General features: G+C 43.1%; 2 protein-coding genes and 1 long non-coding RNA gene across 10 annotated transcripts; 2 read left to right on the top strand and 1 right to left on the bottom strand.

Moving 5' to 3' along the window:
* Positions 1-15532: 15532 nt before the first annotated feature.
* Positions 15533-27368, bottom strand: Dleu7 (deleted in lymphocytic leukemia 7). 2 transcript variants are annotated; one of them, XM_059273520.1, is made up of 2 exons: positions 26634-27368; positions 15533-16124 (listed from the first exon to the last, which is right to left on the bottom strand). In XM_059273520.1, the coding sequence occupies exons 1-2, from the start codon at positions 27054-27056 to the stop codon at positions 15918-15920; spliced, it is 630 nt and encodes a 209-aa protein (XP_059129503.1). In that variant the 5' UTR covers positions 27057-27368; the 3' UTR covers positions 15533-15917. The 2 variants fall into 2 exon arrangements, 1 of the variants encoding a protein (XP_059129503.1); XR_009381225.1 differs by lacking the exon at positions 26634-27368 and adding an exon at positions 25981-26158 and having other exon boundaries at positions 16014-16124.
* On the top strand, positions 26093-30811 carry LOC131919343 (uncharacterized). Of its 2 annotated transcripts, XR_009381227.1 has the most exons (4): positions 26093-26315; positions 26546-26760; positions 27649-28191; positions 28685-30811. It is a non-coding gene; the product is annotated as an uncharacterized LOC131919343 (long non-coding RNA). The 2 variants fall into 2 exon arrangements; XR_009381226.1 differs by lacking the exon at positions 28685-30811 and having other exon boundaries at positions 26134-26315; positions 27649-28365.
* A 46841-nt stretch (positions 30812-77652) lies between these two features.
* On the top strand, positions 77653-136833 carry Rnaseh2b (ribonuclease H2 subunit B). Of its 6 annotated transcripts, none has more exons than XM_059273515.1 (11): positions 77653-77753; positions 95285-95356; positions 97332-97439; positions 98576-98652; positions 101836-101950; positions 112336-112400; positions 113181-113286; positions 114550-114628; positions 116275-116317; positions 123959-124039; positions 125899-126372. In XM_059273515.1, exons 1-11 carry the CDS (start codon positions 77693-77695, stop codon positions 126010-126012), a joined length of 921 nt encoding a protein of 306 aa, XP_059129498.1. In that variant the 5' UTR covers positions 77653-77692; the 3' UTR covers positions 126013-126372. The 6 variants fall into 6 exon arrangements, with proteins under 6 accessions (XP_059129498.1, XP_059129497.1, XP_059129502.1 ...); XM_059273514.1 differs by having other exon boundaries at positions 114547-114628; XM_059273517.1 differs by lacking the exon at positions 77653-77753 and adding an exon at positions 77902-78032 and having other exon boundaries at positions 114547-114628.
* Positions 136834-144179: the final 7346 nt, after the last annotated feature.

Here is a 144179-nt window from a genome sequence, read left to right as displayed (position 1 = left end):
AAACGATGCAGAAAAGGACATGGGAGAATTGTCGCTGGAGCCCAGATTCAGGGCCACCAGAGGCTTTGCCCGTTCCACCTGCTCTGAGAAAGTCCTCGTGAGACCTCAGAACAGGATGGATTTGATAGACACCCTTCCAACTCCCATATCTTCTTAGTCTGGTCAGTGTCATAGAAACCCCACTGGAACATGTGTGGTGAGCATCCCAGTGAGTTTCACTGTCGTTAGAGAGGGCAGCAGAGGCAAGAATGGCTATGACCCATCCACAGCTCACCCTCATGAGCACACAGAGACCCTTACAAATACCCCTGACCCAGCACATACTGATGCCATGGGCACTTTGGCACAACAGCCTTAACTCTATGGAATTAAACGTCTTTCAGCCAATCATAACAGAGCTCGGAGGTAGGGCTTGTTGCTGTGGGTTATTAGTTAGGTATAGGTGTACACATCTCCATCCAGTTCATAGAGCAAAGACAAATATTTAAAGAATACATGCAAGGCTGGAGAGATGGCACAGTTTCCTCAGCTCTGACTGATCTTGCAGAGGACGTGGGTTCAGTTCCCAGAACCCACATGGTGGCTCCCAACTGTCTAGAACTCCAGTTCCCGGACATCCAACAACCTCTTCTAATCTCCACAAGCAGCAGGCACACACATGGTGCACATATATACATGCAGGCAAGCATTCAAACACAAATTAAAAACAAACAAACATTAAAAACAAAGTGGTAGATAAAAATTGTCACTTGAAATTAATGAGGACTATAGAATGACAGGGAAAACAGACAACTTAAAATTAAAACTTTTTCTTAAAGTTATATTTGAACTGTTCCTTATGAAAAAAAAAAAACACCTGCCCTAAAAAGATAAAAAAAAAAAACAAATAACGTCTTCCCCTTTCCTCTGAGCCGTCTGGAGTAGACACCAGAAGTCTTTGGCATGATAACCTGAGAGATGTGACATGTGAAATACACTTACATGATGCAGCTGATGCTGGACACCCTGGGAAGAAACCTGAGTTTCAAAATCCTCTCTTAGATAACTTAAAAGTCCTTGAGGGTTGGGGAAATAACTCACTTGGCAAAGTTCTTGCCTTGATTATTGGAGGAGTGAGTTTGATCCCTAGAACCTACCTTTAAAAACTGGATGTCATGGTGCACTTATAATCCCAGTATGGAGGAAGCAGGACAGGCAGATCCCTGATGTTCTCTGGCCAGCAGGCCTATCCTAATTGATGATCTCCAGGCCAATGAGAGACAATGTCTCAAAACAAACAAGGTAGATGACTCTGGAGGAATAACACTTGAGGTTGACCTAGGGCCTGCAAATGTATGCACACTCTTATATATGCATACATGCACACACACACACACACACACACACACACTCCTTGCACTTTGTTGACATTTTAATTTTTTCTGTTTTTGATTTTCATATATGTATACAAATGAAATATGATCATATTTACCCATTTTCTCCTCCAGCTCTTCCCATATTCTCCCAACACAGCCTCTTACAGATTTCATGTCTTTTTCCTGCTGCCTGTATGTGCATGGGTATGGGACTGGTCACTGGGGCAATAGAAACATGTTAGTAGTCATGTCCATGAGAAAGAACAATTCTCTCTTCCTCAGCATTGCCAATAGCTCCTCAGTAAGGGGCAGAGCTTGGAGGTCATCTACCCCATCCATGATGGCATTTGGGCTAACTTGATCTTGGGCAGGTAACCACAGCTGCCGTTAGCTCAGAATTGTTATAGCCATGGCATGCCCCAAAGACAGCACTTCATAGCTCTCCTCATCTCCTAGTCTCAGCACTGGAACATCTCCTTATTTACCACTACCTACGGCAAAAAGAAGATTTTATGACCAAGGTTGCGAGCAGCCCATGTCTGACAGCACCAGGAGCTGGTTGAGTGCTGGAAGTTTGGGCCAAATGTTCAAAGACTGGGGACCTATGACCTGTAGACTCCAGGAGCTAGGCAGGCTGGGACAGGAATTTTTGGTATTGGAATTTTTTATTCAACACAGAAGTGCTTTAAGGTAAAGTATAGAGGTCTTTAGATTAAAATGTTAAATTGAAGACCCTAGATTACATAGTAAAATAAACAAAGGTTATATTCTACAGCCTAGCCATACTAAGAAATAGAATTCATTCACATAATGTATTTATTTCTTATAAATTATGCTTAATGTCTCTATAAGATTAGACTGAAAAGCTCTAAGAACTTTCTTCCCAATATTTGTTTTCTTCAATATGAACAGCAAACTATTTTTTTGAACTTCTAAGTAAGTAATCACTTATATTAAAAAAAAAGCCTAGGCCACATATTTCATACATAGAATAATATAAAACACAAACATGGAGTCTTAGGTGGTATATATTTGAACGTCAACTTGGGAACTTTTTAGATTAGCAAATAGTCACATCTGGCAGGAAATCAAAGAAACAATACTTTTTAGTCTAGTTTCAACTTCAAAAACGGCATAAGAAACGGAAATGGCTAGGTCTGCATCTAGTGGAGCGAAGTCAGTTACCGCTGTGTTTTGAACGGTCGCTAGTGAGATGAAAATCTGAAAATAACATAAAAGAACAGAACCACATTTGAAAACGTCATGATGCCTGTGGCATGGGTTTTGATGAAGAGGAATCCTCACATGGATAATACAAGGGAATGCTTTCACTTTGGTTTTATGGAAGATTTTGATGGTAGTCATTTTTGTTACTAAGTTACTTTTATATCGTCATAGTAAAACACCATAATCAAGGAAACTTACAAAAGAAAGCATTTAATTTGGGGGCTTGCTTACAGTTTCAGAGGGTTAGAGTCCAAGAACATCATGGCAGAGAGCATGGCATCAGGCAGCCATGGCACTAAAGCAGTAGCTGAGAGCTCACCCACTGACCCACAGACACAAGACAGCAAGAGAAAGCTAACTGGAAATGGCATAGACTTTGAAACCTCAAAGCCCACCCCCAAGTGACACACCTCTTCCAACAAGGCCACACTGCTGTGGGATGTCCTGTATGTTGTGAATAAATAAAATGCTGATTGGCCAGTAGCCAGTCAGGAAGTATGGGATAGGCAGGACAAACAGAGAGGAGAGGCTGGGAGGTGGAAGTCTGGAGGAGATGCCAGCCTGCCGTCCAGGGAGCAGCATGTAAAGGCAGCAGGTAAAGCCACGGAACATGTGGCAACATATAGATTAACAGAAATGGGCTGAGCATAAGAGTAAGAGCTAGACAATGGTAGGCCTGAGCTAATGGCCAAGCAGTTTAAATAATATAAGAGTCTGTATGTTTATTTTATAAGTGGGCTATGGGACTGCCAGGGCTTGGCGGGACCTGGAAAGGAAAACTCCTGCTATACCACACTGCCTAATCATTCCTAAACAGTTCTACCAAGTAAGGACCATGCATTCAAACATTTGAGCCTATGGGGACCATTTTCATTCACATCACCACAGTACCTAGAATTTAAAGACTGAAGAATTATCTGGCTATGAATACTATTAATAGATTTTACAAAAACTCTTTGAAGAAATTGACATTGCAAATAATAATAAGCAAATAGAAGCTGACTCAATGGGGCCTTAGCTTTTTTCTACAACCCAATCTAGTCTCAGTCTGGAAAAGTTGATCCACAAAGACCATCCATCCATCTTCATCATTTGTCCTTCCATCCATCCATTTGTTTATCCAGTCATCATCCATTCACCTACCTATCAATTATTTATCTACCCATCTTTTTCTCCTCTCTTGATGCCTCTCCCATTTCTTCTGTGAAATAGTAAAACCACCAGTAAGTAGTTTATTTGAGAAACATACCGCCATACTGATTTGGGAGGTATTGCCCTTTGTCCCAGAGAAACACCTGAAATTTGTAATAAACTGATCAAATATTATAGCTCAAAGTTAAAAGCCCTTTTGGAAATATGATACAACAGTACTTAATCACTGCTAAGCCCATTTGAGGACATGTGAGCTATCTAATCACTACTTAGAGCTGCATGTCACTCTGAAGCTTCTCATTTCTATAGCTACACACACTGTTGACAGAGATCCTCTGCTCTCAAGAGATCTTTTCAACCTGTATTTCAATCAACTAAATTAGGGGAAGAAAATTAAAGAGAACAGTGGGAAATCACTTGTTTGTTGATACAGGAAATTACATACACACTAACACACACACCTACTAAATTGCTATTGATTCATCATCAGTTATTCCATGTTGGTTAGATCAACCATTAAGGTAACTCAGTCACCAAGGCATAAGGAAATGATAGCCTGCTATCCTATGTATGTAAAGGGCATAGTGGCTTGCAATAGTTCCATGATCACGTAAGGTGGGGATGTTGAGCAGTGCTCTGGATGCCTACCTCAGGTCCATGTGAATCTGTGAATGTTTGTGGCTGATGGAGACAGCATTTCTTTCACAGCAAGTCTAAAGGAAAATGGCAAAACATTGTTCAGGGTAATAATCAGAAATTATAGGGCCATTTCCTTGAGAATGCTTGATACTACTAAATAGAGAAGTTTCTCTTTTTTATGGAAAATTCCTAAATTGGTTTGGAAAACAGATAATATTTTTCTTTTTCTTTTTTCTTTTCCCCTTTTTTTCTGTCTTTCTTTCTTTTTTTGTTTGTTTGTTTGTTTGTTTTTCAAGACAGGATTTCTTTGAATAGCCTTGGCTGTCCTGGAACTCTCTGTAGACCAGGCTGGTCTCGAACTCATAGAGATCTGCCTGCCTCTGCCTCCTGAGTGCTGAGACTAAAGATGTACAGCACCACCTCCCAGCTAATATTCTTAAGATGCTACAAAAAATGTAAAATTCAAAATATAGAGCAATGCAGGTTTAACTTTAACTAAACAGAAGTATGAGGACAGTTATATAAACAAGGTTTATCTCATTCTTACCCCTCCTTTACTTCAGTCAAAATTGTGAGAAAATGGACAGAAGGTGCTCACATTCTCCCTGGATATGATGTTCATCCAGTGTACGTAGAAATAGCATTCCTGCCCTGGATACAGAGTGTTCAGTTCTGAAAGTCACAGCAAGTAAGTATCTACCAAATAACATGAAACCTGAGACTGGGCAGCAGGGCAAGAGAATAGGTGGGAAAGTGAAGGAAAAGAACCAGAGACCAACATCTGTTAAAATTACTTATGCATAAAAGAATATTTAGATGTAAAAATCATAATGCAATTCAGTCTTATGAATGCCTTTGGCTACAATTCTGCACAAGACGCTCCAAGAGACAGAGAGGGGCTGAGAGAAGACTGAGGATTAAGAGATGAGAGAAAACTAGCTTGGAGGCTTGCCTGTGATTGCTTTTCCAAGAACCCTCGTGGCACCAGGGTTTCCAGGCCATTAGAAAGTGGGAGCATGATGCTTTTCATTACAGTGAGTCTAAAACCAACCAGGCTGGTGTAATGATCCTAGCAGGGGAGATGATGGTACCCCCAACACACACATTTCCCAAATCACTTTACCGTGTTCTTCATGTTTGGGTTATAACCTCAGCCTCCTCTGTATACTTCCACCCCTCTCCACCCTCCCTCCATGCTCAAAACTCTTCTAACCTTGTCCCTCATCCCTTGCTCCGTGTTTTCCAAGCTTGTGCTGTGCTCTACACTCTCAAGTTACATTCTGAGCTACGTCCACACAAGAGAAGGGAAAGAGACTTTGCAGAGTCTCCTTTGTACCAACTGAAGCCAAAACTGTTCTCTGCAACTTGTTTCTGGGCTCACTGGGAATTTGTTCTTCTGCCAGATACCCTTACGCTCCACAGACATTTCCTAATCCATCTTTACAAAAATGAAGGTGAAACCATGATCATTCTAGTTTTCATCAAAGCCAGGCGGGAAGAATTAGTGAGACCTTCTGTGCCAGGAAAGGTTTCTTCTAGCCTTGGAAGTGTCTCCTGACTTAGGACTGTAAGCACAAAGCAGACATGAGCTTTTCTATAGAAAGTGACATTGGGATTAGTAATGCCAGGACTGTGGTGAGTCTTTAGCCATAACATGGAACACTGTGCTCCCCGATGAAGAGCCCCCAGGTGATACTCAACTTCTCGGTTGAGTTCCACTGAATCACATGTCTTGAAACTCATGGATCCTCGGGATTTATCATTATTTCAGATAGATTTACTGCATGGGGATCTGGCACTTAGAAAGGGAAGAAATGTGGAAAGGGGGCCAACTGTTGAGAGGGATTTTAAGATGTGAAAGATTTGATGCTTGCAGTCCAATATTCTGTCTAACACACGAATCTCAATGGTTGCCTATCCACTGAAGGCCATCATTTAAGTTGAGAAAGCCAATCCACTTTGGGGAGAAACTGTATGTCTTAGAGTTTCTACTGCTGTGATAAAACACCAAAGCAACTTGGAGAGAAGGGTTTATTTTATCTTACAGTTCCACAGCATGAGGAAAGCCAGGGAAGGAACTCAAACTGAGTAGGAACCTGGAGGTAGGAGCTGATGCAGAGGCCACGGAGGGGTGATGTGCACTGGCTTGCTCCCTATAGCTTACTCAGCCTGATTTCTTATAGAACCTAGGACCATCATCCCGGGGGTGGCACAACCCAGTGTGCCTGCCACTTCAGTCTCTACCTTTAGAAGCACAGTCTCCTTCTTTCCTACCTATATTGTCTTCTTCTTTTTGCATATAAAAACATGGAGCGGCATTCAGTGTCCCACTCAGATAACCCCAGTCTCATCACAATAACCTTAATATAATATTCATAGGTTCCCTTGATTAGAATACAAATATATCTTTTGGAGACCCGCCCCATTTAGTTATGGCAACATAATCAATACATATACAAACCATTAGAGGAGCAATGCAAAAGAAAGAAAGAGTGGAAGAGAGGGAGGGAGAAGAGAGGGAGGGGGAAGCAGTAATAATTGATCAGAGAGTGATATGTGTATGTGTGTGTGTACTTGGATGTTTATGTACCTGCACATACATGCATGTTGCTAGGGACTGAAATTAGGGCCTCACACATGCTGGCAAGCATGATACCACTGAGCTGTAATCTTACAAAGGATACTATTTTTTATTACAGAAGCATGCAGATGTGTGCAAGAGGAAAGTTGGTGAGTGTGTGGGAAGGGAAGAAACCAGGGCATAAGCAACTAACAGCCTCCTGTGGGATCTGGACAAATTCTCCTAGAGGCAGTAGGGAGCTCAGAGTGTATGGGTACAGAGGAAGGGTTGGTAGTTCTACAGTAAGACAGTAAGCATGTCCATTCAACAGTTGTTCATTATCTTCATGTGCTCAGAAGCCAAGCCACACGCTGAGAATGAGGACACCAGAGGAAGGTAGCTTGAGAAAGCGTGCCACTGCCTCCAGACAGTGAACAGTTGAAGACAGCAGTGAACTGTCTCTTGAATTTCCTCCAACAGTACCACCCTACAGAAGTACAACGCAAATTGCTTATGGAGGCTTGTGTTTTCTAGTAACCATACTGAAAGTTTTCTTTTAAAGGTACATTTAATTATATAACATATGTGTGCAGTGTTTGTGCATGGCATCTTTATGTAGTATGGGGGGGGTGCACGTGCATGGGATGCAGAGGCCAAAGGAGGACACGGGGTGTTTTCCTTGATCATTTTCTACCATCTTTTCTGAGATAGGATCTCTCGCTGGACCTGAAGCTTGCTGTTTTGGCTGGGCTGGCTGCCAGTGAGCTCCCAAGACCAGCCTGTCACTGCTCTCCAATGAAGGGGCTGCAGGCATTCATAGCTGTACCCGGCTTTTATACGGGTATTTGGAGATTTGAACACCAGCCCTCTTGCTTTCAGAGCAAGCATTCTTATACCTAGTTCCTCTAATAACCCATTTTATTCAACCCAACATGTGCAAACCATTATCATTTTAACATGCAATTAGTCATAAGATACTTAGGTAGGCTCAGTCCTCTCTGCTAGCAGCAAAAGCACTGAGGGCTCCTGGGAAAAGAACAAAGGGACCTGGCAGCATGTGCAGGCAATGCACATGTACAGGTGTGTGCAGGTAAATGATCGTCATAAATACTGACAGGAGAGATGACTCCAAAGCTCAGTGTTAGGTGGAGACCTCCTAACACTGTGTAAAAAGACAGCAAGGACCAAAGGACTCTCAGAACTTGCTGCTATGCAACAGACACAGAAATGCGGGATTCCTGCCCTCAGAAGGTTGACCTCAGGGACAGATGTGCCCATTAGCCAGACTGTTAAAGACAATGTACGATAAGAACCAGAACTGCAGCATGAACTGTGCTCCAAACAAATTAAGGCAGGAGGAAGCCACTTCTAGGAGGGTGACCCAAAGGGAATAGAAGGTCAGTGGATAAATGGGATTTTAATCCATCTCTGGGAACCATGGTACAAAGTGAAGGGGAAAATCACAAGCTCAGATAGAAAAAGCAAAAATATTCAATATGTATTAGAATAAGAGTAAAAAAAAAAATAACCTTGTTCATCAAGAAAAACGATTCATTGAAATGGAGTAGGCTGCCTGAAGATGATGATGTGCCTGTCTTTAAAGAGGAGTTCTGGGCCAGGTGGTGGTGGCACATGCCTTCAATCCCAGCACTCGGGAGGCAGAGCCAGATGGATCTCTGTTAGTTCGAGGCCAGCCTGGTCTACAGAGTGCGCTCCAGGGCAGGCACCAAAACTACACAGAGAAACTCTGTCTCAAAAAAGAAGGAGAAGAAGGAGGAGGAGGAGGAGGAGGAGGAGGAGGAGGAGGAGGAGGAGAAGAAGAAGAAGAAGAAGAAGAAGAAGAAGAAGAAGAAGAAGAAGAAGAAGAAGAAGAAGAAGAAGGAGTTCTGGAGTTCTGGAGTTGGGCTTGGCTTAGTAGGTAGAGCACTTACCCAGCACACATAAAGTCCTGGTACCGACTTCTGCCCTAGTTGGGGTTCTATTGCTGTGAAGAGACACCATGACCATGGCAACTCTTACAAAGGAAAACATTTAATTGGAGCTGGCTTACTGTTTCAGAGGTTTAGTTCATTATCCTCATGGCAGGGAGCATGGCAGCATACAGGCAGACATAGTAGTTGAGAGTTCTACATCTGGATCCAAAGGCAGCAGGAAGAGAAAGAGAGACAACTGGGCTTGGCTTGGGCTTCTTAAATGCAAAAGTCCACCCCCAGTGACATGACACACTTTCAACAATGCCACACCTACTCCAACCAGGCCACACTTCCTAATCCCGGTCAAAGTAGCACCACTCCTGAATGATCAAACGTTCAAATATATGAGCCTATGGGGGCCATTCCTAGTCAAACAACCACAGAAAAATTAACACTAATATTCCTCAAATTATTCTACAAAATAGAAACTGAAGGAATGTTACCTAATTCATTTTATGAGGCCACAATAACACTGATATCTAAACAATATAACAATACAACGAAGAAATTACAGACCAATCTCCTTTATGAATATTGATACAAAAATTCTCAACAAAATACTTACAAACTGAATCCATGAACACATAAAAAAGATTTTCTGCCATGATCTAACAGGCTTCATCCCTAAGATACAGGGATATTTGAACATACATAAATCAAAAAAAATGTAATTACCATGTAAACAGACTGAAAGACCAAAATCAAATGATCATTTATTTAGGTGAGGAAAATTCTTTGACAAAATTCAACATCCCTTCATGATAAAAGTTCTGGAAAGACTAGGAATACAAGGGACATATCTAGACATAATAAAGGCAAGTCACAGCAAGCCCACAGCCAACATCATCTTAAATGGAAAGAAAAATGAAAGCATTTCTACTAAAATCAGGAACAAGAAAAGGTTGTCCACTCTCTCCATACCTATTCAATACAGTATTTGAAGACTTGGCTAGAGCAGTAAGACAACTGAAGGAGATCAAGGGGTTACAAATAGGAAAAGAAGTCAAAGTAGCTTTACTTGCAGATGATATGATTTTATACATGAATGATCCTACAAACTCCATCTGGTAATTTCTACTGGTGGCAAACCCTTTCAGGAAAGTAGCAAGATTCAAAACTAACACACAAAAATCAGTGTTCTTCCTGTATACAAATGACAAACAGGCTGACAAAGAAATCAGGGAAGCAATACCTTTCAACATAGCATCAAAAATATCTTGGGTTAACTCTAACCAAGAAAGTTAAAGACTTGTATAATAAAAATCTTAAAACACTGTGGAAAGAGATTGAGGCAAATACCAGAAGATGAAAAGATCTCCCATGCTTGTGGATCAGTAAGATTAATAGAGTGAAAACAGTCGTCTTCCCAAAAGCAATCTACATATTAAACTCAATCCCATCAAAATTCCCCCACAATTCTTCACAGATATTGAAAGAACAATTTTCAAATTCAGTTGGAAACACACACACACACACACACACGCACACACACATGCACACACACACAAAACACCTAGGTTTGGCTAAAACAATCCTGAATAATAAAAACTGCTGGAGGTATCACCATCCCCAATTTCAGGTTGCACTACAGAGTTATTATAATAAAAACTGCATGGTATTGGCATGAAAATAGACATATTCAATTGACTCAAATAGAGGACCCGAAAAAAAATCCACACACCTATGAACACCTGATTTTTAACAAAGAAGCCAGAAATACACACTGGAAAAAAGATAGCATCTTTAATAAATGGTGCTGGTCAAACTGGACAGCTGCATATAGAGAAATACAAACAGATTCATCTTAATTACCCTGTGTAAAACTCAATTCCAATTGGACCAAGGACCTCAACATATGATCAGACGCCCTGAATCTGACAGAACAGAATGTGGGAAATAGTCTTGGACTCATTGTCACAGGAGGAGACTTTCCAAACAGGACACAAATGGTACAGGCTCTAAGATCAACAATAATTAATAATAATAAATAGGACCTCATAAACCTGAAAAGCTTTCATATGACAAAGAGTACCATCATTTGGTCAAAGCATCAGGCACAGAATGGACAAAGAACTCTACCAACTACACACCTGATAGAGGTTTAACATATAAAATATATAAAGAACTAAAAAACTGGACATAAACAAAACAAATAAGCCAATTAAATAAAATCAGGTACAGAACTAAGCAGCGAGTTCTCAAAAGATGAAATACAAATGGCTGAAAAACAAATGCCCAACATCCTTAGTCATCATGGAGACACAAATCAAAGCTACCCTAGAGTTCATCTTATACCAGTCAAAAGGGCCAAGGGCAGTAAAACAAATGACATCCCATGCTTGTAGGGGGTGGGAAAGGAGGAATTCACCCACTGCTGGTGAAAATGCAATCTTGTACAGCCACTATGGAAATTGGTGTGGTGGTTCCTCAGGAAGATGTGAATAGATCTACCCCAAGATCCAGCTATATCACTTGTCTTAGTTAGGGTTACTATTGCTGTGATGAAACACCATGGCCAAAGCAACTTGGGGAGAAAACAGTTTATTTGGCTTACTCTTTCACATCACTGTTCATCATCAAAGGAAGTCAGTACAGGAACTCAAACAGAGCAGGAACCCAGAAGCAGGAGCTGATGCAGAGGCCATAGAAGGGTACTGCTTACTGGCTTGCTCTCATGACTTTCTCAGACTGCTGTCGTACAGAACCCAGGACCACCACCCCAAAGGTAGAACCACCCAATGGACTGGGCCCTCCTCCATCAATCACTAATTAAGAAAATGCCCTACAGCTGGATCTTATGGCGGTGTTTTCTCAATTGAGGTTCCCTCCTCTCAGATGACTAGAGCTTGTGTGAAGCTGACGTGAAACTATCCAGTACAATTGACACATAAACACATCATCATTAAACCAAAACCATTCTTTCTTGGCAACCCCCAAGATCACACAATACACAATAATAAAGACATCACAATACAAAAATTTTAAAACTTAAAAAGTCCCTACTGCTACTGGGCTACACTTTCAACAATAGCCTCTCCTGAGCTGTCTTTATGGTGTCAAGCCTCAAATTCTCTTCATGACCCCTTCAACCCTGAGGCTCCCACTCCCACCTTTATCAGTAGCTGGCCTCTCACGGTGCCAAGCCTCAGCTGCTCTCCATGATCCCTTCATACCTTTAAAGCCAGTGCCACCTGGGAGACTCTTACATGTAACTGGAGGGTATTCTCCTGCCTACCAGTTCCCATATAACCATCCAGAGGCTTAATATTATTTATAAATGTTTGGCCATTAGCTCAGGCTTGTTACTAACTCTTACACTTAAATTAACCCATAATTCCTATCTATGTTTTGCCATGTGGCTAAGTACCTTTTTTCATCTTGCTTCCTCTGTGTCTAGCTGGCGTCTGCCAAGACTACACCCTCCTCCCTGTATCTCTGTTTAGCTTTCCCACCCAGCTTTATTCTGCCTGGCTATAAGCCCACCCAGCTTTATTCTGCCTGACTATAGGCCAAAACAATTTTATTAATAACCAACGAGAGAAACACATATTCACAGTGTACAGAAGGACAACCCACAGCACTTACACAGTATCAAATTTGGCTGCCAGCCCAAGTCACACCTTAGGCCACCTCCAGAATAATCTCAGGAAACACTTCCTAGAAGACCTCACCTCTGTGATGCTTGTCTCTTCTTAATCACAGCTAGTTCTTTAGCCCCAGCTGATGGGCATCCATTATCCTAGCAAAGCAGAAGTTTCATTTTAGTGATTCTGTTCTCTTGTCAATCATAGCTGATTCTTCAGCTTCAGCTGACCAGGCACCACAGATTCTTCACACAAAAAGCCTGGAAGAGTCTTCTTCCCTCTGAAATTTCACAAGCCAGGCCTCCATCATTTGCACTGCTTTCAATGTTCATCTATCCTCCTACAGCCCAAGAAGTTCTCAACATTCAATGACTTTTCTATCCCAAAGATTCCAAAGTCTTTCCACAACCTCCGCAAAGCAACATGGCCAGGTCTGTCACAGTTATACCCCACAATCCTGGTCTGTTACAGCAATAACCCCACAATCCTGGCTGTCACAGCAATATCCCACAATCTTGGTACCAACTTTTGTCTTAGTTAGGATTTCTATTGCTGTGATGAAACATCATGACCAAAGCAACTTGGGGAAGAAAGGGTTTGTTTGGCTTTCCTTTCCAAGTTGCCTAGAGAACACTTCCACCTGGGCTGTGGCCCTGGGGCTACAAGAAAGCAGGCTGAGCAAGCCATGAGAGCAAGCCAATAAGCAGCACCCCTAAATGGCCTCTGCATTTCCTCCTGCCTCCAGGTTCCTACCCTGCTTGAGTTCCTGACCTGACTTCCCTGGATAATGTATAGTGATTTGAAGTGTAAGCCAAATAAACCTTTTCCTCCTCAAGTTGCTTTGGTCAGGAGGATTCATCACAGCGATAGTAACCCTAACTAGGATACCCATCAATCACTAATTAAGAAAAATACCCTACAAGTTTGTCTACAGCCCAATATTATGGAGGCATTTCCCCAGTTGAGGTTCCCTCCTCTCAGATAATTATAGCTTGTGTCAATCTGACATAAAACTAGCCAGCACACACTCCTGGGCATATATGGAAAAAACTAGTGTTCATGGTACTGAAAGGTACTCTGCACACTACCAAAGGAGAAAGGTAAACACCAACCCAGCTGAAAATCCTGCAGTCTATAATGGTGACCTAACTACATGGTGTGCTGGTGCAATAGTGGCACAAAAAAAAAATGTTATATAAGCAACCACTATCTGATTTGATTTAAGACCCATTCCATGGATGAAACCCATGCTTGTTACTGCTTGGGTGGCTAAGAACCTGAGACTAGACAGGCCAGGAACCTAAAAGAAAACCAAATACTACTCTTCTCTGAAGGAACATAGCAATAAAATGACTCCTAACAACATTCTGCTATACCTGTAGATCAGTGTCTAGTTCAGCCATCATCAGAGAAGCCTCCTCCTATAGGAGAAAGGGAACTAATACAGAGACCCACAACTGAAGAGAGTTGTGCAGAGAGTCAGAAACTTTGGAACACTCGGTCCTAAACAGTATAGTTTCATTAAACCTCTCCACTCAGGGCTTGGGGAAATACCTGGAAGAAGAGGGAGGAAAGATTCTAAGAACTGGAGGGAATGGATGACTTGAAAGAAAGTGTCTTCCAGACACAACAGGACTGACCACAGAGGAGCTCCCAGGGACTGTGGCAGCATGAGTAGTTTCTACACAGGTCTACACAGTCAGATGGGGTCCCAACACTGAGAGAGGAAAGTGGACAGAAGGTCACATCTCTAACCAAGAAGCTATCTTCAACTGACAATCTCTTACAAAGGAAAAAGTGGCTTTCTCCCATTGAGTCTCACTGATATAAACCACACTTAATAGAGTGTCCAGCAGCAGATGGCCACACAAAACAAACTCAATGGTATTTTGGGAGATTTTTTTTTTTTTGCCTCATATTACTTTGGGCGGTTTTTATCTTATTGGTCTTTTGCATGTATATTACAAGTGCTGTGGATGATTGTTTGATAAATAAAACACTGATTGGCCAGTAGCCAGGCAGGAAGTATAGGCAGGACTAACAGAGAAAAAAAAGGAAAGGACAGGAAAGCAGAGAGGGGAGACACCGGTTGCTGTCCAGGAGGCAACAGGTAAAGCCACGGAACATGTGGCAACATATAGATTAACAAAAATGGGCTTAGTATAAGAGTAAGAGCTAGACAATGGTAGGCCTGAGCTAATGGCTGAGCAGTTTAAATAATATAAGAGTCGGTGTGTTTATTTTATAAGTGGGCTCCGGGACTGGCGGGGGCTTGGCGGGAGCTGGAGAGAAACTCACCAGCTACATTACAGTTTATAATTTTATGTTTTATCTGGGAGGAAATGAAGGAGGGGAAACAGTGATGAGAATATATTGTATGAAAAAATAAAAGAGGCTTTGCTTCTTACTAACACTTATTTTAGACAGATACACCTCACCACTCGGATCCAGTTATTAATTCTTTCAAAAGCAAGCCACTCATATACACTGTGGTCTTCCTCCCTCTAACCTGGCGCTGCTTCCACAACAGACTTCAACATCACAGAAAGGCCCTTTTAAGCTCAGGTATAGTCATCATTGAACAATAGAAAGCATGTGTAGATAATTGTTATCAAAAATAATAATGGAACCACCCTCTCTTTGCAGATCCAAATGTTGGATTGTGTGAGGAGAATTGCTAGATTGCCCACTCCCACCTTCTCTTCGAAGCACTTTGCTATCTCAATTGGAACATTTAGAAACAGTAAGAGAAGCCAGATGGTTCCATATTGAGAGTTTAATAGTATGTACGTGTATTTACATATCGTAGAAGCTTGGTGTCCCGCAGTTCATCATTTTAAATGATGTGCACAGATCAGTACATAATGATACAAGGTTTAGAAGCAGCTCTTCCTGGTAAATTACAAATGACAGGGCTGGGCTCACAATGACTGCCACCTATGAGTAAAGAGCACTGTCACTGCATGTAATGGAGTGCCCAACAAACAGAATGAGTCAGTTCCCAAATGTCCCATTCACTCAAAATAATGTGAAGAGCCATGATCCTTCTACTATACAAGTCTATATTAAGCCTGAGAGCCCACAATAATACAAATATAGATTCAAATATCATTCAGTCAAAACCAATGCTTAATATGGTTAATAAATATATACATATATACAATCCAATTAGCTCCACAAAGAGAAACATATTTCAGTCATAAAATCAGCAGTAAGTTAACACACTTAAAAAATATACACTACAACTTTAAAAATATGTGCACTCGCATGCTACAACGCTGAAGGCTCCAGGCGCTCTTGGGCAGACGTAGTCATGAACTATCAAGTCCTTTTGGGAACATGAACACCCATCACTGCTAGTTCTTTAGGAAGGTGAAGGATCCAGTTTTCTCAGCAGGGCCAGCTGCAGTCTGGCTGTCTCTCACGCTCATACATCTGGGAGATTCTGTAAGATCTGTCTCAAGGAAGCACAGGCCACCACATGGGCATCCGATGGGAGATTAGCAAGTGACTGGATCAACTTCTTGACTATGGTCTTCAGGCACTGGTGGGCGGCATTCAAGTCTCTGTCGAACTGCTGTCCTTCAATCTGCAGAGCCAGGTGACTGCAGATGTTTCTAAACTCAACACTGTCCTGCAATGAACAGCAAACAGGCCGGAAGTCAGAGTGATGATGGGACATTGGTTGTGCTTCCCTTGCCTGATGTCTAGATTTTTCTCCAAGAACCACTCTCTCCATCCTTAGCTATAGGAGGGTGGTTTGACCAAAGCTGACCCAATCCCACCTCCAGGTTCATGAGATCAGAACTGATCAGAAATGACAAAATGACCACACCCAGTCAAGTGACCTGACCAGAGATAGACAGAGTGACCACACCGAGTCAAGTGACTGGTCAGGTACAGGTGATCACAAATGCCACTGGTCCCACGGCTACTGGACTGGAAGAGAGAAGCTCTCCTTGACCAGGATTACTTGGAAAAATTTTGTAACCTGTAGGACAAAGTACTAATGAGGATGTCTCCAAAGCAAAAAGGTAGATGAAGGAGATTAAAAGTGACTGACTCTAATAATCTTTCTTGACTATACGGATCCAGCAGGGAACTCCAGGACTTCTCATCTAGCTGAGTTAATGAACAGCCATTTTTACTGAAGTTAGCTGAAGCCAATTTTCTGTTACTTATTCCTAAGAGAGCCATGACAAATACATAAATAGCCTGTGTTCTTATTGTTTGGTATTTACCATGATCAGGATTCCACAATAGAATTTACTATGCAATGGACGTGGCCTCCAGAATGGCCAGCCTGGGCTACACAGTGAGATCCCAGTCTCAAAAAACTTAAAAAGCCTAAACTGGTAGATCATGCAACAAAATAAACCATGCAGCATATACTACACAAATGGGAAAATATTAGTTTGAACCAATGGAAATAATCAAACAGAGTTCTTTTGAAACACGTGTGGAATATTTGTGGAATCTGATGCCAGCATATCATCACAGAGCATATCTTAACACACCTGGAAGTCTGTGTCATACAAAAAGCACAGCACAAGCAGGGAGAAATCAGTGAGGCAGCTTATCTTCCCAAACATACATGAGTTTAAAAAGCACTTCTAAATAATTCATAGGTCTACCAAAAAAAATGAACTTTGAAATACTTTATACAGAACATGCACAGAAACACTGCATCAAAACTGTGGAAAGTAGAAAGATATGCAGACTTAAATACCTACATGCATAAGTAAAAAATTACAGAAAGTTCCTAAGCAAATAATTAAACTCAATAGCTTGGGGGGAAGCATAAAATGCCACCACACCCCACTTCCTACCAATGGAAAGAAGGGCTAAGAGTTAGTGGGAAGGTAGGGGAGTGGGAGGTTTGAAGAAAAATGGCCCCATAGGCTCATATATTTGAATGCTTGGTCTCTAGTTGGTAGAATAGTTTGGGAAGGATAAGGATGCATGGCTTTGTTGGAGGTGTGTCACTGGGGGTGGGCTTTGGGGTTTCAAAAGGTCACAGCATTCCCAGTTAGCTCTCCTTCTCTCTGCCTCATCATTATTGTCTCAACATGTCAGCTCTCAGCTACTGCTCCGGCACCGTGCCTGCCTGCCTGCTGCCATGCTCCCCACCATGATGGTCATGATGTGTGCCTGTTCATACCTAACCCAAATTAAAATGCCTGGAAAAATAAACCCAGCTGGGGCAGTGGTGGCGCACGCCTTTAATCCCAGCACTGGGAGGTAGAAGCAGGCAGATCTCTGGGTGTGGATTCAAGGCCAGCCTGGTCTGCAGAGGGAGTTCCAGGACAGCCAGAGCTGTTACACAGAGAAACCCTATCTCAAAATAAAAAAAACAAACAACAACAACAAAAAAGAATATGAAAATAATAAAGTAAAATAAACCCATGGATCTGAAACCTGAAGTTGATTTCACATTTACTTATGTAAAGACTCAAATAGGGCATCTTTAGGTGAAATCATAGAGGTTTCCAGGTAGTTCCCAATGGCCTGGGCAAACTGCAGAGGTCTGGTGAACTCTGCAAGGTCTCTTTTTTGATTAGCCTAGTATAGTCTTTTCTTTTAACCCTTTCTAAAATACAGTTACAGTCAACGAAAACAAATGATTGGGAATTGACTTTCCATGGGACTCCTACTCCGGGGAGGGGGATGTAGAGGGAGGAAATAAAACAGTTGATATCTTCTCTTTCTTTCTAGAAGGGCTGAATGCCAACTCTGAGTATACCAATCATTGCCCTCAATCAACTTAACGCTGCTCCTGCTGGGGAAAACTGGAATCCCAAGACAGGAGGTTAAGGCTCATTAAATGCTTTGTGGCTTTCAGTAGAAACACACAAGATCAATACTGGCCACAATCTCCCTCTGAGTGCCTTCCATTCGATGACAAACCATATTCTCCTGTGACTGTTATACAGGAAGTCCCAGATGCTCCCCCAAATGAGGCAATATCCTACAGCACTTTGAGCACTTTGCCAGAGTTAAAACCACATACACAAGCAACTGAAAACAGTTGGGAGAGCCCCTAAAGCATTCTGTAATTCAGACTCTGCCTATGAAACGTGTCCATGGCTACAGCGGCCCAAACTGAAGGCACCACTGACCTCTTCAAGTGCAATGAGATTGCCCTCCCATGTCTTAATTAATCTACTGGAGTACCAATCTAGCCCAGTTTAACTCAGCTAATAAAGTAGCAAATTTATTTTAAATGTGCATCAAGCTATATGACTTGACTACACTGGATAAAGTCAAAGAGACATGTTTCCCGGTCTCTAACGAGCTGATAATGCAGTGGGGAGAATGGGCACATGATCATCTATCCAAACACAAAATGAAAATTGATAAGCTCTGCAGTGAGAGGAGAAAGCCCTGAGTGAGTGTGTGTTTTGACATGGACATGGCCTGTGGAGGACTCCCAATGCCTTGGACTCATGGGACAATTGGCAAAGCCATTACCCACAAGGACCAAGCTCAAGATGGGTAGCAAAGCTCTCCTCTGGGGTCCATATATATGAGTGTTTATGGACCGTTGGTCAGTGTGTGCAAAGACTATCAACTGCAACTTCTTCCTCCAGATATGTATAGCCTGAGACTGCTTGCCTACAGAGATGGGACTAGCTAACTCCTCCCCCTGTGCTGTACCTAATAAACATGCTGAGCTTCCAGGTTGAGGCAGAAGAAGGCAACCAGCAGCTTCAGCTCTACATGTATCTGTGTAATTTTTGTTTATTCTCTCACCACTCCCAACCATGATTCCTGGACCCAAGCCACATGGGACACGGCAGAGGTCCATGGGAAAATTGCAGACATTGGAGAACAGACTTTTACACACTTAGAATCAATGCCCAGTCCAGGGTCCCTACAAAGCTGGGTGAGTTCTTTCTACTGTGGGCCCATGCATTCCTGTCAAAAATTCATTCAGATACACTAGAGAAACCCATGCTCACACAATGAAACTACTTTAAGAAGATTACAGTTTCATTGATTTATCATTGTTGTAAGTGTATCACGATGTGTATATGTGTGTTTGTGCACACACTGATGTACACATGCCCGAGCGCATGTGGAGGTTGCAGGGAGAGCAGCTTTTGGCAGTCCATTCTCTCCTTCCATCACAGGTTTGGGGGATTAAACTCAGATCGTAAGGCTTGCATGCCAAAGGTTTTTACCCACTAAGCCAACTGTCCAATCTAAAAGTCTTTTTAAAAACAACTGTTATTATTATTATTATTATTATTATTGTTATTATTATTAGCAGAACTCTGTCCTGTAATAGATAAACAGCAGCCTTCTCCAAAGATTCCAAAGATAGCATACTAATTCCCAGCACCTGTGAATATGTCACTCAGCATGGCCATCAGGCCTTCGTGAGTGTCAGGACGGGCCTCCCTCTGGGCAGACAGAACCCATTCTCTCAGGAGCAAAGCAATTGCCATCAACACTCTGGTTCTGCCCTTTGATAGGTCACCTTCAGACAATCCATTTTATCTATGGAATATGCATTTTCTCATCTGTAAAATATAATTAATGATAGCTGGCATAGAGAACTGTCCATACCGTGCACAGCCACCCCTGCTAATCAGTGGCCTGCCCAGGGGCATTCTCTCTTCCTCAGCTGAGTTCTTACTCAGTATGAAGGAAGTCTCTTAGGAACACCACTGCCCTAGGGCCTTCTTGCATCATATATTGTGTTTATTAATAATGCATACGTCTGGAATGTTTGAACAGTATTTTTTAAAACCTGAAAAGAAGTATGACTTCAAGTTCTTTGCTCCTGTAATGCCCATAAAAAAGGAGAAGTTAAGCCCTTTTCAGGGTCTTACTGAAAATAAACACTCCCCTCAGAACTGAAGGCTTAAAGACAGGAGGCATCTGTCAGCAGGAGCCAGGTTCTAGGCTTGCTTTCTGAAAGCAGCGTTGATGGGCAATAAATCCATAAGTGCAATATGATGTCACAGGCTCTTAAATGCAGGTAATGCTTAAACAACCTATAAATGGTAGTGAGTACATGTCCATGTGGGTGTGCAAATGTGTAGGAGGATAGAAATCGATGTCAATCACTATCTGTGTGTGTGTATGTGTGTTATGAGTGTTGTGTGTACAGTGTTTGTTAGTATGCATGTGTACACGTGGATCTGCATTCATGGAGGCCAGAGGTTGACATTAGATGTCTTTCTTCAGTTCTTCTCCACCTTTATTTTGGGGTCTCAGTGAACTTAAACCCATCAGTTTGGCTAGACTGGCAGGTCAATGGACTTCAGGCATCGCCCGTCTCTACTCAGCCAAGCACTAGGCTTACAGGTACATGCCATACTGCCTGGCTTCTCCTTGGGTTCTGGAGATCTGAACTCAGGTCTACTCCATGCCTGTGCAGCACTTTCCTGACTAGGCCATCTCCCTACCCCTCTACTTTTAAAAAATATATATTTATATTTTATGTGTGTGGATGTTTTGTTTGCATGTATGTTTGTGTAAATGCATGCAGGCCAAAAGAGGTTGTCAGATACCCTGAAACTGGAGTGATAGAGGGTTGTGAGCTGCCCTGTTGGTGCTGGGAATCAAACTCAAGTCCTCTGGAAGAGCAGCCAGTGCTCTTAACCTCTGAGCCATCGCTCCAGCCCCACCCCATTCTTTTTTGAGACAAAGTCTCTTACTGATCCTGGAGCTCATTGATTCAGCTAGACTAGCTAGCTGGCTGGCAAACTTCAGGGATGCTCCTGTTTCTGCCTCCCAGGATGGAACTGCAGACACACACTATAATCTTTTACATGGGATGAAGGCAAGAGCCTATATGTGCAGGGTAAGCACTTTACCACTGATCCATCGCCGCAAGCCCCTAAGGTGATGTTTTTAACTGCCATGTCACCTCCAAAGTCACGTAAGAGATCTGCATAACTTTGGTTGGCAACCTACTGATGTCAGAATGAAGTTCATTCTCTTCAAGATGGTCACAGCCCAAGCTAGAGTTCCAATGACCTCACAAGCCTCTTTCTTCCTGTTTCCCCCTACACCCCTTCCTAACAGTATCTACAGAGAGCAGGAAGGACAGGAAGTGAGGCAGACAGGAAGGCAAAGACAATGGTGAGCGGGCTGTGCCTCAGAGACAGAGATATACACGGAGGCAGAGGCAGAAGCAAGAAAAAAAATAGTACTATTGATCTTCAGAGACACAGCACTGAAGATAAAGAAATCATATAACCTAGAGGAGACAAGCCTCCTGGCATCCGTTTGGAGGACTGGGCCTGTTCCCACCCCAGTGCCATCACCTTTTATCCCATCTATGCCATGTTGCACTTAAGAAGAAAAGAAACCTCTCCTGGGTTTCTTGGGGCAACACCTTGTCCTTGAACATCTGCCTCACCAGCACACCAGCTCTTCTTCTGCAACCCAGGGCAGTGCTAAAAACAAACATGGCCCCAGACCCATTAGGATTCTCCACAGCACGTATGTCAGTGGAATGAGAATGGTGTTTCCTGCCAGAGAGGAAGACCAGGAACAACTGGGAACTTCCCCAACCTCACCTGCTCGTCAGAGTCTGGCTTGCAACTCCAAGGTCACAAGGCCATGCTCACATACATTTGTCACTGTGCATCAATGAAATACGCAGTGCGGAACCTGGGTGTGTACCAATCACCATAAAGAGTCCATCGTCTACAGGAAATTCAGCACTTTTACTTGTGGTGGGTCATAATGAAGCCTCCTCATGCTCTAGCTTTGGGTATGGCACCATTTACAGCAGGAAAGTCCAGTGAAGAGCACTTTTGTGAAGAGTCCAAATGACTCAGGTGTGCTCATGGAGATCAAACCCCATGTAAGTTCCTGCCCAGTAGCCAAGCAGAGCTGTTTTAGAACCTTCTGGCCTCTTTCCCCCAAAGTTTCATTTCAGAAAGCTTTCATGTCATTTTCACTATAAACTATTATAAAACTGTAAATAAACTAGCCGGTGGACCACAAAAGCACAATTTTGTCTCAAGTAACAAGCAGTCTCCTAGCTGTGGCTACTGACAACCACGAACTTTTATTTCTTCAGCAGTATCGCAGTGTGGTTTACTCTCGCAATGGCCCTTTGCACCTTGCCCAGGACATTAATCAGCCCTCTGCCCAGGTTCCAAGTTGTATATTAGACTTTTTAGCCAACGCTGTTACTACATTGACAGAGCTTGTGTTCAAGAGGCCCTTCTGTAGGTGCCTAATGCTAACTAAGTCATAAGGCCTCTGTCATTCACCTCACCACACACAGACATTGCATTGTCCCAGGCCACCACAGGGGTGAACCTAGTGCGACAAGATTAGAGAGGGGGAGTGTTCACATGACTTGTAACTGTACATGGTTATTAACTGTTCTAGTTTACTGTTATTGTAGTTAATCTCTTACTTACCTAATTTATAGATTAAACGTAATCATAATGTACCTATAGGAAAATACAGAGTGTATTCCATAGGGCTGAGTACTCTTCTCTGTAGAAAGCATGAGTAGGGACAAGTAGGATTCTCTTCAGTGGGACAAGGAAGAACCCATGGGAGGGAAACGTTGATTGTTGATTTGTCTGAGACGATAAGAAAGGCGGGTGGAAGACTGCGGAGTCGGCTCAGTCAGCGCAGTGCTTTCTGGGTAAGCATGAGAACCAGAGTTCAGATCCTCAGCACCCACGTTAAAACCAAACAAACAAAACGCCAGGTTAGTAGTAACACCCTTCAGATCCCAGAGCCTAGGAAGCAGGGACAAGGAGATCCCTGGGACTCACTAGTCAGCCTATCTGGACAAACTAGTGAGCTTCAGGTTTAATTGGAGGCCCTGTCTCAAAAAAAGGTGGAGAGAAACTGAGGAAGATACCTGGCATTGATCTGTGGTCTCCACCTGTACATGTATGTACACAGCATGGACACACATACACCACATACACACATACCACACACACTACACATACCACATACACCACACACACACCCCACATACAACACACACACACACACACACACACACACACACACACACACACACACACAAATGAAATAGTTCAGGGGGAAAGGAAGATATTTTAGTCCATTGGCGACAATTTTCCCAGAAGAGGAGTAAGATCTAGATTAAAGACCTGGAAAGGGGTAAAGTGTGCGTAGGACCTTATGTCACCCAGAAATGTTTAAAGGATTACCGAGGATGGGTGGCCACTGTACTGAACAAACCACCACAACCTTAATGCCAGCGGCATTAGGGTTCTTGTTCCAGCAGCCTCAGAACATCACCACTGACCTGACTCACACTGAAACTCCCCACCTGTGACTGATCTCTCTAATATTTTCTATGGCTATAGAATGCCATGCAGGCCTTACCCCTGCCCGGTCCTAAGTGTCCAGAATCACTTTTGCCCTTCTTCCAAATTGAACTCCTTGCAGCTGTAGCCACATCAATGCTGGTGGTTTGAATCACACAGCTCCTCTGCTCCCATGTGGAAAGCAAACCGTCATTTTTAAAAAAGAGAAGAAGAAAGAAGTTGCTTCCCCAAGCAGCCTTCATAGATTACCTTTGACAAAACAGATCCTTCAGCCTCTCTAGCTGCCAGTCTGTCTGTGTCCTGCATGTCTGACACTGCTGTAGTTGTATTTTTTTAAACCTTTAAGGGCCCTCCACCCAGCTCCCAAATAAATACATGGAAACTGATTCTTACTTATGAATGCCCGGCCTTAGCTTGGCTTGTTTCTAGCCAACTTTTCTAACTTAAATTATCCCGTTTCTCTTTAACTATCTCTGGGCTTTTTACCTTTCTTTATTCTATATCTCTTTCTTTCCTTCTTACTCCCTGACTGGCTGCATGGCTGGATGGCTGGCCCCTGGCATCATCCTCTCCTCCTTTCTCATTTCTCCTCTTCTCTCTCTTCCCTAGATTTTTTTCCTATTTATTCTTTCTGCCCTCCAGCCCCGCCTATTTCTCTCTCCTGCCTTGCTATGGGCCATTCAGCTCTTTCATAGACCAATCAAGTGTTTTAGACAGGCAAAGTAACACAGCTTTACAGAGTCAAACAAACGCAACACTTTACAGAGTCAAACAAACGCAACAAAAAAGAATGCAACACATCTTTGCATCTAAGCAAATATTCCACAGCATAAACAAATGTAACATATCTTAAACTAATATTCCACAACACACTGCTCTGGCTTGAATATGAAAAACAACCACGGGCTCCTGTTTTGCGTGTTCTCCAGTAAATGACTCTACTTGGGTTAGGGCTTTTAGAGAGTGGGGCCTATGTGGTGGAGGTAGGCTTTTGAAGACTAAAGACCATCCCTAGCCCTCACCCACCCATCCCCTTCCCTGCTTATAAGTCCCCATGATGTCCAACCACCAAGAAGCTGTTCCACCATTCCTTCCCCCAGAGGATGCACCAAAATATCTTTGCAACTGTAAGCCAAAAATAAACCTGTCACTGGGCAAACAACTCAGTGGGTGAGTTATTGCCTGGCATGCTCGGGGTCTTGGGTTCACTTCCCAGTGCCATCAACGAGGAAAAGAGGTGAAGGCTAGGCCAAAATAAACCTCTACTCCTTTAAATTATTTCCATCAGGATTTTGGTCACAGTGACCCCAAAGCAACTATTGCACACATGTATTTCTAATGTGTTTTAATATTGCACAGCACTTGAAATTTCATCAGTTCTGAGATATACATTCTTTTATAACTTAAACTCAATGAAATTAGTATGTAATTCACAGCCAATGATAGGTCATACATTGGCAGAATTTAAATTTTTTCTTGGGGCAGGGGAAGGAAGAGAGAGAGAGACACCCCTGCATCAGACAGTGCTTGGTGATGTTTGATTTGAATTTTTACAGCCTATGATGTAACTTGATATAGTGCATGTTTTCCAAACTTTGGCATGTAGAGTAAGAACAGCATCAACTCTTAAGGAATGCACCAAGCTCTCCTCAACACCGAATCTCCCCTGGACTCCCAAGTGGTTAGACAAGATGATGCTCCTGGCCACAACTTGAGAGCCAGCAGGTCCCAAAAAAGTTGTGACCTTAAGACAATGTCAAGTTTCTATTGCTGTGATAAACACAGTGACCAAAAGTGACCTGAGAAGGAAAGGGTTTATTTCAGCTTACAGTTTACAGCCCTTCATGAAGGAGTCAGGGCAGGAACTTGAGGCAGGAACTGAAGCAGAGTCCATGGAGGAACCATGGTTACTAGCTTCTTTAGCTAGCTTTCTTATACAACCCAGGACCAGCTGCCCAAGGGTGGCGCTGTCCAGTGGGTTGTGGGCTCTCCCCTCTGCTCCCCTCTCACATCAATCACTAGTTCAGAAAATGCCCCCACAGACTTGCCTACCATCAGTCTGATGGAGGCATTTTCTCAATTGAATTTCCCTCTTCTCTGATGACCCTAGCTTGTGTCAAGTCAATAAAATCTAACCAACACAATCAGGTTAGTTAACTGTAAGGCCAGGACCGAATCTCAAAACCCTAGACCCCAGCTTACCTCAGCTCTCTTCCCAGTTCTACCCCCCCATACACGTCAAGCTGACTCAGCAGGAGTCCCTGTTACTGTTAGCAAGTCTGTCAAGATCCAGGACCACCTGCCCTCAGCCCACTTCATGAGGATTTAGGTTCTCTGTCAGGTCTCTGCATTCTGTGAGGAACTAGATTTATGAAAAACTATTGTGATTCACGAGTGTGAAGGAACTTTAAATAAACGTGGATGATGCCGTCATAATATATGCAGCTGGGGACTTAAAGTGTACTTAAGGTTACAGGCTTGGAGGAGGAGGTAGGGGCAGCTGACTTCTACAGGTAGAAAAATTATTTGTGTGACAGGTAGGTCTTGACAAGGCTTCTCCTCCTCGTCCTGCACCCTAACCACCACCACCACCACCACCACCACCACCACCACCACCACCACCTCACACACACACACTTGTCCTGGTCCAGGTCTAGTTAGTCAGGCCCACCCCAGGTGGTTGGTTCTCAAGCTCTCTGTCCCACATGCCAGTCCTCTGTGCTTATCTCCTTTTGCCCTCTCCCCCCCACCCCCACCCCGCCCACAGCAGGTTGACCACACCCTGCTTGGACCCCTGTGGCCCCATTCACTCCATCCAGCCACGGCAGGCCAAGGGGAAGGCATGACAGACTCACCTTCAGGTGGATGGGGAAGGGCCGCTCTTGCTGGAGAGGCCCAAGCAGAGTCTGCTCCACGCTGACCAGCTCCGAGGTCGAGTCCACCACTCGGGCCAGAGCGCTGCGCATCGCCATCCGCGCCAAGGTGCAGGGCCCGCGGTCCCGGGGGAAGGGCAGCAGCTCCGCGCCCCCCTCTGCGCCTCGCAGCCCGCCTGCTTCGGGGGAGCTCCGCGCTCCCGCGCCCCCGCGTCCCAGCCCCCGCCGGGTCCGCATCTGGCCTGAGCGACGAGCTTGGGCGACGGGCACGTGGTCCTGACCGCGCGGGCTTCCGGGGGCGCTAGGACCGTCGCCCCAGCCCCACTCCTGCTGTAGCAGCTGCAGGGTCTGCAGAGCCACCATTTGGTGGCTGATGGAAGCCACTAAGGGCGCAGGGCTGGCCATGGCCGGCTGGCAGCTGGGCGCTGACGAGCAGGTGGAGCGCAGGAGAGGGAGCCTAGCGGCGTTTGGGGTCGCAAGGTCACATTTTTTCTAACTCCTAGCTCTCCCCCCGGCCTCCACGTCCCTCAGCGTGTGTGGCCCGCCCCGCCCCCGGTCCGCAGGTGGTGACCCGACCTTGCCCCGGCATTCAGTTTCAGGCAGAATGGGCTCAAAATGACCCAAAGCTGCCTGAAGCCTGCTGGGTGAGCGCTTGAACATCAGCCAGATGCTGAGCTCTGCTTCTTCCGCCTCTCAGGGCTTTGGTGGGGAAAGCGCTGCTTTGTGCGGATGTATCTATCCCCAGATACCCCGCCCCTTTCTTCCCAGAAGGATGCCAGCCTAGGACCGCTTAAGGCAGGGGAGGCCCCGGCAGTGGGGTACCACCGAGAGCCAAAGTGCCCAGAGCTCCCGCCAAACTCACAAAGGAGACTGTTGGATTCCTCTCCCTTCCCTGGGGGGTATTTTCAGAAACTCCTAGAACTAGTCTTCAGGCCTTGCAGATTCCCAGACAAAATATGTGGACAATGTATTTTAAAGTTCAGCCCTTATTGCTCAGTTCCCGCAGGTACTGACATCCCAGTATGCAGAAATGGCGTGGAGGAAGAGTTGGCACCACAAAGGAAGAGTTGACTGTTTTGTGCGGAAGGACTCAGGCAGCAAGGTCAAAGATCAATCCTCTTACGCATGAACCTCAGGACAGCTGTACAAATACCCATTTTTAATTACACCAAACATGGCTGTCTCCTTTAAGTGATGTGAAAGGACTGTTAATTTTAATCTTTTTAGATTGGCAGTCATCAGTGGTTTTTGTTTTGTTTTGTTTTGTGAAGGGGGGAGGGGTTGGTTTGGTTTGGTTGTTGTTTTTAAAGGCATTTGGAGGGAATAGTGAGGAAAACTATCCCAGAAAGCATCTTTTCTTTTTTTTCCTGCTTTCTTCTTGTAAGGAGAATCCAACGATCCAGCAAAGGCAAGGGCACGGAGGAGTGAAGAATCGTGGGTGAACTAGAGGCCCAGGCAGACCGCGGGTGTGTCCTGTCGAGTCATTTCTGGAAGCTCCTGGATGGAAAAGCCATGGCTTTGGTGCTGTCAGCACAGCAGAGTGAGCAGTAAGAGATACGGGGCCCTTCAAGATTTCATTGACTCCGGGGGAGTTGACAGGGAATCCTCCCCACCCTCCAGCAAAGGTTCTTGGAATTCTCAGTGTTTCCTTCCTCTTGAAAACCAGTCTGAATAAATAAAGAGGTTTTGTTTTATTTTTAAGCAAAAACAAGCATGTTCACATTAATTATATCTAGTTAAAAATGCTAGTCTGTGCCAGCCACAGAGGAAATTTGGAGAGAAGCAGTTTAATATTGATTAGTTTATCTTGCCATAAAGTTACTTAAGTTCATACACAGAAATACAGAAATTCTTCCAAATAGTGTATGTATGTATCTTTTTTTTTTTGTTTTAATCTTTAGATGTTGAAGCACATTCGGCAAAGATGAAACAGGAATAGCACAAACCACACTTTGTTTCCACAGAGTGTGTCAGGTCTCTGGGAGTTCATGAACTAAGCATCTGCTCGGTTGACTGCAAAACTCTCCTGACAGGTGCCATTCCAGACAACAGGACAGGAGGTACTGGACAGAGCAGAACCTCAGCCCTCTTCGACACAACACTGATTCTCAGAGCCATGAGACAACTGAACTTCCAGAAGTCCATGAGATGAGGGCCAGAAAACCACAGGGCGTGAGGGGTGATACCTCTTACTGAAAGAGGGCCTGGTGGCTCTTCCAGCAAAGCTCTTCCTCTATCCAACCGTGAGTCACATTTGTGTTTGGTGTGATCTCAAAATGGCTTATGGCCCAAAGCTGGAGATCAAAGACCCTAAGGGAAAGGCTTCATGGGGTATTGACACGACATTAATAGTGTTAGCAGATCTGTCCTTGGTCTGAAGCATCTGCAAGAGTTGACTCTGCTGGGCCATCGGACCATGTGCACACCCACACCCAGTGTGTATCTCATCTGAAACATTGAAAGAAGTGTTCATTCAAGAGCACAAAACGGTGCACATCCAGTATTTTTGTTTAAGTGTCTATTTGAGTATTTTATGGAACCTATGTTCTCATTGCTCAATGGATACTCTTCATCTTCCATGTTCAGCCCATAGGCTCGATAAAGCAAACTGATCCAAGTTGTAAAAGAAAGAGATTTGGGTCATCCAGGCTGCAGCCAATTCCACACCACCTTCCCATGGTGAGTGGTCAGGAGCCATTTAGAATGCTTTCGGTTGAATGCACTGTAAAAGATAAAACAACTTCACAGTATAGGCCAGGAGGTCACACAAGCAGCAAAGAACACTTCCTCTTTCCATAAGAAAGTGTAACACAAAAGGATTTAATCAACAAGAATTTATTGTCCCACATAATAAGAAGTCTGAAGGCGGCTCTCACACTGATCAATACTTGAGTTCTGGGGTGTCATCAACGCCCTAGGCTCTTTCCATCTTTTTGAGAGATGATCCTCAGGATATCGACTTTGTCTTTTGTGCTTGGTTCTTGGGTTACTTTAACCACTAAATAGTGACAATGGCTGCTGGCCTTGCCTCTGGACAACAACCTCTAAGCCAAGAGGTTATTTCTTCTTCAGTAACCTTTCTCAAGTGCAGGGAGATGCTTCATAAAAAGCTCCAGCTGTCTTCCTCTACATCTTGGCCGAAATTGTAGAACATATTTGTGTCAAGGCAATTATAGTTGAGAGAAAAAGGGCCAAGATAAGAATGAACCAAAATTCAGTCCTGAAGCACATGCATGTAAGGTGGATGGAGAATACCCAATAGGAATCAGGGTTCTGTTACCAAGCAACAGCAGTGGCAACCAAATACCCGGAAGCTTTAGCAGTGTCCCTGGGAAAGGACACATCTGATCTCCAGGGTCTCTCCTATTTCCAGATATACAAGAAGCAAAGTATCACGAGGCTAACCCTTCCACTACAAATGAGTGACTGATGTCCCTTGTACAAGAGAAACCGAGGAGGTATGTGTTGTGGAGCCTCTGTAGCTATCCTGTGAGTTTGAGGGGAGAGCTTGCCTATGAATAACTCAATACCAAAGAAAAAAGCCAAAATATCTGGAGAGAAAATCAGGAGTCCTTATAGTAGCACCATTTGCAGCCTGCACAGAGATGCTCATGAAGACAGCCCCACTCCTGAGCTGTTTGGTTACAGAAGACAAGAAAGTATCTTTTTAGTTTGACCCACTTTGGGTTTAATTTATTAGAACAGAAGGAATCATAATGTAAACAAACAACATAATATATCACTGAAAAAGTAGCAGGTCAATTTCACTGACCTTGTGACCCAGCACGCGGTTAACTAAATGCTACTGAGTACATCCTATCAACCAGCTCCACAATACTTTTGCCATCCCCTGACCTTTGCAGGTTAAAGCTCTTGGAGCAACTCCCATCTTCCCCATAGCCCATGAGAAACTTTCAATTGACCACTGAGATCATTGAGACTCTTGTGGATGAGAGATGAGAATAAAAAGGGGCTAAAAAGTTCAGTGAGTGAGCAACAATGCCCCACCTGCCAATGGACAAGGAGGGCTACTACATGAACAGAAGTCCAGCTCTTCTTTTATCACAAAGGTTCACAGACTCCTTTCCCACATGAGCCAAAGATGCCAGTGCTCATGCAGGATGTTTGAGAAGCTGGGCTCAGAAAGGATAGAAGGGAACAGGTGCTTAGAGTCGCCCTCAAAGGACTCATCAGAGCCCAGATATGTTTGAGCCCTGCTTATCTTCTTTTTTTTTTAATTTTAATTTTATTTTTTTAACAGGGTCTTACTGTAGTCTTGGCTGTCCTCACTTGCAATCCTCCTGTCCCAGTCTCCTGAGTACTGAGATTATATGTATGTGTTGCTTCTTTTTTTTTATTTTTTTATTTTTTAAATTACACTCATGATATTCATTAATTACACTCATGATATTAATCACATTTGTGGTATTCATAGATTACACTCACAGTGTATATATATATATATATATATATATATATATATATATGTGTGTGTGTGTGTGTGTGTGTGTGTGTGTGTGTGTGTGTGTGTATTTAATTTTAAATGCCGAATGTCATTTATTGAAGGAGGGAGGAGGTCTTAAATACAGGCTTACAGCACAATGGGAGAACCCCGGAGGGCAGAAGTTCGCTACTGATGTTTTACAATCTTGCATCTAAGCTGTTAACACCCATTATTCAGGATACACAGACAAGGAACTTCCCTTAAGCATTCAGGAGGGTGGAACCTGGCAGGGAATTAGCATAGGGAGGATATCAAGGTCAAGATCCTCAAGCAAGGCAACAGTTACCCCAAACCGGGGCCAGGCACTTACAGGTCCCCCTTTTATTAAATAATGAGCTTCTGACTTGGGTTGCCTGGGATGTCAGCAGGTCACCTTACCGGTCATGGAGACGCCTGCCCAGGCCCCACAGGTGCTCTGTCTTAGGTTGGTGAGTGCCCCCCCCAGGTGTTACCCGTCTCTGAATACTCATTATCGTACAGGCTCAATCATGTGTGAGCTGCAGAGTTAACTGCTGCCAAAGATCTCAAAGTGGCACTGAGCCCTGCTTATATTCTTTGGCACTTTTCTCCAAGAGGGAGCCAAGAGAATTCCATAAATGGAGCCAGCCATTAACCTTCAATGCACCCTGGGGAAGTTCACAGAGTGGGGCAAAACAAAGCATGTCCGATGAGGCCAAAGTGCTCTTGCTGAATACAAACCACAGAGGAGGACCACTGGAGAAGAAGATGCTGAAGAGACACCCCAAGATATGAAAAGGTACGGTGAAGGAGGATCAGTCAAACAAGGGAAAGGTGCAGGCAGAAGAAGACAAAGCAAGAAAGATCAAGTTTCCTTTGTAAATACGTAACTATAGTGTTTAAGACTCCAAGTCATAAAAGTACACAAGAAATTCTAACTTCAGCCTAAACATTTTCAGTAAAGAAAAAGAGAGAGGGATGCAATCCTGTCGTGAAACTGCTAAATTGCCAAGAACAATCTTTCCACAGGGCAATGTGCCTTCAGAACATCACGGATACACATTCTCAGATCCTACTAGGTTGATGACTTGGTAGATCTGAGTAAAGAAAAAGGCAAGAGTAGGTGCAGAGAGCATCATGACTTGATATAAAGTGTCCCCCAAAAGGCTCATGTGTCAAAGGCTTGGTCCCTAGCTGGTGGAGCCAATCATTGAGCGGGCTTTATATGGAAAGGGTTCTGACCTAATCAGGGATTCATTGGCCAGTTCGTAATGAAGTATTGGAAGGTGGAGGATACTGTTGAAGATGAAGTCACTGAGGGCATATTCTGGGGGTAATAGTGAGTCCCTGATCTGTCTCTGCCTTAACCCCCCACTCTCTGCTTCCTATCCACGCTGAGGCAAGCAGCTTCCCTCTACCATTTGTACTGTGATGTTTGACCTCGTCACAGGTCCCAGATATGGCTGTGTACTTTATCATAACAAACCAGAGAGGGAAAAGAAAGTCTGGAAATGATGAGTACCACTTGGGCCTCCTGATAAAATCAGACAAGAGTTGCCCTGCTTTGCCTTTTCAACACAAAATGCAGTTCTTTCCAGATGTAGAAATTATTTCACTTGGTTCATTTTATTTACTTAATCAAATTCTAAATTTATGGAGGAAAGGTATTTCTATGCAGCCCAGGATGGCCTTGAACTCACTATCCTTTTGCCTCAGCCTCTGAGTGCTTGGATTGCAGATGTGCACCATCACACTCACTGCATTTTAATAGTTTATCCTATGAAGAATTTTTGATATTGGAAGAAAAAAGAAAGTTTTAGGAATACATGTCAACTTTTTAAATTATTCCAATTTTGCAAGTGAGGGAGTTTTTTAGAATAAGAGTTTGCATTCCACCTCCAGGTTACTTCAACAGAGCAGACTGGCAGAAGTCACTCCCCAGATAATATTTTTTTTCCTTAGGGGAAAAATAAAGGACTACTGTAGAATCCTAAATTATTTTGACTATCTCTATAGATAAGGTTTATGTGTTGAAATGGGAAAATTTAAAGACAAAAAATGGGGAAAGAGTCTGTCATAGTGGCACATGCTGCAACCCCAGAAACCTAAAGGTAGAAGTAATGTGGAGAGAGTGTGGCCAGCCTAGGCTATATATTTATAACCTACCTCAAAAAGAAATGAGTGTGGGGGGGGGGTGACTTTGTCAACTGGATTCTAGGGTCTTTAACCTTCATGAAAAGAAAGTGTTACCACCTTGTCAGTTTAGGATCACTGTGTATTTCATATTCTAGTAACTTCCATTTGAGTGCAATAGAAAGAACTAGGTTGGGCAAATAGTGGCTCATCCCTTTAATCCCAGCACTCAGGAGCCAGAGGCAAGTGGGTGTCTGAGTTTGAGACCAACCTGGTTTATATAACAAGTTCCACACCAGTCAGGGCTACATAGGGAGACCCTATTTAATTAAAAGAGGAGGAAGAGGAGAAATGAAAGAAAACCACTTGACTTACGTTCACACACACACACACCCACACACACACACACACACACATACATACATCATACATACTCTTGGTCCCTAATTGATTTTCTTCAAACTTCATGGTTGAACAGACTCTGGGGTTGGTTGTATTGATTCTATGTATTCCTCCTCTATGTCTCCAAGGCTCCTATTCCTATTATTATAATAAATAAGAAGGGATGGGTTGGGGCACACAGCTCTTTAGCTTGGCTTATGCTATGCTCCACAGACAGAAATCCATGGAGTCAAAAGCTCATACTAGAAGATTCTGTAGACTTTCCCAACTCAAGCCCTACCTGAAGGGGATGAGAGCAGGGCTAGGCTGGACAACTGGCAAAGCCTTCCCACCTACCCTCTCTGCATCTGGAAAACAAGGGATGTCATCAAATCTATTTACATTATTTGTTTAGTCATTTAAATCATATTTGTTACAAAGTATTATTGAGAATGGTCTGAGAAGTCAAAACAGGTAAAAGATACTAAAAAAGGTATTTGTTAAATATCTCTGAAGTTACCCTTTTCTCCCCCTTGACAGAAAAAAAAAAAAGCCCACATTCTTAAACTTATATTGCTACACAGCATAAAGAACATGCCTTTTTTTAAAAAAAAAAATCTGTTTCCATACTGTTCAACCACTTGGAAATGGAGTCTTAGAAATGCTAATTTGACCACGAAGTTTAAACCATCCATAGAAGGAAATGATCCAATACAATTAGGAAGAGCAGGAAGAATGGCTCTAACATAACCAAAGGTGCTGGAACCTTGGTGTCTATGGATGTCCCGGAGACCAGAAAGGCATTCTTTGGTTACATCTACAAGGGTGTTTCCAGGGATGTCTAACTAAAGGAGTGAGACCCCTCTTAAATATGGACTGGGGACCCAGGTAGAATAAAAGATGGGGAGAAGGAGTGCAGATGCTCCTTGGCTACCTCCGCACTCCCAAACCCTGGTTGCCATGGTGAGCTGCCCCGCTGTGCTACTCTCTCCCCTGAAATCACCTTCCATCCTTCAGTAGTTTTCCTCTGGCATTTTGTCACAGCAAGGAAAAATTTACACATATAGCACACACTCAAATATTTAAGTATATGACTTACACTTGGAATGATTTTTACATGTGTGAACTGGTATAAAATGAGCAAATAGTTTAAAAGAGGTACGTATGTGTATGATGTTATTTCGACTAATGAAGAATAACCATGATATGATTGTTATTACCTTATTCAGTTTTATTCCTCACAGTCCAGGAGGAAAAGTTTCCTAAGGCTAAAGTGTCAAATGTTGTCTGGTGAGGGCTATTCTTTCTGTTTCCAAGATGGCTCCTTACTGCTCCATCTTTCAGGAGGATGAATGCCATCCCTTCATGTGGTAGAAGGGGGGAGAGCAGAAAAGGACAAACTCTCCATTAAACTTTAAAAGTATTTTTTAGATTTATTTCTTTTACTTTATATGTCTGAGTGATTTGCCTGCATGTATGTGTGTGTGTCACATGTGTGACAGGTACCTTCAGAGATCAGAAGAGGATGTTGGATCCCTTGGTGCTAGAGATATAGATGGTTATGAGACACCAAGTAGGTTCTAGGAATCTTGATCCTGAATCCTCTGCTAGAGTACCAAGTTAAAAGTACCAAGTACTCTTGACCACAGAACCTGTCCATTAATTTTTTTTTTTTTAGACACACAACTCTCACGGGCCGTCTTGACTCACTGCCCCAAGGCCACACCTCTCAATACTCCATGGTTCAATTTCAGTATGAATTTTTGGAGAGAGCAAAACCATTCAAAACTCAGCAGCTATCACTGGGGTTAAAAATAAAACTAGAAGTATCCTCACTTCCCGTGTGAGAATAAATAACAGATGGATTCGAGCTCAGTATAAACTGTCAAGACTGTGTCAGGAGAAAAGAGGAAAGAGTTTGTGTGTAGGCATCGAGGAGGGAAGCATTTCTGGTGACGACAGGACGCTACACCGAGGAAACTGGACGGGTTTTATTATGTACAATATCGAAATACGTGATGATGAATGACAAGTAACATTAAGAAGATGTCGCGGGAGAGGGATGGTGTGTCACATGTATGAGAGTGCCCGGGGAGTCCAGAAAAACACAATGGGGCCTGGAGAGATGGGACAGCAGTTAAGAGCACCTAGCGCTCCTGCAGAGGGACCTCAGTTTGGCTCCCAGCACCCAGGTCCATCAGCTCAGAAACCCCTGAAACTTCAGCTCAGGGATCCAATGCCCTCTTCTGGACTCTGTGCCCACTCTCACACATGTGACATGCCATCCCTCTCCCTCAAACCTCCCCTACACACACACACACACACACACACACACACACACACACATATAAATGAAAAATAAAAATAAATCTTCACAAAAGTGGCAGCTTCGGGAAAAAAAAGGAATGAATATCAAAACCACAGGCATAAAAGCAACCACAATTTTTCAATCACAAGGATTTTGATAGAATATAGCAAAAAAGAGAGAAAAAAATCAGAAAAAATTCAAATGTTCAGCAAAAAAACATGAAAAGATACTTACCCTGACTGGTAATGAGGGTAACACATGCAGTCTGTATGTCATACGATCCTCTCACTACCCAATCCTCAGTGGTTAATGTGACATTAGCATGACAGCAATGCTGGGCCATGGCTGTTGTCACATGTTGTGGGAAGACACAGTGAGGATTAATTTTGTCTGCAGACATTTTGACACACGAACACAAATGCACTTATACAGTATTGGATCTTTCTTTCTAAAAGGGGACGAGGGTGGAACATAAACCATTGCATCCCCTGTCTGTAAAGAAGTGGGTGGGAGCCTAAATCGTGGGACACCCAGGAATGTGTAGAACCAATGGCTGCTGTTGTGGAAGGAGTCAAGTTGGAACACAGCCGGCCTGAGTACTGACTGGGCTTTCTCCAGGCCTGGCTGTCTAAGAAGCAGCGAAGCAGGGCAAAGTCTTCCCTCATGAAGTTCAGTTCTAGTGTCAATGGTTGGCCAGTAAGAGGAGTGGAACCCAGACAGACGTTGGTAACAGTAAGTGCTGGAAGAAAAGTAAAGCTTGGAGAGCCTTTTGTATACTTACTATTCTGTTTTAGACAAAGTCAACTGGGCAGAGACTTGACTGTGTATTGTTTACCATGTGAAACAGAAATTCTGTTTTCTGCAAGGGAGGAGTAGCAGTTGGTCAGTAAGGACAGGAAGTTCCTTCTAGTGTCTGCTCTGCCTTCCTCTCAGTACATGGCTTTACTCTGTTGGTTACATCAGGGCTAGTGCACCTCCATGTAGCCAGTCAACATGGCATGCATGAAGGCAGACAGAGCAGACTTCTTTATACACGCCATATGGCTATACTTGAAAAAAAAAAAGTGTGGGGGTCATCTGCCATTAAGGTAACTCAACCTCCTGAGTATCCCTTCATGATGCCTGAGACTCATCACACATGTGATTTCACTATCACAAATGACATGATTTTAATCATGAGGGAGATTTTATTTGATTTTATTTGTAAGCATTGCAGCAGCTCTGAGGAGAAAGGTTTCCTCAATGCAACTATTGCAGCTCTAAAGGGAAAGGTATCTTGGCAGTTGGGAGCCAAAGAACACCACAAAATCAGACCACAGATCAAACCTCACATGGATTTATTGGGAGGGGAAAAAAACCCAGGAGAATGTTTACCTCTGCTTGGAAGAGAAGCAGCAGAGAACTTAGCAGGAGGAAGGCTTATATAGAGTTTCTTGGGGGCCGAGTTTTCCAGAGTAGAGATTTCTAGGGTGAGGATTCATGGGATTTCAAGTCCTGAGCTTGGGGCAAGCCCAGGGATTGGCGGGCTTTTGAGCTCAGGGTTTGGTTGGTTTTCAAATCCTGGAAGTGAGCTTAGCCTTTTTACTCAACAGTTCTTCAAAATGGAAGAAACAAGACAAAGATTTGTGTGTGTGTGTGTGTGTGTGTGTGTGTGTGTGTGTTATAGCAGTTTCTTCTGAGATTGAAACATTCCAACTTACAGGAAAGTTCCTTAAGCCAGCAGGTAAACAACTCAAAATAGGTTCAGGAAGTCCATGAAACTGACCAGATTCACTAGGCCCCTCCCTCCCAGAATAAGTAATGAAGACTACTGAGAGTCACTCCCTGACAAGACAAGCCACAAAGGAGACTCTGAAACCAGATCAGCTGCCTGGAAAAAGCAGACACCAGCCCAGATGGCTGAAAAAAGCTTAGACTAGCAGTTCCCAACCTGGGGGCTCAACCCCTTGGGAGTCAAATGACTCTTTCACAGGGGTCATCTAAGGCCATCAGAAAACACAGATATTAACATTATGATTCACAACAGTATCAAAATTACAGTTATGAGAAAGCAGCAAAAATAATTTTATGGTTGGGGGTCATCACAACGTGAGGAACTGTATTAAAGGGTTACCACATTAGGAAGGCTGAGAACCACTGGTTTAGACCAACTGAATTCACTTAGAAAGGACACTTTCCAACCTGTTCAGCTGCCTGCAGGCTGTGCAGTGTACTCCAGGTTCCCAGCCTTTGTGAGCTGTCCCCCATACTAGGGTGGGCTTTGATGAAGCAGCTGTCTTTGAGTCATGTCTAATTCTGTGAGCAACCCCTCACCTGTAAGTGACCCCAGTAAAACTCATGGTTCATCAAGTTTGACTTTGGTAGTATCTGTATTACGGTCTGTTATGGGGTCCCAGTCTGTGATGAGTAAATGTGTGTATTGTGTTTCTCCAGGAAGTTTTTTGTCAAACAACAATGTATGTATGTGTGTGTACTTGTGTGTGTATGTGTGTTTACATGTGCAAGCAGTTCTGCATGTATATCTGCATGCAGGGAATGGTGCATGTGCATATGGAGGCCATATGTTGACACTGGATGTCTTTCTCCATCACTGTCCACCTTGTTTCTGAGAGAGGGCTTCTCACTAAACATGGAGCTCACTGATTTGTTCTGATTGGCTGGCCACTAAGCTTCAGGACTAAGTTTTCCACCTCCTCAGAACTGAGGTCAGCAGCATGGCCATCCTCAGTCTTTTTGTGTGGGTACTGGGGATCCAACCCTGGTTCTCATCCATGCATAGCAGGCTTTTTACTGACTAAGCAGTCTCTCCAACTCCTAGACAAAGATATTTTTAGTAACAGGTTTTTTGTTTTTTGGTTTTTTGGTTTTTGTTTTTTTTGCAAGTAGCCCTGTACTATAGTAAAAGCAACTACAAGGAAGAGGAATTTATACCAAAGGAACTAATACTACAAAGCAATTAAAATGCGTCAGAAGTGGAAATATGTCAGTAAATAAAAATTACATACATAGTTCAATTTCCTTAAGATATCATTGTACAGCAGATCTCTGAGATAAAACATTCCAGCCATCACAGAGGCTCCTTAAATGCAGGAAGTAAACAACTCAAAAGCTTCAGGAAGTCTCTGAAACTGACTAGACTCATTAGCAGCCCCCTCCCTAAAAGTATATATGCTATAAGTACTCCTGAGAGACATTCTCCTCTGAGCTATCTAGGGGAGGTTCAAACCAGACAAGCTGCCTGGGAGAAGCAGAGAGCAGTAGAGGCAGCTGTAGGGGGTTAGACCAACTGAGCTGCACAGAAGAGACCCCCTCCAACCTGTCAAATCACCAGCAAGGTATGCATTGAGCTCCTGATTTCCTGCATTCACAAGTTATTATCCATACCTAATCTGTGTCATCTTTGTGTCTTTGTGTCATCTCTGCCTGTAATTAACTCCAATAAAACTCAATGGTTCACAAAGTTGGACTTTTGTGGTGTCTTTCCTACTTTAATCTGTCATTAATGTCCCATCTGGGGTGACCAGGAATAGTGTTACACAACAGGCATATTTAAAATAAAAATGACAGTGTGTGAGTGAGTTAAAGCATATAAACATGCCATCTGTCTGACAAAAACAATCCAAAGATGAATGGTAAATACAGTGCTGGAAGAGTCAAGTATTTTACCTGAAATGAATAAATACTCAGCTGAGCAAACTGAGCTGTGTAAATGTTGCAGTGTACCTGTGTAGATGATCTGAAAGCTGTAAAGCCAGGTGAGCAAAATGGGAAGGCTAAGAACTGGCTAACAAGAATATATACACACAAGAATAGGCAACGGAAAATGGTCTTAGTTAGGGTTTCTATTGCTGTGAAGAGATACCATGATCACGGCAGCTCTTATAAAGGAAAATGTTTAATTGGGACTGGCTTACTGTTTTAGAGGTTTAATCCATTATCATCATGGCAGGAAACACAGCAGCGTGCAGGCAGGCATGTGCTGGAGAAGGAGCTGAGAGTTCTACATCTTGATCCACAGGCAGCAGGAAAGAAACTGATCCACTAGACCTAGTTTGAGTTTCTGAGACCTCAAAGCCTGCCCGAAGCAACACACCTCCTCCAACAAGATGACACCTATTCCAACAAGGCCACACCTCCTATAATACCACTCACTATGAGCCTATGGTGCCATTTTCATTCATACAAGAGTAAACAACAGAAAACACAGGAAGCAGCAAGCACACTTCCCAAGTATCTACACCTACAAATGAAGGGGATACTGTGAACTACAACCGCAGCAATCATCTCCACAGCTTAAACGAAAAGGGGTGAGCTTTGTGGAAGACACAACCTGGCAAAGCTTCCTGAGAATCGATGGATAACCTAATTAGAGAAACATGGTATTGCAGTTCATCTGTATGAACCAGAGCAAATGGACACAGTGGAGCAAATAACCAAGGAAGGTCCAGCATCAAAGCACGCTTTCCAGCACAGTCTACCAGGCAGACCAAAGCCTGCCAAAGACACCACAGGAAAGCAATGGACCTATGTCCCCATAGACCTACAGCTTAAAGTAAAACTTAGCAAATTGCAACAAATAATAAACAAAAAGTATGCCACATCATGAGGAAGTGAGGCCTACATAGGGATGGTCTCAGTTAGGGTTTCTATTGCTGTGAAGAGATACCATGACCACTGCAACTCTTATAAAGAAAACATGTATTTGACGCTGGCTTACAGGTCAGAAGTGTAGTCCATTATCATCATAGCGGAGAAAGCATGGTGGCGTGAGGGAAACATAGTGTTGGAGGGGCTGAGAGTTCTACATCTGGATCCACAGGCAGCAGCAAGAGACAGTGAGCCACTAAGTCTGGCTTGAGCTTCTGAAACCTCAAAGCCAACCCTCAGTGACCCATTTCCTTTAACAAGGCCACATTTCCTAATAGTGTCATTCCCTTTTGGCCTGTGGGGGCCATTTTCATTCACACCACCACAGGAATGCAAGCTGGATTTAATATTTGAATTTGTTTTCATTGAAAAACAGCAAATTAGTAATCTAAAAAAGAAAACCTGTATCATCACAGCTACAGATAAAGAAAGGACATTTGATAAAAATCCACCTCTATTCTCAATGGAGAGAGAGAGAGAGAGAGAGAGAGAGAGAGAGAGAGCAAAGTAGGACAGAAAGGAACCTCCTCAGTGTATCTGTGAAGGTGCCTCAATGAAAAAGTATAGTGACACCACAGTAATGACACAGATTGTCCCCTAAGCTCAGGTATGAGACAGTGATGTCCACTAACACTATTTCTGCTCAACATTGTTCTAAGAAATTTTAGCCAGTGTTGGAAGTTAAGAAAAATAAACAGAAGATGTCTAAATTTGAAAGGAAGAAGGCAAACTATCTTTGGGCATTTAAAGCAGGATTGTCCATGTGGGAAATCCACCTAGAACCCAGCAGAAGCTCACGCATCAGTGTGGCATGTATGCAGGGAGGAGATGCAGAAAGTCAACCACACTTCACTAACAACAAACAATCAGAAACAGAATGTTTACAAATCTCCATTTATAATACATCAAAAAGTAAGAAATGATTAGAGCTAGCAAAAGATGTGCAAAACCCACACCCTGAAAACTAGAAAATATTGCTGAAAGTAAGGAAGAGCCGAGTAAGTGGAGAAATAACTGTTCATCATTCAAGAGAAACAAGTTTGTTGGGATTTGCCGTTCTTCCTGGATGAAGACATGGGTTCAACAGTCACATTCCAAGGAGCAGTAGGCTTCTTCTACAAAACTACAAACCCACAATAAGACTTTATGTGGAAATATAAGAAACTTTGTACATTTGTAAGTATTAATAATTTTATGGAAGAATAATGCTGCTCTCTACCCCAGTAAGAGAGACATGGGAGAAGCTGAACAGACAGATAATGAAACACAAAGTCCAGAAGCCATCTCATGCATAATGCCCAAGTCTAAATGGGAAAAGGAAATCTTTGCCAAACCAGTGTTGTAAACATTGCAAAAATATTTAGTAATAGCTAGAATAATTCTAAAGTATAAGAATAAAGCTACAGTGTCTGATTTATATATATTACACACATACACAAACACACACATAGTCACACAATTTCTGAAAAAAATGAGCCAAATCAACTTAAAGTGGAAAAGAAATTTTTAATAAATGATGTTGGAGGTGTTGCAGCTCTTTCAGAAAATATAATAAGTGGTGCTAGAAAAAACAGATCTCCCTCTTAAAGATGAACTTCAACCCCCATAGAAACCTACAGAGAAACGAGGAGAAATATCTCCTGTACACTGCTAGATGAGCAAGAGTCAGAAATGAACAAGGCATTTGGAGGAATGTTCAGAAGTTTTTTGTACAATTAAACATGCATGTCCCCTCTGACTGAGCAGTTACATTCCTAGGTACTTACCAAGAGAAATGTAAACATGTGTGATCAAAAGATTTGCAAAAAAGTACATTCTCAGGATTTTTATTCACAATGGCCAGAAACTAGGAAAAAAAAAAAACATGTCAGTCGAGTAGAAAAGTGGGTAAACAAACTATGATGTGTTCTTTTCTCCAGAAAAGAAAAAGTTTAAAACTAGAAATAATTGCAAACACAAACTTGAGCCTTGCAGACATCAGTCTGATTGCAACAAATGAACAAGAAACATCTCATTTTAGGTTTCTAAACTGGCTCCGTGACAGTGGCTGTTTTATAACACCTGCAATCACGCTGGAGGGCCTTCATAATCTTCATCAAGGTTAGTCATAAGCTAATAATTTTGGGTTAATTACAGACCTTACTAATCATAGGAACTCTTAAAATCAGAGGCTGCGGGGGAAATCTCAGGGACTCAGGGCTTACGAAGAACTCAGACTATCCTGAGGTGGGAGCGATCCAACTGGAAAATGTACGACAGAAAGGGGTTCTGTCAACAGCCAGGCTGGGAAGAAAACCCTGACTCCACTGGGGCGTCAGCTCCCCTCGCACCTTGATTTTACCCTTGTGAGATCCTGAGCAGGAATTCAGCTGTGCTCTCCAGGCTTCTAACTTACAGAAACAAAACAAAACCAATGGCCATTGCTTTGAGCCACTAAGTTTGTGGCAACTGGCTTTGCAGAAATAACTAACACAATAAATAACTAAAATCCATGTATTGATTTACTTGAGAATAGGAGACATCCCATGATTTGCTAAGTCAGAAAGTAGTTACATCTCAAAGGAGAGAACTAACTCAACGAGGCATAGGGGGCGTTTCTGACCTAATAGAAGGTTGTTTCTAGTGGTGATGACTGGCTTCTAAAACTGCCAAAAACTCCTTAAAAGATGCATTTCTGTTAAAGAGGACATACACTCTCAAACAAGAGAGCATCAGCCTGTGTCCACAAGAGTGAAAAGCTTACAACCGAAGTTCTGAATTGCTAGTGAGATATAAAATGGTATAACCAGCTTGACAAAGAGTTATTTTGCTTCGACAACAGATAAATATTCTTCCCATAATGCCACATTTCTACTCATAGAGATTTATGTAAGAGAAGTAAACACTTATGTCCACAAAAAGACACATGCAGCTCTGTTCACAGCTGCCTCATTCATAATAGCCTCAAGCCAAAAACACTTTCCAATCCATCAGCAGGAGATGCATAAGCAAATTGCAGAATATCCCCACAGTGAAATTTCATTCAGTAGCAAAGGGAATGACACCCCCCAGTAACATAAACAAATTTAAAATAATTTATGCTTAGTAAAATAGTCTCTGCTCAAAAAATGCACACTATTACTTCTCTTTAGATGAAGTCATCTAATAGTAAAAGCTCTCTGATGACAGAAGTCAGAGCGTGGGGACCTTCGGGTTTCGAGGAAGGATAGTTAATTGGAGGAGGACATAAAGGAACTTTCTAGACTGGTGAAAATATTCTATATTTTGGTTTTGGTGGCAATGATTCATGAATATGAATAAATAATTAGCAGAACTTCAGACTGAATTTCTGGATTCTATATGTTATATTAAGTGGCAATCATATCTAGACCTAAAGAATGAAAACAGGAGGATTACTTATGTAATCACCATTTTCAGTAGTTGATGCAGTTAATTACTGTGTATCCAACCCTGGCTACGGTCTTGCACTAAAGGACCACATGATCTGATACTCTCTGGATAGTTATTTTAACAAATATGCTTCAAACTAATCTTATTAGATCTCCCCCACTGTGTGTGTGAGTATGTCTCTGTGTGTGTGCACAAATGTGGGAGCCAGAGATCAAGACTGAATGCTTTTCCCAGTCTCTCTTCACCCTGTTTTTGGGACAGGGTTTCTCAGGGATCTCAGCAATCCATGTGCCTAGCCTGGCTGGCCAGCAAGTCCCAGAGATGTTCCTTTCTCTGTCTCTCCAGTGATTAAAATGACTACTGCACCCAGTTGTGGGTTGTTTGTTTGTTTGTTTTACGTGAGTGCTGGGATGTGAACTTGGGTCCTCGTGCTTATGTGGCGGCCACCTTACTGGCTAAGCCATGCTGCAGTCCTAGTCCCTTCCTTAATGAGAAATTTCATCATTCCAAACAAGTCTTGATTGTGAAAATAGTGGAATGTTCCCTCTTACAAACATTCTATTAACCTGAAACATTTGTATTTCCAGCAACTATAGCAGGAAATAATAGCTTATTTTTATAGAATATGGTAGTGTGTCAAAGAAATAGTTCGAGTTAGAATTCTTTGTCCATTCACATTCCATGGGTTACTTTTTCCCGTTTATTTTATTTTTTTACTTTATGTTTTTGAGACAGTCTCCCTCTGCAGTCCAGGTTGACCTGGAACTCAGTATAGACTAGGCAGGTCTATACTGGCCTCAAACTCATGGACTTCCTCCTGTCTCTGTCTTCTGGGTGCTAAAATAGAGCATGACCATCACACTCCATTCATTCATTTCTGTTGAACATGTACTCACTTCACTACCTCTACCCTCGTTACATCAAAGTTTTGCTCTATATTGTAGTGACTCTGAAGATCTGATAGTTTATATTGAGCAAAGGGATTATTATAGGGGCATACAGCTTATTATACAAGCCCAAAGCATTTTGTTTCAAAATTTAAAGCAGTTTATAGTTCATAAAGGGAGAAATACCTATGACCTGCAAGTTGTAAAAGAACTTATGTCATTCTAATAATAAAAGTCAATTAAGAATTAAATACTGGTTTTGCCTCTAAAACCTATTTTTAAACTGACATTATTCATGTTTGGCTAGTGACCAGAACAAACTAGTTTTTTTGTTGTTGTTGTTGTTTTTCTATTTTTTTTTATTTTATCTTCAGTGACAGGGTCCTAAGGGGAGATGATGACCAGGAGATGAGAAGATAAAGAAGATAAAAGATAGGAAAGTTTAGGATCAGTAGGTCTCATACGGTTGATGGCTCATGCAAGCACGTTGATTAAGAAGTGCAGCATCTTACACACAGTTCTTAGGGGAGACATGGGATGAGGTCAGCAGGAAGCTAATCAAGCAGTGTTGCACCAGGGGAACACGGAGTCTCTCAAGCATGTCGAAGACCAAGCACACAGTGGCCTTAGGGCTGACAACTCCGGGCTCTTCGCGGGGGGGGGGGGGGGGGGGGGGAGCCAAGTTCCCAGGAACCTAAAGCTTAACTCCTTCAAGGCTCTGGCCCATGCCCCAGACCAGACCTTGCCAAATCTGCCGCTGGGCAAGGACACAGGACTGGGTTCCCTTTGTCCTTTCAGCAGGGCTCTGAGAAAGCCTTGCCTCCTACAGGCTGGGATAGAGCACAGTTGCTAAGGGAAATGTAAATAAGCAGTTGTTTTTGTTTTTTTTTTTAATTCGTTTGCCCTCATGCATTAGCAGCCTTTAAATGCAGGCCTGCAGCCCTTCCTTAATACCATGCCATGTTGAACAGAAATGTGGTCATATTAGAATTGTGGGGAGGGAGGCATTTATAGAACTTTAAATCCAGCAGTTCCACATGTAGTAACTGATGTTTAAATATAAGTAAAAGGGCAAAGAGGTTGACACGTAAGTATATTTATTGGTGAATTATTTTTTTATTTAAAAATGGTAAATAAATCCTATATCTAGCCATAAGAAATTGGTTGTAAATTATGATGTTTCAATGTCCTGAAATGTTATGATCCCATAAAAGTCATATTTCCAAAAAAATAAATTGAGATATTTGGAAATGCTGGTGCTGTGATAGTTAATAAAAAGCAGGATGCAAACCTCGCCACAGAATGAGCTCAGTTGTGTGCGCATGTGAACCATCACACTGCCAAGTACATACACATGTGGTCCTGGCTTAGGTTTAATCAAATGTTAAGAAGACTTTTGTTAAGGTATCCAACTATGGAAACATTTGTCATTTTGCTGAAAGCTTTCCTCGTTTCATTAAAGAAAAACGACTCAGTGAAATTTGTTATATTCAAGGTGATCATGGTATGGAACCCGCAACAATGAATTTATCCCAATCCTAATTCCTTCACCCCCCCACCCCACCCACCCCTCATTCCATTCCTTTGCTGGTCAAATGCTTCCACAAGATCAAGTTTCTAGAGAAACCGGGCTGAACTCTGAATACAGCATATGGAAAATAACAGAATGTAGCCAAGAGGCAGAGCAAGGCTCAGTGGATAGAAAGTCACATCACAGAAAAGAGAGATGTTAGTTAAGCAGACATACTAGGAATCTTAATGCAAACTGGCCAAAGTGATCAGATATTAGACATAGATTGGGTCCCATGAAGGGCTCAAAAAATAAGTGGAGAAGTCATTGAAAACATCCTGACCTTCACATGTGCATACCACACACATGTGCAGACACCTCCCCACACACATACACATGAAAGAAACATATTAGTATACTTTAGAGCACACTTTAAAAGTGTTTATTGCTCTTCCAGAGGATCCAAGTTCAGTTCCTAGCAACCAGGTCAGGAAGTGCACAACCACCTGGACTCTAGCTCCAGGGGATCCGACAACCTCCTCTGGCCTCCTCAGGTGCACACCCCCCCGCAGGCATACACATACACACACAATTAAAAATAGAATCTTTTTTAAGTTCTGAAACAATATGCAATAAAATAGTAAAATCCCAAGTCCACTTCCCTGTACAGAACCAACTGTCTGTTTCCTCCGTGTGTTTGCATATGCATTGCACATTTGCATATGCATAGAGACATATCTATTTTCTCATTGAAGCTTAATTGACAAAGGCTATGACATTCTGCATCTATTTAAAGTGTACATCATAGTTAGCTTGATAGATTTCGCCCCGTTAAACCTCCAAGGTGATCGAAGCACTGAGCCTTATCATCTCCCCTGGAAGGCTGTTTGTGCCCCGTGTTTAGCCCAGTGTTCCCATGACTAGCCAGCGTTTTGTTACTGCAGATTAATTTGCTTTTGCTAGAATGCAGCACAAATGGAGTTGTACAGCAAACAGGCCTTTGTCTGCAGCTTCTTTCATTCCACGAATATTTTGAGAATCATGCCTTTGGTTGTGTGCATAAATAATTCCTTTTCTCCTTGCTTGATAGTATTTAATCATATGGATACACCATATCCTGCCTGTCTTGTTGACACCCTTGAGTCATTTCTAGTTCTTTACTGTCAGGCGTAAAGCTGCTATAATCATCTTGTAAAAGCAGACATGTATTTTCATTTTTCTTGGGTAAACACATACCAGTGTCCATGTTCTCAGAAGAACAGAACCAATAGGATGGAAGTATACACACACACACACACACACACACACACACACACACACACACACACATATAATTTTACTAGAAGTAATTGTCTTATGTAATGATGGAGCATGAGAAGTCCAAGATCTGCAGCTGACGAACAGGAGACCCAGGAGAATCAATAGTGTAAATTACAATCAAGTTCGAAGCCAAACACAAGAATAAGTTGGTGTCTGGCTTGAAGACTGAGAGAGAGAGAGAGAGAGAGAGAGAGAGAGAGAGAGAGAGAGAGAGAGAGAGACAGAGACAGAGACAGAGAGACAGAGAGAGACAGAGAGACAGAGACAGAGAGAGTTGTTTCTTCATTGGTTTTTCATTCTAGTCAGACTTCTAATGGATGGACTGTCCACACTGGAGAGGGCCATCTACTTTGCTCACTCAAGTTAACTTCCTCAGGTACACCCAAAAGAATAGGCAGCTCATGATCCAGTCTCTATGGCACCTTCCCTGGGTGAGGTGATTATTGGGTATGTTCACCTCCTAAAGAAATGATAAAAAATTAGCTCAAGTGTGCTGTGGATTATGCTCATTGTTAATAATAAAAAGCTGATTGGTCGATAGCTGTGCAGGAAGAGATTGAGCATGAAAACCAGACTAGGAGAATTATGGGAAGAGGAAGGGCAGAGTCAGAGAATCGCCAACAAATGCAGAGAAGCAAGATGAGAATGCTGAGAAAAGGTACCAAGCCATGTGACTAGGCATAGATAAGAATTATGGGTTAATTTAAGTGGAAGAGTTGGTAACAAGCCTGAGCTATCAGTCGAGCATTTATAATTTATATTCAGCCTCTGAGTTGGTTATTTGGGAATTGGTGGGTGGGAAAGAAACATCTGACTGCACAAGTGACTTGGTCATTCTGTAATTTTCTATTCCCAGCAGCATTGTGTGAGAGGTGCCTGTCTCCTGCTTTGCCCAAACACATGGAGATTTTTTTTAATTTTATCCATTTTGATGGATGTGAGCATCATCTCACAAGGGTAGTAATTTGCATTCTTCCAATGGTTAATGACACTGACTGCCTATTTTGACTAGTTTGCTGTCTGTATATTTTCTTTGGTAAAGCGTTCAAATTTTTCCCTAATTTTTAAATTTTTCATAGTAGTAAGTTTTCAAAGTTATTTTTACATGCTATAGATACTTGTATATTCAAATATACAAGTCAGAGATATTTTCTCATAGCATATGGCTTAATAGTGTCTCTCTAGGAGCAACAGTTTTAAATTTTGACATAATTCAGTTTACCTTATTTTCCTTTTAAGGTTTATGCTTTCGTTATCACATTTCAGAGATCCTAGCTTAACTCATGGTAATGAAGATTCTCCCCTGTGTTTCATCTGGAAATTTTACAGTTCTACATTTAACACATATGAAATATGCTATTAGGTAGCTTACATAAGGCAACTCTGGACCAAAACTGAACATATTGACAGTGAAAAAACTGTTCTTTCTCTGCCACGTGTTCTGTTGAAAACCAGTCATCCACATGTGTGAGAGTCTAGTGCTGGACTTCTGTTGCCCAATGTCAGTGTCTATATTATTATCTCTTTGTCTCTTCTTATGTCAATAGCAAATGGCCTTGATTACTGAGACCTTCTATAATCCAGCTTTGACGTCACATAGTCTTAGTACCAGTGGCCATGTCAGGGAAGCTGCAGTCAGCAAGGGAGCTTATGGAACACAGCCTAGTGCATAACAAAGCTACTCTGGTTATATCCTGGAGAGACAAAACCCCAAGAGGATTGTTTCCAGAATGCCCTTGTTCTTGCTGTACTTCCTTCTGCTTGCTGCTGCCCTGTTCCTTCTGGATGGTTTGATTACTATACAAAAGGATCCCACTACAGTGTAGCATAATTGTTTTTTGGGAAAATCCCACTCCTCGCTGGGCAATTTCCTTGCTGATCATAATGAAGATGATTTTTATAAGAGCAATGATGATTAGTTAGACCTATGATTTAACTTAATGTTCTGAGTTAGCCTAAAAGACACAAGTGGTTAGGACAGTTAGTAAAGATGAGTAGGAAATGGTTTGGGTTATTCTGCCAATTGCTCCAATAAGAGATACAAAAAAGGCAAAAATAGGCTAAAGTCACCTTCCTCTCTTTTGGATGAGATTTGCAGAGGATGAAAAAAATCTTAGTCCTTCAACTTTGTTCTTAAAAAATAAATGTCAGTCAGGTGTGGTGGTACACACCTATAATCCCAGTGTTGGGGAAGTGGAGGTAGGAAGACCTGCGATTCAAGGGCAGCTTCAGCAAAAATTAAATTATAGGGTTTTTTTTTTTCTGTTTTAGATCATTTGCATTAGATCATTGAACTCTAGAATCAGCTTGTTATTTCCTGCCAGAAATCAGCTGGGATTTTGACCTAGATTCTGATGAACTGAGGAATCAATGTGGGGGCAAGTAACATAAGCATGTTGAATCTGGAATAGTGAAATGGTAAAGGTACTTGCCAAGTGGTAAGTTTTAGGCCTGTAGAAGGCCTCTCTGCCGTTGCAACAAACCAAATCAAACCAAATCAGGAAAAGCCCAGGTTTAATGGGTAAAGCGCGCTCCCAGACGATTCCCCGGCCCCACAGAGAGGAGACGCGGATGTGAGACCAGAAGAACCACAAGTCTATTTTCCAGGATGCAGCATATATATCCCCTGTAGGAGTTGTCCTGAGCCTCTCTAGGAGAGGAGCTGTGTTTGGCAGGCTTTGAAGGAGTGGATTTAGGGAAAGAGATAGGGAAGGGAACCGAGGTGGATCTTCCACCAGACTCCTTCCAAACATTCCAGACTCTTTGGGTATAGGGATGCCAGGGTGCCAGGGGCTGAGGTGGAGCTCCCACCCAAATGGCCACCCAAATGACAGTGTGTGACACTGTCTCGTGGAAGATACAGACATTTACTCATGCTAGATAGGAAGCTGGTGGCAGACCAAAAAACATAAATACCACCAAAGTCCAACTTGGTGAACAATGAGTTTTATTCAGATTACTTACAGGAATATGGGTACAAGAACAGAAGCAGCTCAAACACAGACACATCACCAAAAGCCCATCCCAACATGTGTGGAAGCTCAGGAAAGCTGGAAATCTGAAATACATTGCACAGTCTGTGGGAAGCTCCATATGTTGGAGAGTATCCTTTCCAGATGGTCTGAGCCTCTTCCAGGCAGCTCTGTTGGTCTCTGTTTCTTCTAGGTAGTTCAGCTGGTCTGAGAGTATCTCTCCCCAGTCCTGATATCATATATATATTTGGGGAAGGAGGAGCCTAGTGCATCTGCTCAGTTTCAGGGACTTCCTGAAGCAATTGCATTGTTTATTTCCTGTGTTTTAATGAGCTTCCCTGAAGGAAGGTATGTTTTAGAACACACTGACAATTTAATTACTTCACCTCCTTCCTAACATCCTGTGTTTTAACTAGCATCTCTCCAAGTTAGGTTTTAATCTCATAGGAAATTGCTACACAATACATCCAAGGCTCATCACCCAAGTTTGATTTCTGGGACCCACATATAAAAGGAAAGAATCTTTTCCCATGTGTTGTCTTCTACATACACACACACACACACACACACACACACACACACACACACACACACATACACACACGCAGAGAGAGAGAGAGAGAGAGAGAGAGAGAGAGAGATTAGTTACTAAACTAATAAATGTACTAAAAAAGAAACTTGGATGTGAAAATTATCTATCATCTATTATAAAGAACCTCGAAAGCATCAACTGCTTAAAAGTGATCAGCAATAGGTAGACATACAGCCACTCATTCTTTCTACACCTCTCTGTCTCCGTCTCTCCTCTCTTTCTGTCTCTCTCTGTCTCTCTCTGTCTCTGTCTCTCTCTGTCTCTCTGTCTCTGTCTCTGTCTCTCTCTCTCTTACACACACACACACACACACATTTTTAAACTTCTAATTGCAGAGATGTGTATAATTACATATCTGACTTTTTCACTGTATTCCTTAAATACACTATGTTCTAGTGCATTCTGTCCTGTTCTGAATGAAATGCACATTTGTCTTGAAATATTTCCATGGTTTCACCTTACCTTTGACTTGCAGCAGTTGGACCCTTGTGCTGATATTTTATTTGTGCTGAAATGTGGTGATATTTTATTTGTGTTTTAATAAATAAAGCTTGCCTGGAGATCAGAGGAAAAAGCAAGTCATTATAAGTAAACAAAGAAGTCAGGCAACAGTAGCACACACCTTTAATCCTATCACTTGGCAGGAAGGGATCTGTCTGGATCTCTGTGAGTTCAAGGCCACATTGGAAATAGAGCCAGGAATGGTGGCACATGCCTTAAATTCCAACACTAGTTAGCCATGGAGGTTTGGAGGTCTGTACAGACAGACAGGAAGTAACAAAGCTGGGCAGGAAAAGGAAGTGATATAACTGGACAAAGAGAGCAAATCAGATAGCAGAACAGCAAGGCATATAGGTGTGGGTAGACAGGAAGCTGCAGAGTTGGTGAGGTAAGGTTAGCATGTGGCTGTTCCTATTCCTCTGATCTCTCTCAGGTTTTCACCCTTATATCTGGCTCCATGTTTTTTATTTAATAAAACTGTTTAGAAATTTGTCTACAGACTCTGATGTGCCTACTTGTGTCTTCTGTCCACCAATCCTGTCAGTAGTCATTGAATTTAGTAACTGTGAGCTTTACTGTCTTCCAATATTTTGAAAATTCGTTGGCTATCTTTTTATCTCAGATATTTCTGCTGCTTCATTTTCTCTTACCTCCTTTCTAGAAATGATTTGACATCATCATACAGATGTTTTAAAACAACATTTTCAAAGTATCATTTTAAATTACAGAAAAATTGCAGACAGTAGTTTCCATATGCCCATGCTAGCTTCTCTTGCTAAAGTGTTTCATTTTGGAGTGTGTTTGTCACAATCAACAGTGTACACTAATATGTCAGTACTAATTAAATCTCATGTGAAATGTCTTCAGCATGACTGTGCTAGTGTCTTAGGGGTTTTATTGCTGTGAAGAGACCATGGCAACTCTTATAAAGGAAAACATTTGATTGGGGCTGGCTTACAGTTCAGAGGTTTAGTCCATCATGGCAGGGAAGCATGGCAGCACTCAGGCAGACATGGTGCTGGAGAAATAGCTTAGAGTTTTACATCGGATCCTCAGGCAGCAGAAAGAGAGAGTGACACTGGGCCTGGCTTGAGCATCTGAAACCACAAAGTGTCACTCAGCGACACACACTTCCTCCAACAAGACTATGCCTACTCCAGCAAGGCCACACCTCCAATAATGCCACTCCCTATGAGTCTATGGGGGCCATTTTCATTCAACCCACCACAGCTAGGATGGTGGCATAGGTAGATAAAGAATAAAGGACAGCATATATAACAAAGGCATGTTACACTTACCAGCCAGGAGTGCACACTGGGCAGGAAGCACTCTGGAAGGCCTAGCAGTGACAACTAGACCACAACATTTTTACAGATCTGCTGAGGGCACGGAGGGCTGGGCTCAGTACCATCAGCAGTTTGCTGGCCTGCTTTTTCTTTGTATGATCAGCATTTCAAGGATTAGCACGTGTGCAGGAAATAGTTCTTTCTACAATAATGCCAGCTTACATAGTTCCCAGTGTGCCAGGGAGAATAACCTGCTGGATGCTGCAGTCATGAACTGGTCTGCTGCCACAACTTCTTCAGCTTGGTCAGATCCTTAGCAATAGAAAGAGGCATTTCAGGGACATGGTGTTTGCTGCCCACTTCTCTCGTGGGTGATATGCTACAGTTTAACCAAAATTCCTTAGTTTCTACTTGATATCCTTTCTGTGCATCAGTGTTCTATCAAGGATGCCATAATCTATTTATTCCCCCACATCTCTGAGGATCCTGCAGTCTGTGATAGCTTCTCAGATGTCCCTTACTTATGATGGCCTTTGTAGTTTTGACAAGTACCTCTCTCATACTGTCTACCTTGCCTACTCAATTCTTATACATATTTTATAATAATTAAAAAGTGTCTTGCCTAACAATTTTATACCTGGCTGTCAATGGATCTGCTTCTGGTGACATTTTTCCCCTTGATTCATTGTCTTACCGTCTTAGTCACTGTTTTATTGCTGTGAAGAGACACCATGATCACAGCAACTCTTCTAACAGTTTCGTTGCCTGGGGGACCAGCCTCCAGCGGTGCAGAGCTCAAGGGGAATCCACAGAGTTGGCACACTATGACTTTTTTATCTGAGGGGGTAAGGGAAAAGACACTCACACACTCTTGATGGCTTCCTTCTTTACTCTTCTCTGTAGTCTCTGTTCTTTATTTTCCTTGTGATTTCCTTCTCTCATTCTTGATGTTTTCTTTCTAACTCTTTGTTCTTGATGTTTTCCTTCTAGTTCCTTCCAACTCTCTCATTCTTGATGTTTTCCTTCTAACTTATTTTAACTCAGTTTTTTCCCTTACAGCTTATATACCCCAGCAAAATAAAATTACAAGCAATATAAAAATTACAATATGGTTACATTCTATTTTTCAAGTGAATGATTACAATGAATACAAGTAAGATACAGCATGTTTTCCATACCCCTTAACACAATTAAACATTTTACGTATTACAGGTAAAAAACAAATTATCCCAAGAACCCATGTACATTTACACCCAAGCAACTTGTTACAGAATAAACAGAGTGTATGTAAGCAAGGCATTCTTTTATTGGCAGGTTGTGTCCTGTGGGTACAAAGAAAGGACCAATACTTTATTACTTATCTCAAAAAATAATCTTATAAGGAATCACAAATCTAAACTTTTATATATGAAAAAGAATCAGTCAACTCTACTTTAAATCTTTAGGGCACATACCCACTCGTCAATAGCTTTTTTTTTTTTTATATCAGGAGATTGAGGGCAAAAATGGGTACAAGGAATTAGTCATCACCTCTGGTCATCAACCAATCCTAGCAAGAAAGACTCTTCAGCTAATGATAACTGGTCTGCTTTCTTCTTGTTCCCTGATCTTAACAAGTTCCTCATTCAACTATGTGCTTTCTAAAACTTTAGATTACCTTCTTGGTTTTTTCACCTCAAAGCTATTTGACAAAAACATCTTAGTCTAACTTTAAGCTATTTTCAAAGCCTTGTTTTAGCTATGATGCACCCCAAAACCTGTGAACACATCTCCCAACATTATGATTAGAAGAATTTAAACTAGCTGGGCTACTGGGACTCAGTTGTTTTTCTTAATCATTAACCTAATCCACCGTCTATATGACTCCTCAATAGAAACTCATGTGTTCTAGCTGTGTGACACTTCCTTGTTTTATTTTTTATCATAAAAATTCTATTTAAACTAACATTGTTATTAATTAGACAGTACAGCTTAGGAAGAAATCATCTTTATAATAATCCACAGGTAAAAATGTCCAGTAGAATGGTATATTTCCTTGAGATAAACACTACATTATAGGCAGTAGGGACCTCCCCACACCCATTCATACCATACCAGATACTAGAGAAAGATGGCAGCAGCAAACATGTGTAGGCACAGCAGAAGTAAAAGACATTCTGGAGTGTGTGGTCTCAGGGCCTTGCCTATCCAAGATTCACTCATCAGGGTTTTGTTTCCTGATGGGCCAATCCCCTGAGGTTAATTGACATTTGCTGCTCCTCTGACATGGCCACTGGCATAAAAGAAAGCATTTAATTGAGACTTGCTTATAGTTTCAGAGGTTTAGTTCATTTTCATGGCAAGGAGCATGGTAGCATGCGGGCAGAGAGGATGCTGGAGAAGTAGCCAAGAGTTCCTCATCTAGATCCAAAGGCAACAGGAAGAGAGAGACTCTGGGCCTGGATTGGGCTTTTGAATCCTCAAAGCCTACCCCCAGTGACTTACTTCCTCCAACATGTCCACACCCCCAATCCTTCTCAAGTATTGCCACTCCCTGATGACTATGTATTCAAATATATAAGCCTATGTGGACCATTCTTATTCCAATTACCACACCGACTATTCTTAACAATTTACCATTTTTCTGCTATGTGATGGCTATTCAATGTAAAATATTATTCATACTGAGGCAAATAATATTTACACTCATAAATAACAGTTCTCTGTGCCTGAGGAACAGAGTCCATCCAAACTAAAGTTGGACAAGGAAGATTTAAGCTTTGATGAACCTTACAAGAATTTAGTCATGTCTGCTTTCAGTATTCTAAGGGTAGGGTCAGGGCTTTTCTTCCAGTATGTCTGAGAATCCTAGAATCAGCAAGACTCTAGAAATTTCTCTGAGCTTCATGTGTGAGAAATCCCCTTTCCAAGTAGCAAGGGGCCTCTTTAGGCTTTATAGTCCTGCTGATTCCAGCTTTGGCTGGGGCTTCAGAGGTTGTTGTGCCTTATCTACATCTCCGCCTCCATGTTTCAGAGTCTTGACACAGCTCTTTGCATTTTGATACTTCTTTCCCAGCATTCATTGCAGGGCTACCACCTGTAAAAGCCAATGCTTCACAACTGGTTGCTCCAAATTGAAACATTCTCTCATTAATTTGCAGAAAATGAGCAAAGCTACAAGACTCTGGAAGCTCCTGAAATGTGCAAGATTCTCAAAGTGAGGCTCCACTCTCTATACTGTCTTACTTCTACCTGTCAAAGGATCGCCTTACTCTGGGGAGATATGTTGCACATCTAGAGAGCATCTCTTGGTCTTTCTGCCATGTATCAACAGCCAGAATGTGCTCACCTGTCCACCCTGAGGCTATGCTGATGCATGCAGACTAGTTCTGCCGCTATGACCCTTTGACTCTCATTGATTATGCCAGCCCACACATAGTCATTCAAAATAATTAAAAGTAGACTGCATCTGCCTTCCCTTCATGGTGCTTCCCTCATGTCACTAGGGATGAAAACCACTGTGGATGTTGCTCTCCAAGACGGGCTGAAATGTAGTTGATGTAGGGCTTCCCTCCCTAGATTTTCTTTCCTGGCTTGTTTGGTGGGCAGAAAGCAAGTTGTGGTTTTCTAGTGCTTGTGGTCTGTTCTCGTTGTTAGAGAGTGACAGGTTCTTGCCACCTCCTGTGTCTTGTACAGAAGTGAAGTCTTGTCAATTCAAGTTTTGTATACTGTCTTCAGAGTATATGTTATACACCTGTCACTAAGTTGCCTGAAATACGTGTTCACGAACACACACTTGTTTAAAATGGCTGAGTAATACTTTGAAGACCTCTGTAATGTCCGTAGCATTTAAACTTTCTTCGACTTTCAGAATCTTGCCTGCATGAGCCTCCGTACATGTAAAGGGATTCACATAATAACCTACTGTCTTAGTCAGTGTTCTCTCACTGTGAAGAGACACCATGACCGTAGCAACTCTGATAAAGGAAAACATTTCATTGGGGCTGGCTTACAGTTTCAGAGCTTTAGTCCATTATCATCATGACAGCATGCAGGCAGACTTGGTGAGAGAGAAGGAGCTGAGAAGAGGAAGAGAGGGATCCACTGGGACTGGTTCGGGCTTCTGAAACCCCAAAGCCCATCCCCAGTGACACATTTCCTCCAACAAGGCCACACCTCCTGATCCCTGTCAAGTAGCACCACTCTCTAGTGACCAAGCATTCAAATACAGTCTATGGAGGCCATTCCTATTCAAAGCACCACACTCACCCAGCAAACATTCCAAGCCTATTTGCATTCTTGGGACTGTTTTGAGATCTAGAGATATAAACCAAAGCCTGTACTCTGGTGGTCTTCTCAGAGCACCAAGTTGGGGGTCATACATGTAACTTCATCACAATCTAACATCTGAAACAGTCATTTCAGGAGCCAAGGTATTAGGGATCATTTATCTCAGATCTCTACTGAAACAATACTTCTGGATTCCACACAGATATACAGCCGGCAGGGAGCTGTCTCACTCCAGCAGCTTCTAGACTTTGTTCAGCAAAGTCAGAGATGCTTATGGAGAATCATGGATTAAACTCCCCTGTGTATGGGTAGGTCCACCCTGGAACCTCCATCTTGTGAGGAGATTAAACTCTTCTCTGTGTATAATTTTTCCATCGGCCATAGATTTAATGTGGATATTAACTCTCACTTAATAAGCCATCTAATGTAATTTAACAGAAACAGTCTTCATCTATAATTTTAAGAGTGCCAAATATGACAGGAGCAAACAGATCTGGGAACTAACCTGAAAACCATGCATACTGAACAATTGCTGTGTTTACTTCTTTTATTTCACCAACTGAAGATATGATAGCTGAAAAAAAATGCCTTTCGTGGTAAAAAGAATTTGATAATGATATTAATAGTTTAAACCAAAGGACTATGCCCTTCATCTAACATAAGACATGAAATCACTTTTACTGATATAATTTTAGCTTATCAACTGCAGTAGACATTAACAAACTTTCTCAGAGGGTTTAGATTATAGTGTAGGCTTTGCTCACGACACAATCTTTTGTGTGACAATGACTTGCTTCTACTGTAGCAGAATGAGAGCAGCCATAGAAGGAGGGGAACAGATGGCCAGCTGTGTTCTGCAAGATTTAGTTACAAAACAGGCAGCTGGCTACCTTTAACCTAAGGGGAGCTTGAAGATGTAATTAGCCGTTCCAGAAGACATTACAGGTGTAATGACTTAACCGAAATGATTTGGCCTGCAGCTGGCTGTAGATGGAACTCTTTGCTATATGCTTGGTGTTTGCAAAATACAACCTTACATATAAGCATTTCCAGACATAGATTATGGAATAAGAGTGGGTGTCATATCAACTAACTAATCAAAATCTTGGGCCTGACTGTGGTTAGAGGGAAAATTCCCAATAGACCGCTGTAGTAGGTAGGTCTTCTCCGGGTGAAGTATTAGACGAAGATAACTTTAAAAGTATAGATGTCTTCAACAATATTCATTCAATCAGCACTGATGTCGGTCATGTCATGCTTGGACCTAGGTATACACAGACGAAGAAATTAGTGTGTCTATTCCCAAAGGGCTTACAGTTTAGTGACCCAAGTGATGGAAAACAAATAACCAGAGGGATTCAATGGAAAACAAATAATTAGTTTTGCCCTAATCACAAGGCACCCTGTAATGGGGGAGGGAAGCTGTCAACTTTGCTGAGGTCAACAAGGAAGACTTGATGAAGTTCTCATTGAGTTGATCTTTAAAGACTGCCTGCTAGTCCCTTCCCCCACCACATGCACAGGAAAAAGGAGGTTGGGATGGAGTTGATGATTCCAGGAAAAGAGACAATTGCATTGTATTGTCCTTACTTTCTCCTCATGTTTTATCTTTCTCTTCACCACTTCACTCTTCTCCCCGAAACGACGCTAATCAATAACTAATCATTTTTTTCAGACTGGCAACACAGAGTGTGCTTGACAGTGTGGGGAGAGAGCTCTTAAAAATGACTGGTTTTGGTGCAGGAAACATTGCTTGGTTACAAGCCCTTGCTGCTCCTACAGAGACTGCGGTTTGGTCCCCAGCACTCCCATCATGCCGATTCCCAGATCCAGAGAGCTGATGTCTTACACACAGAATTAATTAACAATTAATTAATAGTAAATTTTTTTTTTTAAAAAAAAAAATCACTGGTTGGAGAGCAAACTTCTATAACCACTTTGGAAAACAATTTAGTACAAAATCCAGTTGACCACATGACCTGTATCTGAGTGTGTTCCACTTCTAGGCACTGGCCCAATGGGAAGCTTCCCATTGTATGTGAAAGGATGCAGGTACTAGGACTCAGTGCAACATGTTAGTAACTGCACAAATACCTGAAAAAATGCTCTGACCATGTAATGTTATCTTTGAAGAACCACATCAAGTGTGATTCCCCAACAGTCTGGAAGACTCTCCAGCTGTAAGAATAAGCTCACCTGCTGCTGGGCATGGTGGTACAAGTGTGCCATTCCAGCATCTGGAGGCTTGAGGAAGAAGTATTGCAGATTCAAAGCCAGCTTGGGCTTTTGTGAAACCCCTATCTCACAAATTAAATAAATTGAACAAATAAGTCAAATGCCCTGGGTGTATGTTATCAAGGTGAAAGGCCTTTTATGTGGCATATGTCAAAGCACATTGTAGAGTGCTATCACCTAGATAGCACAGGGAGAGTTTACTGGGAAAAGGCCTGACGATCCATGCCTTTAAGAAAGGATGGCACACCGGGTCCTGTGCTCATTGCATGAGTCGGCTGTTTGAAACCTGGGGCCCATGCAGGGTCGCTTGGCTCGGCCTGGGAGGAGGGGACTGGACCTACCTGGACTGAGTCTACCAGGTTGATCTCAGTCTGCGGGGAAGGCTTTGCCCTGGAGGAGATGGGAATGGGGGATGGGCTGGGGGGGGGAGGTGAGGGGGTGGGAGGGAGGAGAACAAGGGAATCCGTGGCTGATATGTAGAACTGAATTGTATTGCGAAATAAAAATTAAAAAAATAAAAAAATAAGAAAATAAAAAAAAGAAAAAAAAAAAGAAAGGATGGCGGTATGACACACAGAGGGAGTCACTGAACCACAGCACAGTCTACAAGGAGCCTCAGTCCAGAGGCCCAAGTTAGCCCTGGTCAGCTCTGGAGCTGTGGACTCCCCTTAGAGGCACCCTACTGAGTAAAGGCCAGGTCTTCCTCTGGCTGCCCTTCTCCAGCCAGCCATCGGTGGGTGTTCCTAGTAAAGAGAGCAATGAGCTGTTGGACTAATGGAGCTGATGAAAATACAATCAATCACCAAGGGATAAGAAAGAGATAGAAATGGGAACTTTTATACATCAAACACAGCATACCAGTCCTATCCTATGAATTCAGCAGAATTATAAAACACCTATATGTGAGAAAATCGGAGTCATTGAACATGGACTGGGTAAGAGATAAAATAATGGAATTCCTATTTATTGTGTTCAGTGTGATAATAGAATTATGGACTTGTGGAGGATTAAATCTTTGTCTTGGCCTGGGGAACTGGTTCAGTGGGTAAAGCTATGGCTACACGAGCCTGACACCTGAGTTTGGATCCCTAAAATCCACACTGAAGCTGGGTACAGTAGTGAACATCTGTGCTGTGGAATAATCCTCTTGTACACTGTAAAGATTTGTCACTCAAATTGGTTTAATAAAACACTGATTGGGCAGTAGCTGGGTAGGAAGTTAGGCCGGAAAGCCAAACTGAGAATGCTGGAAAGAAGGAGGGCGGAGTCAAGGAGTCACCAGCCAGACATGGAGGAAGCAAGATGAGAATGCAGTTTTGAGAAGAGGTACTAACACACGTGGCTAAACACAGACAAGAATTATGGATTAATTTAAGTGTAAGAGCTAGTTAGCAATAAGCCTGAGCTGCTGGCTGAGCATTTATAAGTAATATTAAACCTCAGAGTCAACTATTTAAAGAAGTGGCTGCTGGGTATTTGGGAATAGGCAGGTGGGAGAGAAACTTCTGCCTATACATCTGTAATCCCAGTGCTTCTTCAGGGAGACAGTAGGAAGAGACAAAAGAACCTCAGAAAACTATGGGCCATTAGCCTGGCAGATGCCATGGAGAAACAACAAAGAGACCCTGACTCAAACAAGATGGAGGAAGAGTTGAACCTCCAAAGCTTCCTCCAACCACCACATGCCATGGCACATGTACTTGTACCCACACACGTGTACATACACGTATACAAAAAATATGCATAAGAAAAGACACCAAATATATCTTTCTCTTTTAGATTTCTAGATTGTTGAAGTGAGTATGGATGAAACAACAGTGATATCGTTGTGCCCGTGTCCCTAGACCCTGGAATAAGACCACTACGGAGCCGATATCTGATGCAAACACACAGGGGTTTATTGATTACAAGCTCGAGCTGGGTCCATAATCCAGCACTCCGACCCAACAGGTGGAGAACAGCCATGAGCTCCTGGGGTTCAGAGTTTTTAAAGGGAAAAACTGCAAGCAGGGATGTACAAGCCTCGGCGTCTCTGGATTGGGTCAGAGTATGTAACTTTTGAATTCACTGGTTGGGGTCTTGGAGGAATTTTCAACAATGGTTGTCAGAAAGCCACAAGGACATTTGGAGCCCACAGATGTTGTTTACCAAAGTTCCTCATTGGCCAGCCCACCCCAGTGGGGTCACCTTGACCGGGGGCCCTAGCTGGTTGTGATTTTTCTTGGAACTGTTTAAGGTTTTTACTGGAACTACGTTCAGCCCCTGGTCAAGTCCTGTTTAAAATGGAGTTCTTTCTTAAGATGGAATCTGTCTTGCTCTCTCAATGCAAAAGGGACTACACAAGGTGGAAAAGCATGGCTGAGGCTTGGGTGCTGGGTACAAGTGCCCCACCAACTGCCTGAAAAATCTCTCTGCAAAGGTACAAATGTTCATAATTAACTGTTTTTGCAAAAGGGTGTCTAACAGCCTAGCGTCATACTTCTTCAAGTCAGTTATGTGAAATATTTATTAAAAATCAGGATGTGTGTCGTGGTTTGGAACTAAACTATTCCCATGAACATTTTGAAGGCTTCGTCCTGGTACAAGCAGTGTTCTGAGATGGTTTGTTTTATTGTCTATTTTTAGGCAGAATCTCATTATGTAGCCCTGGCCAGGCTGGAACTTGTATGTAGACCAGAGTAGATGTGAACTCTCAAAGATCTTCCTGCCTCTGACTCTGGGGGCTGGGCTTAAAGGTGTGCCCCACCGTGCCCCAGCCTGAGTTGGTTCTTTGGGGAAGTGATTGGATCATGAATGAAAACCCTGCCTGTATCAATGGCTCGATTCATTGATGGATTCAAAATGCAATAGGCTGTTTGGAGGTTGCATAGCTATGGTAAGCCACTTTGACAGAGTGAGTGAGTCATTGGGGCATTTCTTTGATGGGTGTTACTGGTCCAGGTCCCTGGGTGTTTGCCCGAGGCTGATAGCTTTCCTCTGACACACCCTTCCTCCCTGAGGTTCCTACTTTTGCCACAGGTGTAAAGGTAGTAACAGCTGTCAGTCAAGGGCTGGAAACCTCTGAGACCAGGGTTGAAATGAACCTTTCTGTTCCTCCTATGTGTTAGCACAGTGGCAAAACAAACTACAAGCACAAAAAGAAAGTGACATTAAACTTAAACATTATATAGGTGAGGTTCATAATACTATTTTCTTGGCTTTGGAGTGTTTGAGAATCAGACTAGAATGATTTGGGAAGTCTGCAAAATACCAAGGGATCTTAGAAAAACACAGGCAACCCTCTAATCATAATCCTGCGATTTTCAAGGTGTTTTGTTTTGTTTTTAGTTCAGAGCTATTTCTTTTTCATCAAAATGGAAATAAAAAAAATGAGCAAAGATCCCCTTGGAACAACCCTGGCTGTGATGGAGGTTGAACTGGCTCCTATCTCCACATTATAGTTTAAATATCGTTGAAACTCATATTGATGCGTGGGTACCAATATAACAGTGTTAATGATAGGATCAATATGAGATGATGAGGTTAAGAGAGATCAATCAGTGACGACTGGACTGTCTGGCACTGTAAGAGTAGGAGTTATAAAGCAAGACTGCCCCTTAGCAACCTTTCCACCATGTGATGTTCTTCCAGCTTCAAAAACCTCAAGTCCAATACATCTCTTAGCTACCGAAAGCAGTCCAGTCCCTGGAGTTCAGTGTGTATGGTCTGCAATTAGTTCTATTACTATAATTGTTTGGTTGGAGCCTCTGGGACACTTGACAGTATTAGAGAAAATGTTCACATTATAAAATAAATGAATAAAGAAATAAAGCAAGAGCATATACAGGAAATGATGGAAGGCAAGAGGGGATACAGGAGAAAAAGGAAGTAAGAGGAATGAGGACACAGAAGAACTGTGGCTTTGAAACACTAACCTGAAAAAGCAGAGGAAAAACAAATAATGAGTGGAGTAGCCTCATGAAAGCTGGGAAGTGAATTGTGTAAGGTGGCACACACTTGTACACTCCACCAAGTCAGGCTTGGAATATAAGGCCAATTGTAGCTACATAGTGAGATGGTATCACTAGGGGTGTGGGTGTGTGAGAGAGAGAGACTGGGGGAGGGGTACTGAAAGAAATGAAATTGTATATTTGAGAAAAGTGTGATTCATAACAACAGAAGAGCGGATGAAGAGCCTATGAAAATCTTAATTGTACCAAGGAAACTTAGTAATAGGTTTTCTGCCCCCCATAAGAAGTTTCTCCACCAACGCAGTAAGCCAGATCAAGCCGAATTGAAAAAGTATAACAGGTATATTGAGCAAAGCAACTCCCAGGCGGGTTCTTTGGTCTCAGAGATCCAGCCCAGAGAAGTTATGCCGGACAGGAAAGTTTTATAGATTGTAGGCAAGGGGTGACGACACCTACACAGAAGCTGGGTCTGTGCCCAAGAACGGTCAAAGCGGAACCCTTAGGCGGGGACTTGAGTGGCTGGTGGCCACAGAGGCAGACGTTACAGTAGTCGCCAAGAATTCAAAATTGGGCTTTGGATGCCTTTCCTTTGTTGGGAGACACTCTGAGCTGGAGGGGTTTGGAGAGAGAGGCAGGAATGGGGCTTCCCTGACCGTTCAGGGGCGAGTCCGAGGCTCCAACGGAACAGTGAGGGCCCTGGGATCATTGACCTCTCTGTAAAAGGGCGGCAGCAAAGGAGTGTTGAAACAGAGAACGGAATCTTGAGGAGTCTGGGTGAATCTGATCCAGCACTTGCTTATAGAATCACTTTCACATTGCAGAACCACTTTCAGAGCCTACCAGACCACTTGAATCCCAACTCTCCCTGAGTCTCTGGCTTGCTAGTGCTGGCGCCAAAGTTTTAGTGTGGTTGGTACAGAGAAATCCGCCATGTTAGGAAATCAGTCAATGAAAGAAAACTCCCAGAGAGCATCAACATGAAATTTCCTTCTGCAAAGGAAACGACGTTCACAGGCCGCAGTGACCTGAAATGGGACAGGTGTCTTTAAAGCTCAACACTGCCTGGTGGGGCAACTTCTGGTTTTAACTGTGTTCCAGTCTCTTTTCCGACTGGTGTTCAGTCGTCATATCTATGATGTTCTGTAACCTGAATTTGACAGGGAAAGTGAGCAGCCTGCTTTGGAGGGTGTGGTATTGTGTTCCCCGAAATATTGTGCATGCTAATAAACTTATCTGGGGTCAGAGACAGAACAGCCACAATATTAAACATAGAGGATAGGCAGTGGTAGCACACACCTTTAATCCTAGCATTCCAGAGGCAGAAATCCATGTGTTCAAGGATACAGCCAAGCATGGTGACTCACGCCTTTAATCCCAGGGAGTGATGGCAAGAACAGAAAGATATATAAGGCGTGAGGACCAGAAACTAGAAGCATTTGGCCTGGGTAAGCTTTCAGGCTTCTAGCAGCAGTTCAGCTAAAACCCATTCTGGATGAGGACTCTGAGGCCTCCAGTCTGAGGAAACAAGACCAGCTGAGGATCCAGCAAGGTGAGGTGGCTGTGGCTTGTTCTGGCTCTCTGATTTTCCAGTGTTCACCCCAATAACTGGCCTCAGGTTTGATTTTATTAATAAGATTCTTTAAGATTCCGGCTACAGGAGGGCTTCCATTAAGTCCAAGCAACAGACTGTTAACTTTAAAATGCCTTACACACGTAATTTATATTTGACATTCTAACCCCCTTTGGAGTTGAAACAGGAGGGTGTTTCTTGTGAGTCAGATTCACAGTTAAAAGACAAAAGGTCAAAACGCACATGAGACGCCTAATAACCCTGGAGACAAGGTTTCATTTTCTTTACCAGGAAACCACTCTTAACTACATAGAAATTCGGGGGTGGAGAGTGGGGAGTGGGGTGGGGGAGGGCCAGTGCCTCAGCCAAGCTCCCTGTTCACATGCAAAGTGAATGCTTTGCTAGAGGAAGGCTTTCTAAGGAGGACCCAAGTATTACCAAAGAAAAGAGCCAGGAGTAAGCTGGCATTAACATTAAAAAAGTGCCCTGCCAGGGGAAAATGAGGGAGCATTTCTGTAGTTCAAACTCACTCATTTTGAGAAATCAGTTCCATTTGCATTTAAATGGGCATATTAGAATACCACAAACCAAGGGAATATACTTTGTAAAATGTTGACCATGCTTTTTTTAGTCTCTAGAGGTTTATCCAAATACATTAAAAAAAATATTTATTCTATGTGTATGAGTGTTTTAGGGTACATATATGTATATGTACTGCATGCATGCCAGGTATCCTTGGAAACCAAAAGAGGGTGTTGGGTCCCCTGGAACTGGAGTTATAGATGTTATGAGCTGCCATGTGGGTGCTGAGAACTGAGCTCACAATCTTTTTCTTGAACTTTCATTCATTTTTAATCCCAGCCGGTGAGTTCATGATCTGTCCATTTGCCGTGGTCACCAATGCCTACATTTCTCGAGGAAGTAAGCTTGATTCACTTTCCTCTCTCCCCAGCCCAGATGTGGGATCAGTACCATAAGCAATGCCTGCCACCTGGAAATCTGTCATCGGTGCCTCCAAAGAACTAAACATTTCAGAAGCCTGCTTCTATTTCTCATAATTTGGGAGCAGTTGACTTCTCTGGTACAAAATTGGCTTCGCTCAAGTCAAAGGTAGTCCCATCCACGTATGGTGGGCATGTAATCTCAGATGGCATCGGCAGAACATAAAGGAAAGCTTGTATTTCGTGTTTCTGTGCCCACTAAGAGGCACAGCATCCTCAGCCACTGCTGTGAGCATGAAGAGAACTCCTTTCAGGATGAGAGGAAGGCTGTTCCACCTTTGAAGCTCCTTGTGTGAATCCGTGTCCTAACGACTTACTTTGGAGTTGGAACTACTGAGTTAAGTGGTCTGATGAGCAATTTGTACTTCAGGGACCAAATTCTTCAAATCCACCAGTGCTCCATAGGCACTGGGCACAGGAAATCTAAGCATTATATGGGGTACTGTGTGTGCAGCCCCCCTTCTCCAGCGCTGGAACATGTGATTGATCCAAGTGAGCTCAACTTGTAGAAATGATTTAATTCCCATAGACTTCACTTCTTATTTTCAGGCAACTGAAGTTCCCCGATTCAGCTGCCACAGGGGATCTAAATTACCCTTAGAATGCCAGGCTAGCCTCTAGCTTTGTATACAAAAAGGAGCTTTTATGGGAATTTATTTTACATTTATCCAGCTTAATTCTTCTTTTAAATTGAAACCCGAGGACACAGCGGTCTAGAGACAGAGATAGGGCAGAGCTCTGAGTTGTGCCGGGCCTGCTGCCCAGATGCATGGAGACAGTACCCCGTGCTCCACCAAGTCCCTTCCCAGTGCCTCATGAGCCTGTTGCAAGCATTACGTTGGGTGCTTGAAGCAAGGCGATGAAAGGTGCCACAGCTAAGAAGGCTGGGGACCGGCATTTCTCCCTGCAGCTATTGCTGTTGTGGTGAAGACACCAAAGAGGATCAAAGCTCAGGAAAGGTTTAAGAGCGAAGATCAAGGTCAGCATGGCTGTCTGGTAGGAGGAGGCCATCCTGTTACATTATCTCTAGCCCTCTTTTCTTAAGTACCCGAGTAGTTTTTTTTAAGAACACTAGCTTAACCATCACATTTTGATGAATAAAATCTGGAAGGACAGGCTGATCTTTTATTATATACCAGATCCTTATGAAATACCTGAACTTCCTTTTGGGGACTACTGCCAAACAAATCTATAAGAAGCTTTTCGGTATACCCCAAAGCACACATGGTTCCTTTTCCCTTCCTCCTTGACTCCAGACATCACTGGCTGAGTTTCAAAGAATTCTGAGACCACACACGACTAGTGAGTTCTTCTTTATCACCTCCCTGCTCACTCACACATCTGCACTGAAGTCAGCTTCTCCATGTGTCACGTTCTGTGCTATTCATAAACCTCCCTCCTGGGGGTTTCACTACAGATAGCCAACATCAGTAAAGCCCTCTCAACCCTCCAGTAACTGTTCAAATCCCCCTACCCTATAATCTCCTATAAATCCCTCCTTTTTGAGACACACCCGGCGCTGTTCCTTGACTTCAACACAGGGTTCATGGCTGTGCTCGTTGTACTTTTCTAGTTATTTTGTTTGTATAAATCTTCTCACATAGAAGAATAAACATTGATTTCTTTTTTATATGCAGTCTACAGAGAGCACCTTACACACTACTGGCCTTGAAAGCTTGTGTGCAGATGCTTATCAAGATAAGCATCTGGAAGATAAAGCACTGGAATAGAGATGATCCCTACATCCTGAGCCTTTCTGCTGGTCCTGCTACGGTACCAACTACTCTTTATAGTTGGACAGGCTCTTGAAGACAGAGCACTAGGCTTCCTTGGTCTCGTCTACCCTGCCCTCTCTGCCTTGCTGTGGATTCTGAGTACAGCTGCTCTCCATAGCTAGCGAGTACACATGCAGAATCTCTGATTTCAAAGGACATATGACGTGGACGATCCTTTCCACTTCCAAGACTGACAGGACCGAAGCTACTTCCATTCACTCTTGTTCTCAAAATCCCCAAACAGTCTGGTGTCTTGCAGATACATGAAGCCATTCCTGATGTCTAATCTCAATGTTCCTGGCTACAGCTCAAGTCTGTTCCCTTTATCTTGTTTCTCCATGAAAACCAGAACGAGGGCGTTCTCTGCTGAAAGCTGCTTCCACACCATACAACTGTTGTTAAAAATGCATTTACCAGCCTGTCAGTTTTTTTTTTTTTTTTTTACAAGTTAAGGATATGGCTTGCTGTATTTTAAAGCTGGCCTTGGTTTTAAAATACACCGCTATCTATAATGTTGAGTATGAGGAAGCCAGCACTCTAAATCTCCAAACAGATAGAAACTACTAGGAAATTCCATGATATTTGTTTGTATTTTTATTTTTTATTTAAGATACCATAAATATAGATGACATTGCCTTTGTAATATAGCCTGTCCTGTTCTTGAAGAATAGTGACTACTATTTGGAAGCTAGGTCATGCTGGTCAGTTAGGGAAATATATATATATATATATATATATATATATATATATATATATATATATATATATACATGCACACATCTCTATGTTACCAAATATATATCTCATATTATAGTTTTCTTTCTACTGATGTGACAAAATGCTGACCAAAACCAGACGAGGAAAGAAAGGGTTTATTTAGATTACACCTTCAACCGGGCAGTGGTGGCGCACGCCTTTAATCCCAGCACTCGGGAGGCAGAGGCAGGCGGATCTCTGTGAGTTCGAGGCCAGCCTGGTCTCCAAAGCGAGTTCCAGGAAAGGCACAAAGCTACTCAGAGAAACCCTGTCTTGAAAAACCAAAAAAATAAAATAAAATAAAAAATAGATTACATCTCCAAAGTTATGATCCATTACTGAGAGAAAGTCAGGGCAGGAACTCAAGGCAGGATCCTGCATGCAGGAACTGAAGCTGAGGCCATGGAGGAATACTGCTTACTGGCTTTCTCCTCATGGCTTCCTCAGCCTGCTTTCTATGAACCCAGGACTACCTGCCCAAGGATGGCACCACCCACAATGGGCTGGGCCCTCCCACATCAATCATTAATCAAGAAAATGATCCACAGACTTGTCCACAGGCCAATCTGATGGAGACAATTCTTTTATTGGTTCCCTCTTCCTAGATAACTCCAGCTTGTGTCCAGTTGACAAAAAACTAACTAGCATGTCCCATATATTACAATATACACCATTTTTGAGTGATCATGTCCTTTGCCTAAGTATCAGGTCAAGCACATCCCTGTGAGAGAACTCACCCCGTAAGACAGGCAGGGCCTGGAGTTGTGAACCTCTTGCTTTGTTCTCCCACAGAATAGGGGTTATGGGCCTGTGCCACTATACCAATCTTTACCAAATTCTTGGTAGTTTAACATTATTTGTACATCAAAGGTTGGATTTTATAAGCCAACATACATAATTTATAGTCAGTAATGATTTTTCTGTTTGTATTTTACAGTAATGACTTTTCTAGATATTCAGAAATTTAGTCATATATCCATCAAAAACAAACCTTGATTTAGCTTTGGTTAGATGCCAAGCACTGCAATATAGACTAGACCCTGACTTGCATGTTCCCAAGTGTCCCTCTTCCCCTTCCTCCAAGATACCCACTTCAAAAACATCTTCCAGTCTATGGTTAACTTTTAATGTCCCATTTCAGCATTTTCAAAAAGACGTGAAAGGCATCAAATTCACCAGTCCTATCCTCTGCAGTTTGCCCTTTCGGTCTTGTTTCAGGTTTAAAAGCTCCCTGTATAATTTCCTCCTTTCTTGTAGATCCCACGGGGCATATCAGGTCCTCTGAGAAACCCCTCCCAACTAATCACCGTGTACTTGTCCAACTCAGCCCTTCATTTCAAGATGCTATCCACAACTTTTAAAATTCAGGGTAATTTTAATTTAGCCTACAAAATAATAGGATTTGTTCTGATATTTTCATACTTACGTATCACGAGAGGAGGCTTAACATAATTTAAAGACTTACTCACTTCAAAATATCCCAAGGAGCCTATCAGCCCCGTAGAGGAAGGCACTTGTGTGCTCTGTCCTGTTCCTCTCCTCACCATCATCCCCAGCCCCTGCACGGGGACCTGGCTCATAACTAGAACTAAACAAAGGGGCCAAGAGGAGAACTGGAAGGGAGCGGGCCCTGGTCAAGGGAGAGGGGGACATAAGAGGAGGCGATGGTGAGGATGCCGTGCCGAGGGCTTACCCTGTGCTTGATAGACAGCTGCAAGTCACAGGAGTGGTCAGAGCAAAGATGCGGCTTGCTCCACTTCACTTTAGCTGTGCTGTCCAATCTCTGGCAGCTTCCAGACCCACTGGATGTCTGATTTGGAGCTAATTAAAAGTAACCTAAAATCACAGTTTGATGTCCCATTCACATCATGAACATTTCAAGTGACCGGAAGCCACACGTGGCTAGTGGTTAGCTTCAAGAGATGCAGCACTTCAGCCACAACAGTGGGTTCAGTGGGTGGCCTGGAAGACGGTGGTCACTGTTATGTGGAAAGTAAGTGGCAGGTTCTGGTGTGTTCTGACATGTGAATTCACCTGATAGTAAATCTAAAAACCTTTTTCAGTAGAAAAAATAAAACATACTTAACACTATAATCCATAGGAAAATGTTGAGTTTTTAAGGGGCAGTTTAACAGTCCAAAAAAAACCAGTGTTCACATGTGTATTCACTTATGCAAATCATTTGTAAAATCTCTCAAAACATTAGAAATACAGTTTCAAAATTTGTACTTTAAAAAAAACAAATACACATAAAGATTGGTATAAGGGTAATGAAGAAAAATCTGTTAGCAAACTGACCAACTGGGAACATATCTAAGTTTTTATGGAAACATCAAAACCATTAAGTTAAAGTGAGATCTCTACTGCCTGTCAGAACTAATGTACCCGGATTTCATGTGTTTCATATTCCCACTGGCCACCCAGCCCCCCAATATTTTTATACCATGACAGCTGTCATAAAAGTGGAGTATCTTGTATGTACATTGGACCTTGATTAGCGTCTTAATGGAGGTTTCCTGTTTAAAGTCATCAGCTATAAAATGGTTTTCAGCCTAAGTATGCAGCAAGTTGATAGTGATGCTCCTTAAGTTATCGAGGGTATAAAATAAAATGATCCTGCAGTCTATGTCACTGCTTGGAAACCAAAATCCCAACTCATTATTAACTTGTGTATCAAATCAGTCAGTTTTCTTAGTGTAGAATAAAGAAGAGAAACCTGAAGGATTGGGATAATGTCAGTAAATTGAATAATGGAGTGAATTGAACACAGGGCATTTAGGTACTGGTCTCTCTCTCTCTCTCTCTCTCTCTCTCTCTCTCTCTGTGTGTGTGTGTGTGTGTGTGTGTGTGTGTGTGTGTGTGTGTGTGTGCAGGGGGTACCTGCAGAGGCTAGAAGTGGGTGTTGGATCCCCAGGACTAGAGTTGAGGCAGTTGTAATCTGCCCAGTGTGGATGCTGGGAACCAAACTCTAGTATTCTGCAAGAGCAGCAAGTGCTCTTAACTGCTGCAACTTCTCTCCAGCCTACTGTTATACTCTTTAAGAAAAACAGATTTACATTGAACATTTTAATTATGTATATAATTTAAAATTTAAAATGGCTTCCGTACACCAGCCAGTCTGCACTGCACACTCCTTTTCTAGGGCCTGTTCTTTATCTGACTCTGCAAAGTTGGGTGAGAGCTGCAGTTAACTCACAGCAGTCAGTAGCTGGACTTTTCTTTGGACTGCCAGCTCACAAAAAAAAAAAATGACACAGAGACTTATTATTCATTATAAAAACTCGGCCTTTAGCTTAGGTTTGTTCCTAACTAGTTCTTAGAATTTAAATTAACTCATATTTTTTAATCTATATTCTTTTATGTGGCTTGGTTATCTTAACTCTGTACTCCCATCCTGTTTCCTCTCTGGCTGGCTGGTGACTCTCCCTTTCCTCTACCCAGAGCTTTCTCTGTCCAGAAGTCCCACCTATACCTCCTGCCTAGCTATTGGCCATTTAGCTTTTTATTAAACCAATCACAGAAACACGTCTTCACACAGGGTAAAGGAATATTCCACAACACTTCTTTTCTGTCTAAATAAAAAAAAAAGGTTTTAACTGTAGCATAGTAAAACTATAGACAATAAGAACAATTATCAGGTAAGAATTATATTTACAATGCCCAGTCCATTGGCATTTGGCAAATTTAGAGAAAATACTCCACTATCTAACCTATCTTAGTCCAAAATTCTATACCTAACCCATTTTTGTCATAAATTGTATTACCATCCTAAAAATATCTTTTTGGACCTTAAAACATTTTCTTAGATAAACAACGTAAACTTTTATGGTTCTCAGCCTTATAAACTTTACATCTCTTATGTTTCTTTTTTGAATTTGGTAACAAGAAAAACTGTAAAACTATAGCTAGTCTTCAGTCCTCATCAGAGACTCATGAAGGATAAAATATTACTTGAGTAAAGAGGAAGTACAGAGAAAGCAACTTCTAAAACTATAGAAATGACAGAGACATCTGGCTGCCTTGACAGTCACCCCAAGATTCCTCTGCAATATTGGGGCATCCATCTTCAGCCTACAGGCCTAGAATATCTGACAGACTTTTCTGCAAAGCAGAAATTTTGAAGAACTGTCCTACCTTGTTTTGGTAAAGTTCAGCAATCACCTTTCTGTGTGTCCTGTTTGTCCAGTTTGGACAGTATACTGTCAGCAGATAAGGCAAAGGGCAGTTTCTTGTCCAAATGGCTAGCTTTTGCTACAAAAAAAGCAAATTCCATATGGAGGTTCTTCCTGCTTATCATACTTTTATAAAGTTGATTGGTGCTGCCAGGAGCAGGAGTGTCTCACTGTCATGAAAAGCCTTATGTTATTATAACACTTTAAATGTCATATTCTGTAAATCTTTAAAGTGTTTGAAGATTACCTACCTATCTAAAAATATATCTCCATATGACCTTGAAAACATACCTAACGTAAGTATAAGTTTGATTGTTATAGATGACTATTAACCTGTATTTCTTTATTATCCTAAATAGCTTTCAAGAACTAAAACCTTACATTAAATTTTAAAATGAGCTGCATAGGTACAATACCTTAAACAAGAACTAGAAACATATAATACAGTATAACAAAAATAATGTTAAATTTGTATCAATTGCTATACAGGGCACATATGCTGTATAGGGCATATATGAAGCAGCTGCTGGCTAGAGAAAATGGTAGAAATTGTATTCCTGTTGTGTGTGATTACTATTGTGGGGTCCACCAGAGAAGACCACTCTGACACTTAAACCATTCAAAAGTCTTTATTAACCAACCAATAACTACTCTGGGTGTTCGGGATCCATAGCACTGAGCCTTTCTCTGGGTGAGCTTTTAAGAACAAAACTATATCCTGGCTTGACATGCCTCTTTAGTAAGAACAGTTAGTAAGAAGTAGAACTACAGAAGCCAAAAGGCAAAGTTAGTACACATAGAGACTTTCCCAGACTATATTGACTTGGATGGATTAGGTCTTTGTTTTCATTTTGCCAGGTGGTGCTGTCTATGGGCTGAGTTTTATAGCCTGAATAGTACTTCCATCATGGAGGCATTTGTGCTAAGGTCTCAGGGTCTACTAAGGTCTGGAGCCTGTTACAGTTACTATATGAATGTCATCTGTACATTGGATCATAGAATACACATCTGATGTCAAAAATAATTTTGCAAAGAAACGACTTCACCTAGAGTGATGTCATATAAACAGCACGTGAACAAAGCTTTCACAAGAATTCAATGAGCACTAGCTAGACATCTACTCCCTCTTGGAGCTGTGTCTTAGCCTGTGTAAAATTTTGCAAAGTTAGAATTATATGAAACCTGAAATTAATGTTTTTTTCTTTTATTCCCAAGCTTATGCCACTCTTCCCTTCTGCAAGCCTGTACTTAACAGGCTAAGCATTTTGAACATATATTCAACAGTAAGGTTTAGCATAATGCTCAACTCTCAAGCTTGCTCATGCTTTTTGGAATCCTGATAGTTTAAAACAGAAACATGTAAACAGGAGTTTTTATCCACAAGTTCCCATATTTTTGTTCTCTCTCTCTCTCTCTCTCTCTCTCTCTCTCTCTCTCTCTCTCTCTCTCTCTCTGTGTGTGTGTGTGTGTGTGTGTGTGTGTGTGTGTGTGTGTGTGTGTGGTGGATGAGCATGGGTATGTGTATGTATATATGTCCACATGTGGGGTCCAAAGGTCAATCAATGTCAGGAGTCTTTCTCACTCCTTCTCTACCAGAGCTTTTAAGACAGGGTCTCTTGATGAACCTGGGGCTCACCAGTTTGGCCTGTCTGGGAGCAAGTCCCAGAGATCTTCCTGTCTTGGCTCCACCCTCAGCGCTGGGATTACAGATGCCAGCAGTGCACTCCGCTTTTCCATTTATTCTGGGGACTGGATTCAGATCCCCAAGCTTGCATGGCAAGCACTTTACCAACGGATCCATCTCTTCAGCCTTCTCTTCTAGTTATTTTTTAGACAACTTAGTCAATCACTGCCCAAGTTTAGTGACTATTATTATGATCATAAATACAGGGGCAATCCTTTCAATTTGAATATTATATTCTTTAAAAATCTTCCCAACTCCAAAATAATGTATGTTTCACTTATAAAAAATTATTCCCCTCTGATATGATTGTTACAAGAAATAAGCCAGGCTTATTTGCTTTGGCTAGAAATTTGACAAGGACATTTTAAAAAATCATGCTTCGTGATTATACTTAGAGAAATTACAAGCATTTAAAGAATAACCCCATGGAGCTGGAGAGATGGCTCAGCAGTTAAGAGCACCGGCTGCTCTTCCAGAAGACCCAGATTCGATTCCCAGCACCCACATGGTGGCTCACAGTCATCTATGGGATCTGATGACCTCTTCTGATATAAAGGTATACATGCAGATAGAACACTCATATACATAAAATAAATAAATAAAACTTTAAAGAGGAAGAATAATCCTTATCTGGGAGATGGCACAGTGGATAAATTGTTTATCATGTAAACACAAGGAGCGTAGTTCTGATTGCCAGAAAACTGGGCATTCACAGCAGCCACTGGTATAGCCAGAACTTTGAAGGCAGAGAGAGGGGCGCTCAGAGCAAGCTCGCTTGCTAGACTAGCTGGCATCAGTGAGTCTTGGGTTCAGTCAGACCTTACCAAGAAAATAAAGTGCAGAGCAACTGAGGAATACATCTAATGCCAACATTGGGTCTCTACACGTAAACACATACCTGTGCATGCACATTTGCACACACATGTACTCACACATGAAATACACACATGTACACACACATACACACACCACAATCATGTGTTAAAAAAATCCTCTTAACTAGTTAAATTATATTAGAGGTATCTGATGACCCAGTGAAGAAGATTATGTTTTCAGGGATGTGGTATTAATCATCTGGTATAAATCACAGAACACTCAAACACGACACTGACTGTTGTCCTGCAGAACTGTCACCATTGTCACTTAATGACATTTATTAGTTTTGCTATGGAGCAAAACACTGGCTAACACACTCGCATTCCTGGAAAATGTGCTCATCATTCGCACATGCCCGTGCCACAGCACATCTGGAGGTCAGGGACAACCCTCAGGAGTCAGTTCACTCTCGTTCCATCATTTGGCTTCTGATGTTGAACTCAGGAGAAACTCTAAGTAATTGATGCTATAAAGTGCTAACTAACAAACTTGCCCAGGAAATACTAAGCTCCACAAGTAGAATTTAGTTAAAGGAGCGCTGCCTCTGATATGACTGGGAGATAAGTAGTGCACTAACCGGGATTGTTAGAAACCGTGGGAAAGTTCTGCAGAACAGTTGAAGTTGAGGATTGCTGAGAGAGTTTCTGCTAATGCTTGCTCATCAAGTTCATTTCCAATTAGGCTCCATTCCCATAACAAAAGGAGACAATCTAGGCTTACAACCAGCCATAAGGCCTATCCCATATCAAAGACCATGCCTCTGAGGGGAAGCTCAAGGGAAGAGCAAAATCACAACCATCATTAAGTCCTGGTCTGCCAGGAGGTTCTCCATGCTCTTATCAGGAAAAGCATAGTTCTGCCAGGTGGGCAAGAACAACACTGTTGTACTTAAGTAATTCTGGCACTGTCCTTGCTGTGTAAATCTCTCATCTGCCCAAGCAACAAGACTTGCAGTCTCCTGTTACTGCTTAAACTGTTCAGTGTAACCTGGGGCCAGGACCCGAGAGAGATATGAAATGCATAAGCCTAAGGTGCATATAAGTTAGCGACATCTTCTATTCGAAGCCAGCTCCTCTTTGAGCATTAGCCAGAGACAGACACACAATATTATTAAATACCCTTTCCCTTATTAACTCTCTGTGTGCAGTGATTTCTCCCTAGGAAGGCATATTAATTCTTTAACGCCTTTGCCTATCCAGCCACCTTGATGGTCCAAGGTGTCAAAATTCTTTATTCTAAGCCAGCACGGAGAGTAAAGCAGGTCCCAGGGGTCCCCTTTCCCTCCAGTGTCCTCTTCTGTCTTTTTATCCTGCCCTGTGACTCTTATCCACAGCTAGGAGAGACTGGTATGCGCAGTAGAGCTGAATTGGTTAAAGCAGCAGCACTTCTCAGGTGGCTAACTGCTCGAGTTTTAGCGTTGCACAAACGGCACGCTGACTTTGCTTTTATCTGACCAAATCATGCAATGTTCCTGCTTGGTCCTATTTTTTCTCATGGTCTTAGATTAGTCTGGTTAGAAGTGGGTATTTTTAAGTGGTTCGTGTCTGATGGGAGAATGTCAGCATTTGTCTTGAGGTCCAGACCAACTTGTGGTGTCACCGGCTGTTCTATGTCCTTTCTCAAAAGCTTCAGCCATATCTGTAACTCAGACCTCCACGTTTGTGTTGCCTGTGTGTCAGACTGCTCTCTCCAAAAAAATAAAAAATAAAAATAAATAAATAAATAAATACAAAATACAAAATGCTATTAGCTTGGATAAGAAAGAACATAAAGGGCACAGTCTGCCCAGAAAGAAGAGTTCAGGACAAGCTACTGCCCCTGCTAGGTAGCTGGCCCTTTGAGAGATGAATCCTTTTTATCTCCTGAGTCAGGGCTGAATTGCTTTTTTGTATTGTCATTCCAGCACTTGGGAGATCCCCTGATCGAGAGTTCAATGCTAGCCAGGGTTACATAGTTTCAAGGCCAGTCTCCGCCATATGGTGAGACTCAGTGTCAAATCCAAATCAAACCAAAACTAAGTCTTGTAACTAATATAAAAGTTTATTCTGAATAACAAATTCATGTGTTGAACTCCACGTTATACACATATTTTGGATTTTATCTTAAAGAATTATCTTAATCATCAAATTGTCCCAAATCCAATTTGAAGACTGCTCGCAAGCATTAGGAACCTCAATGTGTGAAATACACATCCAAGCAACCCCTGCAGGCAAAGGGTGTGAGAGCTGCCGGTCTCCAAAACTCCTGTGACACCAGCACCCGCGCAGAATTCAGAGGAAGCCGAGCGGGCGGGCCCGGAAACAGAGGCACGCTGGTGGCCCGGCGCTGGTGGGGCCCTCGGAGCCACTTCCGGCGGCGTGAGACATGGCCGCGGGCCGAGACCGCGGGGACTTGGCTGCTCGGCAGCTCGTGTTCCTACTTCCAGGTAAACGCGGGCGGCGCGTGGGCCGGGAGCGCTCAGGGTGGCGGCGGCGCGAGGCTTTTGCCCGGGTCAGCACCCGTCCGCGAGGCCCTGGCGAGCGCGGGCCCGGATTCGGTGCCCTACACTTTGCAGCGCATCCTTGGTCACGTGCCACTCCGCGCGGGAGCTTCAAACCCGGAAGTGTAGGGAGAGGACGTGCGGGTTCCCTGGTGGGTGTGTTTTTGCCGGTATAACCACCCGGCCTGCGGAGGGCGGCGGTGGTTCCGGGACTCCGCTGCCTCCGGGAGTTACTGGATGTTTACAGCTCAACGTCTAGAATCTTGCGGGATCCAAAACCAGAGATCCGGTTGTCCCATGCTTAGCGGCTCTGCGGCTCTGGACAGGCCTCGGTGGCCAGGCTTTAGGGAAGTTGCGTGGGGTTAAACCGGGCGTGGTTTAAAGCAATTCCAGTTCCCAATGACAGCCAAAACCCCAGAACCGGGCCCTTCGGTATCCCTCTAGATGGTGATCAGTTATCAGGACATGTGGGGGCCTGGGACAGTGGATAGTCGGTGCTACATTGAGGAGGGACCTATGAAAAGTCACATGAAATAAATTTGGGCTAGGGAATGCAAGCTAGAAACAGTCTGCCATTTTATAGGCGTTACATTTGATGTGACATCGTGGGAGAAGAGGAAAACTCCCTAGTCACTTTAATTTTGAGTTTTAGCACAACAAACGCAGAGCATTTTTACAACAAATATACTTCACCAAGGTACAGATTCCCGGTGATATAGATTTTTACCTCTTGGCATAACAACCAGACACATACATCTTTTGCATATATAGCGTCTCTCCTTTGTAAGGGGTTAAACAGTCAAGTGTATGGATTTTGAGTATGCAGCTCACCCAACTGAACGCGGTATGCTGCAGATCAAGATGAGTGGCTTTCCAGCCAGAGGCTATAGCCTCTTCTAGAAGAACCCAAGTGTCCTGTCACAAATTAGTTGTGCCTGTTGGGACCCCTGTGCCCTTTGTCTTCCTTCCCTGTGTATCATTTCCACCAGATCCATCCATGTTGTATGTACCATGGGTTTTGTTGGCTGTGTTTTGTTTTTGTTTTTGTTTTGTAATTGCTTCTTCTAGTTCGTTGTATGCATATCAATACTGCCCTACTGAGGATGGATATTAGGTGTTTCTGGTTTGCAACTATTAGGAGTTCCACTTCTGAGAATATTCTTTTGAGGCTGTTGGTGGACACCAACACTCATATATTTAGAGTGTCTCTAACCTGGAGTGGTAGCTGTTCTTAGGCGCTTGTTTGTGGGCTTAGTTTTAGTACTGCAAAATGGTTTTCTGAAGTGGTTGTTACTGATTCATACTGACTCCAGCTGCCCAGGAAGAGTTCCAGTTAAGCTATACCCTCCTTACAAGTGTTTGGATGATAAAGCAGCTGGTGAGAATTCATGGTTTTGGTGGTCCATCAGAGGGCTAGCTGGATACCTTATTTTAATTGGGGAGGGGGAACCCTCCTTTCACGCTTCTGTAACACAGTATAATTCGATTTTCAGAATAGAGGCCTCTTTCTTTTGCAGTCAAGTGTGTTGATACTATGTAGATACACACAGTAGCTGGTCATAATTTAAGTCTTTTGTTTTGGTGGCTGTTTCATTCTTAAAGTGTATCATAGTCACATCAAACACCAAAGTATTGAATGCATCCCTCAACACGATAGGTGTACTAGATCTCTCGGGGTGGTGGTGAGAACTATTACAGCCTGGTTTCTGTTGAAAGCTGATGTGTCCTCTTACCTTTTCACTCTTTAGGCTGATAGTACAGTGTGGTCAATGTTAGGGGTTGGGGTTTTGAAACTTAAAAAACGTGAGTTGCTAGTCCTCTGCTCGTCCAGATGGCCTTTAGCGCCACCTGCAGGCTCTAAGGGTGCAAATACGTTTGCTAGCTGCCATGGTGACTGCCCTCAAATGGAAGGGCATTTGCCTCCTGGGAATGAGACTCCATCTGTGAGTGTTCTGATTCAGTAGGTCCTGGGCTGAGACCCAAGAATGTGCTCGTCTAGTAAATTCCCAAGCACTACTGCTGCTGGTCTGGCTGGTCAGGGGACACCCCCTGGAACTACTACAGTGAGGAATGGGCTTGGGGAGCTAGAGTGTGGGTACCCATGCCTGAGGCTTCACTCTGTGATGGACTAGATTGTCCATAGTCAAGAAGTGCATGGCAGAATCCAGGACAAGGACCATCTTCACACTTAATTGTTTCTTGCAGCAAATGAAGAGTCATCCCAGGTAGATATGGATTCAAGAGCAAGAGACTGTGTACCCTTGGCTAAGTGTACAATGAAGTTGGGCCCTTCGTAAAGAAAATCAGTATCATATCAAAGTTGGCAAGGTTATTTGGCAGAAGTGGGCTGTACTGTTTGAGAACTCACTGTTCCGAAAGTGAGCAGAAGGTTGTATACATTCAGGGCACAGCACCTAATCTTGTGATAATACTCTCCCAACATTTAATTTACATTCAAGTTGCCTGGAATAGTCATGAAGACTATATTTAAAAAGTTGGTTGCAGATCATTTTTCCTCTAACTCACAGTTTTGTTTTGTGAAGTTGAAAATCTTAGATAAATGAACATTGGACCGTGGAGGGTGGATTCATTTTCGCAGGCAGATGGGGTGTTGCAGCAAGGTAAATGCCTCCTTGCATCTGGGATGAACGCAATGCTTTTCTCATGTAGCCTAGGAATACTCCAGGGATGGCTGTTCAGTTACTCTAAGACCATCAACATCTCTGTTTTTGGAATATGTTAGAAGTTTCCATCCCTCTTTGTTGCCCCCTCCCCCAAGAAGGTAAACGTTGAGTCATATTTTTTAATACTTGTTTTCTTTAGTCGAGCTTTTGTACACTTGCCAGTTCTACTGAGCTGGGTCAGGTGTGAGAGTCAAGTCAGGACCACATCATGACTGTAGAGAGGGCAGGAGACTGCCTGTGGCTGTTAGGGAAGACTATTAACAGTACTCACCTCCCAGGAAGTGTCCACACACTGGGAAACCCTAGTGTTCTATGACAATAAAAGGAGAGTGGAATTAATGTAGGACTCGTATATGTGGCTCCACATAGAGTAAAAATGTCCTTCATCAGCCCCCTGAATGAGGAGTCTCCAGATCAAACTGGGCTTCAACACAAATCTTCAGTTCTGGACACAGTTATCATCGATGCTATGCCTTTTTATTTTACAGAAGTTCATGTTAAGAGGTACTACATAGCTCTCAAAGGAAACGTCTTTGTACATTGTTTCTGCAGGTAGCTCAGGTGATGGCCAGTTCTTCCAGGTGGCTTTTAGGGAATCCCAGGCCTGCCATCCTGGACATTCATGTACAGTAGCTTTTTAGCTGGAGTGTCTTGATGACCACAAATGGTCTCTAAATACAAAACAAGAATTGAAACTATTGTAGGAATTCACATTTTAGAACTAGGTTCTCATTAAAAGATTTTTTAGCCAGGTGGTGCATGGCTTTAATCCCAGCACTCGGGAGGCAAGGCCAGGTGGATCTCTGTGAGTTCGAGGCCAGCCTGGTCTACAGACCAAGATCCAGGACAGCCACCAACACTACATGGAAAAACCCTGTCTCGAACCTCACCACCACTACCAAAAAAAAAAAAAAAAAAAAAGATTTCTTAAAATATAGAAGGGAGAGCTAATTTTCCTATTTAATGATGGAGGGACTTTATATCAACATTATTTCTGATTAATGACCTTGTAAAAAACAAAGAAACACATCTTTATTGGGGTTGGGGGGAAAATGAGATGTAAGGTAAAAGAAGGGTTACTTTAGACTTTGTCAGTGATGACCCTAGGAAACAAGCGACCTTTTCCTCTTACCTAAGGGCTGGCACATGGTTAACCTCAGGAGAAAAGTGGAAGTGGCCTTTCCCCCTCTGTGTGCATACATGTTTGTGTTTAGAAACAAGCCTTGTGGGTTGAAAGCCGCCCTTCCCTTGGCAGGTGGTGGAGAGCCTGGCCAGTCCAAGTGTGGCCTTGAGACAGCCTCTGAATAATTCAGCGAGGCTTCTTGGATGACGGCTCACCATTCCCTGCAGGCAGTTTCTGGGTTGTCCAGCATGGAGTGCGTTTAACATTTTCCACACGAATCTGGCTTTGTCTTTATAGAGCATTTCTTGGTGGGGCCCCGCTGACCTTTCTCAGATGGCTGCTGGATCTGCTCCGGGCTGTTGAGCACGTTCTGAAGTGATGGATGGAATCAATCAGTTGCCAGTTGGTAATCTGTTGGTGTAATCTTGTCCTCTTAGTGATGGTTCCAAAAGATGTGGAACAAGTAACAACTTACAGATCCTACAGCTTTATCCCCCAGGGCAAAATAAAAAAATCATAGAAGAAAGTGAATTTTAAAATTTGAATAGCATCCTAGGAACGACAAAGGTTTGCCACACCGTAGACCTTTACCTGGGATGTTAGGAAACAGCTCAGTCAGTGCTGAAGCCAGGCTGTAATGAAAGACACGTGGAAGCTAGGTTCACATGCTTTATCAATTCTGTGTCCTTGGACAAATTGCTGCCTCCTGCAGGCTCTCTGTTCCTCGTTTCAACAGTGAGAGAGCAGAGCCCGGCTTGTGGGCTAGTTAGTGGTGGGCTAGTTTTTTTTTTTTTTTTTTTTTTTTTTTTGGTTTTTTCAAGACAGGGTTTCTCTGTGTAGCTTTGCGCCTTTCCTGGGACTCACTTGGTAGCCCAGGCTGGCCTCGAACTCACAGAGATCCGCCTGGCTCTGCCTCCCGAGTGCTGGGATTAAAGGCGTGCGCCACCACCGCCCGGCCATTGGTGGGCTAGTTTTAATGTCCACGCTCTGTCCACCTTTAGCAGGACTGGGAACAGAGTGGGTTTTTGATAAATAATCACCCTAAAGAAATCTCATTTCATTTCTTCCTGGAGTGCCTTCCCCAACACAGTCTTTGCTCTTGTGCCAGATTCTACTCTGGCTTCAAGGCTCAACTTTATTTCCCACAAAGCCAAGTTATTTGCTCCAGTCCAACGTTTCTTTGAGCGTTGGTGGCTTTTTATCTGCCTGCAATCCTGTCTCCACCCAGCTTCCAGGCCACCTCTGCACGGAAGCCTTTCTCACTGGGCCCTTCCTATCACCTCTTCTGCCAGTGGCACACATAGCTATCATTTTTATAGATAAGCACGTGTTAAACTCCTATACAAGTTAGGAGCTGAGGGGGATCCGGGCGTGTTCTCCCTCAGTAGCCATTAGCTTGTCAGCAGTGGTGCTGGCGGCAGCTTCAGAGGGTGCCTCTGAGAGGCAGAAGCATGCCCCCTGAAACTTCTTTGTGACTCCATTGGTTACCTTGTGCTGAAGTTGAAAGGGCAAGGACCCGTGAAGAAGTCACAGCTCCACAGCGTGCGTCCAGCCCATTCCCTGCCCTGATGCGGTTGGTGGGTGCTTGAGGTCTCTCCTGCTAGAGCAGACTCTCATGAAGGCCTGGGTTTGCTAAGAGTCTGTGGGATTGTCCACTTAATTGTTTATTTTATTTTTTGGTGGGGACGTCGTTGAGACAAGGTCTCACACTGTAGCCCAGGCTGGCCTGGAGCTCGTGGCAATTCTTCTGCCTTCCCTACTCTAGTGTTCCACCACGCCTGGCTACGTCATTGTCCTCAAACATGAGTTTATTGGAGGTTTTTTTGTTCTTCAGTCTCAGCTTTTTATCCATTACCTTTCAGTTATAATTTTTTCACTGTTTTAAAAAATAACTTAAAAAGTAAGAATAACAGTACATACTCAGTATAGACATTTTAGCATTACAAAGCAAAATAAGACAAAAATCCATTGCCCATAATTCTTTCATCCAGAAATGACTTTGGAGATAACTTTCCAATCCTTTCTTGTTTGTATCACAAAATGAATTCCACTGTTTTCTTCTTTTTCCCATTTGTTTTTATTTCATATTTTACACTTGCTCCTTATTCACAGTTACATTAAAACTCAGAGCTGCTGGGATCGTGGGAGAGGACCTGGATGCTCACTGTGCACAGAACAGGGAACAACAGCCCGGTTGCTTTACCACAGAGCTGGGAGCTAACTGGGAGCGTTTTTCTCTTCGTTTTGATAGGACAGTTTGCTGAACAAAGCTGGCAAGGACGTTTACAGCATATACTTTGGTGATAAGGAGGCATTTGAGTTATAACAAACAAGGGGTGTTTCACACAGAAGACGGTACATAGTTGGGGTGGGTTCTCTTTAAACTGGATAGGTTGAAAAAACAAATCTCTGCAAGAAAGGTGAAAGTTCGCAGAACTGTGATGGGCTTGATGAGCAGGCTAGGATGTTTTGAGAGCCATCGAAACACGTTGGATTTTTCAGGTCCACCCCCTGCTCACTTCCCTCCGTGCTTGGCATGAACAGGATTCTAGTTTGAATGGTCCCAGCCTTCCTTGTATGGAAACTTCTGCTTTCCACTGTGGCTGCAGAGCCTCTGGGGTTGAGTTGCAGAGTTTGATGTGAGCTTCTCTGGGGACTCCTGGGCAGCTTCATATTTTCCTAGGTGGGGCCAGCTGTGTGTTGTGGCAGGGCTGCTGAGAGGAGCACTTGAGGACAAGCGGCCCTAGAGTGTTGTAGCAACAGGTAGCCTTGGGTTTCTGCCTCTCTGAGCATCAATAACTTCCTCTTAAACCAACTCCATTTCCAGTCAGAAACAGCCCGCTTCAAGGGAATGCCATCTTGTCACTTTCTAAGACAGTCTCTGTCCACCTGCAAAGGGTCCCTGTGATCCAGCCTCCTAACACCCATAGCAGCAGCTAGAGTAGGAGAGGTCAAGGGTGTGGGGCCTCTCCTGGAAGGAAGGCTGCTGTACAGATAGCACCAGAAGCAGCCACCTCAACTGGACCTGGCCTGCCCAAGTCCGACTTTGAGTAACCGGTAGGGGTAGTCTCCTTGGTTTGTGCAAGGATACCAGAGGTTATTTGTATGGAGAATGGGATCGTGGTGGTGAGTTAGAGTTGTCCCTCAGGGTGGGTGGGAGAGTGTAGGTTCCAAAAGCCCGCAGATGACAAGCTCCACGGATACTCAAGCCCTTTGTGCGTTTGCATAACCTACATAAGCCACCCAATGACTTTATATCATCTCTTGGTCATTTGTAATACACAATGAAGTATAAAGGATATGTAGCTTCATTTGATGTTGTACTGTTCCTGTTCAGGAAATAGTGACAAGGACACAAACCCACACACTCAGTACAGTTGCAGGTTTTTCTAAGTGAATATTTTTCAATCTGTGTGTGGACGTGAAGAGCTGGTTTTATTCACCTTCATCTTCTCAAGGATTACATCCTTTTTAGAAAACCTCCTGTCTTTGGGTCTTCTAGCCCTTGTACCTTACAGCACACCCTTACATATGTTACTGTATTTGATCTTCACATGACCTTGGGCAGCGGTTAAAATGAGGCCTTTTCACTGCTGCCTTGACTCAAACATCAGACCATCTGTCCAACAAATAGTAGGGTTTTGGTGGCACAGACCGTCACCTCCCTCCAGCTCCTCTCCAGGATCTGTGCTTTGCCCCAAGGCCACTGTTCTGCCTGCATGGTGGCATTGCAGCATCACAAAAAAAGCCAGAGGCCCAGGTGTGGCTAGGGTTCCCTCTGCCCTGTTTGGTGACCAGAGCACATCTCTACTGGAGCCAGCTCCACTTGGTATCAGGTACCTTAGTCAGATCTGCTCCATGTTCCCCTCCAGAACTGACCTGTTAGCTCAAGCTCCTACTTTATATGCTGCTGGTCTTTATGGCTCCAAGCCAACTGTGGACCTGTTCTTTGTTGTTGTTGTTGTTGTTTTCCCAACCAACTTTCCCCTGACAGACCATTCCTAGAAACATGGCTGTTGGCAGGGACAGTCCTGAAGAATGGCAGCCTTTGTTTGACATGATCTTGGTGGAGAGTAGTTTTATTTTTGTCTCCAAAGACTCACAGGAAAGTTATATCCAAAGAAACTCATCATGGGAAGCATTTGCCTGGTGTGTACTTTTTTTTTTTCTTTGACTAGCCTGTGAAGAAACAGAGCCTCAAAGCCAGAAACGTGAACTAGATCTTGCTGATGGTGGTGCTGACATCTTGGGAAGGGAAGGCATGTAGTTATTTTTGAAGTTAGCATCTTGAAAGCTGCAAGGAGCTTGAACACCATGCTGGTGTGTCTTGACATCTGATTTGATACCTGCCATGTGCCCTTCAGGCATCTCAGATAACTTAGAGTTTCCATAGATGAGAACATCATTCCTAATACATCAGTGTTCACACCATCAATGAAACTTGACTTTATATGGTTTCAGATGTTTCTTACATCACATAATAAACTTCTGTCATCTTTCTAGTATTATTTGGTCTTGTCTCATTTCTTTCTGACTTTCCTGGATCCCCCTTCCTCCTCATCTGCTGCTCCCTGGATTATTCTACTGGCTGGCTTGGCAAGCTTATTAGGTGTCCCTTCTGCAAGAGTGTGGGATGACAAGGCAAGAGGGGGACAGACAACTTGACACTTACATCATAGGAGAAATGAGCTACAGTTTGTGGGTTTCTAATTTTTCGATTATGGAGAGGACTTAAGTCGCGGTTTAATATGTTGCCCTGCAGTAGTACTTTCCTGAATTACATCATGACCCACATTTGATTCTCATCCCAGAAGTAGAACTGAGTAGAATGCCTCCTTCACAGAAATGCTGTGGGGTGACATTATGTAACTTACGCAGAGGACCACATGGTCCCTGGTAGGACCATAAATGACCAGCACATATTACCACTATTATTATTTTTTTTATTTTACATTCCTTGGGGACAGTTGTCTTCCTGTCAGTGATGTGTGTTTTTTAAAGTTCAAGGGTCAGAGCAAAGTGCTGGGGACTCAGACATAAGGAAGCAGAGTGGCAGACGGTGACATCAGGAGTCTCTTCCTGCATCCAAAATGGCCAGCACATATCTGTTCTGCCTGATCTTGTTGGGAGGTGTTTCATATGAAGAGATTTTCTATAAAAGTGAAGTTATACTTCCGAAGTATCAAAACTTGCTTTTGCCTTTTCTTACTGAGCTTTTTCTAAAGCTGAAGAATGTACATTGGATTTACTGAGAATGCTTTGTGTGCAAGAAACTCCACCAAGTACTTTACACTATTTTCCATTTTACATGGGTCAGTAAGACAACTGGTTCTAACTTAACCTTTTCTGGAAAGGCTCCTTGTTAGGCCTTTTAACTCTGGAAGTTGTGACTCTTAATTATATTTTGATTTTTTCATTCCCTGTGCATCCCTGACTTTATCATGAGGTGATGGAAGTAGACTAACTCTAAACTGAGTAATTATTTTGTGCTCTGGTCTTTCCATGTGTGTCAGCCTGAAAACTGCCTCTAAATGAACTGTTGTGCCCATTTTATAGTTGAACAACTGAGGCACAGGCAGGTTCATTGTCTCACCCAAGGTCACACTGCTTGGTAATGAGAGGGCCTGGGATTGGCAATGGACCTTGATGAGTCCAGGTCCCATGGACCTATGATGACATTGGAAAAGTAGTTGGGACCGTCCGCAGCTCCTTTTCTCATCATTTCCTACTACACTAAGAGTGGGTCCTTTAGGGTGAACTTTTATTTCTTAGTTTATGTTTTTCACCTCTTCTGGACACAAGTAAAGAGAAGTTTAAGGGGAAACAGGAGCTTCCAAGTCCGTTAGGCAAAGAACCAGCCTCCCCACAATGATCCAGGGTTTTCCAAATTTGAACCGAAACTCTTGAAGTGCGGTAGAACCTTTAGTCTACAGGCAGGAGTAACTACCTATGGAATACTACGTGAGACTAAGGGACATAAAGTCATTAGAGCAGTACAGTTCTTTCTCATGCCTGGTCTTCCAGGTGCAGAGAGCCAGCCTCCTGGAAGCCATGAAGACACCAGGGGAGACAGCAGAAGCCTTTTCAGGCTCTTCCAGCCGAGTCTTCTTAGAAAGCTGCAGCTGTTGCCACCCCCAGTCAGCGGTCTCCACAAAGGGGCAGACCAGACTTGCTTTGAAGCCAAAAAAGAAAAAAAACATCCTGCTCCGAGGGCTTTGTCCCCAGCTGACCTGTCTTGTAGCTTCCTGGAAAAATCCCCCTTTCAGGGCACTGTTATCTGGCATGACTTGGTGCTCAGAGCTTGTTCTCTGGGAAAAGGCCTATTCCTGAAGGTATTTGTCTGAGAGGACTCTACCAGTGTGGCAAACAATAACCTGACCCAAACCTTAAAGGGAACATGTAAAGAACCAGGTGTCCATATTTATTCATAGGGAATGAGAAGGCTCCACACATACTGAAGACTATGTGAAGGCTTAGGAAAAGCCTGGGAGTGCCTCAATGTCTCATCTCTGACTGACTAATGCCCTGGGAAAGCAATAAATAGAGGTGGAGACAGTGGTTTGAATGTCTAAGTGTCGAAGGCTTGCCCCTACATATGCAGAGCCCCTTAGCAAAGACTTATTGGACCTGAGTGCTAATCACTAAGGTGACTGAACTACTGAACTACTACTAAGGTGGCTGGCTACAGAGAATAGACTCACAGAGTTAGTCCAGAAAAGTCACCAAGTGACTGAAAACCAGCGACAATTCCTAGGAGTTAGGGAGGGCAAGCAATTTCAGAATTGCCACATTTATTCTGTTTTATCTCACTTGTAATGTTCACTTATTTAAATGTACCAGATGTGCACTAACAGGAAGTGTGGCTGGAATGTGAGGAAAGTCATCGATGAGACTGCCCGAGAGGAGGCTGAGGTGTTGAGTTTATTCTACAAAGGCTTTCGTCAGAACTTAGGAATTTGTTCTAAGATCTAAAGCAAACTGTCTGAATGATGGCCTAACTGAAACCTCACCGAGTGGAACAGAATGTTCAAGAACACACAGACATCACTTTTATAAGGGACCAAACAAGAGATCTCTCAGCTTCCCTCAAACAAGACCTAACCGGCACTGTAAATCAATCCGACCTAACAGATAGGTAGGTCATAAACAAACATACAAAATGATCGAAAATACATCAAATACACTGTACAAAAACAAGGAAGTGAATGTGGAAGACAGTTACAGAAGGGAATTTGGGTGATTCACAAATGCATGGAAATTAAATGCCCCGGTCCTAATAACCAATGAGTCACAGAGAAGAAAATATGAGGGAAACTAGGAAATACTTGTGAGAGGCAAGAAAACAAACATGGAGACTTAGGAAATGCCTGTGAGAGTGCTAGGACAGTAAGACTCAGAGCTATGGAGCTGCGCACTGAGAGCTTAGTAACTAGAAAGGCCTGGGGAGTGTGCCCTCCCCCCCATCACCTGTGCACCCACCCCGGAGCAGAGCAGAGCAAGAGGTAAACATGAGCACAGAAGAGGGAACCCTTAGACACCAGAAGGATCCGCAGAGCCAGAGGTGGCTCAACAGTCAGTACATCTTTACCCAGACTGACCCAAGGGGAAAGGAGACTAAATTCCTAAAGTCAGGAGTGAGAGAGGGAACATGGCTGCCGACCTTATAGAAGTGGAAAGGGAATGAAGTAGATATTGTGGATGAAAGGGACATATTCCTGGATAGAAAAATTACCAAATCAGCTAAAAAAAAAAGACTTTCGTAGACACAGTAAAGAGGTTCAATTAGTAGACTTTTCACAGAAAAGGCCCAGCTTCCATTGCTTAACTGGAGGATTCTATTAGACATTGAAAAATAAGATTGCTCCTGCAAAGACTTTTCAAAAAATGGGAAAAGAAGAAGGCATATGTCACAACTCAGACTGTGGGGTTAGTGTTACCCTGAAAAGCAGACAAAGGCTTTGCAGAAGCCAGCTTATAGTTTATGCACATAAATGCAAAAATCCTTAACAACTAGCAAATAAATCCAGGAGACTTAAACAAACAAAAAAGGATTATGTATGAGCAAGAGGGATTTATTCCCAACAAGACTTGAGTAAACTGTTTCATATGCCCTGGTGATGAGTAAAAGCCGAATAGAATCAGCCACAGGAAGAGCATTGAGAAAGTCTAACACCCTTTCCTGAGCAACGTCCTCAGCAGTTTTCAGAACAGGGAACTGTTTCCATCTGATAAAAAACCCACAGACAACACTATGGCAACAAATTTCATGTGACATTTTTGTCTGTGTGTGGTGGAATGAAAGTATTTTGAGGAAATTGGGGTAAATAATGTATATCATTAAAATTGATTGTACCTATGCTTAAGGTGGCTTCTAGGAAAACTTAAGTGGTGTATGGGACTGGAATTTATGTAATGTTCCTCATTTCCTTGGGATAATGCAGTTCTGTATCAGGGCTGCCAGGTTGCCGCAGGTAGGGTCCTTCACTGCCCTGTGGGGACTAGATGATAAAGAGGCGAGGGACCAGAGAGATTGATGGACAGGAGAAGTAGACAAGGGATAAGGGTGTAGTGGAATAAAGCTTCTGTGGGGGCAAGGGTTTATTTGTGTGATATTCCCAGCCTGAAACAGCACATGAAACAGCAGCAAAGAATGAATAGGACAGGAACAGCTGAGGCTGAAGGTGACTCAGGACTGGATGGCTGGTTTTCACCCTGCTGTGCCCGCATGGAATCTGTCAGTGAGGAGGCATTTAGGGAAGGCCTACTTGGTGGTTGATACTGCCCCATCAGGATGTTTCAGAATGCTAAAGAGAGCCAGGGAGGCTAGATCCTGGTGGCATTTGTCATTGTGAATTTGTTGTTGTCAGGGTTTTTGATAAGCAAAAACTGTTGGCTAACTTTTTTCCTATTTAGAGGAAGTCTGTTTATCTTGGAAAGCTCCGCAGGATACAAAAGCACTGTGTTTTAGGTCGGCATCTGTGTGAGTTCTCCTAAAATACAGCAGTTAACATCTCTTCAGATCACTGGTCTCCTGCTTTCTGATTGCTGTGGAGAAGCTTTGTGGTGATGGAATCCCACCTGCTACCTTGGCCTTGTTGTCGGTACTTTTGGAATGAGATCCCAGAAAAGTCTTTGATCAGACCAAAACACAGGTATTGTTTTTTTTTTTTCTGGCAGTTTCATATTAGAACATTTTAATCCATTTTGAGTTGGTTTCTTGTTGATTCAGTGCAGCAGCAAGTGGTTGTGTGAAGAAATAGGATTTCTCACACTTACAGGACATCTTCATTCTCTCTGCCGTTGTCTGTTTCGGAGAATATTGGCATTTTCAGCGTGGCACACTGATTATTTACTTGGTTGTGCTGTGTAACTGCAGACATCCTTACAGCATAGCGTTTTAGGATGCCGAGAATCTCCCCACTGACTGCTCTTTGTAGAAAAGATAAAAACACTGCTTCTTTTGGAGTTTCTAGAAATGTCTTTTTGACTTGGCATTTCAAATTCTTAGTTATTTGGGGCTCTGGTGGAATGGGGAAGCTGGAAGACAAACAATACAGTTTTCTCATGATAAAAGGAAGTGGTTAAAATAATTCAAGTCCACGTTGAACGGTCTGCCATTGTCATAAGGTATGAGGAAGGTGGGTGAGGAAGGCTGTCAGCTGTCCTGTGTCTTGAGACACAGGGAGATGAGTAGTACTTGCTAGGCAAGAAACACAGGCGTGGGGAAACAACTTACTTTGGTATTTTAGAAAGTTCCAACAGGATCAAACTTAACTAATTTACACTTCAGTCTCCATGTGTCATTCCAGAAAGAGCCTTGTTGGGGTTCTGACAGTTGAACCTGCACGTTCTATTTATGTAACATTCTTCAAGTAGACTCATGGAGCTGGGGGACAGGTTAGGAACTATCAGGGTGAGGTGTCCAGAAGGTCCTGTCTGTGTGTGCTTTGTGTGTTCTGCAGCTTGTTTCGTGAGGAAGCATTTAGGGGTGTCATGCTTTCTTATAAAGTTATAAAGTGGCCTTTTAAAGTTCCTTGGTAAAGTCTGTTAGCATCTGCTTCCCTTTACTTCCACTCTGCTTGTGTCTTTATGTCTATGTGTGGTTCTTGTGGGCAGCAATGTATTTCCCTCTTGCTTTTCAGTTCGGTCTGAGTTGCTGCTTATCATTGGGATGCTCAGACCCTTGACATGTGGTGTGATCATTGATGTAACCAGGGTTGAATCTGCTGTCCTGATGTTTCCTGTTTATCCTGGGTGTTCTTTGTATCTACTTTGCCCTCTTCTTTTTGGTTAAGTGAGTATTTTTCATGATTCAGTTTCATCTCATTTATTGTCTTATGAGTGACAGTTTTTTTGGTTTCATAATTTTAGTGACTGCCATAGGGTTTCTTGTACATGTATTTAATTGACCAAGTCTACTTCCAAGTGCTGTTTATCATGTCACATATGGCACAAGAACCTCACAAGATAGTGTCCTTACATTTCTTCACTTCTGGACTTAAGTCCTACATTTTCCATGTACATATGATATGAACACTACCCTGAATTATTTTAACTTAAGCAGCCAATGATCCTTAAAGAGGTTAAAACAATACGAGCAACTCCCCTTCTTCAGCCATACGTTCTCCAGTTCGAATTCCTGCATCTGGCCTCATGATCCTTCGCCAGAAGGCTCTCTCCCTTAGCATTCCTTGTGATGCACGTGTGTTACCGATGATTTCTGTCAGCTGTGTATGCCTCACGTTTTATTTCCCACCCTCCCTTTCCAAAGGTGGTTAGTTTCTCTGTGGTTGTGGTGCTTTACTTTATGGATGTTTCTGGATTGTCCTCGGACTTGCGTTGTTTTCACACCTGAGCTGCCTTCCACAGCCTTGCTTCTCTGTGCATACTGGGACCACTCCCACCCCGGGTTACTTTAGATTCTTCTGTTTATGGTTAGTTTTGAACTCTTGGTTATGTTGTTTGTTTGTTTTTCTTCTTTGTGTACTTTGGGATCACTGAGCTTCCTGGATGTGTGAGTTTATAGCTCTCCTCAGACTGGAAACATTTCACATGTGCTTTTTAAGATATATTTGTCTTCTCCTGGCTCCTCTTCTGAAAGCCTCCGTCTCTCTCTCTCTCACACACACACACACACACACACACACACACACACACACACACACACACAGAGTAGGAGGTTTGAAATTGTCCCGTAGATCAGATTTCTTTTTTAAAAATGTCTATGCTTTTAGAGCGTTTTCTGTTACTGAAAGAATCTTCAAGTTCGTTTATATTTTGCCATTAGCTCTGTCTGTCGTTTTTTTTTTCTTCTCTAGTTTAGATCATTAAAAAAGTCTTCTGTCCTTTTAATGTTTATGCATGAGGTTTGCTTCTGTGCCTTTTCCTTTAGTTTGAACGTTCCATGTACAATACCAATCTCTCTTGCAACAGTTGACCTTTTCCCCACCTCTCCTCAATTTACCTTTTGGGGTGATAAATATTTCTATATTCTTAAGTATTTTTGGACTTCAAAAATATGTTACTTGGCAAGAAGAGTCTGATCCTTTTGCCATTGTTTGTTTGTTTGTTTGTTTGTTTTGTTTTGTTTTTTGAGACAGTGTTTTTACCGTTGTTTTTTAATTAGTGTGATGAGATCTTAGCAGTGTGTCAGTGAGGAGTAATTGTTGCCTCTTTCAGAGGCAGTACCTGTTGAGTGTTCTACCTAATGCCCTGGGGTCATAAACAGTGGGAAAAACGAGTGTGAGTTGTGTTCTCTGAACACATGGAGAGGCCCCGCTGCACACACCTGGGATTGGTTTCTTAGCAGCCTTCTTCACTGTGGTCTCCATCACTCTAGTCTTTGGAGCTCTCCACTCTATCACATCAGCCCTAACTCGGCCAAGCTTTGCCTCGCTGCTCTGCACCCGGCCCTGGAAACCCTCTCAAGGAAATAAGCCAGGGCAATGAGCCCGCTGTTCTGCATGGCTGGTGTTCGGTGTCTTTAAAACAGCAGCAGCGGCCTCATACTTTGCATGGTGGTTGATGTTGTTGAATTACCATTACTCTATCTTAATAGAAAGTAGAAATCTTAAAATGAGATTTTCTTGCTTATGGAGTCTGTATTATGATTAGAACAAGCAAAAGTTGTGTTCTTTTTATGGAGAGCTGATTTCTCACCCTGTTTGCAGTATCTGTGTGCATATGGAACTGAGGCGGAGTGGGCAGAGCAAAGAGAGAAACTCAGTTCTTCATTAAGACCTCTTGGGTGCTCTTGTGTAGACAGGCTGTACCCCTTGACCAGCTTTCTGGGGTGTTCTTGTGTAGACGGGCTATACCCCTTGACCACCCTCCTGGGGTGCTCTTGTGTAGACAGGCTGTACCCCTTGAGCACCCTCCTGGGGTGCTCTTGTGTAGATGGGCTGTACCCCTTGACCACCCTCCTGGGGTGCTCTTGTGTAGACGGGCTGTATCCCTTGACCACCCTCCTGGGGTGCTCTTGTGTAGATGGGCTGTGCCCCTTGACCAGCTTCCTGGGGTGCTCTTGTGTAGATGGTCTGTGCTCCTGACTGCCTTCCTGGGTTGCTCTTGTGTAGACAGGCTGTGCCCTTAACTGCCTAGAGCCTCTGGTTCCTTTGGTGTCTGTGAGTTTTGACTGTGCTGCTTAGTCTATTGAAGGTGTCATTTTGTCTGCATGTAATCCAAACTTGGACAGTCAGATGCTGTAGAAGAAACACTGCAGAAACCTGCTTTCTACAGATTAAAGTCAATCCATTATAATGAAGTCTTGAAGTGCTGACACTAAGACAGACACAGATTAATGGATCAAAGTAGAATGTCTACATACAGACCACAAATGTATTTAAATATGTAGTGTAAAGATTTTCGTGGTGGGCTCACTCCGTGGGCTCTGATACAGATGTCCAACCCATTAAAAAAAATTAAAGTTGGATTTCTTTCCCATATTTTATACCCAGGGTATATTCTGAATTAGCTAAATATAACGTATCCACAGAAAACATAGGAATACACGTACTTTTGAGGAAGAAGGCTTTGTAAAGTATGGCACAAAAGTTACAAGCATAATGAAAAATAAGATTACACCAAGATTTATATCTTTAATATGGCAAAGAGATAATTAGAAACAAATAGAGCTAAAATACAGTGACTGTCTTTATTGTATAAAGGCCACTCATAAAATAGGTTTTGTTTTTTTTTAAAGAGGAAGCCCCCACTGAGAAAATGAGGAAGGGATATGATTGACTAATGGTGTCAGAAATGAAAACTAGGGTCTAGTAAATGTTTATTTTAAAAATGGCCTTCCTGATAATAGCTGTGCTTTATTTTGTATTTCTGTTTGATTATGCTAAGTGCCTTTGACTACTTAGTTTAAGTTTTTAAAAAAATATACTCTCATCAACATTTTCTAAAAGGAGATTGAGATTAGAGAGAAGACCGTTGGCCAAGGTGAGGCTGCTTACAACATGTGACCCTCGAGCCCTGCCCTCATCACTTCCTTCCCTAGAGCTAAACCAAACCTACCTCAGATTCCGCTGTAGCTCCCCTGGAAAACAGCTAAAAAATGATAAACATTTTAGAAAGAAAAATTGCCTAAGTAGGAAAATGAGAGAAAGTGAAGGCACAGTCGAGAGACTGTCTTTAAATTTCTCAGATTCACTATTTCTTTTCAGAATATTTAAAAGATGCCTCAAAGAAGATGAAGAATGGCCTCCTGTTTGTAAAACTGGTCAACCCGCGCTCAGGTGGGTCTTGCTTTCTCGGGTCCTCTCATCCTGCAATGTTTCCAGCATTGTGCTGAGTATGTGGAGCGCTCACTTGCCTAGGTGTCGTTTTGAGTTAACTTAAAAGTTCACAGCATCCTGTGGTGGAAAATGAAGCCGATTAATTTTCCAAGATAAATCACACTAAACACTGCAAAGACCTTTTTTTTTTTTTTTTTTTTTTTTTTTTTTTTTTTTACTTTTCATCCACAGAATGTTGAGTCGTTAGAAATGTTGGCATGTTTGAGTTCTCTGGAAATGGATTGATTTTTCTTTGGCTTTCTTATGCCAACTTTCCTTAGCGTTCTTACACAACACTAGCCTGCATTTATATTCATTTAGTGTTGTACAGTAAAATAAACAACCGGAGTGAAAACGCAGAAGGCCGTCTTTGACATGTCGTGATTTTGGTTGGTTTCGTTTTTTAGCTGTTCCTTTCTTTCACACTGACCAAAAAGGCTACCTCCCCCCGTTAGACAATGGTTTTCCTTTTATTAAAATCATTGTATATTGGAGAGATTTATGTTTTATTGAGAGAGAGGTTTATTTTAATTTTATATCCAGCACATTTTGTTTTGTTTATGAATTTTGAATTTTGAATACACTCAGCCATGAGGTGACAGCAGATTCTATTGATTTGTAAGGATCTGTAAACACATGATGCCTGTATGTCAGGGCTCTCCTGGTGACGGTGTCACCGCAGAGTGAATGAGGGAGAGCACATGGGTGGTGTTTTGTTGAAGAGATGTGTAACTCCAACAATGACAGAGTAAAAGAGAACAAAAAACAAACACCCGCCCTTCCTCCCTAGTGTCTTTCCTCAAAGTGCCATTGAATATTCCTGTTGAGCCACACTGAACAGCCAGAGCTGAGATGAGAAATTCAGAAGCTTTAGGCGGCTGTCCTGGGCTGAAGCACTTAGCAAGAAAAAGCATCTTCCTCTGCAACTCCAGTTTTCATATAGATGTGCACAGACGAGGCGTGTGTGCTTTATTTTCACTATTGGCGAAGGGAAGAGGAGTGCTCTAAGCCCTTCCTGTGTCCTAAGTAGTGCTCTAGGAAATGTATGGGTGTTTTCTTTTGTCCGGCTCTCATAAAGACCCTCTGAGGCGGATTCAGTATTGCCCTGTACACAGATTAGCAAGTAGAGCCATAGTAAGGGTTATGTAACTTCTTCAGTATCACACTCAGCATGTGATTCCAGCGATTTCAGAGACTGCTGTGTGGTTAGAAAAAGATTTGATGAGTGGAGCGGTAAAACATCAGATATGCATCCCTTCTATCCCCGTTTCTCCCACCACATAGACTCATGGTGCTGAGAACTGACTCTGGACCTGAGTTAGGGGTAAAAACCTCAGGTATGCACAGGTTTCACCCCTCCTGTCTCCACACATCTGATTTGCTGAGGATTGAACTCTGGACCTAGCACATGCTAGGCAAGTGCTTTACCGGTGACAGAGCTGAGCCTCTATCTGTCCTGCCCCCTCCCCCCTCCAGCCCGCTTTAAAAGAATAAAACAGAAAATTCCATCCATTTGACTAAGGCTTGAAGAGTGTCCTTCTCTTTCTCAGTACAGAGGCCAGTGGCATCTGAGGGCTTGGTCCTTGTCTTGGTTCCTGTATATAGGGAGCTACATACTGGCATAGGGACAGACCCAGGCACTAGCTCACCCATCTGTCAGAACCATTAGGATTTGGTAGTTAGGAGGTGGTGTAACAGTCAAGGTAAATGGCTTGTGCCTTTCATTTTCATGGTTTACATTTAGTGAGGATTATGGAGCTGGAAAGTGAATGTCTACGCCTAATACCCATAAGCCTTCCTTGGAGTTCACGAGTGTAGAGCATGACTCCAGATGTGTAGGCTCCTCTTAGGAGCATTCCTTGGAACTCTGGACAGACTTCTGATGTACATATGTGCATGAGGAAAGTGATGAATACTAAACACATCTGTGTTACAGGGGAAGGAAGCTTTTACTTATTCGATATGTGTCTGCAGCAGCTGTTTGAAGTCAAAGTCTTCAAGGAAAAGCACCGTTCTTGGTTTATAAATCAATCAGTTCAATCAGGTAAGTGACAGATAGATATAGATATAGATATATAGTGTAATTTTTTTCCTATCAGTAACTAAACATACTCCACAGCTCCTGTGGGTATGTGGGTTCATCCTCCTGGCTTGGAGTGTGTAAGTAAGAAACTATTCTGTGTATCAGAAAGGGTTTGGATCAAGTGACGCTAAGTCATGTTGTCACATGTTAAACTGACTATTCTGCTTTATTTCCTAAAATGCCAACATATCTTCTGGCAGGAGTGAGATGGCCTGAATGCCTTGGAGTGCAGGTTAAGTTGATTGGAAACATTTCCTTTAGAGGAATTTTGAACATTTTATTTCCTTGAGCAAGCTGATACAGTTTCTAAAACATGCTAGAATGTAACAGCTTTTTTCAGAAGTGGTTTCTCATGTAACTTACTGTGCCTTCTTTTAGCCCGCTTTCCTGTCACTGTCGTAGAATAAAGACACATACCTAGATTGCCCACCTATTAGAAGAGAAGATGTGCTGTGCCTCACAGTTGGGAGGTGTTGGTCTACAGTCCCTTGGGCTGGTTGGTCTTGAGGTAGCACATCATTGTGGCACCATGTGGCCAAAACACTCACTTCCTGGCCAACAACCAAAGAGAGAAAGAGAGCAAGAGGAAAAGACTCCAAGGTCCCACCCCCTCCAGGAGAGCTGATGCCCTCTGGGGCCTCTATGGGATAAAAATACTTTTTTTTAAATTAAGTGTGGTTTGTGTAGGGAGGTGGAAAGTACACGGTCCCCTACCCTTGCTGTAGCTGTGCCTAGTCCTTAGGCAGCACGTCAGAGCTCCAGCTTCTGCTGTGGCACACTCTCAGCTGGTATTGGCGGATAGCTGCAGACGTCAGGTGGAGACTGGGAAATGGAGGGAAGCTCTTTTCTTTGGGGATTTGAAGCTGTGTGGAGTAAAATCTATCTCCAGGAAATGGGAGCATTTAAACCAAGGTGTTTGTCGACTCCTGAGTTTGCCTGATGGGAAGCACAAGCTGTCGCACAAGCTGCCCGATGGGCAGATGTCCTAGGCATGTGCAAGAATGAATGTGGGGTTTCACATGCAGCTCACCCTGAGAGATGGAATAACCAAGTGGTCCTCATGAGGCATACGCCTCTCTGTTCCTTTTCACCTGCAGGGGGGCTTCTCCATTTTGCAACACCCATGGACCCTCTGTTTCTACTCCTTCACTACCTCATAAAGGCTGGCAAAGAGGTGAGCTTCCCACTTGGGGCGACTGCAGGGAGGGGCGGGAGATACCCCTTCTCCTTTTCACAGTGCGCTTCAGTCATTAAATATGTGCCCCATGAGTACCAGTGTGGGTCAGAGCACCCTGCCCTCCCCGGAGAAGCAGCACCTTAACGGTGATCAGATTTGCTACTAGGGCACTGTGACCTCAGCGGCCTTGCATGCCACTCTTTGTACCTCAGTGGTAGCCACGCATAGCAATGAAAACTTCTTACCACCAAGTGCTTAGATGTGAATGTTAAGAATTTGGCCAGGAGATTTACCTTCTTATGTGAGTGTCTGAGAAATAGATAACCTGGAGTGTGCCTGGTAAACACTAATGGGGAAGCTAGGTATGCTTGAGACTCGAGCATCCAGAGCAAAAGCACTAACTTCTCTCAGCACTCCATCTCTTGGGGCTTTCCATGACGATGTCTGTACCTCAGGTACAACAGCAGTAAGCGGATAAGCGCGCTTCCCTCATTCAGAGCTGTGAGGACTGCATTCGGATGGAGGGTTAAGAAAAGTCTTTGCTTGTACTACAACGATATTGTCTTTTTGTTTGTTTTATTGGCTTTCTGCTTTTGTTGTTGTTTGTTTTAGATTTCTTTTATGTGTATGCATGAGTGACTACCCATATGTACAGTGTGTGTGCCTGGCACTCATGGAGGCCAGAAGAGAGCATCACAGCTCTGGGAACTGGAGCTACAGGCAACTGTGAGCTGCCACATAGGGCTCCTCTGCAAGATCAGCAAGTGTTCTGGCCCTCTGAGCCTTCTCTCTAGCCCCACTGAGCAAGGATACCTTTTTGTTTGTTTGGTTTTTGTTTTGTTTTGGTTTGGTTTTTTTGAGACAGGGTTTCTCTGTGTAGTTTTGGTGCCTGTCCTGCAACTCACTCTGTAGACCAGGCTGGCTTTGAACTCACAGAGATCCACCTGCCTCTGCCTCCCGAGTGCTGGGATCAAAGGCGTGAGACACCACCGCCCAGTGAGCAAGGATATCTTAAGTGAAACTGGCAATTTAAAAACTGCAAGAATACAGTGTATCCGGGTGTGCTTTGGTGTCTCTGCCTTAACTCTGGATAAGAACCCCAGTTTTGTCCACTATCATTTCAGTTACCAGTGCCATGCCAACCTGATGCAAATGCAGTTGGCCTCTTATCATGACTATAGATTTGAGCTGGGAACATCCTAGAGGGGAATTAGGAACACTCAGGGGTCCATCCATCAGCTTAAATCTTTGAGCTCACTTTTTTTTAATGAGTTGCTTGAACTGCCTAAGCCTATCTATATTTCTTGGACTCTTACATTTGCATATAGAGTAAAGCTTATGGTTCATTTTATGTGGTCTTTAAATCAAATTCTCAAAAACTTTATTTTGTAGATTGATTGATTTTAAGTTGTAAATACTGAAAATCATAAAACTCACCCAAAGCTTTTCTTCCTACTTTCTCTTGGTACACCTTCTTCTCTCCTTTTACAGTGTGTTAGTGGAGCTCTGCCCCTCAGCTGACTCACTTTGCTCTTATCTGAAAGCTGCCGTGAGAGCCACATACTGGGGTGCACGGCTGTTGAGACTCACGCCTCTAAACGGTAGAGATGGCTCTGGTTATTGCCAGGAAGCTGTAGGAGGATTCGGGGATGAAGTTGCAAACTTTAGTTGGTTCACAAGTGTGGTGTTTTCTAGGGTAAATTAACAGGGAGAATGGCACTTGGCACTCACAGCTTCAGGGCACAGCACTGCCTGCCCATCTCCTGTTAAGAGCAAGACCCGGGTTTAGTGCTCCTCAGCCTGGCCTTCCGGGGGCCTCTAAGGCCTTGTGTGGTAAATTCAAGGTGACAGATGCAGAGGGAAGCAGAATGATGCTCACGGAGCCACTGCGCTTTTTCTTCTTGAGTCCTGCAAGTGTAAACACATGGGTGTCTAGTATTTCTTCCCTGCATTTTAGATGAGGTCGTATCTAATTTAGTTATTAAAATATTGTCCCCATTTTCGAATTTGGCCTGTTCCTGTTAAATCACAACCTTTAACACCAACTCTTATTAACCATATTTAAAACAGATTTTTATTTTACTTCTTTATGTACATGTGGCAAAGGAAATATCATGACTGTGGTACCATACATGTCAGTACTATTTAAAGCAGCTAAGTGTAAAATTCCTGGTTGATCATGGAAGGCAAGCCTTTAAAATAGAAACCTAAAGACTGTAACACTGGGGAGCCTCGGTTAGACGGCAGAACATTTCAGACATTTTTCGCCCTCTTTTAGCCTAATGGAAAAATGTAACAAGTTATCATGTGTACCGTGAAAGAAACAAGAGGATTCACCTTGAAAGCCAGAGAAAATCGATCAGTCACACGTCTGTCTTTAGAAGTTTGGTCACAGGAACAGAGAAACGGAGGTGGGACCTGGACAGCCAGTGCATCCTTCCTAAGCCTAGTTCCCAAATCAGGAGAATGTCTTCATCAGATACGCTTTCTCCTTGCCATTAGGAGAATTAGGAGAAAGTCCATCTGAGAACGTCTGCATGGCTCACCCCTGACAGCTGTGTCAACTTGTCTGTCTAGACGTGTCTTAAGCTGCCTGCAGCTCTGTTCTTACGTCATGGTTGCCTTTTTCTTTATTCCCGTCTAATTTGGAAGGCTCAGCTGATGGCTCCGGAGGAACGGATTCACTTTGAGAATTTTTCTTTTTGGAGTAGGGCCTTTTGATTTGTTTTGGTTTTTTCTTCAGCCCTGGAGTGAAGACAGGGAAGCAGATGGTATATTCTGGGTCTGGTCTGTCTGGGCTTGTTCTAGGCCTGTGTGACAATGGGGACTTCTGCCTTGTGACCTCAGCTGGCTCTTTTTCATATGGAATAACTGGACCACCTTCAGTCTCCATGATCTTTTCAGTCCTGTCTCTGTGTTTTCCTGGGATTTTCTGTTTCACACAGTGACTGTACCCTTGAGGGAGCTAGCTTGATGTTTGGAAGGTCCTCCTCACTAGAGGAGCTCAGGGATGGCCCTTGAACCTATCCCAGTTTAGAGGGCCCTCAGTGGAATGAGGAGCTCAGATGCTAATGTAAAGATTTTCTGTGAAATGGTCCATTTTTTTTCCCCTCTTCTTTTTGTGTAAAATCTTATTGACTGGACTGTTTGCCACCTGACTGACTCAGATGTTCCTTTCAGGGAAAGTATCAGCCCTTGGATCAAGTTGTAGTGGATGACATGTTTCCAGATTGCATCTTGTTGCTGAAATTTCCTGAGCTTGAGAAGTCACTTCGGCATGTGACAGAGGAGAAAGGTATGGTGCACAAGCCTTCGGAATCAGGCTGTGGTCGTGTGAATCTGTGAGGTTCTCAACAGAGAGATCTGAGAGATGGAGCGTATTCTGGAGAAGCTAAGGTGCTACAGTCATCGAAATGGGAGAGCAAGGGAGCCTGAGCTGGGAGATGGGGACAGAGGGAAGCAGCTGTTTTGATGTAGACATCCGAATCTGGTGATGCAGTGGTGCTCACGTGAAGGAGAGAGTCAAGAGTGACTCTGGGCTTGAGCCCAGAAGACATGCCCTGATGGCATCAGCAGATGGAATGTGGACCAGAGGAGCAGGCTGAGGGGTGAAGAGTGTGGTTATAGGTACTAGTCACGGGTGTTTTGAAAGGAGAAAATGAGCGATGTTGGTGCGTATGATGATGAGCTTCGTAAAGACATTTTCTTTCAAGTGTATCATGGACTTTGAGTCTTCATAGACTACACTGAATAAGAGTGGAAAGAGCAGACACCCTTATCTCATTCCCAGTTTTAGAGGAAATACTTTGAGGTTTCCTCATTTAGTATAATGTTGGCTGTGTCTGCCATGGGTAGCCTTTGCTGTGCTGAAGTACATTCCTTCTCTAGAGTTTTCTTTATTTCTTCTTCATCAAAAGATCTTGGACTTGTCAAAGGCCCTTTCTTCATCTATTGAGAGAACCATGTGATTTCTATTCTTGAGTCTATTTAAATGTTGTTATTAAACTTACTGATTTGCATATGTTTAACAAAGCTTGCATGGAATGACGCTAATTTGGTCATAATGAATGATCTCTTTAATATGCTGTTGAATTTAGTGTTTTGTTGAGAATTGTTAGACCCATGCTCATTACTAGTTGGAATTTTCTTTTTGTTGTATCCCTATCAGTTTGGGTATCAGGGTACTGACTTCATGAAAGAAGTTTACTAGTGTTCCTTCTCTTAATCATATGCAATAATTTGAAGAACACTGCAGCTAACTTCTTTAGCACTGCATGAGAATTCAGCAGCTAATCCTCCTGGTCTGGGTTTCAGTTGGGAGACATTTTATTACTGTTTCGATTTCTTGCTTATAAATAAGTTTCTTATCTGTAGATCTGTTGTTTATATTCTCTTGGTTTAATTTTTATAAGTCATATATATCTAAACATTTATTCATTTCTTTAGGATTTTTCCAATTTTCTGGAATATAGGTTTTCAAAGTGATGATCTTTTGAATTGCATTGGTACATGTTGTCATGTCTCTTTTTAACCTCTCATTTTATTACTTTGGGTCTTTCTCTTTCTTTTAGTTAGTTTGGGCTTTGTCTATCTTCCTTTCAGGTCAATTTTTATTTCCTTGATCCTTTATATTGTTCTTTTCGTTGTATTTAACCAATGTCTGCCCTGGTTTTTATTCTTTCTTTCTGTCTAATGATTTGAAGTTTGGTTTGTTCTTTTAAAAAACATGAGGTACATCATTAAGTTATTTATTTGAGATCTGAATGGTGTTTGTTTGTTTGTTTGTTTTATAATGTAGGCATTTTTAGTTATAAACTTCCCTCTAACTGCTTTTATTGGATCCCACAGTTTCTGGTACATCACGTTTTCATTTTCATTTGTGAATATGTTTTGACAAGTTAGAAACACTATGTAAACTTCGTGTCAGTATCTAAAAAATCATCCAAGTAATTTCAGAGTTGAGGAAAAAGAAAGTGTGAGCACCAGAACATGCTGGTAAATTATGGTGGTTTAGGGTCACTGATGGTCTGACACCTGTGACAGTTCTGAAACCAAGGACGTGGTGACTCCCAAGAAGCATAAGTTTACAGTGGGGGGGGGGCACTAACTGTTACGTTCGAGAGGTCTACTAGTTCCTACTAGTTCCTATCTGGCCACATTTGGGAACCCATTTTGGGTCTGAGAGGTATATGACACCAAGATTGTAAGTCTTCTCATTAAAGGTCCCCCTGATGCTATGTTTGGGATGGACAGCCATCTTTTCATGGTGACATAGATGAAGTTGCCCATAACCATTTTTGAATGCTAAAGTGATAAAGAATAATTACAAGTCAATTTAAGTTTTTCCAATTTATTATGAGTTGAAAATGCAATTAACTTGTATCTAGAATTCTGCCATTAGCACTTTATTAAAATAATCATCTGGAACCAAAACTCAGAAGCAGGATTAGTAATCCTTTGCTCACTTAAAGTCTGTCTGAGAGCAGCACACCCCCACCCACACTGCCCCATTTGGTCCAGCTGTTGTGTCTTCAGGTGCCTCTGTCTCTGTTCCCCTTACTTTTCAACATTACCTAGCACATAGACTAGTACACATAAACTCAAGTTTCAAGAACCCTCCATCTCAAATGTTTTTTGTTTGTGTTTAAATTATAGCAAAGCAGAGCAAAGTGATTCAGTTTCCACATTACCCAGAAAGAGACTATCTGGTGCCCTAAGGGTTTGCAGTTTTCTTTCTAACCAACCTTCCTGTAATGAACAATAGTCTGTAAATTTGACAGAAAATTGAAAACCAAAACCCTTGAAACTGGAGAGGGAAAAGATGCCTGAAGACCTTGCATGCCTCTTTCTTCCAAAAGAAAACCCTCCAACAGAATACACCAGAGTGGGTCCACACCGCTGGCCTCACTCCTACAAGGGTGTGCACAGACACAGCGCACTGTCCATCGGGGCATAGTTCTCACAAAGATCTGTAGGAAATGTCCAGTTCTGCATTTACACCTGGCTGTGAGAGCCTGTCAAATGTAAACACATGACATCACTTTATATACTGTAAATCTTTACAGTAATTCTTGTCACTGTTATAACCTGAGGCTCAAAGAGCTTAACTAATGTGACCAGCATTACAAAGAGTGTAGAGACAGGATTTGAACGCATCTGATAATGGTTCTTGCCTTCCTTCCTACAGCCATGTAATACTCCATGATACTCTACTAGAATCTTTAGGTGTTGTATTCCCTCTCAATAATCGCCTTTTATGTAGCAAAAAAAGAGTTAGAGGAGGTAGCCAGAGGGAGTGAGGATGGCTTCAGGAGCAGACACTTCTGGCCTACAGAGAGCTCCCGAGGGTTTTTAGGCATTGTATAGCTTCCAGGTCATCTTCAGTGATTGTGTTAAATAGTGGCTGCTTATTCAAGTTTGAATTCCTCTATTGTAAATTAGTGTTTGGTTCTATTTTCTGGTCTTTATCTATTCAGATTCCCCCATCTCATGCGTATCAGCCCTAGATGCAGGTTTCAGTGTCTGCGGTGCTAAAGATCAGGTTGAGTCCAGTAGGTACATAAGGACCTTCTGTGCTGCTTTCTCCCTGATGGAAAATCACAGCCACAGTCCCTTTTCAAGGAGCCTGTGCCCTGACTGCATTGCCAAGGGGGAAATGCTCTGATCTAGTTACTGACTCAGGGTCTCAGCATGTTCTTGGGCAAAGAGGATCACAGTTAGTGGAGAAGACACAGGAAAGGACTAATAGCAGGTCATGAACTTGGCCTTGACTGAGACATTTTTCATAGTACAAGCCAGAGCTGCTCTGTACTGGGCATGTAACTAACAGGCAGGTATGGGAAACTGACTAGTGCAGTTGCCAAGATTCTAAGTAAGGAGGAGGGGAAAGGGTTCTGCAGGCTTCTTGATCATGGAAAACCTTGAGAAAGTAGGAATGAAAATGTGCCCTAGGCAATTTGTTCAGCAAGTCTTTGGGGGGAAGTTCAGGTTTGCACACTAATTACCCAGTTACCTAACATGTTATTTAATCATAAAACTACTTTTTTTGATTTTTATTTTGTAAACTCAATCTTTCCAGATGCATGAGGCCAGTTTTAGATGCACCAAATGCATGAAGGGGATAAACCCTTATACCATATGCACATATTGTCTAGCTCACTGATTCACAAGTATTAACTTTAGGATGTACATGCATGAGGTGTTTGTTGTTGTTTTTTAGGGTTTTTTTTTTTTGAGATTTTCATATGCATGTACTATGTTTACATCATCTCCACTCCACCCTCTCCACTTCCAATTCCTTCTGTGTACCCTACTCCTTCTCAAGTTCATGACCTGTGAGGGACCAGCCCCCATCTTTTTCGGGGTTCCTATGAAGAGGACAGAGGAAAGGAATAAGGAATTTGTAGATAAAATAATAGGCCTAACCAACGAGAGGAAAGACAGAAACACAAGATAGCTTCGGGAGGACCTTGGTCAATACCCAATGGCCCAGAACTTTATTCAAAGGGGCTTTTTATAACAATGCCAAGGGTGAGTCAAAAGACCTCTCCATGCTAGATACAGCCAAGTGTAGACCTTTCCCAGCACCTGGTATCCAGGCCCGTGGTCCAATCATCCTCTTATGCAGTCCTGCCGGGTAAAGCAAGCTCAGATCTTACTAAGAAACCTCTGTGGGCTCTCACAGGTCCCACTTCTTAATATTTTAAGAGCTTGCAAGTAGCTGTTAACAACCACAGCAATCCCCATAACTGCCATGCCTCCCAGTGAAGGAGTAGAGGATGATGGAATGTCATTTTTGGAATGGGTCTAAGATGACTTCAGCAGTCTTAGATGTATGAAGCCCTTTTTTAAATAAAAAAAAAAAAAACTCTTGATGCAACCACATCAAATAAATTGAAAAACTCCGGATGCAACTGCATCAAACTTAAAGACTCCCTTAGCTTCACCAAACATTAACAGATTAACATAATTCTAATATAAATATTACTGTACATAATTACAATTCTCTCAAACTTACATCCAAAAGCAAACTCTTAATAGAACCATTAACACTTTAAAAACTTTAGCAAAAATCTAAAAACAATTTCTTAATAGAACTATATAAACATAGGGTACATTAACACAACTTAATATTAGTCCACTCAAGGGACAAAAAAGTATTTTTATAATTAAATTAAATTAAATAGATTGAGGAATATTAACCCCTCCTTTTCTTTCTAATTTTTTTAAACTGCATCTTGAACCTGAATAGAATAAAACCTAAACTTCTCTGTTTAAACAGTTCCATTTTTAGCACAAAACAGTTCGTGAATCATCACAGTTAATAAAGTCCAAATGTGTAGGAAAAGTCAAAATTGTCCCATTGCAATGGAATCACTCCTGTCCATCTAATTTCTTAAATCTGAAAAAAGTTTAAAAAATTAATTCTGGTACCAGTCTTACAGTTTCAAATACAAAGAAATGTTTCCCACAACCAAAAACTTTTGCAGTTAACAATTCTAGTTCAAACAAGCATCTCTGAAACTTTCATTCTCAGCCACAGAGGCACTTTCAGTTAGAGCAGCATTTTATAGCAGTCTTTCGCTAGGAACATTGCCTCAGAACAAAGTAACTACCATAGTAACTGAGCTGCTATGAGTGCTTTGGTGCGCAGACTTTAGCTGCCGGCTCTGTTCCATTTCAGCTTTTACAATCCCGGTCCTGAGGCCCAAGCACTCTCAACTGCCTTTCGCCACATGGGCTCAAGATTCCTCCCTCTACTACAGGCTGCAGCTTGCATACAGAAACCCTGGCTCCAGGAGAAAACCCAGCCATGGCCAGTGGGGCCGATGCACCCCTGACTCTGTTATCTGCTCCACCCGGATATCTGAGTCCTCCTCTCAGTGATGCCCTACTTACAGTCTGAATGCTGCCCCTAGGGCAACTCCATGGTTCCAGCCACACCCAACCACTGGAAGCTCGGGCTGGCCTAGGTTCCAGCATCTCTGAAGCACAGCTCTCACTTCCACAGCTCCCTGGGCTCCACCCCATCTCAGCTGCTTGCGGTTCACCTCTCTCACAGCTTGGCAGCTCCGCTCCTCACTGCAGCTTTTTTACGGTTGAAAGCTTGCAGACACTGCTCCACCTGTCTCTGCTTTTGCTGGCTCTTGGTGTCTGCTGCCTGCACACTGCTCTAACGCCCCGCGGGTCTTATGGGCGGTTTCTGGAGCTAGAGCTGCTTAGACTGCCAAGTTCACAGTCTACTAGGTCCTGGACGCTGCCCTCTGCATTCCAGGTCCGGCACTAGGGAAATTCTAAGCCTACCCTAAGTTCCTTCCTATTAAGCCTACACAATATCCGTATACCTAAAGCCTATTCTACCCTAATATGCCTAAGTCTACATTTTTAGACCTAATTTTAGTAGAGATTGAGAGAAAAAAAAAAAGAGAGAGATACTTGTTACAGCCTAACTTTAACTACTTTATTATTTAGCTTAACTTGAACTACTCTACTGTATATTTAAAATTTTACTCCCAAAGAATAGAATACCCCCACTTTCACTTTTACTACAAAACTGGACATGTCCAACCAGAAGTCTTAGAAGGCTGAGGAATATGAGGGAAAGAGAAAAGGCAGGCCATTGAGAATCACTGTAAAACTGCCTTTTTTTTTACAGACAGTATTGTTGTGTGTATAAAAACCCATAGGGACTTACAAGAAAGTGGGACGTTCAATAAGCAAGGTGTTGAGATGCAAGGTCACTTACAGACAGCAGCTTTGTGTATGTAGTCATGTGTCGTGAAAGTTCAAGATGAGAAGGGATTTTTGAATCAAATATCCATATGAGCAAATATCCAAATAATGGACATTGTCAGAAAAAGTAATTCCTTTGCTTGTTGAATTAAATGCAAAAGTAAAAATGATTGAACTTCTAGAAGAAAAAGGACAAAATCTGTATGATCTTGAGGAACTCCAGTATTTCTTAGGCACAGAACTACCTGTATAAAAAAGTGTATCTTATATTTCATCAAGTTAATAGTCTTGGTTTTTTTAAAGACCCAGTTATGACCACTTGACAGTTTTCTGTGACTCAGTAATTCTATTCCTAATTCTTTTTTCTAGGTATATTAAAATGTGTATCAGTGTAAAATTTTGAGTGAGGATACAGCCTCTCTTTTGTTTTGTTTTAAATAGCAACCATTCCCAAATAGCCCAAGAGTAGAACAGATCAATGGCTGTCTTGGATGGGTCAGCAAATGCGGTCTCTGACACCAGGGCCACACCACAGTGCTAAGGAGGGAGCTGCTGCAGACAGCAGCATGGGTACATCTCTCAGAAACTGTTGAACACACTCCGCAAGACCCATTTCTACAAAGCTCTAGAACAACACTTCTCAAACTATGCGTCACAACCCCTTTGGGGTCACAGATCAGATATTTATATTATGATTCATAATGACAGTTATGAAGTAGCAATGAAAGAATTTTGTGGTTGGGGGTCACCAGTACATGAGGAACTGGATTAAGGGGTCGCAGCATCAGGAAGGTTGGGAACCATTACCCTAGAATAAAGCAGAAAAGAACCTACTAGGTGCTCAGTGGCCACCTGAGATTGGAAAGGTGAGAGGGAGAACTGTAGGTGTTCAGGGCATGTTTTAGTTTTGTCTCACACTGTTGTGATAAAATGCCCTGAGAGAAGTAGCTTAGGGGAGAAAGGGTTTCTTTTAGGTCACAGTTCACAGTTCCAAATTACAGTCCATCATAGCAGAGCAGCTAGAGTGGCAGGAGCTTGAAAGAACTGGTCTCGTTATATCCACAGTCGAGAGCAGAGCAGTAAATTCATGCCTGTGTACATGCTACTCCTCAACTGGCTTTGCCTACTTTTATATAACTCAAGAATGGTGCTACCCACAGTGGGCAGACCTTCCCACCCTAATCGGTACAGTTGAGGTATTCCTCCAAGACACGCCCACAAGATATCCTGATCGGGATAATCTCTTATTACTGAGATTCTCTCCTTAGTTGGGTTGGTGGCACATGCCTTTAATCCCAGCACTCGGGAAGCAGAGTCAGGAGGATCTCTGAGTGCTAGGCCAGCCTGGGCTACAGATCAAGTTCCAGGACAGCCAGGGTTACACAGAGAAACCTTGTCTAGGAGGGTGGGGGGCGCAAAACAATAACAACAGAGAGAGCGCAGTTCCATTCTCTGGTGATCCTAGGTTTTGTCAAAATAACAGTTAAAATCACAGAAGAGATTACCTGTAATGATTTCTCCGTAATGCTTAAATATTATACACTAAAAATGGGTATGTACACTCATTCTACCAACAGTATACCGACGTAGTGTCTAGCTAGCTCTTTTTTGTTTTGTTTTGTTTTGTTGGTTTTTTTTTTTTTTGAGACAGGGTTTCTCCATGTAGCTTTGGAGCCTTTCCTGCAACTCACTGAGCCTGTAGCCCAGGCTGGCCTCGAACTCACAAAGAACCGCCTGCCTCTGCCTCCCGAGTGCTGGGATTAAAGGCGTGCGCCACCACCAGCCCCCGGTGTGTCTAGGTCTTGAAAAAAGTCATTTGTGACCTCGCAGTAGAAGGTGGGCCTTCTGATTCTAGCCACACTTCCCACTTCCAGTCTATCCTAGAAAGGTCGTGTTCAGGCAAGGCATGATTGAGTGCTGCCCCAAGATTTGAGCTCCAGTAACTAGGGACATATGGTCCAGGGTGAAGGTGAACTGTTTTGATGTGGACTTACTAGGGTTCATTTAGGGTGTTATACTTCCCATTGTGTTAAGGGAAAACAATCCAAGAAGTCCTGGGAGGTGGAAGACCAAAGGAACCAGCTTAATGGGTGCATGTTGGAGAAGGGCTTTTCCCATGGAGAATGGGGGGGGGGGTTAAGAAATGCTGGCTGGCGCAGGGACACTTCCTTACTCTGGGATCCACAGCTGGGGCTGTGTTCTAGTACTTTGGGCAGTTTACTTAATGTCACTCTGATGGGGGGTCCCTTTAAGATTGCTAAAATCACTGGGTAGTGAAGAGCTTATTAAAGCTCCTGCTGTTAGTGTTCACAAATGCCTTTGTCATTTTTGTTTGTTTGTTTGTTTGTTTTTTGTTTTGTTTGTGTGTGTGTGTGTGTGTGTGTGTGTGTGTGTGTGTGTGTGTGTGTGTGTGTGAGACACTGTATTATAATTTGGGTGTATTACCTCCTGTTGTGCTCAAAACAGTCTCTTAGGTTATCCCCTCTTTTATGTTGGAGGAAGCAGGTTCTGAGAGTGAGGTCACATCCCAAGGTGAGCTGGGTGTATATAAACTCAGACAGGCAGCTGAGTCTGACTCTACCCAAGATGAGCAGGAGAGCCTAGCTCAAGGGGCTCAGGAAGAGGGGTTCTTGTAGGAAATTTGGAGATTGGGGCAAAAGAAGTGAGCAGCAGAGGTGAATCTTTCAGGAGAGACTTGAGCAATGAGGTTTTTTTTGAAAGTCTCAGGTAGTGAGTGAGTTTCTAACAAGCCGCTAAACTGTGCCTTCATTGAGTAGCTGAGTGCTCACAGTGTCTGACTTGTGTGCAGGGTGAGAAGTGGCCTCCAGGGGAGTGCAGTCCAGGCTAACAGCCTTGTACTGCAATGGACCGTGTGCCCAGGCTGTCCTGGCCCTAGAAGAGAAGGAGTTCTTAGACACTTGACACAATGTCCTTCTGTAGGGTGACCCCTCCCTATCCTGCTGCATCTGGCCCTGCATGTCATCAGCCACATGCTACACAGGGGAGGAGATACCTGGAGACTGAGACTCAGGGTCATTTAATAGACTTCCATAAACTACCCTAGGAAAGCACTTTCCATTTCCCAAGGCCCAGAAGGAGGGGAGGGGAACTCATTCTGTATGGCTCCCGTGGAGTCTACCTGGCCAGAGGCTTTCCAGTGCTCATGAATGTGACTCCTGCAGGGCTGCAGAGAAGGCCAGGTGGGAGGGAGAAGAGAGCCCATAGTGAAAGCATTACACAGGAGGTCCTGGTGTCATTACAGTGTAGAAAGCCAGGTGCATCATGAAGAGATTAGCTAGCCTTTACAAGAGGCGGACTCTATCCCTGTTAGGGAACACACTGAGGTCACCAGGAATCAAAGTCCTCCTGAATGAGCAAGGGTGACATTGGTAATACACCAAGAGACAGATGGATCTGGTCCTCCAGGCTTCACCAGTCCTGGCAGGGCAAGTGTTGAGTAGATGCTAAGATGTTTTCCCCTGAGTGTATACAGTGAATTTCCAGCTGCCTGCTCCACTGTGATGCCCACCCCAAACCTGGGGATTTCCATTTTTATTGAAGAAGGACCTGTTTTATTGAAAACATTGGAGTGAGTGAGTTGTTCAGAAAAAACAAGATTGCTTAGCATGTTAGTTGATAGAGTTTTAAAAAAATGTTTTCTTCTGAGTTTTTGTATGAGTAGAGGAATTCCTAAATGTCTGCTCACTTAGTGATGGTTGACGTCTGAGGCACCCAAACTCTGCTTGGGATTTTATTTTATTTATTTATTTATTTTTTACTGTCTCAAGTATATTCTCGGGTTTCTATCATGAGATTTTGAATAATACAAACTACTATGAAGTGGCTTGAAGTCACTCTTTGTGTATGTAGTTTGTGTTATAAGTTCGTGGCTTTTGTTAGTTTAATTCATTATCCTGAGGTTCTTACTCTTCTCTTAATTCAATGCAGAAGTCAACAGTAAGAAGTACTACAAGTACAGCACAGAGAAGACGCTGAAGTGGCTGGTGAAAAAGGTGTGTGGCCTTGAGACTAGACAGTAAGACCAGATGCACGGCCATCCCGAACATCCAGGAAAATGCCTATAGAGATCCCAGGTTAAACAGAACCTAGTTTTCTTTTGATTGCATGGTCCTGTCCCTGAATGCCAGGAGCTCTCGTGGTTGGATGTTGTTCACGTAACCGGGAGGGGCAGATTAACCCTAGAGTCTTTTCTCTCCGTTCTCACAGCACCTCCCACCATGTCGTGGGGGTCTCCGGAAGCCCGCCCATGTGTTGAGATCCGTCAGTACTGTGGCTCCACCTCTCTTTAACTGTGCAGCCGGCTTGTTTTCTGACAGCTGGGATCTCAGTCATTGTTCTGTTGCTGTGAAGAGACATGGCCAAGGCAACTCTTCTAAAAGAATTTATTCATTTGGGGTCTTGCTTACAGTTTCAGAGGTTTAGTTCATTATCATCCAGGCGGGGAGCATGGCACTGGAGCAGTAGCTGAGAGATACACCCTGATCCGTAGGTAGAGAAGCAGGCACTGGGCCCGGCATGGCTTTGAAACCTCACTTCCTCTATCAAGGCCACACCTACCCCAACAAGGCCGGGCCTCCAAATCCTTTCAAAGAGTTCCTAAGTGTTCAAATATATGATCCTATGGGGGTCATTCTTATTCAAACCACCACAGCTAGCAAAGATAGTTCTAGGAGCTTAAATATTTCCTGGATATCAGGTGGACCAAAAGCCATCTGGAAAGTCGTGGCATTACAAAGTTAAGTTCAAAGTATATTCTTGCATTTTCCTCCTAGGTCAACCAAACTGTGGCAGCATTGAAAGCCAATAATATCACTGTGGGAGCCCGGGTGCAGTCATCTGCATATTTCTCTGGTGATCAGTTTTCCAGGGACAAGGAAGGTAAGCGAAGGGTTGCCACAGAATTAACCTCTTGTCTGCTGTCTGAGGGTTTCAAACTGTAGAAGCTTCCTGTTCTCCTGTGTGGGCAGGTTTTCCTCTGAGCTCAGACACTGATGGTTTCCAGCCTTAGGTGGTGCCGGTCATTAATTGTGGCTTGAATCATTTGTCTGGTGAATAGTATTTTATACTAATGGTGACAGTGACTCTGAATACTCTTGCTACGCTTTAGGAAGTGTTTGTAATATGACAGGTGTACCAGAGATGTCATAAGAGGCAAGGCTGTGCCAAATTCCTGGCTAGCAAATAGTGAAGCCAGGGGAATGCTGATGGAGGCCCTCAGCTAGACTACATGCCCTTCAGCCTTTGGCCTGACCATCGTCCTGCCTCAGGGCCCCTGGGGGAGGTTGCTCTTTACAGTCCCAGTATCTCACATCTCCTGAGAGAGCTCTTGGTGTTCTATCAGTAGAAATCAGTTCACTTTGCAAAAGAAATTGTTTTGGTTTGTATTTCCATCTTTTCTTCATTCCCTTCCTACCTTCCATCCATTCTGAGAACTGAACCTCCAGTCTCAAGCACACTAGGCAGACTCTGCCACTACTCGACCTCCTCAGCCCGACCTAGTGTGGTTGGTGCAGAACACCAGAAGTTAAAATTAGATTCTACATTCTGCACAGTCAATTGTTCTTCCTGTTCGGTTACCGTGTGTGTGTGTGTGTGTGTGTGTGTGTGTGTGTGTGTGTGTGTGTGTGTAAGATGTTTGCGTTCTTACAAAGCAAATACCTAGGAGAGACAAATCATGTAAATGATTTTACTTATTTTTTTTTTATTTCTTTGAAGTGAGCATACTCATTCCTGTTCAGTAATTAGCTTTCTTCTTTTCTAAAGCAGGCTTGCAAAAAAGTAGCCATATAAAAGAGATGCAAATAGGTCTTGCTGTTACAGCTGGTTTGTGATTGTATTTGTATTTGGGGCTTCAACTAAGAAAGCTGGCCTGAATCTTTATTTGTAAAGGATATTTAGGGCCATTCGATACGCAGTCACACCTGTGGCAGCATCCCCTATTACATCTCATCCACTGTATTTCTCTTGTCTGATGGTTGGGTCTTAGTGTCCTTGTTTTACCAATGCAGAAACTGAAACTAGAGTTTCAGTGAATTTCCAAAGCCACATAGAACAATAATTTGAATTGGATTGTTTGATTCAAACCACTATAGTTATTAGTAATAATTTTTCGTTCATTCCCTGTTCTGTTTCTTTCAGAAGATTATGTTCGCTATGCCCATGGTCTGATCTCTGATTACATCCCTAAAGAATTAAGTGATGACTTATCAAAGTCCTTGAAGTAAGTGTTGTTCATTTCCAGTCTGATTCACAAGCTCCTCTGTGTTCCCTTCTGACAGGGGGTCCTCGATGGCATGGCGTGTCAGGTTGTTAGATGTTGTTATCCTTGGGCTGCATCACACTGTGACCAGGAAAGGACTTTTAATAGACATTAAATAGAATGATTTGATTTTGTAGAAACTGCTTGTAGCCTCTTAAGTTTGGGGTTAAAATTATAGCTTTGTGAAGTTTTAGAGGATAATATGTGTTAAATTTTTGTCCCCAGGGCAGTTAATCTGGTCCTTTGTGGTCGTTTTAGGAGAGAGATGGGAAGTAAAAGCAGACAGTAATAGTTTTAAGAAGTACGTGTGACAGTTCTATAGGATGCCTCCTTCACTGTTGTAAGATCTCCACCCAGTACCTGCAGCCCAGTGCTGAGTGCTCGGGTCACTGCTGACTGTCCTGAAGGGCAGCAAGATGCTTGGTCTTCAAGACGACCTTCCTGTATAAAGACCTTTAATGTATTTTAAAGACTTTCCTTTTCTTGTTAATTTTCAAGATATTAGTGGTTGGTATTAAAGTTTCATGTGTGTGATGATTTAATAGCTTTTCCTGATCCTGATTAAACCCTTTTTCTTCTTTATTGTGAAATAAGTGATAATATAGTTGCTACTTACAGCAAATTCCACAGGTCCTGCTGTCCTAGTCTGCCTTCTGTTGCTGTGATAGAACACTAACCAAAAACAGCCTGGGGAAGGAAGGGATTATTTTGACCTACAAGTTACAGTCCATCTTCAAGGGAAATCTGGGCAGGAACCTGAGGCGTGGTAATAAGAGACATGGCTCATTAGCTTGCTTATATAGCTTTCTTATACAGCCTGGGCCCACCCCTCTGGGGATGGTGCTGCCCACAGCGGACAGGGCCCTCCCTCATCAGTCAAGACAGTAGTACCTCAGAGACATACCCACAGGTCAGTCAGTCTGTTCCAGGCAATTCTTCAGTTGAGGTTCCCTCTTCCTGGGTGATTCTAGGTTGTGTCAAGTTGACAATAAAAACTACCTAGCACACCTACTTCAAAAAATTGAAGTAGAAGCTGGTTCCTTTACTAGTTAGGGGTGTGGGAAGCTTGCTTTTACTAAGCTTCTCTCTGCTTGATGTTTCTCTGGATTCCCATGCTGCTTGTCTTGATAAAGGCCTTTGTTTTCTATCTGTTACTTGTGCTGACTTTTTCTTTACATTAAAATTTGGGTTAAATATTTTGGGTGGAAGATAATGCAAACCAAACTACTCTTTGATAGAGAAACGATAACATTCATGTGACTTTCCCCAACAGTTGCAGTACTTTTCACTTTTAAATGAATGCTAGCATTGTCATTTATGAAGAAACAAAAAAAATACTCCTCTACCAAAAGGCAGTGACAGAGATGAACGTGAAGCAAGTCACTTCCACAAAATGGGTTCTAGCTGTGTCTTTTCACTTAGACATCACTAGTGTAAGGACATAAGAGGCAAGATGTCATTCATTCAATGAAACTGCCTTCTTCACTAAGGTGAGCTGGATAGTATGTGAGGGTCAGGTCTCTCCAGATAAGACTCACTACGGCTTCTCTGTTGTCTATGAGACGTGAGACATACCTAACAGTGATTCTTAATTTTAACTTCCTTAGGCTTCCAGAACCTCCAGCTTCATCTCCAAACCCTCCATCGAAGGTAAGAAACTGTGACCAAGGTGTCCTTGGGGACACTTAGAAAACTACTTTATCTTTAACCATCACTTCAGCCTTTCTATTCTATTTTAAAGGGTAAAAAAAAATCTATCTTACATGACATGGTATAACTTGAATTCTGATTGTATGACTGTTTTAGTTTGTAGATTTCTCCTGGATGGTGTAAAGCAAGTTTATTTTAGCAAAGACTCTTCTGTTAGCATATATGGTCAGGGCTAGAGAGCTGGCTCAACAGCTTCGAGAGCGTGCTCCTTCTGCAGAGAAGCAGAGTTGGTCTACAACCACCTGTATAACTCCAGCTCCAGGGCACCAGGGGACTTGATGCCTTCTTTGTCCTCAGTGGGCACCTGCACACACCTTTTCATATGCACATACACATAAATAAAAATAAATCTTTATAGATATATAATTAAAAAAAATTTTTTTTGCCCCTTGAGATAGGGTCTCACTATGTGGCTCAGACTGGCCTTGAACTTAGTCCTTCTGCCTGTCTCCCAAAGTCTGGGATTACAGATGTCTGCAGCCATGCTGGCTGAAATCTTGCATTGACTACCTATAACTGAATGTCATTTTGCCAAATTAAATTGTCATTGGCACAAAGGGATACAGGGCTTGATTTTTCTAACACAAAGAGTACTTTGAAGAAAGGATGATTGGGGCTTTCCTGAGTTTGAAAAGCATATTTGTGCATGACTGTCATCTGTTAACAGGAATCCTTTGTGTGTTTGTGTTCATGTGTATATAAGGGTGTGTGTGCGCACACACATGTCCACATATGTGGGTTCACATGAGCACACATACCTGTGAAGGGCTAGGGACAGCCTCAGATACTGTTCTTCAGGAAACACCATCCACCTTGTTTTCTCTTTTTTTTGATTTTTTGAGACAGGGTTTCTCTGTAGCTTTGCGCCTTTCCTGGAACTCGCTTTGTAGCCCAGGCTGGCCTCGAACTCACAGAGATCCGCCTGCCTCTGCCTCCCGAGTGCTGGGATTAAAGGTGTGCGCCACCACCGCCCGGCTTGTTTTCCTATTGTCTCTCACTGGCCTAGAGCTCACCAAGGAGGGCCAGACGGGCCATCAATCCCAAGGGATCTGCCTGTTTCTGTCTCCCCAGTGCTAGGATTACAAGCATGCGCCACTACATCTACTTTGTTATATGGGTTCTGGCCGTCAAACTCCAGTTCTCTTATTAGCATGACAAGCTTTCATCTCCCCAGCCTTTTTGGAATGCCTTTCCCTCTTCAGAATAGTCTCAGAATTGCCACCCCAACTCCTCCACAGCTTGTGTTAATTTTCAGATCCAGATGGAGAAGCCAGGCGTTAGCTATACCTAGTCACAGCTGTAGCCTGCCTCACAGTTCTGGCCAAATATTAGATCCCTATGTGTTACTCCAAGATGAGAATAAGCATGCACCTTGATTGTTCTAAAGCAATGGTTCTCAACCTTCCTAATGTTACAACCCTTTAATACAATTCCTCGTGTTGTGATAACCCCCAACCAGAAAATTATTTTTATTGCTACTTCATAACTGCAATTTTGACTATTGTGAATCATAATGTAAATGTCTGATATGCAAGATATCTGATTTTCAACCCCCCCAAAGGGGTCACAACCCACAGGTTGAGAACTACTGGTCCAGGGTATCACCCAGAACCTTTTTTACTCCCATAAAGGATAGCACTAGGCAGAGATCTACAAAAGTCTGCTCTACTTAGATACTTTCCATTCAGGTTAACCTTTAGCAGTAACTACAAAGGACAGAGAGAAAAATAATTGCCCTGCTTTAACAAAAATGGTAGGAGCTATAAGAATGTTTGTTGATTTCTCTTTTTCAAAAAAAAATAAGTGTATTTCTTTTCCTCAAATCTGTCTTCCTTGGTAACTCAGAGATCACCTATGGATTAGTCTTGCTTTACCCAGCTGGACTGCATAAGGGGATGGATTGACCACATGCTGGTTACCGGGTGATTGGAAGGGGCTGCACTAGGCTGTGCTTGGGGCGGATCTTTTGCTCCACCCCTTGGCATTCCTATAAAAAGCCCTTTAGTAGCGACAGAAGGGGCCAGTGGATAAGGATCCAGGGCTTCCTGAGGCTGTCCTGTGTTTCTGTCTTTCTTCCCTCTATATTTCTATCTAAATCTCTTATCCTTCACTCCTCAAGAGTACCCAGGTAAAGGTGGAGGCCAGTCCCCCACAAATGACACCCGAACAGGGACCAGGGACTTGGCGAAAGGAGAATGGAGGCATCGTGGGTGTAAGGCATGCCAATAAGGAATTGAATAATAAAGACTACGGTATTTTATTCTCGGGAGTGGAAGTTAGGCAGTGGAATCCTGAAGTTAAAAAGTGAGGCTACAGCGTATATTTCTTTCTATCAGGGTTTCTTTCTTTTTCTCTCTCCCTTAATTTCTATCTATAGGAAAATAGTGTAAGAAGAAATTTAGAATACGAGTAGAATGTAGGAATGTAGTTTAAGAAAAAAATTAGGATAAGATAAGCAACAAAACAGAGGAACCATGTCCTTGAATCTCCAACTAGGGGGCTATGAATGCAAAATCCTGGGGAAAAAATCAGAGAAAAAATTTATTAAAGATGAGAAACGTGAGCAGAAAAAGATTCCTGTGGAAGCTTTTGGCCTATGAACAGCTTAGCTTTAAGTCCTGAATGGCAGAGGAAAGAATTTTCCCTGATGCGGACGTAGACGAAACAAAATTCTCCGCTCCAATGGCAAATGCCATTACAATACTGTACAATCAAAATTAGTTTCCGTTTGACCATAAAATCAAAGTTAGGAGAACAGAAACTTTGGGGAAAATAGAAACCTCTCTCTAAAAAACTAAAAGCTTTTCAGGTCTTTGCTTCTCAGATTTTTTTCTCTTTCTGTAAAGGCATAAATTAGATTCACCTGGAAATAACATCAGTATGGCAAAATCACCTGTAATAGCTCTAGAAAAAACAAAAAACTTCTTGAAATATGGCAAATCCTCTCTAGTTTTGTCTCTCCTTCAAGCCAATATTAGAAAAACAGCAGCCAGAATCCCCTGTGGCTAGAGCCTAGCCATAGTACAGGTGGAGAGCTGGAGAGCCAGAGAGCCCAGCGGGGCAGCTTCCTCCCCGCAGTGGTGTGGGACCTGGAGATGGGCTGCTGGTGTGGAGGAAGACAGGGACTCTGTATCTGGGGAAAGGAGGTAAGTCAGGACAAGACAAAGATCTATCCAGGAGGGAATCTCTCTGAAAAGGCTGGAAAGACTTTTATAAGTACTTTCATTTTCTTTCACTGACCCGGTCGGTATAAGGCTGGAGACAAGTGCCACCCTAGTGTGGGGGGTGGGAGTGGGAGCAAATGGATGCAACCCACCCCAGGGAGAGTGTCAGATGAAGAGGTACACCTGTCAAAGGGTAATGCAGACATCCTAAAGCAAGGTTAGGGAGAACAGAAACCTCCTGGGGCAAAAAAAAGTTGGTTTGATTTTCAGTATGAAAACAAATCATGTAAATGGAAAAGGAGTACCTGAAAGGCAGCATGGGAAAAATAGTCCATAATGTCCTTGTAACCTCCTTCTCCTTCTCCGTGTGTCCTAGGGATTCTAGTGTTCAGAGGACATGCTGTACTGGATGATATAGTATAAACAGCGCAAGCTGAAGCTAGGTGTTAATCCCACCTTTAATTACCACCTTTAATCTCAGTACTCAGAAGCAGAGGCAGGCAGATCTTTTGAGTTTGAGGTCAGCCCTGTCTACAGAATGAGTTCCAGGATAGCCAGAGCTACACAGAGAAATTCTGTCTTGAAAAACAACAACAAAAAAAATTACTTAAACAGCACAGGCCATCTCTGGCCTCTGACCTTCCTGTTTGTGCCCAAGAGTTGACTGGTTTTTATAAAGATATGAGCGCTTGCTTTCAGGAGTCTCTGCGTGTAGTTACGTAGTTATAAAGGGTTGCATAGAACTTCACATCCTTACTATACTTGGTGTCCTGCGGGCTCCCCCCACCCCATGTGGTCACGTGCCTGCCTTTGCTGCCGCCCACCTCCCTACCCCATTAGGTTTTTGGTTTGTCACTGTCAACCGGAAGGAGCTAAATGCAGTTACTGGGCTTAGAGACATTTTTATAAGAGCGCTGAAGACCACAGACTGTTGGGCTAGGGTACACTGCCTCACACCTGCTTAGTAATGTTCTTTGTGTCCTTCTGACCCACTTGTTATTTCTCCTGAAGCAACTGCCCAGTTGATAATGATTCAGACTTTTAAATATCAAAATAACAGGAAATACCAAGCCCTTATTTCCCAGTGTATATAGCAGAATTATGCCAGAATTAGCATAAGAACTGGTCACATGCAGAAGATACTGCTCCCCCTCCACTCCCTCCCCTTCCTTCGCTGCTCCCCTTCACTTTTCATCCCTTCCCCTCCCCCCTCCACTGCCCTCCTCCCTTCATTCCCTCCCCCCCATCCCTTCCCCTTCCTCTTCTTTTCCTGTTCTCCTTTAATAAACACTTTGTTTTTCATGCGGATGTGAGCTTTTAAAGCACCTTCCCTCTTCCTACATGTTGAACATTTGTACAGTGGTGTCCTTGTCCTGTGAACCAGAAATGAACAGCAGATATCTTTGTTTGACTTTTCAGTGAAGTGGGGCAAGTCCAAGTGCTTTATAATGCCATCTCTCTGCGATATATTTTATATTAATTCCTTCTTTGACAATTTCATACATATACATATATATATAATATATCCTACTGCCACTTTCTCCACCCACCCGCCTCCCCCCACTGCTACACGTCCCCCTTCCTCCCACCAATTCCCACCCCTTTCTCATGTCCTTTTATTTTGCTTTTGGTTTTGCTTTGTGGCCCACTGGGTTTAACCAGGGACCCCCCTGTGAGCCTGGGTGTGGAGTTGTCCTCTGGAACCTGAGTAATTCGCCAGTTGCTACATCACCTGAAGACAGTAACTTCCTCTCTCCTCAAAGCCCACAAGTGCCTTTACTTCGCCTAGGTGGGATTAGGACCCATGAGTTCCGCTTCATCTATGGCTGAATGTTTCCAGGCTGTGTCTTGTCCATTCCCTTTGCAGGCAAGTGCAGCTGTTGTGAGTTCATGAGCGCCACAGTCATGCCATGCTTGTAAGACAGTAGTTCGTGGCCTTCCTCTCAGTGGTCTAGCACTTCCATCTTTTGCCCCCGTTTCAGGGTTGTTCTCTGAGCCCTACAGGAATGTGGGTGTCCCCTTTAAGGCTGAGCACTCAATAAGCCGTATGTTCTCATCACCTGGACTCAGACTGCTTCAAAGAGAAGTTTCTTTGACCAAGGCTAAGGACAGCACTAATCTTGAGTCAACTCTGACCTGTTCTTAGCTTCTGCAACTTCTGCCAGGTCTCCGAGCACTGGGCACACTTCCTGAGTCCATGGAGAAATGCTTGCCTTAGAGAAGGGACACAAACATCCTCATGACTTCATGTTCAGCCTTCATTTTGCCAGCTGTCAGCTCTGCTGTCCTGGCTGAAGGCCTGTCTAGTTCATGTGCCCCTCCACACCGTATCTGAATGGGAAGGTGTATTCTTTTGTTCGTTTTATCTTTTGACAGTCTCATTCAATGTTTCTAGCTGGACTGTAACTCACTCTGTAGCCCAGGTTGACCTTGAACTCATGGCAGTCCACTTGCCTCAGCCTCCTAAGTGCCAGGATTGCAGGCGTGTGCCACCACACCTGGCATGCATCCATTTACTTTGTGCTGGTAGGTCATTACTGTATAGTAAGCCAGCCTTTGCTGTTGACGATTCCTTTGCTAGAGATTGCTCCATGGCCAAGAACATCTTCCTCTCTCGGTTTCTCCTGGCAAAATTTCAGAAATCCTGTGTCTTTATCTTGTGTGCTGGGGCCTGGGAGCCATGGCTCTGCCAGTTCTTTGTCCAGCAAATGCAGAGTGTGAAGGAGGAAGCAGGGATGAGTCTGCATTTCTCAAGGGCTCTGGTGCTGACATGTATGCACCTGGTATTTCCATGAAGAGCTTAAAAAGGTCTGTGCAAATCCACATTGTGATCACCCTGCAATCTGCCCTCTGCACGGCACAAGGCCATCCACTCAGCTCTGATTTATCTGAGAAGACTGGTGGGACTTCCCATCCACATTATGATCACCTGATATTAAGTTCACAGAATTCTCACATGCATAGATGGTGCTGGTAGGTCTTTGGTCTTTTGGGGGATCCAGCTCTCAAATAAATCACTCACGGAGGCTTATTCTTACTTATAGATGTCCAGCCTTAGCTTGGCTTGTTTCTTGCCAGCTTTCCTTAACTTAACTTATCCCATCTACCTTTTGCCTCTGGGCTTTACCCGTTCTCTTACTCCATGGCTTACTGTGTAGCTGGGTGGCTGACCCCTGGAGTCTTCCTCCTTCTCTGGCTACTTCTTCCTTCCAGATTTCTCCTGTGTATATTCTCTCTGCCTGCCAGCCCCACCACCTATCCTTTCTCCTGCCTTGCTATTGACTGTTCAGTTCTTTATTAAACCTTCAGGCATTTTAGACAGGCACAGTATCACAGCTTCACAGAGTTAAATAAATGCAACATAAACAAAAGTAACACACCTAAAAACAATATTCTACAACACAGGTGCAAAGGGATCTTGTGAATAGTGAAAATATGTGAAGGTTTGACTTAGCTGCACTGAGCCTAATGGACACAGAATGCGTGTGAAGACTTGAGATTAACACACACACACACACACACACACACACACACACACACCACACACACGTCATTTTTTTTTTAGAAAGATAATTTTAAAAAAAGATATGAGGCAGGGACAGCAGGATGGCTCAGGGGATAAAGATGTTTGCTGTCAGTCCTGAGTTACTGAGTTTGGTCTGTGGGATCTATCTAGTAAAAGTAGAGAGCCAAGCTTTTCAAGTTGTCCTTTCTCTTTCACATGTGCACTGTGGCATGCACATACCTAAACACACACACACACACACACACACACACACACACACACGTAAATAAATGTATTTTAGTTTTATTATTATCATTAATTTTTTACTTTTTTGAGATCTGACTCCACGTTCTCCGCTTCCACCTGGAGTGTGTGGTTGGGTTCTCTGTTCTCGGGCTGCTTGCTGTGCAGGTTTTTGTGTGGATGAATGGGGAGGCCGAGTGGAAGAGAAAAGGCAAGACTCCCACTGTGCCAAGTTGGTGGTCCCGGAATATTGCTGCCTGTCTTCAGTGGTGGACAGTAGAGCAGGCTGGGGCTGGATGGCGTGAACCACCTGGCAGCAGGAAGAGGATTTTTGACTCCAACTTCTAGGCCTTTTATTGGGCCCCTCCACTGTCCCTGCAGCCTGTAACCCCCTGGAAGTCCACAATGCCTGCTCCATAAAACGTGGGTTTATATCACTGAAGGACTGAGAGGGCCGAGCTGTGTACCTATTCATTTGTGGCCCATCACCACCATGGCTGCTTCCTGGAGGAGACGTCTGGCTTCGTCCCTGAGGTTCTTGTCAAAATGTGAAAGTTTGTAAAGTGTGAACCTGTTGGAGTCCTCTGGGTCCCCAGGGTGCATTTGTTGGTTTTTAACGGATGGTGAGAGGATGGTGTCTGACGCTGCTTCGCTGCTCTAACATTGCAGAAACTAAAGTCATCAGATGAGCCTGTAGAAGCAAAAGAAGATTACACTAAGTTTAACACTAAAGACTTGAAGACTGGCAAGGTATGTGTGCCCAGGTGTACTGGCACGCTGTACAGGCCCAGTGGCCTCACATCTCTAAGCATGGTTGCACTATTGGCTACACTTATACTTTTCACCAGGAAAAATGGTTAACTTGCATTTCTAGCATCATAATTCATTCACAGTTGTTCAGATAGTGAATATGTTAAATTAATACATTTTGCAAATCCAAGACAAGCTTTGGGTATACAGAAAGGGTTTGAATTTTGCAGTGTGTTCATAGTGATGGATGAAAGGGCAGCAGTTTCTCCATGAATTGTTTTTCAATCCTATTGCCAAGAAGGTTCCCAGAAATTATAGTAAATAACAAATGTACCAGTTCCACCATTCAGCATTCACCCTGCAGATGTCTGCTGAGTAACCTTTCTTGCTGGGTTTTATTTTACGCATGCATCCTGAGTAACATGCTGCATTCATTACCTAGGTCTCAGCTCTGCCCTTTCGTTTAGCATTATGAGAGTGTGCATCATTAAACCTCCCTTGCCACACTGGTCCTGGCACACAGTCACGTGATTTCACCAGTCCCTGTGTTTGCACATTCAGGTTAGCAACCGGATGGTTAGCTTTGGTGAAAGGAAGGCATTCTTATTCAGTCCTCTGCTCTGACCACTTCAATGCCCAGAGTTTAGAAAACTTCAGCTCTGAGAACACCCAGCCTTTTCAGATGACTGAAATAGACAGCTAAAATGCTTTCCAGAAATGCAGGAAAGCTGGAACCCCAGACGCTACCAGCGAGTGTCCTGCGTCCGTGCCTGCGCTGAGTCTTACTTTTACTTTTGACGTTTTTGCTTGTCAGACGAGACATTTCCTCAACAAGAAAGGTCTGTTCTCCAGGTTGCTCACTGGTACTTCGTGTTCTCACAGGCTATCAGTTGTGACCCTTGCCTGTTTGTGTGTTGAGACAGCGATGCTTCTGTGTTGAGCTGTGAGAATTCATTCTGAATTAAGGCTAGTAACTCTTTTCATGACACATGCAGCGTACAAAAAAATTCCCAGTGTGTTTTTTGCCTTTTTGCTTGATTTAAACAGTTGTAAATTTTTATGATTTTCCCTTTTTTTTCCCCTTTGTGCTCACCCATCCCAAGACAAGTTATCGCCCATTTAGATTTTAACAATGTATAGTCTTTATATTGTTTAATTTCTTTTTTTTTTTTCAATTTTATTCCTTTGGCTTTGGTAGCAGAAGAAATTCCAATTTTAAGTTTTGCCCAAATGGCTCGTTCTCAGCGTTTTGTGTACGTGGGGACATTGTGAGTTTCTCTGGTGGAAACCTTTCTGCCCTGTCTTCCATGGAAAGGCTATTCACTTCCCCGTGGTTACACCCACCATGGCACTGAAGAGAGTCAGTGACAGGGACCAGATAGAAATGTCCAGGGCAGAGTGATGTGGAGTCAGCTCTCTGGAGAGCATTTCCCTTTTGCCACCTCACTGGGACAGCTAGGCGGCAGCCTGGAGTACACTGCCTTGCAGACCATCTTTTGAATATGACAGCCCTGCCCTTGGTTTTCTGTAGAGCACAAACAAAATCAGATTGTGAATTGTTCATCGTTGGGTGAAGAACACAGGCTGTAATTCCTCCAACAGTCGCCACCGTCACCTCCATTGTCTGTATCGTTACATTTAATGCACCCTCAAAATGATCCCCGCAGGGAACCATCCTTGGAGCATTCCAACTCCTCAGAGTGGGGCAGGTTTTCTTTAGAAGTCTGGGTCCTGAGTAGGTAGCAGGCTTATTTCCACTCCAGGACACATGTCCCCCCTGAACCCAGACTCAGGCTTATGTGACTCGCGTGTGTGATGATTTACAAATATTGCAAATCTCTCTTTATTTTTATTAACAGAAAAATAGCAAAATGACTGCAGCTCAGAAGGCGTTGGCTAAAGTTGACAAGAGTGGAATGAAAAGTATTGATGCTTTTTTTGGTGCAAAAAATAAAAAAGCTGGAAAGATTTGAAGCGTTGAAAATAAAATCTAATGGCGCAGAAAAAGAAGGTTGCCTCTTGCTTGCTCTGTCTCTCTTCTTGCCGCTGCCATCCTGACCTTAGTCACTCCGCTGAGGAACAGGAGAAGTAGTTTTCAGATCCTGCCAACACTTGCTGGGGTTGGACTGTATGTCTAACGGAGTATTGCATGAGCTACCAACGGGGGCCTCTGGAATGTTTGCCATGGTGAGAAGTCATCAAGTGACCAGAGTCACAGTCACAGCTTCCTCTGGAAGGTTTCAGTGGTGGCCAGCCATTCTCTGCTCCCTCCTGTGTGGCTTCAACTGAAATGAGCTGGACAATAAAACGGTGCATTTTGGTAAATCTTATAATGAGCCATATTTTGTTTGTATGAATTCATGTTCTTTGTAAAAAAAAAAAAAAAGAAGTATAGAAATAAAACAAAATTGCAGTTGCTAGCCTTTCTATTATGCAGACACAGCTAGATCATTTTCTTAGAATAAAAAATAAATATTTTCAAGAACTCCAATAGTAATTTTGTTGCTTTTTACCCACTGTCATTTTGTAGGCATTTCCCCAGCCTCCTGGGTATTCATAAACAGGCTTGTTAAGGCCTGAGGTGGAGCTCAGTAGTGTTAGGGGATGCAGGGCACTTGCCTTTCATGCTTGAGGTACTGGGCTCAGTCTCCAGTACTGCCAAAAATAAATACACGAATGCTTATTTTAAATTACAGTATAATTTTCAATTATTTGGATATTTAATCATTTAATAACCATTTTCCTATACAACTCCTGCACCTAAGGCTTGGGGTCATCAGGAAAAGGGGGCAGAAAGATTGTAAGAGCCAGAAGAACAGGCTTCTGCTGTGAGAATGTCTCTAGAAATAACAGGGAAGCTTTACCCATGAAGTCTCGTCAACATGGCTGCCTAAACTAGATCCACATGGGGCAACACCTACAGACATGCTGTCGTGGTAGAGGGGCAGTCAGCCCTAGACAACGAACTTCAGGCAACTAAGTGATGCTGAGAGCTAGAAACAGCCCTCCCCAAGGAAGAGCACACCGATGGTGTTAAATATTGAGGGGTCGGCCCTAAAAACAGACATGCAAGTAACATTATATAGATTGAGCAGGTTGTATTTATATATTGAGGAATGTGTATGTGTGTATATGTTAAAGAAAATAAGTGGTTGTGAATCAGAGAGCAAGAAGGGATACATGGGGGGTGGAGAGAGGAAAGAAAGGGGGAAATTGTGCAATTATAATTTAACTTCAAAAGATATATATATATATATATATGTAGAAATGCATTTCACAAAAAAGTTAACAAGCAGTGTATTTGGTTTCTTAGGTTAAATAAAATGCATCTTACTATGGTTTTTAAATTTTGTGTGTGTATGTGGATGTGTGTATATGATGTGTATATATGTGAGTTCAAACACAAATGTGCCACAGCACAGTGTGAAGGTCAGAGGAAACCTCGGGTGTATACTGGTCCTCCTTGCCTGTTTAAGACAGGGTCTTTGTTGTTTGTTTGCTCTGTGCATCAGGCTAGCTGGCTTGCAAGCCTCCCGAGGTCTCCTGTCTCTGCATCCAGCCTTGTCAGCAGAGCGCTGGGTTACAGAGTTTGCTAGGCTACTGTTCCTGGCATCATGTCAGTTCTGGGGATTTCAGCTCAACTGCCTTACCCACTGAGCCAGCTCCCCAGCCCATGGAATGGGTTTAACTAACATTTTCTTGATTAATAATGATGTTGAACATTTTCACATTTATTAACCAATTATATAGAGAATTGTTCTTTTTCTTCAGTCACTTGGGGTGATAGCCAAAAGCTTTCCACTGTAAATTATTATCAACTATCATTGTGATTAATAAGTTTTGGGTAAATATTCCTGGACTTTATAAGCATCTATCTATTTCACATATGATTTCTCAAATACTAGTTTTAGGCTCTACTATTTTCTTTAAACTCATGTCTTCTGTATTTACTTTCTTTAAAGAACTTTACCTTTCCCATTTGTTCATCTATACATTTATATTATGTTCCTATCCAATGAGTTACATATGAGTTGATGCTCATTTGTTCCAGAAGGGCCAGTGGGGGACCCTTCCAGCTTGCTCTAGTATCGTGTGTGTGTGTGTGTGTGTGTGTGTGTGTGTGTAGTGTAGTGTAGTGTAGTGTAGTGTAGTGTAGTGTAGTGTAGTGTATTATCTATGTTTGTGGGTGTGTATATGTGCTGCACATGTCTGTGGGTGTGTGGAGGCCTGAAGTTGTTATCAAATGCCCTCCTCTGTCCATCTCTGCCTTACCCTCTCAAACAAGGACTCTCACTAAACTTGGAGCTCATTGGTACAGTTGGGCTGGCTGACCAGCAAGTGCTCCAGGGCCCATCTGATGCCCCCTCCCCACTTCCAGTGCTCGGCTTTTTACATGGACTCTGGGCATATGAACTTGGGCCCCCCTGCTTACACTGTAGGTACATTACTGGCTGCCTCCAGCCCTACATTTATATCTTTTAAGAATGCTGCTACCATTGTTTTTCTTTCTACAGTCAGGACAGACAGGTTCTTGTACTTTGCCTGCATCATCTGAATCAGGCTTTCCCCAAGGAATTAGATACTACAGTCTAGGTAGTAAGTGAACTCACTGTTACTGTATGTTACCATTCAGTGTCCAAATCTAGGAAATGATTGTCTGTGTGCAGTGCTTGTATGGCCTCCAAACATACTTGTATCAATCTTTCTAGGCAGTACCAATCATCTGTATTGGTCTTTAGATTCCTTCATTAGGCTGAAGCAGCTTTCTTCTATTCTTATGTTAAAATGCTAACAGATGTTAAATTTTACCAAATAATTTACCAGAAAACTCTTTTAACAAAAGTATTTCAATATCAGAGTTATGATGGTTGAAAGGGCTAACATCTCTTTGCATTCCTAGGATAAGCTTGATTTTGATTGTGCTTTCTCTTCAAATACAGTCCTGGATCTTTCTAATGTATTGTTACAGATTTTTATAGCCCTGTTCATGAGGGATACCGGCGTGTGGTTTTCCTTCCATATGATGCTTTTGTCTGATTTAGGTAACAGGATAAAACTTGCCAGTCTTCGTTTGCCTTCTATGGCTATAATAAAGACACCATGACCAAAAGCAACTTGGGGAGGAAAGGGTTTCTCTGGCTTACATTTCCAGGTGGCAGGGCAGGAACCCGGATGCAGGAACCAAATCAGAGGCTGGAGCAGTGCTGCTCACTGCCCTGTTCCTCATGACTTGCTCAGTTTGCTTTCATATAGAACCCAGGACCACTGCCCAGGGGTGGCACCACCCACAGCGGGCTGAGCCCTTCCACATCAACCAGTAATCAAGACAGTGCCCATGGATTTGCCTGTAGGCCAATCTGATGGAGGCATTTTCTCAATTGAGGTTCCCTCTTCTCAGATGACTGTAGGTTGTGCCAAGTTGAAACAACAAGAAATAAAAAATAAAATAAACAACCAACAGCTAAATAACACATGGCCTTAAAAGGAATTGGAAAACACCTTCACAATTTTTTAAATATTCATTTATTTATTGGTGTGTGTATGAGTGTTTTGCCTGCATGTATGTCTGTGAACCAATTGCATGCAGTGCCTGCAGAGGTCAGAAAAGGGCGTCTTGACTCCCTGAAATGGGTTACAGATGGTTGTGAGTTACCATATGGGTACTCGGAATCAAACCCCAGTCCTCTGGAAGAGTCCATGGAACCTCTTTTAATAACTTGTCTTTGAAAGGAATTTGGGGAGTTGTTTGTTTCTTCCTTATGTATTAGAATTCACCAGTGACTGCTGGGCCAGGAATTTCTGGAAAAGTCTTTAATTTCAATTTTAAATTTTAATTTTAATTTTCATAATACTATTCCAGTTTTCCCCCTTTTTCGTGTGCCAGTCTTAGTAGTTTGTCTTTTTTTTTTCAAGTTTTTTATTGGAGTGTGTTAATTACAAACACTGCTAGGTTTCCATATATGTAGATAATGTTTTAATTATATCTACCCACCGTCCTCTCTTGCTTCCCTCCACTCCTGTGGTTGTCCCTTCTGTACCCAGGGAGCCTTTCTCCTTTCATGCCTCCTTCCTCCTGTGCATCTGTTGTGATGGACCCTTTTGCATGTCTGATATTGGTCATGGACATCATTTTTCCTTCCTTGATTAGCCCAGGTAGTTCATCAGTTCCGTTTATCTCTTCAGAACCGTGGTCACATGACTTGGCAGTCTGAGAGGACACCTGCGGTGGCTTTCCTTCCTGTTAGAGTTTGTGTCACATAGCTTCTTGGTGTTGACGTATGTGCTTAAGCACCTCGAAGTTTGAGTGCATAATTGTCCTTAAGTTGAGAGATCTCTAGGCAATCGTTTTTAGGTATTTCTCTGCTGTTTTCCTTCGTCGCTTGCCACACCCTCAGACTTGGGGACTCCATGTGTGCCAGGCCAGTCGACTGTCATCTTGACACTGAGTTTCTGTTCTCAGTCCTTCCCTGTTTTGACGGCTCCTCTGTGGTTTCAGTTGTGTTTGGTTTGTGGTAGTCTTCCCTCCATCAGTCTCTATTGGTGCTATTTTTTAAATACCGTAACTGCCATCGCTAGGCGTCCTTTGAGTCTTGTGTCTTCCCAAGCCCGCTGTGTTTCCATGTCACGGTCGCATTACTTCGAACGTCCTTGTCTGCCAGCTCCACTCTCCTTGTCATTTCTGGGCTGGTTTCTGGTTTTCTCTATGCTGTGTTTGTCTTAACTTACTTACTTTTGACAGTGGTAGGATTAAACCTGAGTCCTTGAGCGTGCTAGGCAAGTGCTCTATCACTGAGCTACATCCCAGCCTTTTTTTTTTTTTCTTTTGAAATGGTATTTGGATTTATAGGGAAAATGCAAAAATAGTAAGGAAAGTTTCTGTGTACCCTTATCCCTGTGTCCCCAATAATAATCCTTTGCATAGCCATGCGGCAGTGACCAAAACCAGGATATGTATAACGATATCGGTCCGTTAATTTGTGACCTTGTGGGAGTTTTACCTTTCTAATATTCTCTGTTCCAGAATCTTTCATGATTTTGAATTTTGTGAGGTTCCCAGTTTTGGAATTTTCTAATTTGCAGGATTTGCCTTAGTGTTTCTTTTATCTTTCAAGGCCCTGGGCATTGAACCATTTGAGAATAGTGGTTGTTTATTTTGCAGAATACTCCTCACTTTTTGAGATGCCCTGAGACTATGCTGCTATTCCATCTCTCGTGTGGTCAACCCCAGAACTAGTAACATCAGTCACAGCAGACACGGGATAGCTTTTGCATTGGGCACTGGTCTAAATGCTGGGCATTAATAACTCATTTATTCCCTGTAACAACTAGAGTTGCAGAACAAGGTGCCATAGAAGCTAGGTAGATGATGTTAGCTGCAGCAGGAAGAGGAATAGCTCACACATGCTCCCTTGCACTGTGGGATGTCTTTCTGTACACTGTGAATATGTGTTGCTCTGATTGGTTGATAAATAAAGCTGTTTGGCCAATGGTGAGGCAGGATAAGGTTAGAAGGTACATTCTAACTAGAGAGGAGAAGAGTGGGGCTGATGCTGTGAGCCCCCACCAGGAGAAGCAAGATGTGAAAGTACCAATAAGCCACGCATCAATTAATAGAAATGGGCTGAGTTAAGTTGTAAAAGCTAGCTAGGGAGAAGCCTGAGCCATTAGGCCATACAGTTTGTAAGCAATATAAGCCTCTGTATGTTTACTTGGATCCAAGCGGCTGCTGACCTGGAGGGACACAGGAAAACTTCAGGCTACAGGTGTATGTGTGCATGCATGTGGATATATGATATCTTGAGTTGCATTGTTCAAATGATGTAATCTATATGTTTCAAAAGATTAAGTAAAAATGGCTTGTTATGTTCATTTTTAGTTTAGAAATGTTTTTCCTTTGGGGAAGGAGACTAAAATTCAATGGCCACCAAACCCAGGTTTCTGCGTAGGGGCTGAGAAACAAACTCAAACTGTAAGTTTATAGGGTGCATAGTACAGGTTTACAGAGAAGAAGTTAGTGCTGTGAAAATACAAACATCCAAAAAAAAGTCAAAGGAATTCTTACTAGGTATGAGTCACAAAGAAGTCCAGGTACCTCTTTTGCCTATAAATATGGTTCGTAATTTTAGTCATGAATATTTTTCAAAATTTAACATTTGTGTAGAACTTAACACTTCACAAATGCTATCAGAGTGCCAAGGCCTTAACCATGGTTTGTTGGCTGCCTTAACATTCTTGTTTGAGAAATCCCTCAGAAAAAGGAATATTGCCTCTAGGTAGGTAGTCTTCACTCGGTTTTTGTTGGGTTTTGGCTAGCTGTGGTAAAATTCTTGACTTGCAGCCAAGAAGAGGCTCCAACAGGATGATGATGAGTCTTTTCCTTTCCTGTGTTGCTGTAAGTTTCCTGTCTTTCTGTCTTGCCTCAGTGATGCTCACGTCTCTTGCCCTGTGGAGGCCAGATCTCAACATCAGGAGCTGTGTGCTGCTCAGTTCTTTGTCTTGCACAGTCTGAGGCAGGGTGCATGCAGTGGCAAGACGTTAAAAACATGAAAGAGGGACTGTTAAAGGAGTGGATGGAACTTGGTAGCTAACCAAAGTTCTTTCCTTTGATGTCCAGTCTGATCCCCAATCAAATTGTCCACAGATCTTTCATCTTCTGGTTTGTCTTTGTTGTTTGAGACAAGGTCTTATGTAGCCCAGGCTGGCCTTGAACTCCTCATTCTCCTGCCTCCACTTCCTGGATGCTGCAATTATAGGTGTGTGCCACAGCATTCATTCTTCTCTTGAAGTTTATACGTTGGCCCTAAACTCACAAGGAAGTTCTCCTCTGTAGGTATAAAGCTACTGTCCAGGGAAAGTTCTTTACCATCCATGTCTGTTGTGCGGTTTGCTGCAGTGAAGTCTGAGATCACCATTATTTCTCCCATTTTACAGTTGAAAAGGGGCAGGGTCACCTTATTTGCCCAAGGTCACACAGCTAATAAATAACAGCAGAATGTGAACTTAGGGCCTCTGACTCCAGACTCTACATCACACCCAACATCCCTTCCCCAGCCTGCTGCTGTATAAACCTGCTCAGAAACCGCCTGCTCACCCAGTATAAAAATCAGCCCCTTCTTACAGCTTGGAGATTGACTGTCTTCCTCTATTTGTGAAGATGGCCCAGCTTGATTAGACATCTTATGTATTTTCTCCCCAATATCCCTTCTCCTAACACTAACCTAAAAATCATGTAAGCATACCCTGTTACAAAGCCTTTTCTGAAAGCTGTGTGCAGGCCCGGGCAGACAGCAGAAGGACATTTCGTCGGTGCTTGGAAAACCTGATTTGTTTGAATAATTGGAAGGATTCCATTTTCATGCCTTCTTATGTACTAAGACCTATACACGTCTCAGGTTTATGTACTCTTTGGGGCTATCAGACTGGACTAAAGTTTCCCTAGCTATGTTTAGTAGGACTATACAGTTTCCATAGCAATTACATATCATTTTTTTAATTAATCTTTACAACCATCCAAAGAAAATCAAAGAGAGATCCTGCCCCCATTTTACAGGTGCCCAAAGTGAGGTGATATAGACTGTCTGTAGCAGAGCCAAGAAAGCATCCTTCTTTTTGGAAATGCAAGCTTGGGCCTCTTTCTTTTGGCTTCCTGGGGTTTTTACACCATTCTCTGTATAGCTTACAGCCATTGTACTGGTTTGTTTTCTATTGCCATGATGAATACCATGACCAAAAGCAACTTGAGGAAAGTTTATTTCGTCTTACATTACAGTCCATCATAAAACGAATCAGGGCGGGAACTCAAGGCAGAAACTGAAGCAAAGACCACAAGTACTTACGGGCTTGCACTCCAAGACTTGCTCAGCCTGCTTCCTTGTACACCCCAGGACCGCTTGCCCAGGGATGGCACCAGCCTCAGTGGGCTGGGTTTTCCCACATCAATTATGAATCAAGAAGATTTCCCACAGGCTTACTGGGCAGTCTGATGGAGGCATTTTCCCAATTGAGGCCTCTTCTTCCCAGATAGCCCTAGCTTGTGTCAAGTTGACAGAAAAATATAAGGAAATAAAACAAACCAGCACAGCCATTGTTGTGTGGTTTTTCCTGAGGAGACAAGAACAAAAATCTAGACAGGACACCACCAAGCCAAAGATGATTCCACTCATGGAAAGCCTTGTGAAGCAGTGAGGCTTTTTTGTTGGGGGGGGCAGCACTTACAGAACTGGGAGTAGGGGAGTCCTTACAGGTCCATGGGTGACTCAAAGGCAGCTGCATCGTGAAAGAGCCCACCCAACATGAGTGACGACTCAAAACAGCTGCATTCTGGAGCTCCCTGAAAAAGTGCAGGCTCCTCACCCCAGCAATTCTTACAGCTTCTATAACTTTCCAGTTGCCTTATGAATCTGCTTTTTTCTGTAACTTAATTTATTTAAATCAGATAATAGATATTTTTCTTTTCTTTTATTAAGAGATTTTTCTATTTGTTTTACATATTAACCACAGATTCCCCTGTCCTCCCTCCTCCCACCCCCAAGCCTTCCCCCTATTCCCACCTCCTCCATGGCAAAGTCTCCCCTGGGGAGTCTGTAGAGCCTGGTACATTCAGTTGAGGCAGGTCCAAGCCCCTCCTCCCTGCACCAAGACTGAGCAAAGTGTCTCACCATAGGCACTAGGTTCCAAAAAGCCGGCTCATGCACTAAGGACAGGTCCAGGTCTCACTGCCTGGGGGCCCCCTAAACAGTTCAAGCTAAACAACTGTCTCACTTATCCAGAGGGCCTAGACTAGTACCATGGGGTCTCCTCAGCTATTGGTGTACAGTTCATGTGTTTCCACTAGTTCGGCTAGTTGTCTCTGTACTTTTTCCAATCATGGTCTCGATATCTCTTGCTCATAGAATCCCTTCTCTGTCTGGACTCCTGGAGCTCCACCTGGGGTTTGGCCGTAGATCACTGCATCCACTTCCACCAGTCACTGGATGAGGGTTCCATCATGACAGTTAGGGTGTTCGGCCATCTGATCACCAGAGCAGGCCAGCTCAGGCACTCTCTTGACCATTGCCAGTAGTCTACAGTGGAGTCATCTTTGTGGATTCCTGAGGACCTTTCTAGCACTCTGCTTCTTCCTATTCCCATGGTGTCTTCATTTATCATGGTATCTCTTTCCTTGTTCTCCCACTCTGTTCCTGATCCAGCTGGGACCTCCTGCTCCCCTCAGCTCTCTTTTCCCCCGACCCTTGCCCTCCATTACTACCCCCCTCACCCCCAGTTTGCTCATGTAGATCTCATCCATTTCTCCATTGCTGGGTGATTCCTGTGTCTTTCCTAGGGTCATCTTTACTAGCTAGCCTCCCTGGAGTTGTGAGTAGCAGTCTAGTCATCCTTTGTTTTACATCTAGTATCCACCTATGAGTGAGTACATACCATGTTTGTCTTTCTGAGTCTGGGTTACCTCACTCAGGATGATATTTTCTAGTTCCATCCATTTGCCTGCAAACCTCATGATGTCATTGTTTTTCTCTGCTGAGTAGTACTCCATTGTGTATATGTACCACATTTTCTTTATCCATTCTTCAGTTGAAGGGCATCTAGGTTGTTTCCAGGTTCTGGCTATTACAAATAATGCTGCTATGTACATAGTTGAGCTTGTGTCCTTGTAGTATGATTGAGCATTCCTTGGGTGTATGCCCAAGAGTGGTATAGCTGGGTCTTGAGGGAGATTGATTCCCAATTTTCTAAGAAACCATCATACTGATTTCCAAAGTAGTTGTACAAGTTTGCACTCCCACCAACAGTGTAAGAGTGTTCCCCTTGCTCCACATCCTCTCCAACCTAAGCTGGTCTTCAGTGTTTTTGATCTTAGTCATTGCCTTATGAATCTTTTAAGTTTTAGGAGCCTCCTGAGATTTATGGGTTTTATTTTAAAGGGAAAGGGGAGGAGAAGAGCAAAACTGAAATCACCTAGGAATCACTCATCTTAGAATCAGGTGTGCATGCATTACTTCCGTTTCTCTTCTTTTCCCACAGTGGTGGCATCCATTCCACTAGTGATAGGAACATTGTACTGTGTTTTAAACATTCTTTTGTAGTGGACATTGGAGGGAGAGTATCTTCATAGTCAACTGGTTTTATCCCAGGATGAAATGGCCAAGCTGGGGGTATCTCCAAGGGACCACATCACGTTACTTCTCAGGATCCACGCTCCCAGACAAGCTTTTCTGTTCTGTAAATGGTGCTTGAGCTCTCAGTGACCCTTTTCCTCTCCCCTCTAGATGCCACCACAAAGACGAAAAAGGGGCAAGTGACGAGTGATGCAACCCCACGCAAGGCTTAGCTGCTTCCTGTGCAACTTCAGACGCTACAAAGGGTTAAGACGTCTTCTGCACCTCCAAGAGCACTCTGCGACTTCAGGAAAACCACCAGGCACCAGCGGTGTCTGTCCAAGGACCAGTGATGAATGCAGTGTTCCTTAGATCAGCCATGCCCGTTTCTCCTGGGAGCTCTTGGTAGGGTGTTCTATGCTGTGCAAGCTATGTGCAAGCTACCCCCAGAGTGTGGCTCCGAGGAGTGCCACTGCCTCAGACTTCAAAATGTCCAGAAGAGGCTTCCTGTGAAAGCAAGGTCATCCCTCTGCCTGACTTGGCTGGCTTCCTGCTTTTGGGAGCGCCTGTGTAGTTGACATAAACACAGGAGTTCACACTACAGACTCTGGTGAACCAAGTTTCAACCTTTTAAATACTTCTTTACTTCTTACCAAGTTGGCAGCTTCTAATGCAATAATGATGGCCTAATATGGACGTTTTACAACTTCTTAGAGTTATAAACATGGCTTCTTTAAAAAAAAATTGTCGAGTGTGTGTATTGCTGTTATTTAGTAGAGCCAAGACAGAGTATGTATAGAAGAGAGGGGGCAGGGATGGATGCCAAAAAGCAGTTCGGTGGAGAATTCTGGGGAATGCCCAGCAAGGCTCTTTTAAGGAGGCAGTGGGAGGTTTGGGGCAGAAATGTCTGAAGTTCAAGTGACTCTTCCACTGGGCATCCAGCAGGGCAGGCTGGCTGCTGCTCAACTGACCTTCTTCACACATCACCCCCAACCTCTTCAGGGAATAATTCTGAGTTCTGGCTCCCTCAGCCAAGTTGAATCTCATTCTCCAGTAGTCTCATTTGCCCTAGCCTTCTTCCCGACATAGAAATGACCCTGAACCCTAAGAGACTCAGTGCCTGGGTGGCTGACAAATTAATCTGCCTCTTCAAACCCTCCTCTCCAAAGTCAGTGTGGAAGGCTGGGGATATGGCGCCGTCCCAGGAATGCCTGCCTCGCATGCGTGAGGCACTGGATTGGATACCCTACAGTGTTGTTTTTCTTTAAACTCAGTAGCTGCCCCTTAAGCGACTGCTGTCCTAATCAATGGACAGTTGCAACTCTGCAGCTCCCAGCCACGGTTTGGCCTCACTGGCCAGAGCTAGGCAGGAATTCAGGTCCCTCAGGCTCTTTCTATCACAGCCGCTAAAGGAACTTTATCTAGATCTCTACCCCTCTATAGAACTCAGGATTCAAAAGTTGAGGTGAATTTCTGCTCACTCAGAGAGGCTGAATAGCAAGTAGCTAACCTTCTCTCCTTGCTGGTGTCTCCCCCAAAACAGGGCCTCCTTCTGCTCAGCCCCCGCTTAAGAACCCTAGCTACACATGGTTCCTCCCTACCACTTTCTGTCAGCTAGCTGCTGATTCAGCCTCCTGACCCCAGGTTAATTTTATTTAATCAAACAAGTGTAACATGTCTTTGCATCATAAACAAACATTCCACAGCATGAATGAATGTAATACATATTAAATTAATATTCCACAATACTACAGTACCACATAAACCTGTAATCCCAGCACTGGGGAGGTGGAGGCAGGAGAGTTGGGAATTTCAAGGTCACTCTCAGCTCTACACAGAGTTAAAGGCCAGCCTGGGATGCATAGGATTCAGCTTCAGAAATAAAAAGTCAATGTGTAAACCTAGAAGTGGGGTGAACTTCCAAGAGGGCCTGCTCCAGACATGATCCTGGCTTGTTTGAGCCCGGCTTTTATGCTGACACATTGTACACGCAGGGATGAGTTGAAATCTAACCTTTTCTATCCCATAGTCTCAAGCACTGTGGTGGGAAGTCAGTGCATATTTTGGCTCAAGGAACCTGCCACCAGTAGCATGCTGCAGTAGTCAGCTCTGTGTCCTTGAGCAAGTCATTCCCATCAAGACCTCAGCTCAGGCAGGCCCGACTGTTCTCTCTTTCCTCCCAAGACTTAGCATGGGAGCCTTCCTGATAGTCCCCATGGTCCCAGAAGTGTGATGCTGGCCCAGCTGGTGACTAGCCTGTTGGTGTGATTGTTTCTACCTCGAGCTCTACCTACCAGCCATACCTTACCCTCTGCTTCTACAGCTTCCTCCCCTCTCACTTTCTTATTCTTCCACATATCACCCGACACTGATGATGTGAAAGACTTCTCTAGAAATCCATTCTTTTTTTTTTTTTTTTTTTTTTTTTTGGTTTTTCGAGACAGGGTTTCTCTGTATAGCTTTGCGCCTTTCCTGGAACTCACTTGGTAGCCCAGGCTGGCCTCGAACTCACAGAGATCCACCTGGCTCTGCCTCCCGAGTGCTGGGATTAAAGGCGTGCGCCACCACCGCACGGCCTAGAAATCCATTCTTGATTGTGCCCCAAATTCGCATTCCACTGGTCTCTGGACCACCCCACCCCCTACTGGTGGTACCCACGAACCTGGATGACTCTAGACTTCTTCCTGTACAGGTCCTTGTCTTAGTCATCAGCATCTAGCTGCTCTCTTCTTTTAGCCAGAAGCTCTAGAGTTGCTGTTTGCTCTGAACTGCAGTTCATTTCAGACAATTCACATCAGCACTTTATCTAAGAACCCAATCCTATTTTGTTCTCCTTCAGAAAAATCTCGCGGATAAACTAAAGGAGATTGACAGATCTGGAGCTTCACACCTTAAGCTAGCTCTTCCCCTCTGCACCCACTGCCACCAGGAGAGAGGCTGTTCCTTGGTGCATGGTCTGCTCGTCCAAGGGTGGAGAACCTAGGACTTGTGATGGAGACATCCCGTGGTGCTGGCTGCACACCTGTTGAACATCAGAGGATGAGTGTGAGAAGGGACAGATAAAATAAGACTCCCCACTCTGCCAAATTGTCGAGGACTTTCAGAAAACAGTCTTTCTCAGAGCTGCGGTGAGGGAGGCAGAGGGCCCTGTGGCTAGGACTATGACGAGGTTCAGCTTCTAGAGGTCCACGTAGAAACGGCTCCAGAAGTGTGGACACTGCATTCCCTTTGCTTCTGCAGAGAGACCCACTATTAGCAGCATAGATCTAGGGAGAACCATGCATATGAGCAAAGGTGCAGCTTCACTCTGGGGCTTTGTTGTTGCAGTGTGGTGGTGGTGTGTGTCTGTGTATAGGTGTGACTATGTGTGTCCATGGGGTGGTAAGTCTATGTGTGCATGTCTGTGTGTGAACTCTTCTGCAGGTGGTGTGAATGCTGCTGCATGTGTGCAGGCCAGAGGCCAGCCTTCAGCGCGTCCCCTCACCTTTCCACTGTGTCTGAGACATGTTCATTGCTGTGTAGACCAAAATGACTGGCTCCAGCCTTCTAGAGATTATCCTGTCTCGGTCTCCTGTTTCCCATATATTTGCCTGCTGTGTCCAGCTTTTACAGGGATTCTGAGCATCCAAACTCGGGTCATGGGGCTTAAGAATCAAGCAATGTACTCACTGAGCCAACTCCTCAGTCCATGTAAGACTTTTAGTAGAAGTAATTGAAGAGGAAGGAAAATTATTAGAAATTATTTTAATTTTTTATGTATAGGATGCTCTATCTGCAGATACACCTGCATGCTAGAAGAGAGCATCAGATCTCATTACAGATGGTTATAAGCCACTATGTGGTTGCTAGGAATTGAACTCAGGACCTCTGGAAGAGCTGCCAATGCTCTTAACCACTGAGCCATCTCTCCAGACCCTATTTTAATTTTTTATAGTGAAAGGCTAAGTATTTTTTCCTCTCTTACTTGCCCTCTTTTGGAAATGTTCTACATAAACACATATAACTCATATCAAAACAGCTGAAATTTTCTGTTGGTTTGCTCATGGCTTTGGTTCCTTGAAAAGTCTCCCTCAGAATTTTTACTTTCACTCATGTCTCATTTAGTAAGTTAGTTGGAGAACCATGTGACACATACGTCATTGTTTTGTGCTTCCCGCCAAGTATGCACCTAGCGAATGCTGTGAGAAACAAAAGAGTAGGTCTTCTAGCCCTGCAACTTAAACAGTCTCAGAGGCCCTGGGTGTGATCCCTTGACCCTCTTCCTTAGTCAAGAACGTAGCATTGGCTTAAATTGTGTCAACATGTGGGAGGAGGCTGGGATTAATTATGTTCTGAGGTTTTCTCGGAGCTTTACAAGAAATCTTAGCTGCCCCAGGGCCTGTCACAGTTAGGCTGAGAGCCACTGCTCCTGTCTATGGATCAGAGAAACACAAGCAGCCTGCGAGAGCCCAGGAAATAACATTCACCTTTGCTGTCAGTAAATTCCCAGCAGATAGTAACGAAATTGCTTTAGGAACTCAGGTCCCAGTGCTGCTGCTGGCTTTCTCCATGAGTTCCACAGGGGTGAGTTGGGAGGCATAGTTGCTACATATTAGTGGTTTTGAAGTGATCTGGGCCACTTCTGGAAGCAAATAAAATTGTATAATCTTAATTTATATTGTACTTGCTCTCATAGTTTGTAGGTGTTATGCTATAGAAAATGAACGAAGCTTCAGTATTGCAGATGTTATGGGAAATCAGGCTCTAAAGAGACCAAGCTGCACTGGGAGAGGTAAAGAATTTGGTTCATTAGACTAGGTGGTGGTTTGAAAGAAAATGGTCCAAAGGGAGTGGCACTATTCAGAGGTGTGGCGTTGTTGGAGGAAGTTTGTCACTGTGGAGGTGGGCTTTGAGGTCTCATATGCTGAAGCCACACCCAGTGTCTCAGTTCACTTCCTGTTGCCTGTTGATCAAGATGTAGGATTCTTAGCTCCAGCACCATGTCTGCCTGCACTCCACCATGGCCTGCCGTGACAATAATGGGCTAAACCTCTGAAACTGTAAGCTGCCACCCCATTAAATGTTTTCCTTTATAAGAGTTGCTGTGGTCATGGTATCTCTTCACAGCAATAGAAACCCCAGAGTTACAGATTCGCACAGCATTTATAGGCTTTACAGTGGTGGTCACTTTAATTGTTGCAGCCTGGTTGGATTATGTACATGGGAACATAAGAGTGGTGGTTTAAATGACAATGGCCTGCGTAGGCTCGTATATTTGAATGCTTAGTCACCAGGGAGTAGAACTCTCTGATAGGGTTAGGAGGTGGGGCCTTGTTGGAGGAAGTGTGTCTTTGGGCTGGGGTTGGGCTTTGAGGTTTCAAATGTCCATGCCAGGCCCAGATTCTGTCTCTGCCTCTCTCTGTCTCTCTGTCTCCCTCTCTCTCTGTGCTTGTGTGTCACCATGCTTCCCACCATGATGACAATGGACTAAACCTCTGAAACTGTAAGCCAGCCCCAATTACATGCTTTCTTTCATAAGAGTTACTGCGGTCACGGTGTCTCTTCACAGCACTAGAACACTGACTAGAGCACTGACTAAGACATTAAGGAAGCCTATAGATGGATTGCCCCAAACTCTGCCTATCTCCCTGTCTCCCCTGGTTGGAACTTGCATTCAGCACACCATGGAATAAATCTACACCCCAACTACAATCTCTCTGCTATGTAGTACCCAACATGGTGGCTCAGGGAATGGACTGTGTGCTTGGCAGCAGTCAATGACAGCTGAATGAAGTAAGGCTATGTGGGCCTCCTTGGAGCCAGGCAAGGCAATGTGGATGGAAATTTAGCCTCCTGATACACACCAAAAAGACCAAAACAGGCAACACAAAGTTGCCAGGTGCAGACAGGATTCTCTATGAAGATGGGCCTGTCTGGAATGAATGGGACTCACTGGGTAGAGCAGTGACACCCGTGTCAGGGCCCACATTAGCCTGTGGTACAGTCTACTTATTGTTCGTTCCCTCAGCTTCGGAAAAGGACAGGAATTCAGGAGACAGACAGCCCGAGCTTTGCAATCACGTACTCTCTGGGTTATTTTAACATTTTCTCTGCCTGGTGCTAGAACCTAGGCACACAATTAAAATTCCAATTCCACTTGTGGTTAGAACAATGGTTGGCTAACTCGCCAACAGGGACACAGCCTAGTAGGCTGGCAATTGTCTGGGGGCCTTGAAGTTGGACAGGTCTAGGCAAGGCACGCTCCAAGGCAGGAGATTTCCTTTACCCAAGTGTGAAGAAAGGTGTGTCACCTTTAAAGCCACACATTGCTTTCCACTGTTAACAAGGGACAGAGGTGACTAATGACCTAATGGAGCCCAGCCCCTTTGCTGCCCAGCTCCCACTTAGTTTTCTCAACACAAACAGTGCTGCTATTGCAAAGGCGCAGGAAGGCACCTATGGTACCCACTGCTCTCCGCTAATGGAGTTATAAAACAGAGAAAACCCGAAGACAAAAGAACTTCCCAGCAATGATTCTTAATGATTCTCGGTAAGAGCATTTTTACCATTTCTAAACATAAGGTTTCAGCAACAGTTTCACCAGGGAGCCATCTATGAATGGCTAAACCCCAACATCTTTTCAAAGCATGAACAAGAACCAATGAGTTTTTGTTTCCTTGCTTGCTTTTTTGTTTTGTTTTTGTTTTTTGGGTTTTTTTGTGGTTGTTATTGTTGTTGTCTTTGCTTTTGTTCAGTCAAAGTCTTGCCAAGTAGCCAAGTAGCCCAGGCTAGCCTTGTACTCAGGGCAGTCCTTGTCTCAGCCTTCAAAGGGCTGAAATCGCAGATGTCTGTCATCATGCCTGAGATGGATCTTTGTTTTGAGGAGATGTCTGGGTATAGATTCCTTGGGCCTTCAAAGACTAGTTTCCCTGGAACTCTTGTCTTCATGTTTCAGTAAATTAATACCTCCCACTTGGAGTGTGGTTTTCAGGGCACTGCTCTGAGCTGGCTGAGTACAAGTCTCATAGCCTGGATTTAGTCACTATGGATGAGTAGCAGGGTAGATCCATTTATATGAGTTGGAGTCATGATTGGGGACTAAGTCAGTACTGTGGGTATTAAAAAGTATTGGTTTAAAATAATTACCCTCAGGATGGTGAAGCAGTCATGGAGACAGAGGCCAGTGGTGGCTGGAAATGTTGCCACGGATTTCAGATGGGATAGGCCTGCACACTTCTATACGCTTGTCAATGAAAGAATCTAATACTCCACACCCAGAGAGGCCAGGATTGTAATTCTGGTTCTGCCATCTTGAATAAGTGTTTACCTATTATAGTCTCACTTTCTGTGAGGAACTGACAATGTATTCATCTCCCAGGGATACTGGCATATATCTAGTTCTTAGCACACAGCCAGACATGCTATCATTTAAGGCAAGTTAGTTCTCCTCCACCTATCTCAAGGCCCCCAGCTTTTCCCCAAGCCAAGTACCCTCAAGTTTAAACCCCACCATTAGTGATTCATCTCTATGAGCTCAGCCCAAGTTGTTTACTATACCGATGTTTAGGATCCTGTGGCCAAACACCTCTATGGAAAAATGATGTCCAGAAAAACTTAAGAATTGCACAAGTGATAAGCAAGACAACGCCTTCAATACTCCAAACCCTCTATAACACTTCATAGTATCTTCATGACCACACACTTTAAAACCCATGGGGGGGGCGTGGAAATAGGGGTTGGTATGTAAAAGGAAAGAAACAAAATTTTTAATTATAAAAAAATCATCTCCCTTTATCCCTCTAGCAACTCATGAAACATTTAAAGTTTTTACAGCCATGATTTTTATTTACACACAGAGCTAGAAAGAATCCAGTAGACTGTGTGACTGTCTTACTTACTGCTAGAAAATAAGTTCTCCTGCCTTGAAAAGTCTTTACTTGTTTCTTCTTGAAATGACTCAAAATAAAAGCAATCTTTAAAAAAATATTTCTTTAAAATTTCATTTTGGCAAGACTGGAAAATAAAAACACAAACAACAGGGGCGGTGGTGGTGCACGTCTTTGATC

This window comes from Peromyscus eremicus, chromosome 9, assembly GCF_949786415.1.
Source record: "Peromyscus eremicus chromosome 9, PerEre_H2_v1, whole genome shotgun sequence".
Lineage (NCBI taxonomy): Eukaryota > Metazoa > Chordata > Mammalia > Rodentia > Cricetidae > Peromyscus > Peromyscus eremicus.
This window is presented reverse-complemented; position numbering and strand designations above follow the sequence as displayed.

Coding starts and splice junctions, on each gene's coding strand:
- Dleu7 (XM_059273520.1), bottom strand. CDS start 27,056: ATGGCCAGCCCTGCGCCCTTAGTGGCTTCCATCAGCCACCAAATGGTG. Junction 16,125..26,633: donor CCTTCCCCATCCACCTGAAG/GTGAGTCTGTCA, acceptor TGTTCATTGCAG/GACAGTGTTGAGTTTAGAAA.
- Rnaseh2b (XM_059273514.1), top strand. CDS start 77,693: ATGGCCGCGGGCCGAGACCGCGGGGACTTGGCTGCTCGGCAGCTCGTG. Junction 101,951..112,335: donor GCATGTGACAGAGGAGAAAG/GTATGGTGCACA, acceptor AATTCAATGCAG/AAGTCAACAGTAAGAAGTAC. Junction 112,401..113,180: donor TGAAGTGGCTGGTGAAAAAG/GTGTGTGGCCTT, acceptor TTTTCCTCCTAG/GTCAACCAAACTGTGGCAGC.